The 144179-nt window shown below is 35.5% G+C and overlaps 1 pseudogene; it reads right to left on the minus strand.

The window, feature by feature from the left end:
* Window positions 1-113886: 113886 nt before the first annotated feature.
* LOC109678759 (uncharacterized) lies at window positions 113887-115112 on the minus strand (annotated as a pseudogene).
* Between the last annotated feature and the right edge of the window lie 29067 nt (window positions 115113-144179).

Raw genomic sequence — 144179 nt, forward strand, 5'->3', positions numbered from 1 at the left:
TTTGGAGCCTAAAGTCTGACAGGAGTTCAAAGAATTAAAGGATAATATGTTGAGGTAATTTAACAAAAAATAGTCTTAATAAGGGAAAAGACTAAATTGTCAGTAGAGAAATTGATTCAGGAAAAGGAAGAGGGGAAGATGGGGAGGTAAAGGAAGGGATGAGGAGGGAGTGTCAGAACAAAACAAATAAAAGAGTTTATGGCACTGATGAAATACTTGAGAAGTTTGCTTCTACTCCAAACTACTAGAAAAGTGCAAACTACATGAGACAAATGCTCTACGACATGGACTCATATCAGTCAAGAAGGAAAGCTAGAGAGGTCATATCTTTGATCACCATGAACTTCTGTTTGGACTAGTTTCTTGGCTATCTTTCAGAGATGGTGGTTCCAAAGAGAGGTAATGAACTCTCCTTTTCCTGGTTGAAGAATCAGTGGTTACAGTTCAGGGAGTGACTGTAGCTGAAAGCAGCTGTAGACATCTGGATACCCCTGATGTTGTTTGCGTGAAAGGTGAGTCATGCACGTGTAATGTGAAAATCAATAACATGGGTGAATAATAACCAGATTGCTATACCGAACAACATCCAAGGAGCATGACTGACTGGGTAGCCTGGTTGTCCCAACCAGCTAAAGTGGATAGCTTTTCATGGTTGATAGTCTGGCTCTTTTCATAGTTCTGGATTAACAAGCAGTGTCAACCTTGTCATGGGTAATAAATAATTAACACTTGGAACTCATAAACCCAAGATCCCATTATCCCCAGAGAACTCACAGGACCTACTTTGATAGAAACATTTCTCTTTGCCATTTGTCATATACAGATAATAGTCACTGCCTCAGGAGTCTTCAAGTTTACTTTGCTTCTTTCAAAGACAGTATTCCTCTCAGCTTTCATCTGGTTGGTCCTGAAGTACATACATGTGGGTTGTGGGTGAGTAAGTCTTAAAAGATGAAGCTACTCTGGAACTGAGGTCTTCAAAGCTTTTGTATACCTTCCTCTAGCATATCCATCCTGGATTAAACTTAATTTATTGTGGACCATTTTAAGTTCACTAAACAGACTATGCAACATAGCCACTGTCTAACCTGTTAGTCAAGGCAGTGGATCCAGAATTCCTGCTCAGAAAGCTTGATTCTCAATAATCATTTCCTGATTAAACATTATATTCATGTAACTCTGATCCTATATTTTGCATCCACATTTACAAATGCTCCCTATATTTTTTATTAACAAAATGGATACCTACTTCCTTTAATGTTACTTTTTAGAGGCTACACACTAGACTATTTCCCTGAATCCAATTATAGGCCTGTAATCAGTGAGAGGTTCTGTGGATGATCAGGTTTTCCTTGAAATGAAGTGATGATTTGGGAGTAATGGCAATTTCTTCCAGCAAGAGGTGATAACCATGAAAAACTTAGGGTTCTTCTGGTGAAGGTGATAAGGGAAGCTTGATAGCATTTATGGCTTCAAGTCTCTCAACGTCAAGAACACCCTCCTGCCCCCCTCTATTAAGGGGCCCCTCTGCTTCTCATTCAATATTCTAACTGTAATTTAGAAGACCCTGTGAGGTTGTGGAATATACCTGTTTTCAATTTAGACACCTATAAGATTGGACTGTACAATTATTTTTCTCCATTCTGAAATATGTGGCCGGACAAGGTAGGTTTTCTCTTAGTGAGAGTGTGTACTTCCTCATTCTTTTTCTGATGGATGATGTGAAACTCTGAAATAATTATTTTTTATCCTCTTCTTCTGTATACAGAGAAGCAACTAGTAAACCACATTCTGTTATACTTATTAAAGTGTTCTGTGATGGTGGCTGCTTTTTCACCCAGAGCATTTTCCTCTTATTTATTGGATTACTTGTATTTATAGGAGCTAAATTTAAGTAGCGCTTTTCTACTATCTGATGTCACTTAGCATACTCTTTCTCAATAAAAATAGGTTTTTAAAATACCTTCAATCTAATTGCATCAGTCAACAAATTCCAACCTAGGAATGCATTCATATATCTGTTTCTAAAGTTTCCTTCCTAAGAGAATTCCTAGTACCTCTTGGTTGATCATAGAGGAGAAATTGCTTCAAAGACAAAAAAAAAATAGGAGTTTGCTCAAGCCATTCAATTCTAGGATTCCAGAGAGCTCTTTTTGTTAAGAATTAAACTTTTTCTGGACCTTTCTGCTTGTATAGCTGAGCTCTAACCTAATCATCAACTTTTACTGCTCCTCAGCTTGGAGGGGTTGCTGGACTTGTCATACCATGACAGGTGGACCATGGCCTTTGAATTTAGTCCGCATGAATACTTGAGACAAAGCTTTTCCCCCACTTATGGGTTCACCCAGCAGGTGTAACGCCTGTACCCCTGAAATGCCTGAGACGTGGCACGGACACAGAAGGCCTTGGGAAAGGTGACTCTCCCAGGTTAAAGCATTTGCCATAGAGGAACTCAGCTTGAGACCTGCCAGCTGCTTGCACTTTTAGCACTTCAAATGAGTCCTTTAAGGTCTGACCTGGGCAGAAGACCAGTGCATTTCAGAAAATGAGCAAAAAGGAATGCTTCATAACTTGTCTTTGGAAGCCAGAAAATGTATTCTAAGAAATTAAGTTACAGATCTTTGCCTGTGGTGAGAAATCCTTAAAAAGTATTATCAAATCAAATGCAACAATCCATGAGAACCGTAGACACCATAGTGGAGGGTGGAGTGGGAGTTGATTGGGAATGCAAGTTTGTTTTCATATCCAGAAATTAGACTATCACCACTTGACAGGGTAAAGGAACTAACCCAGATGCTTTTTCAACAGATTTAACCAATAGTTTTTGTCAAAATTCAATACTGATTCATGAGTGAAAACTCACAGAAACCTTGGAATAGGAGGGTACTTCCTTTCAATAAGAGCTTCTAATTATTTCTCTAAGATCAGAAACAAATAAGGATGTTCAACCTCACTACTTCTTTTCAATGCTGGACTCTTGGTACAAGACAGCACAAGGTAAGAAAGATGTAAATAGACTTGACATTGGAAAAGAATAAATATAACTATCAAATAACAAATGTACTATAGGTTTACACAAAACATAATTCTACTGCATTTAGGAAAAACATTTCAGGGGCTGGTGGAGTGGCTTAAGTGGTAGAGTGACTGCCTAGAAAGCATGAGGCCCTGAGTTCAAACCCCAGTGCTACCAGAAAAAAAGAAATCAATTCAGTCTAATTAAATATTTTATCAAGGTAACAGAATATAAAGCAGTACATATAAATAAATCCCATTTATATGTACAATCTATTAGAAATTATAAATGAAGTTAAAATAATCATAACTTAAAATAGTATAAAAATGATAAACTACTTAGGAATTTATTAAAATATATTTAATAATTAAATATTGAGAAAAAAATTGGTGATTCAATGCAGACATAAGTTACAACTTATGATAATGTTTTAATGAGTTATAACAAATAAGTTAAGATTGATATTTTCCTTGGCTTGAACATTATATAAAATTTTCACAGAATACAATGAATTTTAAATTTCTTTTTATGCTTCCTGCTCTCTTTTCTTTCTTCTACTCTTTAATTCCTCATCTTCTACTATTTCATGGCATAATTAATTCTAATATATATTTAAGTTTCTTCATAATATTTACTTTAGCCCACTAAGTTAATATCCACAAAGGAAACCTATCATCTGAAATCTTACACCAAACTTGTAAACTCAGAAATGAAAAGATTTATGAATATGATGCAGATGGCAAGTTGGAATGCAGCAAGGTGCAAATGTAAACCCATTTCTCTTACTTAAAAGACAAGATTAATCTTTACACAATTTTACATCTACCTGTGACATACACCCAGAATATTTATACAAATAATTAAATCAAAAGAAATAAGCAAGAAACATCTCAAATTTATTAGAGTCATAATTGGAAACATTCATAGACATAAGTTTTATTTTTCCTCCCTTGCTAGCAACAGGCCATAGCTATGTGACATTTTTGTTTCTTTTCACTATTATTGTGCTGAGGATACATTGTAGCAGTTACAACAGCTCTTACAATATATCAAATATATCATACTTGAGTTCACCTCCTCCATTATTCTCCTTTATTATCACCTTCCCCCGTTCCTGGAATAGTTTCAACAGGTCTCATTTTTCCATTTACATACAGGTGTGCACACTATTTTTACCATACTCACCCTCCTACACCATTTCCCCACATTCTTCCCTGCTCCTGCTGGTACCAACACCCAAGACATATTAAAATATAGTTTTGATGTGAGATTTATTTTAATGTTTTAATGATAATATCAGATCTCCAGTTTTTGCTCAGGCCAGCCTGGACCATGATCTACACATTTCATGCTTCCCACCATCATTGGGATGACAGGCCGGCACCACCATGCCCAGCTTTTTTCTCTGGACATAGGGTCTCCCAAACTTCTTTTCATGGGCTGGCCTGGATCCACAATATTTCATATCTCAGCTTCTCAAGAGGCTTGGCATTTATTGATAGATTTGTAGTACACATTTATTGTCTATGAAGTGTAATTTTTTCCTTTCACTTTAAAGTAGTGACTGTAATATTTCTTTAAAAGTTTATTTCCAAAATAGTATATCATTTTAGATTTAAAACTAATCTCAGAGGGCTGAGGGTAGTAGAGTGCCCTGTAGCAGTGTGAGGAGGTCCTGGGTTCCATTAAATACTTAAAGATACAAAGAAAATTCTAACTATGGTATACTTTAAAATAAAAGTTACAATATGAAGATATCAGTAATTGAATCCAATATTTGTGCTATCTTAAGTACTGGCTGTTTTGAATATAGGCTCATTTATCATAAACAGCCTTAGAATCCCATTTCTCTTTTTATTATGGATACTGAAATCCATGTTTTAATATTCACCAAGAAAATTTCGGTAAAAACTGAGGGAATATTTTCTTAAATAGGACCAGTCAGAACTTCTAATTCAATTAGAATTCACATTGGATGAAAATACCTTGACTAGAATTTGCAATACTAGTCAATATTAACAGAATATGATAATTTCTCATGCAAACATTACCATGAATAATCTGTTACTTTATTTTAAAATACTTGTGTGCACAATTTATATTAAATTTAACTAAGTTAAGAGAAAGTTCTATATACTGACATTATATCTTAGCTGTTTTCTTGTTTTATTAATTCATAGTATATGAGTATTTTTTCAATCTTTACAGCCCTGAGGGAAATTATTACTGCTTTTCTCATGTGTCTGATAAGTATGGATTTATTTTATTTATTTATTTATTTATTTATTTAGTAAAATGGAAGCTTAATAAGTAATGAAAAACAAAGTAATCTGTTGGTTAAGCAAGCTACTCCTTCTTTTTGTTTGTGTGTATTAGGCACTACAGGGAACTAATTAAATTTTTTACATCCTAACTGAGAAGACTGTTTACGCTGGATCCACATGGGGCTACTGACCATATAAAGTAGGAAGAACTCAGTGGTGAGAGCAAGTAATAAACACGGTTTCAACAGCTTGCACAGGGAGCCCTTTCCTCTTCACAGATTTTAAAAACCATGAGACCTCCATGGCAGGTCAGCTTGGAACAGTATTCAGAGAAGCATGACTACCCTGAAAAGTGCTGGTTTGAGAGCAGAAGAAAATAGTGGGACAGAAAAGTTGACTTCTCTGAAAAAAAGAAAAAAAATATAACCACAATTATGGAGAAATTCATGAAGGAATTTCTTTCATAAAATTAGAAAACGATACCTTTATTTTGGCTAATAAGGCTAAAATTAAAAAATCCTGAATTTAATAAATAATGATAGGAGATGAAAATGAAATCCAGCAGTAGAATAAACATCGTCATTGGGAATAACGAATGCGAAAAACACCTATCATTACACTTTATTTTCTTGATAGGAACAGGCGAACCCACCAATGCAGATGATAGAGAACTTATCACCTACATTGGAAAACTCTATGGTGGTACTTCCAAAAATTTCAAGTACAATTTCACATTTGATCTAAAATTCCAATACAGGCTATATATCCAAAGGCAATGAAGTCAGTATGTCAAAAAGACATCTGCACTCCCATGTTTACTGCATCCCTATTTACAATAGCCAAGAAATAGAATCAACTTATATGACCCACAACTGGTAATTGGTTAAAGAAAATGTGTAGACAGACCCAATGGAATGCAATTCAGCCACAAAAAGAGAATAAAATTATATCATTTGTGACAACACGGTTTGAGCTGGAAGTTATTATGTTAAACTAGATGTGCTGGGAGTGATCTGGAGGAGTGACTCAAGTGGTAGAGCATCTGCTTGCAAGTGTGAAGCCCTGAGTTCAAACCCCAGTCCCTATAAATTGTTAAATGTATAGAAGAAAGACGGACAAATACCACATGATATTACCCATGTATGGAATATTTTTAAAAGTTGGGTTCATAAAAATGGAGAAATGAAGAGTAGAATAGTGAATACCAGAGCCTGTCGATACTTAGGAAAAAAAGGGATGAGAAAGGTTGATCAATTAGTTGTCTAATTATAGTTAGAAGGAGCAAGAATTTTGGCTGTGCTATTAAAGAGTAGAATGACTACTGAGAATGACAACATAGTGTATACTGCAAAAAGGTAGAAGAAAGCATTTTAAATGTTTCAACATAAGAAAAGTGACAAATATTTGAAAAAATAAATAAAAATAAGAGTGCAATAAATTCTTCTACAACTTCAGGTAAAACAAAATAACCAAAAAGTCTATAGGATTCAGGGACATGAAAAAAAGAAGTGGCTTAAACCACATTTTTCGTAGGATTAAAAGGGACAGTCAACAGCAAAAGTGAGAGGATGTTAGCAGCCAGAGGTCCTGTATGCCCTTGGCTGGCCAGAAAGAGCGGAAGAAGGTGGGAGAAGATGCGTTGAATCAAATGTAATAGTGGTCACTACAGTAAAATAAATTTTGTTTGAACTAGGATAGAAGCCAACTTATAGTTGGAGAACCGAAGGTTAAACAAAATGCAGAAATGATGACATAGATAGCTGTATAAGGCAAAGGGAGAATTCTATCTGCTGAAAAACGTAAAATGAAGGAAATATGAAAATGAAAACCTCAAATACTTGTTCTAAAAGCACCAATAGAAATGGAAACTTGAAATCCCAGAGATGTTAGGTAAAAATAGCATCAAAAATTAGTCAAAGGATCAGAAAGTTTGGATCTTTAGTTAAGAAACTGCTCACAGAAGAGAAAGCATAGGTACAACATAATGCCCAGGTGGAAGATTAAGTCATTTATTTAGGGAAGTAAGCTGGGAGTAGGGACAAGGAGACTCACGAGAAACTCTTAAGGAGAAATGACAATGTACAGTAACTTTTTAAATTATTATTCATTTATTCACATGTGTGCACATTGTTTGGGTCACTTCTCCCTCCTGCCCCCCGTCCCTACCCTCTTCCCACCGACCCCCCTCACTTCCAGGCAGGTCCTGTTCTGCCCTTCTCACTAATTTTGTTGAAGAAATGACATAAGCGTAATAAGAAAGACAAAGTGTTTTTGCTAGCTGAGATAATGATAGCTATACAGAGGGATTCCTAGCATTGCTTCCATGTACAAGTGTATTACAGCCCAAGTTGATTCATCCCTGACTGATCTTTACACTGGTTCCTGATCCCCTTCTCATGTTAACCTCTGTTGCTTTAAGGTTTCTGTATTAGTTTCTCTGGAGTGGGGAAATCAAATGCTTTCATGTGTTTGGTTTTCTACCTATTCCTATATCTCCCATATGTGCTCTCCCCTTGTCATGTGATCCCACCTCACCCCTGTTAGAATAGCCATCATCAAAAACACCACAAACAACATGTGTTGACGAGGATGTGTGGAAAAATGAACCCTCGTACACTGCTGGTGGGAATGCAAGCTGGTGCAACCACTCTGGAAAAAAATTTGGAGGCTTATTAAAAATCTAAACATAGATCTGCCATATGATCCAGCAATCCCACTCCTGGGGATACACCCAAAGGAATGTGACACAGGTTACTCCAGAGGCACCTGCACACCCATGTTTATTGCAGCACTATTCACAATAGCCAAGTTATGGAAACAGCCAAGATGCCCCACTACTGATGAATGGATTAAGAAAATGTGGTATTTATACACAATGGAATTTTATGCAGCCATGAAGAAAAATGAAATCTTATCATTTGCAAGTAAATGGATGAATGGAGAACATCATCCTGAGCGAGGTTAGGCCGGCTCAGAAGACCAAAATTCATATGTTCTCCTTCATATGAGGACTTTAGATCTAGAGTAAATACAGTAATGTGGTTGGACTTGGATTGCAGTAACTCTTGACGTGTGTGCATGCATGTGTGCACATGTGTGCTGAGTGTATTTGTGTGTGTTTGGGAATGTACAATCAGCTATCCTGTCACACTGTTGCTTGTGTGAAAGTCCAACTGTCCTAGTCCTGGTGACTTTAATGGGCCAGAGTTGATGTTATTCTTGAATACTGCACAAAATGCACTGCAGTTAACACAAACTTGTGCCATAAATCCCTACAGGAAGAATGACATGTATTGCTTGCCTTGTTCTCAACCAGGTCCGTGTCTAATTACTGTTTCCTTTTCAAGCTGTATGAAAGATGGCATTAATCATATACTTCCATTGCTGTGGATAGTGCCTTTTAATTTAACTGCTCTGCTGATGTTATTTATTTAAATCAAAAAGTTTATGTAAAAAACAAAAAAAAAGGAGTGCTAGTTGGGTCAGTAGGAAGAAATTATCCTGCAGTGTTTGCAAGGTCAGAAGCCAGACGGCAGCTACTTCCCAAGGAAGTACCTCGCTTTATGCAGTCCTGCAATGAGAGGGCGTGCTACTATGAAATCTTCACCAACCCTGCTCTCCATTTGGTTTGGGTTTATTTTTATAATACTAAAGTGTCTATGAAGAGACGCAATAAATAAGTAAGCTGCCTTTGGAAGCAAAATCTAACTGTTGCATAATGATAGGAATCTATTAGGAGACATGTCTTAAAGTAAACAATGGTATTTATCATATCTAATATATAGAGGAATGCAGATATATTTAATTGCCTATGATTGCTACACATTCCAACTGTAGTGTCAGGGACATGTAAAACTCAAAGGCCATTGAGCCACTTGTCTCACCATGGTGAGGGTGATGAAGTGTGTGTGTGTGTTTGAAAATTTTTAACCTTTCTGACCTTATTTCACCTATATGCAGAGACATAAGCCTACAAATCTGGTCCCCTTACGTGACACTTTAAGACATTAGTTCCGGTGTCACAAATTATTTCAATTAATGTATTAATAAATAAGAACACTTAATTCATTTGTGTGTATGTGCATATTAAGTTCTAAAGAAAGTGAGGACCTCTTCAGAAGCCTGTAGTCAGTCACGTAAATACTAGTGCAGAAAAATTAGGGTTTAGCACAGATGTGTGATAGTAAAATACTATGACAAAGCCTTTGCTGAATAATTCTGTTCTGTATATAAGTAAAAAGCAATCTTGTTAAGATGGTATAAAATATCAAGCAGTTAAATTATTTTAATTGGGCCATCCTTGCACTGAGCTAGTATCTATCATAGAATTTCATGTTTTAGAGGGTGTACACTTCTGGTACAATTTTTAAAGACTAAAAAAAGCCTATTATTTTCAAAAACTTTGCCTTTTACCTCAGAATTTTCCAATTTTAAATTGAATAGCATTAGTCTTTATGTAGGTGTTGGTAGTGAGGTCACAAAATGTTTAGATTTTTGCATTTTTTTTGCATTACCATGATTTTTAATTTGAAATTCATTTGAATGATTGTACACTTATATCCAGGTATAAGGAAGAATATATAGAGATCCCAATGTGTCTTTTGCCCCTCTTTTCCCAAAGTCACAACCAAGAGAGTACATCATTTCATTCCACCTGGGCTTATGTATTTTGTGAACACTCGTTGTAGTTTATGTGCGTGTTTAATTGAAAGCATGTTTCCACTATTTTCAACATTAAAATGTCCATTTGAGTGGCTTTTAGCACACTCAGAATGCTGTAATCTCCAAGATCCAATGCAGGTTCTATTAGTTTAGCACCTGTGAATTTTCCTGTACGCACTGCTGCAGACCATCTGTTACCAGCTCTAGCCCTGGCTACCCATGATCAAGCACAGGTGTTTCATTTGTGTACTTATTTGTGTGTTCTTAAGATGGGCAATCTGACTGACTTAGAAAGGCACTTCAGTGCTCTCTCTGTAGCTCTTAGTCCTTCACCTCTCTGAGCAAACTAAGCAGTAACTCTGGGAAGGCACTTAAATTGGAGCATTTATTTTTCATATCTAGCTATTCAGACCTCTCTACTTTAATTCTTTAACACATGAAATTGCAAATCACTCTTCAGTGCTGCAGTGATCAAGGGTGAGTGTTGACAAGACTGCTGCCAGGAGCACACCAGTGAGGACAGAGACTCCCTGGTTAGGCATCGGCCTCTGGACTGTGCCCAGCACTGGTGAGCCATGGTCCTTGGATTAACTTTTAAAATAGATGAGCGTGTTTAGAGTAGCTTTAGATTCACAGCCACAGTGAGCAGAAATACAGTGGGTTTCTGCATTCCACCCTGTCTACATGCTCAGCCTCTCCCACCATGAGCATCTCACAGGTTCACTTGCTGTAATCTCACTCCACATTGGTGCAGCACCACCAGAAGTCCATCATTTACAGAAGGGTTTGCCTTGGCCTTATATTTCATGTGTTTTAACAAAATCAGAATTTCATTCATCCACAATTTTAGTATGAGGAGAGTTTCACCGTCCTAAAAACGTTTTTTGCTCTGCCTATCCATCCTTCCCTTACCTCAACTCCTGAGAACCACTGATGTTTTTGCTATTTTCGTGATTCTTCTTTTTCCAAAATAGCAATATATTGGTATAAAATCGTATGTAGCTTTTAAGACTAGTTCCTTTAAGACAGCAATGTATTTTAAGTTTCATGACTTGATAGAGCAACTTTTTTTGAGTACTGAATATTGTTCCATTTTCTAAATGTACAACTGCTGATTTGTCCTGGTTGAGTAAAAGTTTTGGAAATTATAAATAAGACTGAAATAAACATTTATATGCAAACTTTTGTGTGGACATGAGTTTTCAACTCACTTGGTAAATATCAGGACACTGGATGCCTGGCTTCTATTTAACTAGATTTTTCTGTCACTCAGTGTAGAATAACTCATTAACTTTTGATTTTGACTCATTTTCACTTCAGAGGCCAGTAAAAATGACATAAGTGGTTTGGGATAATTATTCTCTCTTCTGTGCAGTTAATTGAATAACTAAAAGTAAATTAAAAGTCATGACAGTCTAGGAAGAAGTCCTGCCATATATTAGATGTTTTCTTTATGTAGATTTTGATGGTGTTATTTCAAAAGGGTTCAAGTTCTCATATTTACAGGGATTTCTATTTCATGAAGTATGTGAGTTCAACCCCTAATTTTGTCTTCTTAGTACTTTACATCTTCTGATATTTTGTAGATAAATATTTTTCCATGTCAAAAAATTGAAAATTATGAAAAACAATTATTCCTATGTATCCTATTTGTTTGCAATTGTATAATACATATGTAAACCATGACATTTTACACTATATGTGAAAATTCACTGCCCTTATACATCTGTTTGTTTCTTCTGTGCTTACAGCACATATTCAAGTAAGTGCTATATTTGCGTCAGAGAATCTGCATTTCATCCATTCACAAATCAAAGATTTTTCTACTTAATTACTAAAGATATAGCAGATCAAAACAAAGTCTAGGGACAGGCAAACACCAGAAGAGAACATTCAGATGTTCTAATAGGAAAAGCTCAGCATTAACATGAAGCTTCTACAGCACAGACAATGTCTTCATCCATTTACGGATTTCTAATTCCTAAAGTGACTTCAAACGCAAGTGACTTTCTTTGGGAAAAATTATGTGCATATCCCAAAGCCCAGAAATTGTGTGGCTGAGCATGGTGGGGAATCTCTATAATCCTAGCCCTGGGGAGGCTGAAGCAGGGGGATCAGGAGCACCAGGCCAGTTTATGCTACATAGAAGATTGTGGGTAGCCTAGGATACCAGAGAGAACCTGTCTCAGAAACCAAACAAAACAAAGAAATACAACCAAACAATGTTGAAACTCATTAATTTCAAGGCTTATTTCAGCTGTCATAGAGCTGATATTGAAGTCTAAGATATTAACTATGTGGTCCTTTACAGACAAAAAATTTCCCACTCCTGACTTGGAGGAGTTCAAACAGGCACAGGACAGAACTATACAGGGATGCTGATCCCAACTCTATATTTAATACAGTGACAAATTTACACATTGTAAAGAAACTAGCAAAAAACATGTAACATTTCCTTCTCTAGAATTAACAAACAACACTTTAAAAGGAATATGCTAAATTTCATATACCAAGTATGAGTGAAAATAACAAAATACAGGTTTTATGAAAAGAAAAAGTGCAGAAAACTCTGTTTACTTTCATTCATATGAAAATCTAAAATCCTTAGATTGTTTTATGATATATTCTCAAATTATAAATAATTATAAATGCGTGGATTGTGATAATGAACATGAAATTTAGGGTATCTTTTGGTCCTAGTGAGTTTGATAATGAAGATATATCCTAAAATTGTCCAAAAAGGGTTGTAATTTTATCTCTGTTTTTTTGTGTGTTTGTTTTTGTGGTACTGAGATTTAAATTCCGGGCCTTGGGCTATCTGGGCAGGCTCTCTACCCCTTCAGTGGCACTTCAGGCCTTTTCACCTTAGGCTGTTTATCTGACAGAGCTTTGTACATTTTCCCTCCTGTACAGGCCTCACACCATGAACTTCCTACTCACACCTCCCCTGTCATTGGATTACAGGTATGTCTCACAATGCCCAACTTTTATGTGAGATAGGGCTCCCCTTGGGCTTGACTCCTCCCATCTCTGCCTCCTGAGTAGCAGGGGCTACAGGTGTGCACACTGATCTGATTACCTAATGTTTTCTTTCATTATTGACTTCTAGATCTTGGTATTTCCAACCACCATTTTAAATAATGAGTAGTTTATAGAAAATCATATGCCTGTAGTATTCCCTAAAATTTTGCATAGGAAATCTGCTTAACAATTAAAGGTCAATTTGGATGTGTTTTGAAATTTTGGGCCATGTCAATGAACCTGGCACTGACATTTTGGGTAGGTAAGTTTGAGGTCATTTTCACTTTAACCCAATGCGTAAGTTGTACATACACCTCTGCTCACATGAGCCATTTAGAGTATTGAGCTTTTTCAGTTCTACAAGAATATCTTAAAGTACCAATTTGTATAGCCAGATTTAACCTAAAAGAGCATTAAGAAGCCACTTGACATCCTTTAAAACTCTGCAGTGTTCTTGTATCTGATTAACATTGCAAATGAATTGTATTTTGCTTTATTTAGATTCTTCACCTCACCGTAAGGTAAGTCATACATTTACTGCATTTCATCTTTTATTTCTACAACCCAAGAGAACCTTTAAAATAGTAGATGCACAATAAATACCTTTTTTAATGTACTGGACAGCGTCATTGCTCTCCAACAGAGTCAAAACTTATCTCACTTATACTCAAAGTCCTCATGGTGGAGGGCATTCATCCTCACAGTGACAGCTCTCAGTACAAAGAGAATATTTACCATCCCACCTAAAGGCTGTGAGGATTCTAAGAAGTAGTTGATATGAAGACATCAGGAGAATGTGCACAGAATGCTTCAATAATTCTTTAAGACATACTTTTCCCAATCAATTTTGTGAAAACTAAAATAAGAAGATAAATGCTTGTTTACATTGTTAGCAAGATAGTGCTAATGTGACCATGTCACTACAATAGGAAACAACAAAAGTCGGAAAATCCATTCAGAGTATTGGTGAATGCCCATTTAAGATCTATAGCAGTTGTAGGCAAGGAGAACACAAAAAGAACAAGCAGTAATGTAAAAATATCATGAGGGAGTTACACTAATATTTCAGTTCATATGTAGACTATTCAGAGATGACTTCCCAAGGATTCTACTTAAAATGGCACTTATTAGCCAGGTGTGATGTGCAGGCCTATAATCCCAGCATGTGGGAGGCAGAAGCAGGAGACTCTGCGGTTGGAAGCTAGGCAGGGCTCCATAGGGAGAGACTGTCTCCAAACACCAAGGGCTGTGGATGTAGCTCAGAGGTACATCTGAGTGGTTACCCTGCACAAGGCACTGGCTCTCTTCTGAGCTCTGCACATTGTAGCTCAATGTGCATTTTTAATCAATGTCTCTCCAACCCACCAGCAATGGAAGTTTCAGTGAAGTAGGTGCTTTTCATGCTTTTGTTCCTAGAGCCCTTTGCTGCATTTCAAACTTAATAGTTGTTCAATAGACAGTTTGGGATTAAAGTGAATAAATGCAATAAAGAATGAGATAAAATCATATTACTGTACTACTTGGGAAAAACAAATTTCTTGACAAATAAAAACATGCAAAGGTTAACAAATGGTGAATTGGGCTAGCTAAAATTTTGTGATGATTAACATGATCACAACTTAAGTATGTTTATAAATCAAACTCATTAACTTTCTAAAGGTTATTTAAGAGTTTTAGAATTATTTTTATGACCATGGCAATTGGGTTTAAAAAAGACAGAGGCTACTAATTTAAGAATACTTAGATATTCTTAATTTAGATATTTATATGCTAACATAAATACTTACATTTCCATATAAGGATTCTTATTAAAGCCATTAAATTGAGAGGTCTGCCATTCTACATCATAATCAATAAGAAAAAGTTAACTAACTTACTCAGCTGTGAATAGGCCAAAAATTGTTAAAGCTGTCAAACTGCATCATGTATCAAAAGAAATTCCCCTGACAAATTTAAGTTAACACACTTTATTTGAGCAAATATGGCTTCATGATCAGGCAGCACCCAAGGTGACACAGAGAATTACACTCCAGCAGCTTGCAGAATTGGCATTTAACTACTGAACAGGAAGTAAAGACAGTGCCTGATTGGCCACAGCAAGGCATGTGCCATATTTGGGCAAGGTGTGGTGAGGTATTTACCTTATTTGGGTATGGTGTGAGGAAAGGGCCCACATGGGAATAGTAATGAAATGTTTGGCTCTCTGTGATTGGTTGAGGTGTTTTGTTTTTTTCTTTGTCAATTATAAAAAAAGTTTGTCAAGGTCCAGTTTGCTTAAATAAGAGTCCTGGGTACAGAAAAAGAAACCAAACTAATGATCTGCTTCTTTTTCTATAAGACATGTGTTTTATTAAGCACATGAGCATTTTTAAACTACATGGGCCTAAACATCTGTGCATCCTAATGTAGGAAAAGTAAATAATCCACATACACAGTAGAATATGTTAACAAGTCAGAGATTTAACTGGACGTGTAAATTATTCTAGTATGGGTCAGGATTCCAGGAGATGTTCTACTTGATGTTTGAAGTCAGCAATACCTATGGAAAGCTTGCATTGTTATTACACAAATACTCTAAATAAATAAATTTAAATCTGCTATGTTGTATTTTTATATACTTTATAAGCTATACTACTATTGCTATTTACCCAAGTTCTGAAAAAGAAAATGCATGTGTTTGTACATTTTTTAGCATAGATTATTTATGCAGGGGGAGGGTCATTGTGACATTTACATATGTGCTTACAATGTATCTTAATTAAATTTACCCCTGCATCATTCTTCCTCATTCCTCCCTCTCACCCTTCTTAGAACAATTTCAACAGGTGTCAATGTTCTATTTCATACATGCATACAAAGTATACTTTTAACAATAAGTTTGGCATAGCTTGGTGAGACTTCTGGTTTCCTGAAAGGAGCACTTTCACAGTTTTTTCTTTTTTAATAGGGCTGCCTTCTTTGAAGCCAACTGTTACTCTCCAATGGCTACTTTCCATATATGCAAACCAGCCTCTGTGCACTTGTCTGGTATGACCTCTGAGAAGAATATGTCCTGCACTTAGCTTCAGCTCTTTGCACTGCTACCTGGACAGATGTGACCTGAAGACTATACCCCAGGGAGTCCTACAAGGACTTGCACAAATAGATGTCCATAACACTCAGGAGACCTCTAGCCTGCAATGTCAAATGAGAGAAAACAAATTTTCACACCATTAAAGAAATATTCTCTTTGGTTTCTGGTTCAGTAGCCAAATGGTTATAATGCCTAAAAATTAGAGACATACCTGGCAAGATTTTACTACTGATAATCTTATTTAGCCTTTGAAACTTGTGTGGAAAGTCATGTTGACTTTTTCCATAAGACTTAAAAAAGGACTGAAATTATGAGTGTACTCTGCAAGGCATTCCAGCACTTACCTTAGTTAAATAATTTATCACAGGCAATAAATGCAGTACATTATTTCTCATTCAGCCATCATCTGTGAAAATGCCATTTTGTGCATATTGCATGTAGGTGTGTTCTTATAATCCCAAGTTAACCTGCTTCAGAAAAGACACTAATGTACTATTTTAAAGTTTCCCGCTTAAGCTCATGGGGATGTTGACTTGCTTTCATGTTAGATTTAGTTGGATATCCACTTAATTAAACATTTGCTAAACAAGTAACTTTTTTGAGTATTGTCATTATTTTTTCACTTTTAAGTTGTGTACTTTCCATTTTCAAAAAATGCTTCATTAATTCCAATTACATTAAGGGGAGTGTTCCAAGATACTGTTTTATAATCCTTGACATCTCAGCAACTTTTTCTTTCTCAGCTCCCATTGTCTTACGTCAATTTAACAAAATTAATATTTAATTCACAATACCCAAGTATTGAATTTACTTTTATTTATATGCATATGTATTTGTGCTTCTTGTAGAGCAATTGTAATGAAAGAAATATTTTAAAAGGATTAGGGCCATAGCTTTTTTTTTTTTTATTGTTTGGGGATAGGTAGGAAAATTTTTTTTCCATTTGATAACTACAATTTTAAAACTTTTAAATTCACTAGCTTCAATTTATTTTATAATCCTAAATAAAATCCTTTAAATTATGCAAATAAAACATTGAAAAATGATTGAAACTCATTAAGGTACAATAGAGACACCTTAATATTATACAGATAAGTATCACATATCCCTTAATCAAATAAAGTTAGAAATGAAAAATCTTCCTAATACCAGCTTTTTGAGACAGGGTGGAAGTGAAATTGGAGTGGAGACATAAGGACTTGGCCTATAGTTCTCTAGTGGAGGAGCATTAAAAGTTTCCAGTATTAACTCAAAATGGATCAAGGACCTTAATATCATACCCCAAACTTTAAAATTGGCACAGGAAAGAGTGGGAAACACTTTGGAAGTAATAGGTATAGGCAAGGATTTCCTCACTAGAACCCCAGCAGCTCAGCAATTAAGAGATAGCATAGATAAATGGGACTTCATAAAATTAAAAAGCTTCTGCTCAACAAAAAAAATGGTCTCTAAACTGAAGAGGCCACCCACAGAGTGGGAGAAAATATTTGCCAACTATACATCAGACAAAGGACTGAAAACCAGAATATATACGGAACTCAAAAAACTAAATTCTCCCAAAACTAATGAACAAATAAAGAAATGGGCAAGTGAACTAAACAGAACTGTCTCAGAAGAAGAAATTCAAATGGCCAAAAAACACATGAAAAAATGCTCACCATCTCTAGCCATAAAGGAAATGCAAATTAAAACCACACTAAGATTCCACCTCACCCCTGTTAGAATAGCCATCATTAGCAACACCACAAACAACAGGTGTTGGCGAGGATGCAGGGGAAAAAGGAACCCTCTTACACTGTTGGTGGGAATGTAAACTAGTGCAACCACTCTGGAAAAAAATTTGGAGACTTCTTAAAAATCTAAACATAGATCTACCATATGATCCAGCAATACCACTCTTGGGGATATACCCAAAAGACTGTGACACAGGTTACTCCAGAGGCACCTGCACACCCATGTTTATTGCAGCACTATTCACAGTAGCCAAGTTATGGAAACAGCCAAGATGCCCCACTACTGACGAATGGATCAAGAAAATGTGGTATCTATACACAATGGAATTTTATGCAGCCATAAAGAAGAATGAAATCTTATCATTTGCAAGTAGATGGATGGAACTGGAGAACATCATTCTGAGTGAGGTTAGCCTGGCCCAGAAGACCAAAACTCATATATTCTCCCTCATATGAGGACTTTAGATCAAGGACAAACACAACAAGGAGATTGGACTTTGATCACATGATGAGATGAGAGCACACTAAGGAGGTACGAGGACAGGTAAGACACCCAAAAAAACAAGATAGCATTTGATGTCTTCAGTGCAAAGGAACTAATGCAGAAACTTTAAAGCAACAGAGGCCAATAGGAGAAGGGGACCAGGAACAAGAGAAAAGATTAATTCGAGGAGAATTAGTTTCAAATGTCACATATATGTACAGGAAAGCAATGCGAGTAAACTCCTTATACAGCTATCCTTATCTCAACTAGCAAAAACCCTTGTTCTTTCCTATTATTGCTTATACTCTCTCTTCAACAAAATTAGAGATAAGGGCAAAATAGTTTCTGCCTGGCAGCAAGGGGGTATGGGAGGAGAGGGAGGAGGTGGAGGGAAGAGAGGGGACATGGGAAGGGGGGAGAAATGACCCAAACATTGTATGCACATATGAATAAAAGATTTTAAAAGTTTGGGAATCTCATTTATATTAACTTTAAAATATAAAGACATTACTGCATCTGTCTGAAAGACCATTTCATACTGCCTGTGTCCAGGTCACAAAGAACCCCTGTATCCTTCTGCTCATTCTTTTTGGTATTGCATAGATGAAGATGTCACTTAAATAAATGGAAGTACTATCTTTCTTCTCCTGACGATCACACTTGTCAGTAAGACAGAGCCTGTGGCCAGCCTCTTCAGTGTCTGCAGAGTCTGCTGCTACTGTAGCTATGGTTCAGTGACATCCACTTCTCCTTGATGTCAGTGCCCCCCTGACCTGGAAACAAAACCAGGCATTCTTTGCTGACATTAGTGCTTTTCTCTTTCTTATTTTTAGGTATATTATTTTTACTTTGACATTTAAATTGATAAACATTGCAAAATTAGTTTGGGATTTTGTATTATGCTTCCAAACACTTCTTGTGTGATAGTATAAACATACACTTGTGTACATGTCTTTGGGTGTTTTGTGTATTTAGAGATCTTAAAAGTTAATATTTAAATATTGCTTCTACCAAATTTTAAATATTTCCTTGAGCAACAATCTACTTTCATGTTTAACTTTCTCTGTAATTTGGCAAATTTGCAATTTAATATACTTTAGGGAAAAATGAAATGTCAGACAAGGCACATGTAAAGATAGTCTGTTTGATGTACCTCCCTTTATTAACTCATATTAACTTATGAATTCTTTTAACTGAAGGATTTACCAGAGGCATTTATTGGATTGTGCTGTACTTATGTTCATCATAAAATATTTCACCTACTGTTTTATAGAGTCTCTTATTATTAGTTTGAGGTTTCTCCTAGATTTTCAAAAGTTTCTGTTTTAATCTACGTTTATGATACTTTTCTCTAAATGTATCTTAAAAGATAATTATTTTCTACCTAACTGAGATTGATGTGTGTAACAAATTATTGTTCACTTTGTTTTATAATTTAGTGACTATTCATTGAGAAATCACTACATCCAAGTCTATGAAGTTGAGAAATTCCTGGGGACCAATGCAGAGAATTCCTGGGTACCTTAGAGGTCAGGTGGAAAGGAAGAAAAAGAAAATGGAAAGAAGTAGGGAGGCACAGCTGTCAGTAAAACTTGCATCTTCACATGGTCCTTTGGAAGGCAGTCAACTGCTTAGCCCTGAAGAGTAGCTACAAGAAAACAATTCTACACCTTCTTATGCCTGATGAAATAAGAAACTGCCTCAAGATCAACTTTGGAGTCATCTCCTGGTACCCTTCAGTCACAGGAATGGACAGACTGCTGTCTGTGATGCTGAGATATCTCCATTCATGACTCTGGGGAGTTCATTGGCAGTTTTCTGCCATTGCTGCTCTTTATGCCTCATTAGTTTAATCAAATACACGCAGCAATCATGCACTTAATATCAAGCATCATATCACATCTCTTTAAAACATTTCCTGTATCCACAGAGATTATTACTTAACTATGTGAAAGGTCTTATTTGAATATGTCATATTGAATAATTAAAGTGGGCTGGTAATTTTATATTTTGGTTCCAACCACTTGCCATTGATCTTCATCCTGGGGTCAATGAATTAGGAAAACACAGCGTTCCCATTACCTTTTCACTCTCCTGCTGAACATATCTACTTGGAAGAGTGCCATTTCCATCCTGATTTAAATTCTGCATATTACTTAGCGATTGACAGATCAGTGTTCTTTCCCAGGCGATTTACTAAGACTGCACAAAATACACATATGCACTGCATCCTATAGCTCTTCATTTTGCTATTGCAATTTGTATGGGTTTTTATAGTGATAGAACATTGTTTTAAAATGTACTTGAGTAATTTCCAGAAGCAGTTTATTTCATAAATGTCAGTGTGTGAAAGTAGGAAATAGCTGCAACCTGAAAGCTCTCCAGTATCTGAGAAAATTGTGCCAATCTGATGCTAAACACATTGCCCATGAGACATTCAGTGACTCTCACCTGAAACTTTTCTCATCCATACTGGTGCCTGATCTTCTTTTGTTTCTTCACCACCACACAAAGATGAGTGTGTGTTCATTTAAGTTCTCTTCACTCTAGTAAGACCCTCCTTGTCCATGTATGATGTTATCATTTTAAACATTACCGCCTGACACTTAGTCCCAGACTGTTAAAATTCCCAAAGAACAAGCAGTCCAGTGAGACATTTGTATAGGACGGTATCCATATACTTTGTCAGTTTCAAACTGTCCTTGCACACTGTCTCCAAAATACCTACAGTTTGAATGGATAGGTGATGTATGATGTACCTGATCATGTGTTCGATGAAATCAACTCATGAACCACAAGAACTCAGTCAATTTTATATTGCCATTTTTTTAGTTCGAAAACCAATAGTGTTTCAACACTGGCAAAAATGCTTCTAAGTATGTTCTCTTTGTTATATGAAAGCAGACTGTCTAACAGCAATTAATAAGAAAAATCCAAATTTCCTACCTCTTCTGCTTACCTTTGCTTTTATGTGAGACAGAGTTGGTGCACATCAAACAGAGGATACAGCAAAATTATAAAATTTCAATTTTAAAACAAATGTATGCAAAATAACCAAACATCCCTGGGACACAGTTAACTTAAAAGCAACAACAACAAAAAAACCCAACAAATCTTTTGTGATGTTATTATTTTTAGCCAGAAGAACTTCATGCAGGCACCAACCAGGAACAATGTTATCATGAGAATCCTCTTTGAGTTTGGACAGAATTAAAATCTATGCCTAATGTTTCAGAGTAGGTAAGAATTGGTGCATAATAGTCACTGGTGCTAACAAGAGCCCATTCACCAGAATAGTGGTGGAGAACCACACAGAAATTGAGGGAATTTACCCAGCGTGTGTATTCAACTTCATATTGGTATATTGCTTTATGAACACATGCATGTGGTAAAGAAAGTCATACCACCAAATGAACATGTAAGCTTAGGGTTAGTTCATAAAATGGATATTTAAAACTCTTGCTAGAATTCTAGTGGAGAATTGAATGTTGAATATATGACAGAGAACATGTCCTGGGAAAGCATAAGGAGTGGGGATGACTGAATTTGCCTTGTCCTGATGAGAAGAAATGCACTAGCTAGAAAAAATATTCTATAATTGTGGTGCTCTACTTAGTTAGATGAAACTAACTAACTAGATAATATGCTTGTCTATCACAAACAATAATTGTATTTGGTTTTGCCTGAAGCCATGTCATGGAGCTGAGTTTGCCAACAGGTTTTCTGGGGAGAACAAGATGAAGTTCTAAGAGAAGGGCAATGAGAGAAGTAGCAATCTAGCAGTGCAGTATTGGATTGAAGGGCTATTTTCATAGTTTCCAAATGTAGTCTCCCTCAGTTTCAATTTGGATTGGTTTTAGGACCCATCAAATTTTGGTGAATACAAAATTCTTCAGGTGCTCAAATACTTAATATAAAGTTGGATAACCTACACAAATTCTCCTATGTACTTTAAATCACTTCTACATTACTTATAAGTCCAAATGCTAAGAAATTAGTTGTTTTAGTATAGTAATCTCCATAGATTAATTAGAGAATGATGGCAAGAAAATGGTCTACATGAGTCTAGTACAGATGTGATTTTTAAATGGATTTTATTATTAACAAACATTAATAACACAAGAGAATTTCATTGTGACAATTCCATAGGTGTGTGCAGTACATTTTGAATAAATTCACCCCCTCTATTATATTTCCATGACCTCACATGATCCTCTTTTATTTTTTTTATTCATATATGCATACAAAGTTTGGGTCATTTCTCCCCCCTTCCCCCCACACCCTCCCTTACCTACCCTGCCCCCTCCCTCTCTCCCCCTACCCCCTCGCTACCAGGCAGAAACTATTCTGTACTTATCTCTAATTTTGTTGAAGAGAGAGTATAAGCAATAATAAGAAGGACCAAGGTTTTTTGCTAGTTAAGATAAGGATAACTATACAGGGAGTTGACTCACATTAATTTCCTGTGCATGTGTGTTACCTTCTAAATTAATTCTTCTTGAGCTAACCTTTTCTCTAGTTCCTGGTCCCCTTCTATTGGCCTTTGTCATTTTAAAGTATCTGCATTAGTTTCTCTGCATTGAGGGCAACAAATGCTATCTAGTTTTTTGGGTGTCTTATCTATCCTCATATCTTCCTGTGTGCTCTCGCTTTATCATGTGATCAAAGTCCAATGCCTTTGTTGTGTTTGCCCTTGATCTAATGTCCGCATATGAGGGAGAACATAGGATTTTTGGTCTTTTGGACCAGGCTAACCTCACTCAGAATGATGTTCTCCAATTCCATCCATTTACCAGTGAATGATAACATTTCATTCTTCTTCATGGCTGCATAAAATTCCATTGTGTATAAATACCACATTTTCTTGATCCATTCGTCAGTAGTGGGACATCTTGGTTGTTTCCATAACTTGGCTATTGTGAATAGGGCAGCAATAAATATGGGTGTGCAGGTGCCTCTGGAGTAACCTGTGTCACATTCTTTTGGATATATCCCCAGGAGTGGTATTGCTGGATCATATGGTAGATCAATGTTTAGATTTTTAAGTAGGCACCACATTCCAGAGTAGTTGTACTAGTTTGCATTCCCACCAGCAGTGTAAGAGGGTTCCTTTTTCCCAACATCCTCGCCAACACCTGTTGTTGGTGGTGTTGCTAATGATGGCTATTCTAACAGGGGTGAGGTGGAATCTCAGTGTGGTTTTAATTTGCATTTCCTTTATGTCATAACCCTCTTTTAAAACAATATTTTGTGCATTACATTAAACTATCATATACAGATGTAGATGTATAAATATATACATTCATGTGATAGATGGAACTGGTGCTTTTTAAAAAATATGTTTCTCATCCAAGGTTGGTTGAAAAAGCAGATATGAAGCTTTGAATATGAGAAACTCACCTTATTTGGTAGTTTGACTTCTGGAATTGCTGGTAAACATGTTGATTTTTTTCCTCTGTACATTTTTTATGAGTTTATTTGCATATTTGACCATTACAGGATGTGGGGAGTCAAAGTGTTGAAGGATTTTTTTAATCAATCTTTTACTCTAATAGACTTGCAAAACTTTTTGAGAGAGACATGAAACAAAAATAAGTAAATCACAATGAGAGAATTTATGGCAAATGTGAAATTGTAGGAAAAGCTAGATACCTTAGAAACATAGTAAAATGAATCATCTACATGAAGTTTACAGAGAACAGAACTAGAATTAAATAGAGCATCCAGGAAGCTTGAAACTACTTTAAGTGACCTAATATGCCTGCAGATGGAGTTCCCATAAGGTTCTCAGAAATGCATTTGAAGATTAGCAGTCAACATTTTTTCCAAATGTAATATAATTATAGACCAATAATTTCAATAAAATCAAAGAATCCATGCCTAGGAAACATGAAGAAAAATACAGTAAGTCGCAGCATAAACACATTTCTCAGAAACTGTGTTAAGATATATTTAAAACAGCCAAAATATGGTAGGATACATGAACAGTGACAAAGTAAGACAGCATATTGTAAAAAAAATAAGGACGTGAGCAAGGTGACATTAAAACAACATCTTTAAAACATGTCAGCATAGAATTCTATGTCCATAAATAGTATCTGTCAGAAATGAAGATGAAATGGAGACTTTTCAGAAATACGAGACTGACAGAGTTCAGAGCAGCAGACATGCACTGTGAAAACTGTCCAAGGAATTTCTTTGGGTAGAAGTACAGTGACACCAGATGGAAATATGAAGGCCCAATGGAAAGAAGAACACCAAAAGTGCCAACTGCATGACAAATAAATTGATACCTTAAAATCACTGTACTATCGTTAAAGGATAACTGAAGGTTAAAACAAAAATCGGGACAATGGACTATTAGCTTGACACCATTCACCAAGCAAAATTAAATTGAAAGTAAAATGATGGAAAAATCTAACATGTGCAGGCAAAAAAAAGAATGATTTGTTCCTGTTTACAATGTTGTTTTTCATGAGAATATGAGTTAATTACCTCTCCTAAAAATTCTACTTATAAATTTATTTATTTCTAATTGACAAGTAACAGTTCTGTATATTTGAGGTACCCTGCAATGTTTTGATCTATGTATATGTTGTAAAATGATTCAATCAGGATAATTAACACATATATCACCTCTCCAACTTATCATATTTTTGTGTGAATAATATTAAAAAATACATTCAGTGATTTTAAAATATACAATACAGATCAATTTCAAAATTACCTTACATATTTTCTATCAACCATTCATACCAATTTAAGGAGCCTGGTTTCCATATGTTGTAGAAGGAAGTTAAAGACCAGAAACAGGGGTAGAAGAGGCTAAAATGAGCCTCACTTTATATAGCTGTAAGTGAATATGGAGAACAATTATTATAACCATGGGAGTTTAAGAATTGCTAGCATGAATCAACTGGGTGAATTGTTTATAGATACTTAGGGAATTTTCTTCATAAACAATCTTTAAACAAAAAATTATCTCAAAATAAATTTTATTTAAAAAGAATGCTATGTTGATGTTTTATCAATTATATTTCAGAATAACAAATACCAACAGATATAAATAAGACCATTCATAAGAATGCATGAGCTCTTGGTCATTCATTTTGATTACTTAATTATCCTGATCATTTGAACACTTAACATAAAATATAGCTTAATAACACATGAAGTAAAAATGACCAGAACTCTAAGGAGAAATGAACAAGCAATTATTTCCTGTCAGAGACTGCAATAATCCTATTTCCATGTGGATAGAACTTAGAAATAATGCATGGAAAATCACTAAGGATATGGAAAATTTGGACACCACAATCAACTTGACCTTACTAAACGTAGCATGACTTATCCAGAAACAGCAAAAATACATTTGTTTAAGTGTACATGGGATATTTATGAAGATAGATCACACTCAAGACGTTAAGACTAAATTTGGCAGGATCAGATTACACCACGTCTATTTTCTAATTGCAGTGGATCTGTATTAAAGGTCAATAAGAGAAATACAATATGGAAATTTATAAATATTAAGAAGCTTTAGATTTATATATAGCTCAACATAAGAAACACAAAGGTCAAATAAAATATTAAATGGCAAATAATAATTTTAACGAAATAAAAATAAAGAGAGATGATGAAATTTAAAACAATAAAGGGATTCATAACAAATGCCTGAAAATATGTCTTAACTATTTGAACTTTCACTTAAGGAATCTATAAAATTCAGGGTAAATTAAGAGAATAAATAATAAGTGTTAAGAAGTTTTTTTGTCATTGTTTATGGCTTTTTTACAGTACTGGGGCTTGAACTCAGGACTTTCAACTTGAGCCACTGCACCAGCCCTATTTTTGTGAAGGGTTTTTCAAGATAAGGTTTTGTGAACTATTTTCCCAGACTGGTTTTGAACCACTAACCTCCTGATCGTTGCCTCCTGAGTAGCTAGGATTACAGGCGTGAGCCACCAGCACTCGGCTAAGAGTGAAAGTTTTTGAAATACAATGCAGAAAAATTTTTTAAATATTGTACAAAATCAAATTATTTGAGAACATCAATATTGTTGATAAATCTCTCAAAAGATAGATATGGAGAAGAAAATAAAACAATAAAAATGAGAGAATACCAGTACACATTCTACATATTAAAAAGATAAAAACATATTATGAAAAATTTAAGGAGATTAACCCAACATCTTAAATACAATGCACACATTCCTTGAATGAAAATGGACAAAAACTTAGTAAAGAACAAAATGAAAAATTGAATAATCTTTGGTTGCATACATTTATCCAAATAACACTTTAGGTCTGCATGGATTTACTGGATAATTTTAACAAGTGTTTAATATTTGCAGTGCTTGCTAATTAATGTTAATATATAACAAGTACTCAAGACACACATTCTACACACACACACCCTAGAGGAAGTGGATATTTACCAAATTAATTAATGGATCTGGCATTAGTCTAATTAAAATACACATAAAGACATTACAAGAATAAAAATGACAATACCAAGTGACAAGTTATATGTAGCTTCTATGTGTCAATGCAAGAATTCTAAATGCAGTTTTTAAAAATTTAATCCAGCAGTATATACAAAGATTGTTGCGACCAGCTTATGAATCATTCAATATAATTTATCACAAAGGAAAGATAAAATTATATAATCATCTTACTAATACATAAAAAGCATTGGAGAAAATTTGCCATCCTTTTCTAGCTTAAAACACTTAGTAAGCAAATAATTGAAGGGAATTTCTAATCTGATAAAGGGCATCTAAAAAGAAATCCCTAAAATAATATCAGACTTAATGGTTTAATATGTAAGAAGGCAGGTGAGGTTCTGTAGTGTTTGTATGCCTCAATTTTCATCAGAATTACAGAAAATTCAAAGTATGTTTAGGAGCTGTGAGCATAGTATAACCAGGCTACATATAAATAACATGTAACAATATACAATGAAAAGAAATGTCCACATTTCATTAAGTAGGATGGAGAAAAGAAAGGTGAATTACAATAAAAATGAATTTCATATAAAATCAGGACTACACACTCTCAAATGTTTTTATGATGGGGCTGTATTTCATACATATCTTAAAAAGTTTGTTAATGCATATTTTTGGACATGGAATTAATCAAATATTAATAAATTTATTATTGTGACTTGTTTTATGTATGTCTTTAGGGATGACTATCAGTAATGTTAGCAATATTAATTTTATATTAGCTGATAAAATACTATCCATAAGTAATTTAAAAATAGTGAATGGCAAAATATTAATAGGATTATTTTCTAGCCAGTGAGAGTAGGGTAAATAAGAGTTTTGCTTTTATTTGTAGATTTTCTGCAATTAGCATTTATAAAATTATGTCCATTTGATATAGATTTACCAAGGATACTTACATATACACACATGCATACAACATAAATTAGTATATAAGAAACAGATATAAAAACATTAGGATTAATCTTTTGCTTAGATAGTAATTTTTAGCAGAGTTTAGGAAACAAGAGCTTCTAACTTATTATTAAATTTAAAGATAAAAACTCACTCTTAGGGTTCAAATGACCCCCAGGAAAAGTGGTCCATTTCATAGGAAAAGATTTGCAAAGGCTCTATGGAGTTGATAGTATTTGATTAGAATCTTGAAGATCATAAAATTTTAGTGTACAAAATGAGATAAGGGGCATTCCAAGAAGTTGAAAAATCATATAGAAAAGCACGACTGAGTGAGACATGACCCACATGAAAGGAAAAGTCAGTAGCTAAGTAATGTTCCTGCAGAGAAATAGCTGTCATGACACATTATACCAAAAATTGGTGGCCATTTTGCAGATGACCTTAACTGCCAGAAAAAGCAAATTGCACTTTCTTGGGTAGGCAATGGGGAGAGTTTAAATGCTGTAGAACAAGCAAAAAGGAATCTGTCATTTGTGTACTATTATGAGTCAGTGTGTTCCTTTGAGTTCTCCCATAGAGAAGCCTGGATGAGGGCTTGTGTGCAGATAAGAGGAGATCCCAGAAGGGAGGAGGGGGCAAGAAGGAGGCAGAAAAGCCACCATGATGATGCATTCCTGAGTTTGCTGTAGACACAGGTGCACTTGATTGTATGCAGAGTCTGCCTCAAAGGAGGGGCTTTCTCTGAAACAAAAGACTGAGTCAAACTTTTAATTGGAATAACATGTTTTCTTCTTGCCTCTGAAAACCCAAGGAATCAGCCACCATAGCTGTTGTGAAAACAGAACTGGACAGGGGTTTTAGATAGCTTGTCTCATTTGACCCTTAAAAGAGTTTGTGAAGTATATATTGTCTCATATTTTCTCAATTTAGGTCATATCTTTTTAGATTGAAAGAAAAATATAATATCATGAAGTTCCAAAGAAGTGAATTGCTGAACTCTTGCTAGCTCTAAAGGTTGGGAATTCAACACCTAAACTTTGAAGCACCACAACTCAACTCATATCAATCATGTTCTTGGAAAATAAGAGAGAAGTACATTAGCAATTCCAGTGTGTGGATAAGTGCCAGGATGCTCAGGTGGAAGGTGTCCGTGTACTTTCTCTGTGCATCAATACTTTTGTACAGGTACTTCTGTCTCAGTGATTACTGTTAGGTTAGCTTCTGTTCATTTGTTTAGCTTTGTTAGTGGTAATTGGAGATTTACATTACATATTGCCAGCTCCTCGTAGAGAGCTGTGAAGTATTTTGATGTCCATTACTAACAGCTAGAAGAGTAAATACAATGAGCCGAAGTTTTCTGAACAAAGTAATAGATAAATGTTCTATCATAAAAATCTCCTTCTGACTGTGTATTTCTCACTGCAAATATTCCGAATTCTCAATGGTACCTGAAAATGCTACTTTATTGCATGTCCTTGCACATAAAATGCTCCTCACTTAAAATATCCTCCTGTATTTCTGAGGATGGCGCAATCATTTTTAAAAATGTAGATATTTCGATATGACTTGCATTTTTCACAGTTACAATTATGCAACAAGCATATGCATTCAGTAGAAACTACTCTTCAAATGTTGACTTCTGATCTTTTGCAGTGATAGTGATCTACGTTATTCTCTTTTGAAGCTGAGAATAGGAGTGAACCATAGCTCCTAGCCCACCACCTAGCCCACCACAGGAAGGCAATGAAGCACACTGTGGTGCTCAGCCATGATGTTTTGCTAGGTTAGTGTTTCAAATGCATTTTCAACTTAAATATGTTTACATTATGATTGGTTTGTTGGGACATAGCTCTCTTGTAAGTCTTGAAAATTTGTACCGCAATATTTATTACAATGTCTTCTTTATATTAAATGCTTAATATCTCTTGAATAGCCACTACTTCTACTAGAGTGGAGCTTGTCAAATTCACAAGTCCTTAGCAAGAAAAAAAGCAATTATAAATTCAATCTTAGGCTATATTTTTGTTTGGTAGTGTCTATCCATAGATTTTTTTAAATAATAAATGCAATACCCTTTGGCCAATTGACACTTAGACTAACCACAACTAAGTGTTAAGGATTGAACTAGCTCTTCCTAAATTGGTCTTCGTCTAATTAGTATTTATTTCACCCTGTTTGTAGAAGAATACTATGTTCTATAAATGTGCATTTACATCCTTGTTCTTTCTCAGTACTTACTTAATTCTCAGTGTCCTTTTTAGTTTTTGTGTATTTATGGCATTGAAATATTTTATTCACTTCCTACAAATGTCTGTATAAAAGGGTAGAAAGTTAAATACCAATAGCAGAGTATAGAAAAGCATATTCTCACTCCTGATTTTTCTATATTGTGTATCTTGTATGTGACTCTCAGAGGTTTATGTTTGTATAGGTTTGTCCCCGTGTACATTTTTGTTAATGGCTTAAGTCATTTCCAATGACAACTTTCTGGTGAGTATTTACCGCCAGTGAAATGCTACTTCTAATAAAACATGTTTACTGTGAAGACTAGAGGAAGAAATCAATATGAAGCAAAATCAGTAAAGTTAATGTTGCATCTTGCTAGGAAGTTATTAGCCATTCTCAATTTTGGTTTACAGTTGCGATTACAGTAGTCATAATCCTTCATATACTTACCATATCAGAGCTGTGGAATAATTCATATGCTTAATAGGATAATTAATCTCTCATCACAAATAAAATTTCCTAGGATAGTGTTTATTATAAAATTATATTTGATGCTATCAGAAGCATATCTTATCTATTAGACCCATAATTGTGAATTTTACTGCCATTATCTCTGCACATGTTGGTTCTATAACAAAACCATAACACAAAGCACAGCAATGTTGAGTAGCATCTGTTGTTAGGAAGAAAATCTCCTCCAGATTATCAAGAAATAAATTGACTTTTTACACCTTAAAATGCTGAAAACAAAAAATCAGAACCATAAAAGTGCATGATTGTGTCTCTAATCTATCCATTCAAGGGAGACATTAGAACTGGTGTAACCTGTACAGTATTAATGACACTTTTGTAAATAACAAGTCCCTATTTCACCTCAAATTTTATGAAGCATTTAAAGAATGCATCCTGAATTTATCCAGACAAAACATCTTTTCCACATATATCCAGACTTCACTTCTGTTTCAATACCACTTTCCAACACCACATTATAGTTTACACAGACTACTTTGGTGTCTCTCTTTTGGGGTAGTAATTCCACTCCAGTTCAATTCACCCTGCATGGCACTGTCAAGATTACAATTTTAAAACATAAAATCAGTTTGCTATTTCTTCTTTAAACAGGCAAATAGAATTTCATTATCTAGGGATGTGAGTATAAGCATATCTGAGATCCTTTATGATATGGTTCCAAAGGACTGTTCCAAAAACATAAAGGAGCAACCTGGATGCTTAAGGGAGACTCCTTAAAATGGAATCCCAATTCTCTCAAGAGACTGGAAAGCTATTTAAACTCATTCTGACCCAATTTTCTCATCTGCATGGTGAGGAAAACATAACCCTACTTGCTTTATAGGAATGCTATGAAGAATAAATGAAAAATTGTCTCATGCTTATAATGATAAGGTTTTCAGAATCCCCAAGACTCTCTGACATATTAAAAATAAAATGGACTGCTTAGGCTTCTCATAAATTGTAAACCTATTCCTATCTGTACCTGTTGCATGCTCTTCCATGTGTCTTAAGAATCCTCTCAAATTATCAAGTGTTGCTGTTTCAACCCTAACAATTCTCTTTATGGCCAATTTTCAAAACAAACTTTTCACAAAGTCTTTCTTCATCTAATTTGTGGGAAGAAAGTCTTATCACAGTAAGCCCATGTTATTTTGTGGAATTATTACATGTGGCGTTGGCTAAGCAAAGTAACAAAATAACACATTTTAAAATTCAAACAAAAAATAAAAATTTAGATTTTTATTTTTAAAATTTTTATTAATGTTATTTTATCATTTTTACATTTACTTACACATGTATACATTATTTAGACAATCTTCCTTCTCCCCACCCACATTTCTAGGCAGAATCTGTCCTACCCTCTTGTTCTCTGATTTTTTTGAAGAGAAAACATAAGAGATAATAAAAAAAATAGCTTTTTTGTTAGTTTAAGATAAAGATAACAATGCAGAGAGATTCCTAGTGTTGTTCCATGCATATGTGTATTACAACCCACGTTGGTTTGTCTCTACCAGACCTCTTCACTACTTCCTGGTTTCCTTCCCGGTTACCTTCCTGTAGTGGCTTCTGCTAGTTTAAGATATTATTCTTTCTACAGTGAACACATCAACCACATTCAAGTTTTAGGTTTCCTTCCCTTCCCCTATTCCTCTTATACACATTCACCCCTATTGTGTTACACATGCCCAATAATATTATTGCATTTTTTTAGATCTATAATCTGCATATGAGGGAGAACATGGGATTTTTGACTTTCTGAGCCTGGCCAACATCACTTAAGATGATGTTCTCCAGTTCCATCCATTTACTTGCAGACAAAATTTCATCCTTCTTTGTGACTGAATAAAATTCCATTGTGTATAAATACCACATTTTCTTAATCCAGTCATCAGTAGTGGGGAATCTTGGCAGTTTCCATAGCTTAGGTATTGTGAATAGTGCTGCAGTAAGCATGGGTGTGCAGGTCCCTTTGGAATAACCTGAGTCGCATTCCTTTGGGTATATCCCTAGGAGTGGGATTGCCGGATCATATGGCAGATCTATGTTTAGTTTTTTAAGAAGCCTGAATATTATTTTCCATAGTGGTTGTACTAGTTTACATTCCCATCAGCAGTGTAAGAGGGTTCCTTTTTCCCACATCCTTGCCAACACTTGTTGGTGGTGGTGTTGATGGTAGCAGTTCTAACAGGTGTGAGGTGGAATCTTAGTGTGGTTTTGATTTGTATTTCCTTCACGGCCAGGAATGGTGAGCATTTTTTCATGTGTTTTTCGACCATTTGAATTTCTTCCTTTGAAAAAGTTCTGTTTAGTTCAGTTGTCCAGTCTTATTTTGGTTCATTGATTTTCAGGGAGTTTAGTTTTTTGAGTTCCCTGTATATTCTGGTGATCAGACCCTTGTCTGATGTATAGCTAGCAAAGATTTTCTTACACTCTGTGCAGAAGCTTTTTAATTTCATGTAGTCCCATTGTTCATCCTTTCTTTAAGTTGCTGGACCACTTAAGTTCTACTGAGGAAGTCCTTGCCTATACCTATTGCTTCCAGAGTATTCCCTGCTCTTTCCTGTACTATCTTCAGAGTTTCAGGCTGATATTAATGTCCTTAATCCATTTTGAGTTGATAATAGTCCTTGCTGATACAGTTTTTTGCAGACTGATAACCACTTTTCCCAGCAACATTTCTTGAAGAGGCTGTCTTTTCTCCATCTTATGTTTTTGGCAACTTTGTCAAAAAAAGGTGGGCATAGCTGCATGGATTCTTACCCAGGTGCTCTATTCTATTCCACTGGTCTTCATATCTGTGTTTGTGCTGGTACCTTGCTGTTTTTATTGCAATGGCTCTGTAGTATTTTGTGAAGTTAGGTATTATGATACCTCCAGCATTGCTCTTTTTGCTGAGTATTGCCTTGCCTATTGGTGGTCTCTTGTGTTTTCAAATGAACTTTAGGGTAGATTTTTCAATCTCTGTGATGAATGTCATTACAATTTTGATGGGAATTGAGTTGAACATGTAGATTGCTTTTGGTAGGATATGTAAGTTTACTGTGTTGAATCTGCCAAAAGAAAAGCGTGGGAGCTCTTTCCACCTTCTGTAATCTTTTTTGATCTCTTTCTTCATTGGTTATAGTTTTCCTTGTAGAGGTCATTTACAACTTTGCTAAATTTATTCCTAGGTATTTGATTTTTTTGAGGCTATTATACATGGAATTGTTTTCATATATTCTTCCTCAATTTGTTTATTGTTGTTTAGAAAGGTTACTGATTTTCAAAAGATGATTTTGAAAATCAACTTTTTTGCTACATTGCTGACGTGGTTTATGGTTTCTTGGGTGAAGTTTTTTGGATCTTTCAGGTATAAGATCATGTTGTCTGCAAACAGGGATATTTTGATTATTTCTTTACCTACTTGTATTATCTTCTTCTTGCCTTATTGCTCTGGCTAAGAATTCCAGTACTATGTTGAGTAGGAGTAGGAGGGCACCCTTGTCTTGTTCCTGACTTTAGGGGGTATGGTTTCAGTTTTTCCCCATTAAGTATGGTGTAGGTTATAGATTTGTCATATTTAGCCTTTATAATGTTGAGGTACATTCCTTCTTTTCATAGTTTTCCTACAGCTTTTACCATGAAATGGTGTTGAATCATATCAAAGGCTATTTCCTTATCTATTGAGACAATCAAGTGGTTTTTGTCTTTGCATTTATTAATGTGCTGTATTACATTTATTGATTTGCCTACTTTGAACCATCCCTGCATCCCTGGGATGAAGCCAGCTTCATACTGGGGAATGATCTTTGTGATATTTTGTTGGATTTGGTTTGTCATTATTTTTTGAGGATTTTTGTGTCAATATCATTAAGGAGACTGGTCTGTAATTTGCCCTTTTTGATTTGTCCTTATCCGATGGTGGGATGAGTATAATACTGGCTGCATAGAATGAGCTAGGAAGTGTTCCTTCCCTTTCTATTTCATGGAAAAATTTAAGGATTATTTGTATTAGTTCTTTAAAGGTCTAGTGGAATTCAGCAGAGAATCTGTAAGGTTCTGGACTTTTCTTTTTTGGGAGACTCTATTGCTGCTTCAATTTCATTATGTGTTATAGATCTGTTTAGGTGGTTAATATCCTCTTGGTTCAGTTTTGGATGGTCATAAGTATTTAGAAGTTTGTCCATTTCTTCAAGATTTTCCATTTATTAAAACATAGGCTCTCAAATTGTCTCTGATGATTCCCTGAATTTCCTTGGTTGTTTGTTTCTATCTCCCCTTTTTGATTTCTGATTTTACTGATTTGGGTCTTTTCCCTCCAAATTTTAATCAGATTTGCCAGGAGCTTGTTAATCTTGCTTATATTTTCAAAGAACCAGCTTTTTGTTTCACTGATTCTTTGTATGTTTTTTTTTGTCTCCATTTCATTAATTTTGGCCCTTCTTTTTATTATTTCTCTCCTTCTGCTTATTGTGGGAGACCAGTAACTAAATAGACTGAGAAAGAATTTTGTCATATGCTAGGCCATGTCAAAGACCTTTGTGCTGAGAGGACAAGGCCCCAGCACAGAGGAGATGAACAAGCTTCAGCAAAGCTGCCTTGCAAGTAGGGAGACTGAGTCAGTGGAGATAGATCTTGTCATGAACACGGCTTATGGCTGATAGGCACGGACCCAGCCAAGGGGAGGCAAGTTTCATCAAGGCTATCTTTCAGGGAAAACAGGACATGCTGACACAGTCAGGATAGTCTGCAGTAAATAACAACATACCACAGCTGCACTGTTCCTACTGCCTGCATGACTGGATCCATGAGTACTTGACCTGCACTTCAGCCCACTTTCCCATGCTTGCAGTATAAATAAATGCACTTGGAAGTAGAGGGGGTCTCCTGCATCTCTCATCAGGAATGCTGGACCCACCCAAACGCAGCTTTCTCTATGTCTGCCTTTGTGTCTTTGTTCTCAATCTCCAGTTGCTCCCAGTCAGGTCAAGGGAATTGCTCATGCTTGCCATGAGACTTGTTTTGAGTTTTGCTTGTTCATCTTTTTCTAGGAGTTTGAGATGTAGCATCAGTTCATTTATTTGAGATCTTTCTGTCCTTTTAATGTATGTGCTCATGGTTATAAACTTTCCCCTTAACACTGCCTTTGCTATGTCCCATTGTTTCTGGTAGGTGGTGTTTTTATTTTCATTAACTTTCAGGATCTTTTTGATTTCCTCTCTTATTTCTTCTATGACCCACTGATTGTTGAACAATGTTATTCAGCCTCCAATTATTTCATACTTTCTGCCATTGTTCCTGTTGTTGAGTTCTAGTTTTATTACACTGTGGTCAGAGAGAAGGCAGGGATAATTTCTATTTTCTTATATTGCTGAGGCTTGCTTTGTGCCCTAAGATATGATCTGTTTTGGAGAAAGTTCCATTGGCTGCTGAGAAGAATGTATACTGTGCTGTTCTTGAATGAAATATTCTGGAGACTTCAGTTAGGTCCATTTGATCTATGGTGTCATTGAGTTCTAGGATTTCTTCATTGATTTTTTTGTTTGGATGACCTATCTTTTGGTGATGGAGTGGTATTAAAGTCTCCCACTACCACTGTATTGAAGTCTATATGTGCTTTTTAAGTCCATTAATGTGTGTTTGATGAAGTTGGGTGCGTATCAGATGATAATTGTTATTTCCTTTTGATGCATTACTCCTTTTATTAGTATGTTGTGTCCTTCTTTGTCTCATTTGACCAATGTAAGTTTGAAGTCTACTTTGTCTGATATAAGTATTGCTACTTCTGTCTAAGAAGCCATTGTCTTCATAAATCTTCCAGCCTTTCACCCTGAGCCAGAGTTTATTTTGGTCCATAGATGGGTCTCTTGTACACAACAGATTGTTAGATCTTCCTTTTTCATCCAGTTTGCCAAACAGTATCTTTTGGTGGGGTAGTTGATTCTGTTGACATTCAGTGTTAGTATTGATAGGTATGTGATGAGTCCTGCCATTTCTTTGTTTTTGTTGGTTAAAGATTTGAGTGTGTGCAGCCAAATCAATGCTACCTTCTGATTACTTGTTGTTTTCTTCTCCTGTGGTCTAATACTTCCCATCTTCTTATAGTTTTGTTTGCTCTCATCTTCTATGTGCAGAATTCCATGTAGAATCTTCTGCAGTGGTGGCTTGGTTGTCATATACTGTTTTAGCTTTTGTTTATCATGGAAGATTTTTGTTGTTCCATCAATTTTGAATGATAGTTTTACTGGGTAGCGTCTCCTAAGGCTGAAATTATTTTCATTCAGTGCCTGAAATAACTTGCTCTATTGCTTCTTGCTTTTAAGCTTTCTGTTGAGAAATCTGCAGCTATTTTGATGGATTTACCTTTACACTTTTTTTCTCTCTTACAGCCTTCAATATTCCTTCTCTGTTCTCTGTGCTTGTTGTTTTAATGATAATACACCATGGAGAGGTTCTATTTTGGTCAAGTCTGTTTCATGTTGTGGAGGCTTCCTATACCTGAATGGACAAAAGTTTCTCAAGATTTGGGAAATTTTCTGTTATAATTTTATTGAATATACTATATATCTCTTTGGCTTGTTCCTCTCTTTTTTCAATGTCCATGATTGTCAGGTTTGGTCTTTTGATGGAGTCTCTGAGTTCTTGCATATTCTTTTCACAGCTCTTGAGTTGTTTGACTAAGATTTCTTCTGTTTTTTCTTTAATTTCAACTTTATCTTCGAGCTTTGAGATTCTGTCTTCCACTTGTTCTAGTCTAGTGGAGTGGCCTTCCACTGTGTTTTTTATTTGACTAATGGGACTTTTTATTTCCAGGATTTCTGTTTGGTTGTTTTTTCTGAGGTTTGCATCTTGTTTTGTTTTCTTTAATTCATATATCTCTTTTTTATAGTGTCCTTTGTTTCACTTTGGTGTTTGTTGAAGTCCTCTCTGAGTTCATTTACTTGTTTTTGTGTTATCTCATGTTCTTTATTTTTGTTGTCTTGAAATATCTTGAGTGCATTTTGTGTACATTCTGGTTAACCATGTGTACTTTCTTCTCCATGAGTTTCTCTGTGATTTCTTCCAAGATTTCTTCTTTGAGGGATTTTTTTTTGTAGGTATCACTTGGCTCCTTAGTTACACTCATCATTGTTTTGTTGTGGTCAGGAACTGGGTATCCATTTTCTTCATTTCCCACTGAATCCTCTACTGTATTATTCTTTTGAGGAGTGTAGTTTCCAACCCTTCTTCTTCCCATCACTCCACTTCATACTGTGCAATTGTGTTCTTGATAGACTAGATGATTTTAATTGCCTGTTTTCTTTCCCTTGATTTAATGTTTGCGCTGTGACTGACTTGGTTGTTATCTAGGTTGTGGTACTCTTTCTGTCCCTGGCCTATGGTGTAGTTTAGCAATAACAAATTCACAGGCTCAATAACAGACTGGTTGTTTACATATTGTATAGAAAACTCCTTGGTGATAATATATATAAACAGTGGGGGTTAGGAGGGTAATGGCTATTGGGCTAGATATACTAACTTAGGTAATCAGTAAAGGTGACACTAAAACAAGGGTAGAAAAGTGGGGGGTGGGGAGGAAAGAGGTAAGGGGCTGCTGGGTTTTTGGTCTTTGTGTGTGTTCAGGTATACTTCTGTTGTTGCAGTGGAGGGTGCTTGTGTCAGGGTATGCATGAGGCTGGGGCTGTGTACAGTTCATAAGGTATGATAGTCAGTGGGTGGTAAGTGTGTAGGAGGAAGGGGTAGTTTGGTGACAGTTTGGAAAAGATAGGAAGAGGAGGTGAAGACAAGAGGAGAGAGTGGATGTGAAGGGGCAGAAAGAGCGGTTGGGAGGGAGAATAATGGATTGTAGTACAGGAAATGGAGGGTAAAGTGAAAGGAGTAAGAAGAGGGATAAGAAAATAGTGATGGTAACGAAAAAAAATCACCAAGTATGGCAACAAGTAAAACTCAGTCTATTTTGTAAAAGTTCTGGAGTTATTCCTTTGACATCTATTCCTGATATTGGAGTATATGCAGGAGCTCTGATGTGGTCTCACCTTGTGTCTGGCTTGTGAGTATTATTTTGTTCCTTCTGTCCACAAGGCATATTGCAATTGGGAACTGAGGTAATTATGTAAGTTCCCACAGGTTGGTCAGAGCTGTTGTTGTTATCACCAAGTGGCAGAAGCCTTGCCCTCCAGGTACAATTCTGTTTGGTTGGCTCCTCCCCCAGTTAGGTGGGGCAATTCAGTTTTGAGTACTGCCCTCTGTCCCAGGAGAGCAGCTCCAGGATCCAACACCTGGCCTGCTCTGGAGGTCGGCTTGTCACCCCACACCCACTCTCATCCTTTCTTGCTTTTCCCATATTTGTTCCCTGAGAGTTTGGCACTGAGAGTTTGGTTCCTTGCCCCACCTCTGTTCTCAGGTTCAGTGTTCCAACCCGACATCTGCTTTTCTGTTTTTTAGTTCTGTTGGGGGTGGGGGATCCAGTCTGCCCAGGGCTGCACTGGATTATGTTCCTGGGAGATGGGTAGGGGAGTCACACATGGTGCGTGATGCTCACCTGTTGATTCTGCAGATTCACACAAGCAGCTTTGGATCCAGCCTGTGAGGAGAAATGGTGTACCACTTCTCCATGGCATGACATAGAGAGGCGTTCCATGGGTTAGGGGTCCAGGATGTTGCAGAGTTCAATTCTAATTGACACTCTATCTTTTCCTTGTTGGAAGAAAAAAAAAAAAAGAAAAGAAATGGCCAAGGGTCTTTTTTCCCAGGCGGGGACACACCTTGCTACCTGTGCCATGTGGGATTTTCCAAGCTGTTAGTTACAATTAAAAGCTGTTTTAAGGGTTAGTCCTTGAATTTTCAATGCACCTAATGTGTTGGAATGTTATCATTTTGTCTAGAAACAATCAGAATTACTCTGTTTCTGGAGTAACAGAGCTTAAGATTTCTGATTCCCTACCCTAAGCACCGTCTTAGATTTCTTCCACCCACAGAATTTCAAAAGCAAAAACAAAAGCCCTAAATTCCTGCACACCCATTACATAGCTCACTTGCTGTGGATAAGCTTTCAGTCAATCTCACCTTACCATCAGGTCTCTCTAAATAATTATGTGATCAGCTGAATGTTCCCTGTTCTTAATTTTGTGAAAATACATTATGTCTCCCCAAAAGCAAATGGCACCCAAAAAGTAAAGCAATCTGGAGGTATCATAATACCTGACTTGAAACTCTATTACAAAGCAATAGCAATAAAAACAGCATGGCATCAGCACAAAAACAGACATGAAGACTAGTGGAACAGAATAGAGGAACCAAATATGAATCCACACAACAATACCCACCTCATTTTGGACAAAGGTGCCAAAAATACACAATGGAGAAAAGCCAGCCTCTTCAACAAATGTTGCTGGGAAAAGTAGTTATCCATCTGCAAGAAACTGAAACTAGATAGATCCATGTCTATCACCCTGTACTAGTATCACTCAAAATGAATCAAGGACCTTAATATCAGACCTGAAACTCTGAAGTTAGTACAGGAAGGAGCAGGAAACACTCTAGAGCTAAGGTATAGGCAAGGACTTCCTAAATAGAATCCCAGAAGCTCAGCAACTAAGAGAAAGGATGGACAAATGAGACTTCATAAAATTAAAAAGCTTCTGCACAACAAAGGAAATTGTCTCTAAACTGAAGAGACCACCCACAGAGTAGGAGAAGATATTTGCCAGCTATACATCAGACAAAGGACTGACAACCAGAAACTACAGGGAACTTAAGAAACTAAACTCTCTTAAAATCAATGAACCAATTAAGAAATGGGCAACTGAACTAAACAAAACTTTCTCAAAAGAAGAAATTCAAACGGCCAAAAACACATGAAAAATTCTCACCGTCTCTAGCCATTAAAGAAATTCAAATCAAAACCACACTAAGATTCCACCTCACCCCTGTTAGAACAGCCATCATCAAAAACACCACAAACAACATGTGTTGGTGAGGATGTGGGAAAAAAGGAACCCTCATATGCTGCTGGTGGGATGCAAGCTGGCACAACCACTCTGGAAAAAAATTTGGAGGTTTCTTAAAAATCTAAACACAGACCTGACATATGATCCAGCAATCCCACTCCTGGGGATATACCCAAAGGAATGCAACACAGGTTACTCCAGAGGTACCTGCACATCCATGTTTATTGCAGCACTATTCACAATAGCCAAGTTATGGAAACAACCAAGATGTCCCACTACTGAAGAATGCATCAAGAAAATATGGTATTTATACACAATGAAAATTTACTCAGCCATGAAGAAGAATGAAATCTTATCATTTGCAGGTAAATGGACGGAACTAGAAAGCATCATTCTGAGTGACGTTAGCCATGTTCATATACAGACTTTAGATCTAGGCAAATGCAGCAATGTGGTTGGACTTGGATCGCATGACAAGGGGAGAGCACATATGGGAGATATGGAAATAAGTAGAAAACCCAAAACATGAAAGCATTTGATGGCCCCACTCCAGAAGAACTAATAGAGAAACCTTAAAGTGACAGAGGTTAACATGAGAAGGGGATTGGGAACCAGTGTAAAGATCAGTTAGAGATGAATCAACTTGGGTTGTAACACATTTGTATATGAAAGCAGTGTTAGGAGTATTTCTGTATAGCTATTCTTAACTTAACTAGCAAAAACCCTTTGTCTTCCTTATTATGCTTATGTCTTCTCTTCAACAAAATTAGAGATAAGGGCAGAACAGGTTCTGCCTGGAAGTGAGGGAGTATGGGGGGAAAGGGAAGGAGTTGAAGGGCATGGAGGAGAAAGGGCCCAAACAATATATGCACATGTGAATAAATGAATAATAATAAAAAATGAATGAACAGCTTAATTTAAGTAATAAAGTGAACATTTTAGATTTTTTGAGAGGTGGCATGTCTTTAGTAGAAGTTGGGTGACCCTATGGAAAAAATGAATCAAGCACCATCAGTAAAGTACTGAATTCTATGCACCCTGAGCATTTATTACTTTTCCTAAAAAGCAGTCTCCTTCGAAACATAGACCAGTGGATATGAAGGTTCTGTTGGGTTCCCAACCCACTAACATTACCAGTACTTCCTATTATGACACTTCTCATGTTCTTCATTTTGTTGCAATTATTTGAATTTATTTTATGTTTCTACCAGCATGAAAAGTTCTTAAAGCCTGAGATGGCATTTTGTTTAGATGTGCATTCCCTCAAACATCTATTCCAGTACATGAAACCTATGTGATACTGTTTGCAAATATTTTATTGCTTATTATAATAATATTTATTATTATTAATTATTATTATTGTGCTGGGGATATATTGTGACATTTACAAAAGTTCTTACAGTATATCATAGTTGATTTCATCCCCTCCATCATTCTCTTTTATCCTCCCTTCTTCCATTCCTGGAATAGTTTCAACAAGTCTCATTTTTCCATTTACATACATGTGTACACAATATGTGCACCATATTCAACCTTCTACACCTTCTTCCCACATCCTACCCTCTCCCACTGGTACCAACCACCAGACAAGACCTCTTATGCCCTCCTTTTCTCTTTTCTTTTTTTTATAAAAAACAATGACATTTTGAGGTTTGAGGAAAACATAATATGCAATGCAATCATTCCCAATCTTTTAACGCAAGTACTTACAAAAGAAGCAATTCCTTTTAGTTATTATTTATTTAGCCTTTATCTTAAAAATAATTTGTCATTACAATTTTCAGTTACCAGATATGTTATTTTCCCAGAAACTTTGTAACCAAAAAAAAATGTAAGGGTAATTTAAAAAGTTGGAATTCTTTTTTTGTGGTTGAAGTGATCATTACCATATTTTTATGATGAACTCATAATGACATATTATTTTAAGAGAATTTTCTAGGATCAGTGTATACATGAGGCAACATAAAACATGGTTTTCATAAATTGGGAAGAGTATTTTAGTTTAACATCAAATGAATTCAGTGTCTATATTCTAAGTAAACACAGGCATCAATCTTGCAACAAGGATAAGAGTTGATGATAACACAGCCTCTTGTCTGTTCATACTGCATAAAAGACACACTCAATTATAAGCAAAACTCAGAATATATGTTTTGGAGAGGTGAAGGATTTTTCTGATGTTAGCATATCCATGACATACTGCATTGTCATTGTGTTTCTCAAAAGAATGTTCTTGAAATCTTCCTATTAAATAAAAAAAAAGTAGAGTGTTTCTGTCTATACTAAAGGTGTATGACCTCATATTCCTGGTAGTAGGTGCTATGCTTTATAATTCGTTATAGACCCAGATAGTTGAAGGAAAAATACATAATACACTGTGGCGCAGTACATAGGTCTTCCTAATTGTTATTCTTTGAAAAATTTATAGGATTTGGATGCTTTTATCCAATTATATCTAATGATACAGATGTCTCCAATGAATTATACAAATTAGAAATGTAATAATGATAGCAATTTCTCTCTGGTTTTTTATCCTTTCAGAAATTTTGTAAGTATTTATTATCTAGCATCTTAATAAATCAAGCACTGTGTTAGGTTCCTTGGGATAAATATTTGAAAAAAAATGTGTTATATGTGTATGTATATATGAAATTATTCTTATTTGTCTTAGGGTCAGAAAACAACCAAAAAATAGAAAACAAATTGCATATTATATTGAACATAATGTTTTTAAATACTTTTCCAGTGAAATATATAGTTTCTATGACCTTGTCTTCTCTTTATCATTGAATATCCCATATAAAAATAAAATATTACGGTAAAAGATAATGAGCAAGGATGGCAAGAATCTGGAATATAAATATATATCAAACCATTTTTCTTTCTTGCTCTGAGAATTATATAATTTTCCTTATAAAAATATAAGTATTTGCTACTTTCTCTCCAGAAAAGATATCCTTCAGACTTTACATAGAATAACAAATAAAAATGGCTTAACTCAGAGGAAACTCTACACTGTAATAAACACATCTCAGCATAAGGTTTTCACTATCACAAGGAGAGCTGAAGTAGGCAAGAAAGATATCCCTTGTGGGTTGGCTTCAGGATATTCTCCACCAGAACATTAATTATTTTATAAGCTGAGAAAATACATTGAAAACAAACTCTTCCAAGAATGGTGTATAAGTCTAAAGGAAGTAATTTTTTCTATATAAAAGAGTGTAAGTAATTTCACATCACAAATCCCAATTCTGAACATGGACATGATATTATTTGTTAGAGTACAAAAAACAATTCATACACTTGTTCTGTAAAACGTAGAGAGAACAGAATTGCGCCTTCAAGAATTCTACTGTTTGTGTTTATATTAGAAACCAAATAGCTGAATATTTACTTGAAAATTATTTAATCTCTCAGAGAGGGTTAACAACTTTTGGTAACACAGGAAATGTCTTAATTTCCTGTGGCTGATGTATTTGTTTCTGAGGGCTGCCATACAAATTGTAGTAGATTTGGTGGCTTGAAACAATGGGAGCTTGTTTTGTTATAATTCTGGGAGTGAGAAATCTGAAGTTAGGATGCCAACAGGGTCATATGCCCTATTGGAGTTCTAGGGGAGAATTTGTTCCTTGAGTCCTATAGTTTCTGGTGGTTTATGACCACTGGATGAAATCTGTTCCTAGTCTCTGATCTTGAATATATTTACAAATACTTTTAAGTTTTGCTTTCTATTTTAAGGATTTTAACTCACTGGGAATTTATGACAATTTACAATGAGGAATGAGGTGGAAATCTCATAGATTGAAAGTTGTGATGCTGTAGCAACATTAGTCACAAAATGGTTCAATCTTCTCTTTACGTTGCTAAGTGCAAGGCCATCTTTCAACTCTATTTCGTCCTTTGCTGACAGGTGGACCCATGGCACCTTCCTTTGTCAATCTAGCTTTATAAATCTTGATGTTTTTATAGTTTTATAAGCCTCAATTGCTAATTTGGTTGGGTCAATTTTTTATCACCTCTTGGTGATGAACTTTTTCTCTTTTTGACTGTTCTTTGCCATTTATGTTCCCAGAACAATTTTAGGTAAATTTTTCAAGATCTATGGAAAATCTATGAGGCTGTGACTGAAATAACATTGATTAGCACATCAGTTTGAAAAGGATGTCCTACATAGTCAGTCTTTCTGTCCATTCCATTGCACTAATTTGTGGCCTTCTATAAAATTTCATCAAGTTATATTTTTATGTTTTGTAAGTCACGCATGTTTTATTAAATTTTATGTACCTTCAGCTTTTCTATTAAAATTTTATTTTGATTTCATCACAAAATGCCTTCTGTGAATGTGTATATTTCATGCAGGTAATTGTTAAATTTATTAATAGTGTTGAGTTTGTTGACAAAAGAACACTGAGAGGAAAAGATCAATAAAACTGAAAAACTAAAACATTAAATGCTGTGTAGAAAGTAATGAAAGAGAATATAGGCAAGATTTTAAACAAAAATTTATTATTGCTAAAAAATGAGTTACAGGCAACAAGTCACAAAGGCATATACTTATTTAGAGTCTCACACAAAAATTCACAAAATAGAAAGGAGTGAGGAGACAAAGTACCAAGGTGAAAAACAAAAAAAGTAGACATTCACAATGATCCTTTAGAATTAAAATGACTATAAGGAAAATAATGTACAATTTCATGTCAAAATATAACACAGCCTAGACAATACAGGAAAGAAATAAGAAAACTGCTTCAAGAAAAAAGTGAAAATCTGAACAAAAATTTAATGTGTAATTAAACTGACTTAAAGGAAAAACGTGATATATAGGACTTCCTTGAAATTATTTTATACTTTCTTAAAAATCTACTGTAGGGATGTTATAACATTTGTCCACAGAAATATTTTGATACAAAGATCCATAGCAGCTTGATCTGAAACATTCAAAAAGTAGAAGCATCAAGGATTCAGTCTATAAGTGAATGCATAAAGAAATTATGGTATATAAATGTACTGGTATTTTATTTAGCTTAAGATGGAAACTAACTATTGATATGTTATATGAATGAAACTCAAATCATTATGCTAAGTAACAGGTGATCAAAACAAGAGACTATGTATATTATATGGCTCCATTTAAATGGAATTTCCAGAAAAGGTAAGTTTTTACATACCGAATGTAGGTCAGCAGCTGCCTAGTATTGGATGTAGGAGCAGCAATTATTGTTAACCTGGAATGGATGTTTTAAGGTGATGGAAATGCTTCAAAATCAAATTGTGATTGTTGCGTAACTCCATATGCTTTCTAAAAATCATTAAACTTTATTCCTACCACGGATGAATATTATTACATGTTAAATGTAACTGTAAATCTGGTTTGAAAAATAACAAAGCCAGTCCTACTCTATTTTGTTCCATCAGACAATCCGTACCAATCCATTACCCACAACTACGTTAAGTCTTATGCATAAAGCAGAAAATGTTTGAGTTATTCATAGGAATGACAAAATTTTTTCAGTTTTTGGCAAATATAATTACATTTTCCGAGTAGAAATAATCAGAAATACAGACATAAGATTTTGTTTGGCTTAATGTAGTAACTTTTTCACTGAAAAGTGTGTCATTTCATTTGTGCTTTTTCTATTCAGATGACTTCTCTTACCAATTGCATGTATTTTAATTTTGTTGTTGGTAAACTTTGGCTCTGGGATGGGCCCAAAGGGTCCATTTGTTAAAGGCTTGATTGCCAATGTATGGTGCTATTGGGAGGTGGTGGATCCTTAAAGACGTGGGGCTTAGTGGAAGGAAGTTAGGTCACTGGGAGTGTGTCCATGAAGGGGTATTTGGACATTGGCCCTTTCCTCTCTACCTTTGTCTTTGCTCCCTGGCTCCAATGAGATGAATAGACCTACTCCATTAGGTGAAGAACTGTGCTGCCACAAGCCCAAAGCAACTGACAAAGCTACTGTGGGTGGAAATCTCTGATACCATGAGCCAAAATACACCTTTCCTCGTTTTTAGTTAATTCTCTCAGACTTTTTGTTACATGGTAGAAAGCTGAGCAACAGTTGCTAGTCCAAAGTGTCATAAATACAACGACATTCTTCAGCAGATATCATATGCTATTTTAGGAAATGTCAAAATTGAAAGTTTTAGGAACATTTTAATTTATTTTGGTTAATTTCCTGATGTTTCCTTTTGTGTTTAGTAAGCAAATGAGATGATTTCATTTTTATATTAATCTTAATTTATAATATGGCTTATAGTGGAAACATATTTTTCTTATCCTACAAAAAATTATATTGTTAAACAGTACACTAAATTTATGTAATACTACCTTATACTATTGAAGATTGATAGAAAAATTAATAAAATTGTGCCTTTTGAAAAGTTTTTTGAAAAACTTTTTTCTACATGCATCCTGAATCATATATTTTTTCAAAGTAGTAATTGTGATAGGTACAAATATTTCTTCCTAGATGAGTCCCTTAATAAAATCCATTTGATATACTTAGTATGCAAATAACTGAGAGTTATTCAGAGACACAAGCAGAATTAAATATAAAGTTGTTGGAAATGACCAAGTAGTGTTATCAGGTAAAATACTTCTTTTTTCCAATTTTTAAAAAAACATTATTTTGGAATTGATTTTAGTATTTATATGTTTATATTTATATATTTGCATTGCAATTGAAAGTATGTTAAAATGTGTTTGTTAAATTCATTTGTTAAAGTGATTTGTGTGAACAAGTTTGCCTTAAAGTTAGTGTCACAGAGAAAAATAAACACAGCATTGGACATTTTGGTAGATTTTTTAATCAGGAGAAATTTAAAACACTGATTTTTTTTCCTGTAGTGTCTTCTGATTTGAAACACTGATTATCTTTCCTTTAGTGTCTTCTGATTTGAGGTAAATTATCCAAATAACTCAATTTGTTTGATTTGTCACAAGATTGATGGTATTTGTCAATTAAGTGGTAGAAATTCAAGGAGATCATATATGTAATTTTGTTTTATTTTCTTCAAAGTCTTATTTCAAATGACTACCATTTTCTTATTTAGTTTACAAACTCTAACCAACTAGCTTGAACTATCTGAATTTTTATGGTATATTCAATTATTTTGCTTACTAATCAATATGATTTCAAAATTATCAATAGCATGTCTGACAAGTGAGGAAATAAACATGAAAAACTTTGGCTCCAGGTGGTATACCTCCTCATTCTAGAAAAGAGACACTTTGAAAGTGACAAATGGTGCTTGAATCCAGAAAGGCAGAATGAACAGCTATGTACCTCATAGCTACATGTTCTCAGTGAGAGTCCTTCACCTCAATTTCCTCAGGATAACTGCAGAGTATGGACAAAGTGACCCCTAAAACTGGCAAACAACAGGTTTATCTTGTCATCTTAATATCATCCTCAAGCCATTCACACCCTTCTTGGCAGACCAACGATCTCTCTGCAGTGTAAATATGCATTTGACAAGACATTTTAAATTTCCTTTATTTCCCTAGAGGTAAGTTAGCAAAGTGGCACTTCCAGATAAGTCCAAAGAATACTACAGTCTGGAAATGTTTTCCTTTTTTATTACAAAGTGCATGATATTCAAGATAATTTATATAAAATACTGATTTTGGTTTTGGCTGAGGAGAAAAATAAGGAAATAAAGGAAACAGCAGACTTTCCAGAGAACCTTAAACTCAAATTGCAAGAGAATCCTCATATTTATTTCAGTGTGAGAATTGGCAGTCTACTGCTGTTGCTTGGTTTCAAAGGAATACTTAGCAAAGAGACCTAGATTTGTATTTCTTCCTTCTCATGACTAAACTTTTTTCTTATTCCACACTTTAAAATGTCCCCTTTGTGGTGAATCCCTTTTAATCTCATGACTGTTGGCTGTAGGAAGTAGTGAAGATTTTCAAGTTTAATTGTTTAACTGTTTCACTGATAGCTTCTCCAACAGTGCCACAGCTTCTGTTTGTCCAAGGTCAGACTCCAGCTCTATTCACTCTAGTTTCCTTCTGGCAGTTTCCACTTTTACAGTCCTCTTTGGGGCACTGATTCAGAAGAGTAGTCAAGGAGGACATATCACAATAAAATTTAACCAGGTGTTGGCCTTGAGTTTTCAGGTGAATCAATTATTCATCACTTTTTGGATGACCTGCTTCTTAGATGGCTCTCATGGCTAGTGTTCTGTCTTCCTCAAAAGAGCATTTCATAAGAAGACTAGCAAAGTGGTCATGAGGTTTCAAAATTTGCCAATTGCAGTATAAGAGGAAAATCTGTGCTTTTAAAATTAATATCCATTGAGTCTTGTCTGCAATGTTTGATATTATTAATGCTGCATTTAATTTTAAATAGTTGTTACTTCTTATCATGAGGCATCTGATGCCTGAAGATTTTAAGTTATAATGAATTATGTCCTGTTTTTAAATATAGGATTTAACTTTCCTGACACTTCAGGTTTGATGCTTAAATTATCAGATGATTGCAAATCTAGATTTGTATTAATTATCACTCTGGATCTGTATTAAAAGGATTAGGTAGCTTAATTTCCTTATACTTCATGGTTTATGCCACATAAAACTTCTTCCATTTTTTTCCTTTCCATTTTAATTTATAAGGTAAGGAGAACCAAGATGGTGACTAGGGTATGGAAGCAGAAAGCCTAAGCTCTGTGACTCCAAAAATAATCCTGAGTTGTTGGAGCCACACTTGGGTAATTCTTACTGCTTCTAACCAAAATAATAACTGCCATTACATTAGTTGCAGAAAAAAATTCAAAGACTGACCCTCAAATCAGCCTTTAATTGCACCTAAAGGTTGTGACCACTGCACAGCCAGCAAGGTGTGTCCATCCCTGGGGATACCTCCTCCCCCATGGTATTTTTTTTCTTTCCTTCTCTTCTCCTTCCTCCATCAAGTGGAAATAAAGCATCAACCAGGAGCAAACTTTTGACATCCTGAACACTTACCCTATGGAAAGCCTCCCCACACAACACTGCACTAAGAAAATTTGGTGTGATTTCTCACCACTACCATCACTGCCACCACTGCCAGATCCAAACCTGCCTACATATCAATTGACAGAACAAACAGGTGAGCACCACACACCACATGGGAATCCCCTAACCACCCCCGAGAACATAAACGGGCACAGCCCCTGGGCAGAATGAACTCCCCTACCCCTAAAACAAAACTGGAAAACAAACAGTGAACTGTAATCAAACACAGACAGCAGAGGGGGCATGTGGTATGCTGAATCTGCCCCAGAGAAAGGGGGTGGGGCAAAGAGCTAAACTCAGTGCCAAACCCTCCATAAACAAACACAGGAAAGGCAGGGAAGGCTGAGAGCAGGCCAGTGATAAGCCACTCCACAAAGCAGGGCAGGGAGTGGATTACAGAGCTGATCTCCTGAGCCAGAGAGCAGCATCAAAAACCAAACTTCCCTACAAAACTGAAAAACAGTGAACTGTAAACTAGCAAGGACAGCAGAGGAGGTGGGTGGCACGCTGAACCAGTCCCAGAGAAAGGGAACAGAGCAAAGAATTAAACTCTCAGTGCTGATCTGCCCCACCTCGCTGAGGGAGGAGCTGACCAAACAATTGCAGCTGAAGGATAACACAATTATCAGCTGGGGAAAACAATAGCTCTGACCACCCTGCATGATCTGGCAACCTCATCTCACAATTTCAATTAAACTGGTGGACAGAAGAACAAAACACTACTCACAAGCCAATCACCTGGTCAGACGTCAGAGCTTCTGCTTATGTGCCAACACCAGGACTGGATGCCAGAGGAGTAACTCCAGAACTTAAACTAAGACTGAAATTCTATTGTTCCTGAACCTGGTATTTTTTAAAATTGTTTTTGTTTGTTTGTTATATTATTTTGTTTTATTTTAATTTTATCTTCTTTTTTTTCTGTACTATCAACTTTACCATCACTATCTTCTCATCCCTACTATCATCCCCTTCACTCTACCTCTTTCTCCTGTGCTAAAATCCATTGCTGTCCTTCCCAACTACTCTTTTTGACCCCTTTCATTGACTTTCTCCCCCTGCCCTCACTTTTCCCTCCCATTTGCCCCCAACCTGTAACCAGACTACCCCTCCCTCCTAGACATTCACACCTGCTGACCAACCTACTATACCAACTTTACACAACCCCAACTCTATGTACTCCCTGACACAAGCACCCTATACTATAACAGAAATACACCCAAACACACACAAAACCCAGCAGTCCCCACACCACCTCCCCACTCACCTACTCCACTTCCCATCTCCCCTTTTAGTGCCAACCTAACCAATTCCCCAAGTTTCTTTAGCTAGCCTAACAAACGTTAATCCCCCAACTCCCACTTTTTATAGATATCACCACCAAGGGGTCTTCTATGTAATATATAAACAACTGCTTGGGTATTGAACATGTGAAGTAGATATTGCTAAATTATACCTCCAGACCAGGGACAGAAATAGCACGCCAACCTAGCTAAAAACCAAGACAGCCACAAAACAAAAATTAAATCAAGAGAAAAAAACAGGCAACTAAAACCACTAAGCCTATAAAGGACATAGTTACATGGTACCAAGTGGAGTAATAGGAAGAAAAAGAGGTATGGAAACAATTCACCTTAAAAAAACAAATTAATACAGGATTCAGAGGGAAATGAAGAAAATGGATATCCAGTTCTTAACCCAACAAAATAATGATAAACACTAAGGAACCCAGCAATGTCCATAAAAACACCCTCAAAGAAGAAATCTTGAAAAAAATCACTCAGAATTTCATGAAGAAGATATTAGATATGGTTAACCAAAATGCACAAGATGCACTCAAGATTTTCAAGACACCAAAAATAGAGAACATGAGAAGACACAAAAACAAATAAATGAACTTGAAGGCACCCAAAATAAACAACAAAGTGAAAAAGAGAACACTATAAATAGAGATTCATAAATTAAAGATAAAAATAAAAAATATTAAAAAGCAAGTGATCTAAGATAGGGAAAACCTCAGAAAATTCAAACAGAAACACAAAACACAGTGGAAGTTCACTCCAGCAGACTCAAATAAGTGAAAGACAGAATCTCAGAACTTGAAGACAAAATTGAAATTAAAGGAAAAACTGAAGAAATGTTAGTCAAACAACTCAAGAGTTGTGAAAGGAATATGCAAGAACTCACCAAATCCATCAAAAGACCAAACCTGAGGATCGTGGGTATTGAAGAAGAGGTAAAAGCCAAAGGGATTTGTAATATATTCAATTAAATAATAACAGAAAATTTCCCAAATTTCAAGAAAGTTTTGCCCCTTCAGGTACAGGAAGATTCCAGGACACCAATCAGACTTGACCAAAATAGAACCTCCCCATGGCATATTATCATTAAAATAATAAGTACAGAGAATACAGAAAGAATACTGACATCTGTAAGAGAGAAAAAAATAACATATAAAGGTAAACCCATCAAAATCACAGCAGATTTCTCAGCAGAAACCTTAAAAGCAAGAAGGTCATGGAGTGAGATACTTTGGGCACTGAATGAAAAAATAACTTTAACTCTAGGATACTGTACCCAGTAAAGCTATCATTCAAAATAGATGGTGCAATAAAAATCTTCCACAATAAGCAGAAACTAAAACAATATATGACCACCAAGCCACCACTACAAAAGATTCTACAAGGAATTCTATGCACAGATGATGAAAGCAAACAAAGCAATGAGAGATCAGTTTCATACTACAGGAGAAGAAAAGAAAAGGAATCAGAGAGTAACATTGATTCAACTGCACAGAATCAACCACTTAAATAACAAAAACAAATAAATGGCAGAAATCACCACATACCCATCAATATTAACAGTGAATATTGATGGTCTCGACATCTCCATCAAAAGATACCATTTGGTAAACTGGATTAAAAAGGAAGAACCAACAATCTGTTGTTTACAAGAGACCCATCTCATTGACAGAAACAAACATTGGCTAACTGTGAAAGGCTGGAAGAAGATTTACCAAACAAATGGCCCCTAAAACAGGAAGGAATAGCAATACTCATCTCAGACAAAGTAGACTTCAAACTTACACTGATCAAATGAGATAAAGAGGAACACATCATACTAATAAAAGGGGAAATACATCAAAATGAAATAACAATTATCAACCTATATGCACCCAATGTCAGTGGACCCAATTTCATCAAACATACTCTGAAGGACCTAAAAGCATATATAGATTACAATACAGTGGTAGTGGGAAACTTTAATAGCCCTCTATCACCAATAGATAGGTCATCCAAACAAAAATCAATGAAGAAATTCTAGAACTAAATCATACTGTAGATCAAATGGACATAGCTGATGTCTACAGAACAGTTCATCCAACTTCTGCACAATATACATTCTTCTCAGCAGCCCATGGAACTTTCTCCAAAATTGATCATATTTTATAGCAGAAAAAGCCTCAGCAAGTATAAGAAAATAGAACCATGAATTCTATCTGATCACAATGCATTAAAACTAGAACTTAACAACAAAAACAGTAAAAAACATGCAAACAATTGGAAGCTGAACAACACATTCAATGATCAATGGGTCATTGATGACATAAAAGAGGAAATTTAAAGATTCCTGAAAGTTAATGGAAATGAAAACACGACCTACCAGAACCTATGGGACACAGAAAGGCAGTCCTGAGAGGAAAGTTTGTAGCCATAAGTGCATATATTAAAAGTACAGAAAGTTCTCAAATAAATGACCTAATGCTACATATCTAACTCCTAGAAAAATAAGTAAAAGCAAAACACAAATCAAGCAGAAGGAGATAAATAATAAAACTAAGTGCCTAAATTAATGAAATAGAGACCAGAAATCTATACAAAGAATCAAATAAACAAAAAGATGGTCTTTGAAAAAATAAACAAGATTGACAAACCCCTGGCAAATCTGACTACCATGGGGAGGGAAAAGACCCAAATCAGTAAAATCAGAAATGCAAAAGGGGAGATAACAATAAACATCACAGAAATCCAAGGAATCATCAGAGAACCTATATTCTAATAAATTTGAAAATCTTGAAGAAATGGACAAATTTCTACATACTTATGACCATCCAAAACTGAACCAAGGGGATATTAATCACCTAAATGGATTTATAACATGAAATGAAATTGAAGCAGCAACAAAGAGTCTCCCAAAAAAGGAAAGTCCAGAACCTCATGGATTCTCTGCTGAATTCTATCAGACATTTAAAGAAGAACTAATACCAACTCTCCTTAAACTGTTCCATGAAATAGAAAGGGAAGGAAAACTGCCAAACACATTTTATGAAGCCAGTATTACACTTATCACAAAACCAGGCAAAGACACCTCCAAAAAGGAGAACTACAGGCCAATCTCCTTAATGATCACCAATGCTAAAATCCTCAATAAAATAGTGGCATACTGAATCCAACAAAATACCAGAAAGATCATTCACCATGACTAAGTTGGCTTCATCACCAGGATGCTCCCTGGGATGTAGGAGTGGTGCAACATATACAAATCAATAAATGTAATAAAGCACATTAACAGAAGCAAAGACAAAAACCACTTGATCATCTCAGTAGATGCAGAAAAAGCCTTTGAAATGATTCAACACCACTTCATGATAAAAGTTTTGAGAAAACTATGAATAAAAGAAATGTATCTCAACATTATGAAGGCTATAAATCACAAACCTAGAAACAACATCATACTTAATGGAGAAAACTGAAACCATTTCCCTGAAAATCAAGAATGAGACAAGAGTGCTTATTTTCCCCACTCCTATTCAACATAGTCCTGGAATTCCTAGCCAGAACAATAAGGCAAGAAGTAGTAATAAAGGGAATACAAATAAGTAAAGAAACTGTCAAAGTATCCCTATTTGAAGATGACATGATCCTATACCTCCTCTTTGCCAAAACTCCTAGACACCATAAACAGCTTTAGCAATGTAGCAGGATAAAAAAATCAACTTACAAAATCAGTAGTATTTCTATACTCCAACAATGAACAAATTGAGAAAGAATATATTAAAACAATTCCATTTACAACAGCCTCAAAAAGAAATCAAATACCTAGGAGTAAACTTAACAAAGGATGTGAACGACCTCTATAAGAAGAACTATAAACCTCTGAAGAAAGAGATTGAGTAAGACTACAGAAGGTGGAGAGATCTTCCGTGCTCGTGGAGCAGTACAATCAACAAAGTAAGAATGGTTATACTACCAAAAGCAATCTACATGTTCAATGCAATTCCCATCGAAATCCCAATAACATACACCACAGAGATGAAAAAATCTGCCCTCAAGTTCATTTGCAAACACAAGAAACCACAAATAGTCAAGGCAATTGACTATTGCTGTAGGTATCACAATACCCAACTTCAAACTATATTACAAAGCAATAACAATAAAAACAGCATGGTACTGCCCCAAAAATAGATATGAAGACCAGTGCAACAGAACAGAGGACCTGGATCTGAATCCACACTGCTGTGCCCACCTTATTTTTGACAAATGTGCCAAAAACATATGATGGTGAATAGATAGCCTCTTCAACAAATGTTGCTGAGAAAAGTGGTTATCTGCCTGCAGAAAACTGAAACTAGACCCATGTCTATCACCCACTACTAATATCAACTCAAAGTAGATTAAGGACCTTAATATCAGACCCAAAACTCTGAAGTTAATACAGGAAAGAGCAGGGAATACTGTGGAAGCAATAAGTATAGGCAAGGACTTCCTCAGGAGAACTTAAGTGGTCTAGCAACTTAAAGAAAGGATGAACAAATGGGGCTACATGAAATTAAAAACTTCTGCACAGAGTGGAAAAAAATCTTTGCTAGCTATACATCAGACTAGGTATTGATAACCAGAATATATAGGGAGCTCAAAACACTAAACTTGCCCCAAATCAATAAAACAATAAAGAAGTGGGCAACTGAGCTACACAGAACTTTTTCAAAGAAAGAAGTCAAAATGGACAGACAACACATGAAAAAATGCTCAACATCTCTGGCCATAAAGGAAATGCAAATCAAAACCACACTAAGATTCTACCTCACTCCTGCTAGAATGGCTAGCATCAAGAACACAAACAACAAACAATAAATGCTGGTGAGGACGAGGGGAAAAAGGAACCCTCAAACACTACTGGTGGGAATGTAAGCTAGTACAACCAGTTCGGAAAACAATATGGAGACTCCTTAAAAAACTAAACATAGGTCTGCCATATGATCCAGCAATACCACCCCTAGGGATATACCTGAAGGAATGTGACACAGGTTATTACAAAGTACCTGCTCATCCATGTTTACTGTAGCACTATTTACAGCAGCCAAGTTATGGAAATAGTCAAGATGACCCAAAACTGACCAATAGAGTAAGAAAACATGATATTTATAAACAATGGAATTTCACTCAGCCAAAAGAATGAAATTTTGTCATTCACAAGTAAATGGATGGAACTGGAGAACATCATCTTAAGCAAAGTTAGCAGGCTCAGAAGGCCAAAAATCATATGTTCTCTTTGATGTGTGGATTATAGGCCTAAAACAATTGCTGTAATTTTATTGGACATGGGTTACACACTAAGGGGAGAATGCATACAGGAGGAATAGGGAAAGGGAAGGAAACCTAAAACTTGAAAATAGTTGATGTGCCCACTCCAGAGGAGTGAATAAAGCAATCTTAAACTGGCAGTGGACATTATGGGAAGGTGACTAGGAAGTAGTGAAGAGGTCTGGTAGAGATGAACCAATGTGGGTTGTAATACACATATGCATGGAAACAGTGCTAGGAATCTCTCTGTATAGCTATCTTTATGTCAAAGTAGCAAAAATGTTATGTCTTTCTTATAATCTCTTATGCTTTCTCTTCAACAAAATTGGAGAAGAAGAGGGCAGAATTGGTTCTGACTGGAAGAGAAGGGAGTAAGGAGAAGGGGAGGGAGAAGAGATGGCCAAACCATGTATACACATATGAATAAATGAATAAATAATAAAAAAATTAAAAAATAATTTACAAGGCAATTGTCTTTAGTAATCACTGGAGCACAAAGCTTTCATGTGAGGACCCTGAATCTCATTTTGACATTGAACCAGTATTTTACCTTGTGTAAATAGGTCAACTTTTATGCCTGCAATCCTCCTGTGTGAAAACAGTAAAGATGATATAATGGCACCGAGGTTGCAGTTCAATGCACCATGTAAGAAGACATTTGGATGAAGTTCATGAATAAGCAGGCCGGTCAGCTTAGAGAGGTGCCCATAAGGCCTGGGGGTTCAGTTGACTTTTCCAAATCCTTTCCTGTTCCATGGGGGATTTACTGCATCTTGGTGGCTGCATGTTCACCTCCATCCTTGGGAAGGAATCTGGTTACATGGACTACTTAGAAATTCAAAACACTCCAGTTCCTATCCAATACAGGGTCAACTCAAGGTTTCACCCACACACTCCTCTTACAAGATAATAATGTTTGCCTTTCACTTTTGATACATAACAAAGAGAACAGAATGTTCTGAGGTTGGTCTGGTACAGATCTGCACATAGAAGAGACTTGGCAGGATATTCTCCTTTGCTGTTTCATAGTGTTTACTGTGTGTGCATGAAGGAATTGTAAATCGAGACATATTGCAAACACCACATAAAGATTGCTTATTATTAGTAGCAGCATGGTTATCCCATACTTTTCATGCTTTTTTGGTCAGTATTCACTGGCTAGGACAAACCAAAATAAGTTAATGCTCTTTTGAGCTCAATGACACTAATAATTTCCATAATTTTATATAATTACAAAACTACCCATTTTATTCCTTTAAGGGTAGATCCTGAGGATCAATGCCTTTGCTCTTTGTTTAACTCCCTAGTGTCATTGTGCAGAGTGTGTCATTGTGCAGAGTGTGTCAAACCGTTCATGTGCAGAAATGTTTAATATATAAATTAAACGTATTTGTTTTTAATCATGTAGGAAATGTTGGTATAAAATGCTACAATAAAAAATACATAAAATGTGTCAAATAAAATTTACAAACTGAGAAAGATGTAAATTTGGAAAATTTATGCATCTAGATGGAGAGAAAGGAATGAGATGGCAAGGTGGCAGTGAAATAATTAAAAGATACCTCACACATGTAAAGTTGGAAGCTTCGGGTTTACCTACTGTAGTTCAGGAAGGTGATTTCATACTTTGTTCCTCTTTCTCATAGGTCCAGGCTCTCTCAGACCAGTTCCAAGTCATCAATGATAACAGTGGAAACAGCTACAATGGTCACTAGAAGTAAAAGAATCTCCAGATTTATTCTTCTGTATAGAATATTTTAAAAACTCTATTATGTGTTTCTTTAATAAAATCTCATTTTATTTCTCAGTGCTTAAGTACAAGAAGCATTTTTAAAACATTGACCACAATGACCTTGAAGATGCTTTTGCTAAGAAGACCTGATTAAACAAACTACTAGTAGGTTTGTGGTAATTAAGATCTGTGACCCCTTCCTTTTCAATATCTTGCTTTCTTCTCTTGTGAGTTATCATCATGATAGAAAATGATACCATTTTGTCCTATGTTTGATCACTTGGTTAAAAGCACACAGATTTAGAGAAAGAACTAATCTAGTAACTGATATAATCTTCATTCAGATATAGTTTCTTCAGAAACTGTCTACTCCCTTAGTAAGATCATCACCAAATGATAGTGGAAACAGACTTATAAATCATAGCTTGGAGAATAATATTTTGTCCCCAAACACAATAATAAAAGTTACTCTGGCAATCCCTCCCACTGAACAAAAGATCCTTTTGCTAAATGAATATCAATTTGCAAAACTTCACATACTTTGAGATATGTCACTAATAGGAAGCTGGCCATTTAGTGAGATGGAGTGACTGGCACCAGTGGGCTGACAGGAATCACAGCCAGTGCAATCCATAGGCACTTGTTCTCATCTATACAAGTTTTGACAAAATTTTTCTATAGCGCTAGTCTGAATGAAGTCTAAAGAAACTTTGGTTCTCATTTGTTTTCTGCTAAAATACAGAATAAAAACATGTGTTCTATAATTTCCTTTGCCAACTGAGGGAAAATAGAGTATCTATCATCAGAAAAAAATATGCAAGCAAGTACCTACTTCTAAACAACCACAAAACATCCCAGCATTCCCAACATTATGAAAAACTTTGACATTGGATTCTGAGAAAATGCCAGACTAGGAAATGCTGGGAATTCGTCTCTCCATCTAGACAACTCCAGGGGCAATATCTTCTCATGAAACTCTTTTGGAATTTTGGAGCATATTGAAGGACTGCTGCTTTCATGGAAGGCTTGGACTATAAATTTAGGTAAATTATGGTCAATATCAGCTCCAGAGGACTATCACCTACTCATCCAAAATGACTCAGCCCCATGACAGATAGCTGGGCATGTGTTCCTGGAGCAGCTGGAGCACAGATGGCAGAGCCAAGAGAGGCAATACAAACCCATCCATATGTGTATTAGGGGTACATGTTCTGGTTGCTGCTTTTGATCATGGGGGTGCACACAATGAGGCTGCCAGTGAATGTTGCTCCTTCTGCCACTACAGCAAGGCCCACCCCTCCTGCTGAACTGACCTCTGTGGGATTCAAAGGACCAGTGCCCCTCCCCTTTATCTGTCTTTGTTTGTCCATTTGGGAGTCAAACAATATTAAAGATTGACACATGCATACAAGAATAAAATCAAAAAGTATATTCTAGAGAAAGTCATGGGCTCAGAAGATATCCGAAAAGATTTTCAGTTAATATGTTAAGATGACCATCAACATAGAGACAGATTGATTCTGCAAAGGAAACAGCCTTGATTCTCCCAAGGGAGAAAAAATTTTTTCCTCATATAATCTTGGATTTACACCCAGATAAAATATTACATTTTTATTTATTTTTGTAAAAGGGGGGGACTCTAGAGCGGTCTAAGAATCCAAATGAAATACAAGACATTTATTCATTACACATTGATAGTGTTCCTTATGACTAATCTCAGAGAAAATGATAAGGAATATTCATGAGCACCTGTAAGAAAATGCAGAATTCCATAATTGTGCTAAAAGTTATGAATACTCAATATATAAAAACTGTCACATTTTGAAATTGTATGAAATATGCTGAAATTTATGTAAATGTGATTGGGTCGAAAACCGTCTCACTCTTTTGCTTAGTGTAACATGAATATCTTCTAAGGAACATTATCCAGAATATAAAAGACATGCATTTCCATTTTCTTGAGAATACAGTGAGTTTTTCAGGAGTATATTGCTTATGTATGACAAGTATGAGTGAGCTTCCTATTACTGTAACAAAATGCCCAAGATAATTAAGTTATAAGGTGGAAAGTTTTATTTTGACTCAGTCTTGTAGGTTTCAGTTCATGATATAATAACCCCTTTACTTTTGTGTTTGTGGCAAAGCAGCATATCATGGCAGGATGTACTTGGTGGAGCAAAACTGCTCACCTCATAGTAGCTGGAAAAAGAACAAGGAACAGTTCAGGTCTCACAATCCTCTTCTGGGATGTATCCCTCAACACGGAAATACTCCTACTTCTATGTATTGCCTCTTAAAGGCTCTGCAGCCTCCCAGTAGGGCCACTCTCAGGACTGAGAGTCACAAACACCAGCACTACCACAGTTTAATTAAATGCCACTTAAACCAACAACTAACAAAGTTCATATGTCTAGTCATAACTTTATTGTTTGATTTAGCTCATGAACTGTAATAGAGGGAATACTTTCACAAAAGATTGCATAATTTTGCTCAGCCTTTCTTTGCAGGAAAATTACTCCAGGAGTAGTTTTCCTCCTGAGTGCTAAGAGAATAACAATCCTCAAATTCATTCCTCTAACTCTAACTTTGCTATATTCTAGGAAGTACTTGAGTTGAGGGTGGGCATGACACAATATCTGATCACATCTTGAAAATTCTGTGTATATTTAAATTAATTGCAATGCTTTCTAGTAATTGTTGAAGTCATTAACCATAATGACTTTCTAATTACTTTTTATGTGGTCTTGTCTTTTTATTCCTTTCTCTTTTTGGCAAAATTCTAAAAACAATGACAACTTGTCTCTGAAATGACATTTCTATTATTTATATCCTATACATAGCATAGAATGATGGATTGAATAGATAAAAAAAGACAAGCAAATTACTTACTGAAAACTATTGGGAAGTTAATTTATTTTACATCTACAATGAAGAAATGTAGTAAGATAAAGGTAACGTGTTAGTCATGTCTACAGTTGTTCGAAATTCTTTTTTTTTGCTATTTGGAAATTTTATTTATTTATTTATTTTAAAGGGAACCTTTAATTTCATTTTATTTTATTTTTTTTCCCTTTTCTATTATTATTCATATTTGCATACAAGGCTTGGTTCATTTCTCCCCCCTGCCTCCAACCCCCCCTTACCACCCACTCTGCCCCCTCCCTCTCCCCCCCCCAATATCCAGCAGAAACTATTTTGCCCTTATTTCGAAATTCAAATTAGCACAACCATTATGGAAAACACTATGGAAGTTCCCGAAAAATATAAAACAGGTCTGCCATATGATCCAGAAATCCCACCTCTCAGTAAATATTCAAAGGAAATGAAATCGGTATCACAAAGAAATACCTGGCTATCCTTGTTTAATGAAGCATTATCCACAATCATAAAGATTCAGAATCAACATGAGTGTTTGTCAATGGATGAATTGATAAAAAGTTGTGATGCATAATGGAACACCGCTTAGCCATACAAAACAATGGATTTTTAAATAAACACTTATTTAAAAATAATTGACAATGATATATAAAACAAAGCAAGTGTGGCTATTAGGTGAATATGCTAGCTACATTATAAAAACTAACAATTTAAATCGTGATGATCGGGGAAATTTTACTGAGATATTTATCATTTCTCCTTTCATTTAATTTTCTGTCTTATGCAGAAAAAGACTTTGATAAGATCCAACACCATTTCATGATAAAAGCTCTAAGAAAACTAGGAATAGAAGGAAAGTACCTCAACATTATAAAAGCTATATATGACAAACCTACAGCCAGCATTATACTTAATGGAGAAAAACTGAAACCACTCCATCTAAAATCAGGAACGAGACAAGGATGCCCACTACCTCCACTCCTATTCAACATAGTACTGGAATTCCTAGCCAGAGCAATTAGACAAGAAGAAGAAATAAAAGGAATACAAATAGGTAAAGAAACTGTAAAAATATCCCTATTTGCAGACGATATGATCCTATACATTAAAGACCGAAAAAACTCTACTCAGAAGCTTCTAGACATCATCAATAGCTATAGCAAGGTAGATGGATATAAAGTCAACATAGAAAAATCATTAGCATTTCTATACACTAATAATGAACAAACTGAAAAAGAATATATGAAAACAATTCCATTTACAATAGCCTCAAAAAAAATCAAATACCTAGGTGTAAACCTAACAAAGGATGTGAAAGACCTCTACAAGGAAAACTATACACTTCTGAAGAAAGAGATTGAGGAAGACTATAGAAAGTGGAGAGATCTCCCATGCTCATGGATTGGTAGAATCAACATAGTAAAAATGTCTATACTCCCAAAAGCAATCTACATGTTTAATGCAATTTCCGTCAAAATTCCAATGACATTCATTAAAGAGATTGAAAAACCTACCACTAAATTTATGTGGAAACACAAGAAGCCATGAATAGCCAAGGCAATACTCAGTCAAAAGAACAATGCAGGAGGTATCACAATACCTGACTTCAAACTATATTACAAAGCAATAACGATAAAAACAGTATGGTACTGGCATAAAAACAGACATGAAGACCAGTGGAACAGACTAGAGGACCCAGATATGAAGCCACACAACTATAACCAACTTGTCTTTGACAAAGGAGCTAAAAATATACGATGGAGAAATAGCAGCCTCTTCAACAAAAACTGCTGGGAAAACTGATTAGCAGTCTGCAAAAAACTGAACCTAGATTCATGTATATCACCCTATACCAATATTAACTCAAAATGGATCAAGGACCTTAATATCAGACCCCAAGCTCTAAAGTTGATACAGGAAAGAGTAGGAAATACTCTGGAGTTAGTAGGTATAGGTAAGAACTTCCTCAACGAAACCCCAGCAGCACAGCAACTAAGAGATAGCATAGATAAATGGGACCTTATAAAACTAAAAAGCTTCTGTTCATCAAAAGAAATGGTCTCTAAACTGAAGAGACCATCCACAGAGTGGGAGAAAATATTTGCCAGCTACACATCAGACAAGGGACTGATAAGCAGAATATATAGGGAACTTAAAAAACCATTATATAGGGAACTTAAAAAATCCATTCCACAGGCGAATGTATTAAAAAAATGAGGTATTTACACAGTTGAATTTTATGCAGCCATGAAGAAGAACGAAATGTTATCATTCGCTGGTAAATGGGTGGAATTGGAGAACATCATTCTGAGTGAGGTTAGCCTGGCCCAAAAGACCTAAAATCATGTTCTCCCTCATATGTGGACATTAGATCAAGGGCAAACACAACAAGGGGATTGGACTTTGAGCACATGATAAAAGCGAGAGCACACAAGGGAGGGGTGAGGATAGGTAAGACACCTAAAAAATTAGCTAGCATTTGTTGCCCTCAACGCAGAGAAACTAAAGCAGTTACCTTAAAAGCAACTGACACCAATAGGAGAAGGGGACCAGGAACTAGAGAAAAGGTTAGATCAAAAAGAATTAACCTAGAAGGTAACACACATGCACAGGAAATTAATGTGAGTCAACTCCCTGTATAGCTGTCCTTACCTCACCTAGTAAAAACCCTTGGTCCTTCCTATTATTGCTTATACTTGCTCTTCAACAAAAGTAGAGTTAAGGGCAAAATAGTTTCTGCCCGGTAGCAAGGGGTAAGGGTGGGTAAGGGAGGCGGTATAAAGGAGGGTGTGGGGGGAAGGGGGAGAAATGACTCAAACATTGTATGCACATATGAAAAAAATAAAAATTTTTTTAAAACTAATAATTTTCTATCTTAAAGGATTTTGATAAAATGTGATATACCTTGAAAGACATCTAATAATGAATTTAAGTTTGGTTTAACAAAATAAGTAAGAGTTTGTTTTCCTTATGATATTGCTATGTAAGGGAAATGGTGCAGATATCTCAACAACTTGTATTGCAAAGATGTTAACTGATCTCTGAGGAATACTGGCTGCTTGTTCTTATTCTTCTGTGGTGTGGTGGAAGATAGTATTTGGAAAAAAAGAAACACAAATTCAAATATTAAAGCCGAGGGATACACTAATTTTTACCATGTATGGACATGCATTTTTAATTTAATACTTTTCAATCTTTCTGCCTACTCAATTGACATGACACAAATATGCTTTTTCTCACTAAATATTGTACCCTGTGAGCAAGATGATGCATTAATATGTAAATTGAGTTTTTAATATCCATCAAATGTCAGTTTAAGCTTTTAAAAGGATTAGCATAAGAAAATTCATAAGCTATCATTACTTCCATTCAAATGGCAAATTAAAAGAAAGTAAGTGAGTAAGAGATAAAGCTTCATGTCTTTATTCTTATTAAAATATTTGTGTAGAGATTTACACATATTTACATTTACTGAAGACCATACTTTGATCAGAAAATATTAATTTTCATATTCTTGTACACTTTTGGGCTATTTCTCAAGTATTTCTCAATGAAGTTTATTTACATGACACCAAAAAAGAATTAATCAGGATATTTTAAAAATTCTGATCACATTTTTCACTTAAATTTGAGTAAGAATAATGTAATTTCATAAAATTGTGCACAGCATTTTCTCCTGCCAGGTTGTGTGTATCAAGACAGTGCCTAGAAAGCTGGTTGTCACATAGGAATCAACTCATAAATATGGGCTCATTCCTGTTCTTTTATTTCCCCATAAGGCACACACTGAAGATATCTTTCCTGTTGTGGCATAATTGCTATAGAGTTTTGTAAATTTTGCCTACCTGAAGACAATGAATGTAACTAGTGTTGAGATTCATATTTTCTAACAGAATGGCAGTTGACAGGAAAATAACTATCATTACATCGAAAAATATACAATCTGAAATAGCATGTGAAACTATCATGATGCTTTGCTTCACCCCAAAATGTAACTCTATCTAACTATATTCTAATGCAGATTTTCAAAAATAAAGTATAATGAGAAATATATACAGAGAGAGAGAGAGAGAATGAACTGCAAGCTTTGCCAGGAGGCTTCCTTAGGCTATTTTAAATTGCATAACACCTCACCATCAACAAGCTAAGTCCCAGACAGAAGGCAGACACAGGGCACATTCCTGAAGCTATAATAAATAACAGGTTCAAAATGCTGTTATCAAAATTGTGTCATGCTTAAAAACAGCAAGGAATAGAAATGTAGCACACAAAACTACCCCTCCCTTTTTATTTCAGAAGGTTAGAAATTGGATTTGCCTTGTAGTCTTTCAAAAATCACATTTTGTGCAAATGAAATATATTCTAATTTTCCATTTAGGATTGCAGTTAGCTGTGACATTAAAAGGCAGAATTTGTTCTCTTCTTAACAATGTTGGCTTTCCATAGAACACTGTAATCAAATATAAAGCTTCTTACATGACATATGGGGGACTGGGCTTGTCACTAATTTTATAATCAATTCATGCTTGTTTGGTGAGATACCTTTTATTTTATTATCTTGACATTATTTGTGTTGAAAATAACTTGGAAATAAATTCCTGAGATCTGTAGGTGCAATGACACCACTACAGCACAGGAAAGTGCTTGGGTTCTTTGACCACTAGGACATGAAAATCCCCTTGATAGTTCACATCTTACTTTTCAACACAGGCTAACATTCACTCTAGGATGTATATTGACACTGTGTAAGCACTTTCCACTTTTGCACTTGCAAAGGAATTCTGCTCAGTCCACTAATCTCCAATTTTTAGGGAAATGTCAGGGAATATGGAAATTACCCAAGTTATCATTGGGCTTTATAAGCTGTGTAACTTAAATGGGGTTTCTGCACCTGGACATACTTATCTGTGAAATCCTGGATTGTGAAGGTACCATAGAGCTATGCAATGACTGTGTCAGACCCAGAAGGTTCTAAACATAATTTGTCATAGACTGTGCTATTTATTCAAGAGCACATTAAGGAAAGGTACTAGGAAGAGTCATTCTGCCTGGTTTCTCAGGTCTTTAATATTCAGAGGCAGAAGAGATTTTCACTTTCTGGGCAATCATTAATCATCTAATGCAGTACATCAGAGCACAGAGTTCAAACTCACCTCCAAGCAGCACAGCATCCGGCTTGTGTGTGTGTGTGTCACTTCCCACTGTCAGAACTCTGGTGACAATGGGCCAAATCCAGCCCTTTGTTATCTAAGCCGCAGGAGTTAGATCAGGCATCTCTTGCTTTTCCCCTTTCACAGGGCAGAAAGTGAAGACAGTTAATTGAGGTGAATGACATCCAGTCATTTGAGTTTCACAAATGTGGCATCATGTATTGTATAGAACAGAGTAGAAACCAAGCTAAAACAGAAGACTATACCCAAACAACAAGGAAGCAAGTAAATTAAAGAGGAGCAGAAAATAAGATATAAATACAGCCAAAGGAAGTACCATAGTCACAATCTAGAGCCAAAATTCATCCAGTAAGAATTAATGGAACAATTTTAAAACAGAGAATTAAAGTATGAACCAAAAATACACTTTCAAGAGAAATTGCTATGATTAAGATGTGCAAAGAAAAGAGGAGAAAGCTAAATGTAGGCATTCCTTTATACTTTTCTTCTTTAAAATATATTTTTAAACTCATGAATATATGCTTTCCATTATCTCATGACATTTCATAAAGTAGGCTAAGTTGTAATACAAATTCAAGCACTTTAAAAGTTTACAATTGACTTTTAGTCATGTTTTTTCATACCTATTTTAAATTTCAGTATTCTTAATATCATATAACAAAACCTGGCAGATAGCACAGTACAGTGAAAACCAGAAAGGTGCGTGCACTAGGAGTCAGCAGCCACTATGTCTTATCATGTCCACTTATAAATGCTCCAACAAAATAGCATTTATAATTTATGTACTCTCCATTTTACTCTCTTCTTGGCCTTTCAAGATTCCAGGGTGAACACAATTCACCAAGGACTCTATCAACTGATTTGCTGGGACTTTGGAGACTTTGGCTACAGATGTAATTGTCTCAGGGGTCCAGGAAGGAATTTCTTAGGGAAACAAGCATGTCCCAAACCCTCCTGAAATTAGTGAGTCAAAGTCAAAGAGAACACTTTGATTTTGATCACAATAGAATGAAAGTACAGCCTTAGTGTTCAGCTCTCTCCAAAGTATTTCTACAAGGGAATTTGTCAAAGCTCTGACAAGAGAAAATGGCAAAAACATCAAACTGTTCCAATTTTTGCAAGGCATTAGAGCACAAAAGAATACTAAATTGTTGCCTATGACCCCTAATGTATAGCAGGCGGAGGTGAAAAATCATTATGTCCACTTGAGGATTCTTTCCAAATGTGTTGGAAGGTAAAATAAGCAGGCAAGACATAGTGCATTCAGTTGATCATCATGCAAGAAGGAGCTAAAGCCACTTGGACTCTGGCAAGTAGCCAATGTACCTAAATACAAAGCAGGAAAATCTATGTAAAACAAAGAGTAGAATCAGAATTGCACACTGAGGCTAAAATGAGAGACGGAGAGAGAGAGAGAGAAACAGACTACACAGGGAGCAAAAATTATTCTTTCCACATATACATATTTGGAGAGAGCTGTAAAGGTGGAATTCTTCTGCAATATGTAGGCAATTACAAACTGGATTTATTGAATCTATTTATTAGGAAAGTATTTTAGCAAAAAGAAGGGACCTGGTGAGAATTTCCAAGAAGGACAATAATAAGTAATCTGGCTGTTCCTTTGGTTGTGAAATTATCTTAACTCTTTCTTGGTGTGTACTTTGAGAACATAAATTATTTCCAAACCAATGTGGCTCCCAGAAGGCTGGTTTACTTAAATAGCATTAAATCTTGCAGACTTTTTGACCCCTGTTACGAAATTACCAAAATAGGAACTCAGGGGATGAATGCAAAGTTGTCAGACATATAGTACACAGAGTCAATTTCTAAACTGAATGGAAGGGGGGGTCATTATATTGGGAGGAAAGCTAGTGTGTTTAAATCAGAACTGAAACACAGAGTTCCCACCACATAAGCCAACAGGAAATACTTTGCTTAGCATTGACATTTGGTCCAGAGCTTTTTGAATCTCTTCTGGTTTTCACCAGGAACAGTGTTCACATGTTATATGAGGCTGAAGCTTCAAAGTGGTGTTCATCCTAAGAGAATTACTACTAACTATGAAGTTCTAAGGAGCAGGTGGCCTATGTAGAGGATAGAACATGTGGAAGATATCTTAGTTAGCATTTTTGGATAGTAATGAAATCATAATTTATGAAATATAAATGACAGACTATTAAATAAATTTTACCCTTGGGCAATGTGATACTTTACTTCTTTGTTTTCTCTATTTAATTTTGGCAAACTTTCATCATCTACTTACTGTGAATATACAGAGAATATACACAGAGAATAAAAGTCATGTGTGGTGTGGTATGACTGTGGTGTGGTGTGGCTTGTGATTGTGCTGTGTGGTGTGGTGTGTGGTATGGTGTGCTAAGGAATATAACATTCCTTTTTAAAGTACATGAGTACATGTGTTCAAGGCAAGTCAGGTCCAGAAAAAGAAAATCAGCCAAATTGCCTCTTCCTTCCTGCAGCATGTCACTTAGTTAAGAACCATTCTAACTTCTCTCACTATAGATTGGTTTTACCTTTTCTGAAATTTATACTGATGAATAGACATAGTGCATATCCTCTTGTGTCTGGCTTCTTTCCTTCAAAATTTAGCTACTAGGATACGTCCATATTTTTTAATATACCAAAATACATCCATGTTGAAAACACAAGGGGTCTCCATATTTAATGGTTTAAATCAATAATAATTATTGCTGTTTCTTTTTAAATGATTTCATTAGTGCATATTAATACTACAAAATAATAGCTCTACAATGACATTTTTATACAGGTATGTAATGTATTTTGATCATTTTCACCTTCCATTAGCCTCTCCTGCCCTTCCTCCACCCTCACTTGGTCACCTTCCTCTTCCTGAATAGGCTCCATTCTACTTTCACTTTCATTTTGATTTCACATATGAGAGAAAGCATGTACTATTTGCCTTTCTGAATCTAGCTTTTTTTAGTAAATATGTTGACCTCTGGTTGTATCCATTTACTATCAAATGATGTGATTTTGTTCTCCAGGAGGAAATGTTCAAGATATTTAGCCACCAGGTAACTGTAAATAAGTGCGATTCCACACACCCTACTCAGAACGGCAATCATCAAGACAGCAAGCAGCAACAAACACAGGGGGGGATTGTGAGTGGTGACAGAGAAAATTAACCTTATGCCCTGTTGAGGGTAATGTATATTATTGAAGCCACAGTAGAAATCAGTGTGAAGTGTTCTCAGGAAACCTTGAAATAGAACCACCTTCTGATCCTGCTGTACCACTCTTGGGCATGCCCTATGAGGAATCACAACTAGCACACAATAGAGACACTGACACACCTGTGATTATTGTCATGCTGTCCTCAGCATCCAAGTGAGGAGGTCATTCTAGGTGTCCACTAATGGGTGATTGATAAGAAACTGTGGTGTGTAGAATACTGTCTGTTTCTGTATAGTGAATCAGTACACAGTCTTCTCTGTTCTATTCAACATCAGTCAGTTTGGATAGAAGAGTGAGAACTGGGATCATCTGGAAACAAAAATAACTTAAAATGGATTGCATCCTCAAATGCGAAACTTAAAACCATGAAGCTATATTAAAAAAGAAGAAGAAAAAGAAATTCTTTCATTCTAGGGGACAAAAAGAAATAATTAGACCTGGCATCAAAAGCATGGCCCACAAAGAAAAAATAGATAACTTGGACCTCACGAAATTCAAACAACATTGTCCTGTTGAAAAGACAAACTGCACATGCACATGAAACAACACAGGAATCTCCCCATATAGCTATCTTACCTCAAACTAGCAAAAACACCATGCTTTTCTTATTACTTCTTATGTTTTTTTTCAACAAAATCAGAGAACAAGAGGGCAGAACGGGTTCTGCCTGGAGGCGGTGGGTGGAGGGTTGGGAGGTGACCCAAATAATGTACACAAGTGTAAAAAAATGTAAAAATGATAAAGTAAATTTAAAAAGTTAAAAAAAAGGAAAATGCTAAGCTCAGGTTAGGATAAAATAATTATAATGCATATGTTAGAAAAAGCTGCATTATCTATCTATCTATCTATCTATATCTCAAGGCAAAAAGACAAAACATAATTAGAAAATGAGTGAAAGACACAAAGATACTTCACTCAATATCCTAACAACAAATCCATACTTGAGTATATGTTCAACATTGTTAGTCCTTAGAAAAATGAAAAATAAATGTGCGAAGAGATATCACACTCTTGGAACAGCTGAAATTTGAGAAAGTAACACAAGAGTGTCAATATAAAATGCTGGGGACGTAAAGGAACTTACATCCTGATGTTGGGCTGGTGAAAGGTCACAGTCAATGGACAAATTTTTGGAATTTCCTTATTAAATTATGCATTCACATAATGTATGATTGAGCAATTTTACTTGTACACATATATCCCAGAGAAATGACCTAGTTCATGGAATGACCAATACCTAACTTACTGTATTAGCTTTATGTGTTCTGATCAATACTCAGTTGTCCTTCAGGTGCTTCACAAACTGTGCAATACTAGAATGTACAAAAAAAACAAAGTTCTGATGGACACAGGACTTCCTGGATCTCAAAAGTGCTATACTAAGTAAAAAAAGAAGTCAACCTCAAAAGATTTTGTCCTATAAAATTCCACTATTAAATTATCTTGAAATGACATAGTGGTGGTTGCCAGTGAAAAGGAGGGAGATGTCTGTGAGGATGAAATGAGAGAGCCCGTGTGAAGTTCTTGAAATACTGACCAACTACATCAGTGCCACTTCTGTAGAGGTGTTCTTTTGAAAGATAGTTTACTGGGAAACCTCAGGCAGATGATGTAGTGAACCTCCGTGTAGTACTTCTTGCAGCTACAATTATCCCCAAAGAAGTATTTCTTAAAAACACAAAATTAAATAGGCTACATCAAGTCAAAGAAACTGAGTGTGAAATGAGCATATCACTATCGGAGCAGTCAGTGGGATAGCAAGTTCCTAAGGAGACTGTGTGGGCAGTTCTGATAGAATTTAAAATTCATTCTAGGTTAAGGATTTGAAGAAAAATTTGAAGAAAAAATATCTTTGAATTCAGGAAAATTTACACATGACTTTAGTTATGTATTTGTACATGTATTTTTCCTCCGAGAATATCTAATTTTCCTTGACATACATATAAATACATTTCCCTAAATTATGGAAAACAATTGAAAAATATGGAAACATTTAATTTGTTGGAACAGGGAATATTAAAAATTATCAACCATCTCATTTATACACTTTTTGATTTTGTTCACTGTGTTTTTAATGTTTTCTTAGTTGAGAAAAGCATTTGTCCACCATAGTTAAGGACAAAATTTTGTTTCATGAGAACTGAAAATCATAGACAGCATTTATCAGTATTTCAATAATTACTCTTAATAGTGATTCCTAGGTTGTAATTTAAAATTCTGTGAATGCTGTTTGTATTTTCACAGATATGCAAGTGAAAATTTGTGTTGATCTTTTTGTTTTAACAAGTGTGTTAAAATTACCCTTTATATAACTTAAAATCTGCTAAGCTGGCATATTTGAACATCCAGTTAGACAATAGGGTTAACTGAAGCCATCCATATCATTTCTGTTTGTGTTTTCAAAATATGTGATCTTTCTTACTGTCTCCCACATCCCTGCCCCACTGCCAGCACCCACATGGCATCTGACTGAATGCTCTATTCTTATATATATTTGTGTCTGTTCTAGCAACTACAGTGCAATTCATCCCATTTCCAATAGAAACTTCATCCTATATATAGTCTCAATAATGCTACACTATTCATCAAAAATGCTATTTGGTGTCCTTCACACTGTCATTTTAATAAATCAGTTAAGAAAATAATGTTGGCATTATGAAACCATTGGAAGTGTTCAGAATCTGACTGATAAATAGAATATCGTTGTTCATTGAAAAATCAGTTGCTTATATGAATGCAGCAAACTGATAACATTGGTTCATAGTTTATAAAAACTACCAGAACCTGCATCTCCCACTTGGTTCTCACCATTTACTGACACGTGATTAGTGAGTATGTTCAATGTCACATGAGGCACAAACCTGACAAAACCCAGGAAGCTTATAATGGCAATAAGTGAATCTACAATGAAATGATAAAATTGACAATTATGGCACCAACTATAGACATCCTCTACTGTGAATGTGTTCTTTGAACCATTTTTATAATTCTTCACAAATTAGAAGTACACACTATAAATTTGTAATAATACATGTACAATAAAATAATTGGATTCTCATGTTATTAGTGATACTCAGTATCTTACACTGAAGTTAATATACTTTCTTCCTCACAGCAAAAAAGTGCACTTTTTTTCTTTTTAAAGAAAACTTTCATGTCCATTTGCAGCCATGTTTTCAGCTCATTTTTGAATCCATATTTATATGACAATAACAATTCTCATAGCAAGGTATGGTCAAAAATAACATTATAAGGGCTACAAGTATGCAGTTTTCTACGATGTAATTGCTAAAATGCAATAGTTATCACACTATAATTTGTAATTAACACTCCCCGATCCTTCACCCATTCTGAAATAAATCCTAAACTTATTCAGAGGAAGATTTTCCAGGGAAGAATGAATATGACAGTTACATGTTCAAATCAAGTCTCCTTGCATTTACTAGGAAACAGAGACTATTTAGTAAAAAAGGGAAATAAACACTCAAAGGTCTAGAAAATCAAAATATTTAACCCATCACAGCATCTTCTTCATAATATTGCAAAAAATAAGTTCATCTTATTCTATCAGAAATGATTCTTTTTGGAAAAATGTGAACATACTTCACTAATTTAAGTGAAATTGAGAGTGTAATCACATAAGTTAGGGTATGCTATGCCAAAGGCAGTCTAGTTATGACTTCAAGGTTTGGTTAACGAGATTTCTTAGGCCAATCATGCCTCAGGTGACATGGTATATTATACTCACTGGACACGTCAGAAAGTTATGACAAGAGCAAAGGGAGGTTGCAGGTGGCCAGCTCTGCAAGGAATCACAGCTGGCTTTGGCTATTGTGGAAAACCCTAGATGACAAAAACTATTATTTATTCAGCCACAGGACTTCTGACAACATAACCAGGTTTTCCTACCTGCTGAGTATTTTAGGAAAAAGAGATTTGTTACACTCTGCCTTTAGGGAACAAAATCTGCAATTCTGCAATAATCCCCAAAGGACTAATTTTACTGTCTCAAATATGCCACTTAAAGTGCCATATGAGAAGCTTCCAAAGTAGGAGGCAAATATTTTAAACTATGTCAGACATTGTCAATGAAGATGATGGGAGAAAAACCATAAGTAAACTTAACTGGATTGAGAGCAACATAAGCTTCAATCTTACCATCAATCTTAACAATCCAAAAGTGATGCATTCGAATGAACTTCAATGATATCTTTATTTATTAGGATTTATAGCATTTCTATTATGGAACGTTTTCCCTTCAAATTTCTCAAATGGAAGTCTGAATGAAAAGACAGAGGTATGTAATATCATGGAAGTTCCACTCTGAAGGGCAGAAAGGTAACAAATAATAATGACAATAAATATGTACTTAGAAGAAATGTTTTAGGACTCTAAAAAGAAAAGTCATGGAGGGAAAACTGTAAATAGTGTAAACATCTAAGGTCTTACCAAAGAAGTGATATATAAGTAAACACCTGAACAAGGCCATGGAAGCATGGTAACAGATAACACAAGCTGAAAGTTCCCAAGATGTACCAGCTCTGCCTAGGAAACCTGAGAAGCATGCAGCTGAACACAAGGGGTCAGAGGCACAGTAAAAGAGAAAAAGGCAATGGAAGAAGTACATAGTATAGGGACACTTGAGGTGTTGTAGTTCTTGATTTTTACTATGAGGTGAAACACCACTAGACATGCTTTAAGCAGAGGGACTTGATGGTCTGTCTTACTCTTCCATATGACAACTCTGACGCCTGAACTGAGGCAAAGGTCAGAAGTAGAGTGACAAGATATGATGTGTCATGAATTTTCCTGGCAGGCAATTAATAGTGATTTGTCTATAGTGGCAACAATGAATGCGTAAAAGAGGCAATAGAATCAGATTCTGAGTTAGAGTTGGCAAAATCTATTGAGGTAAGATGAGAGGTAGAAGAAAAAGAAGAACCCAAGGCTATTCTGAGATAGCACGGGCATGTGTGATTGTTCAGGAAGTTGTAAAATTAAGGCTGGCACTTCCTGAAATGAGAAATTATTTAATGTCCATGTTTAGAAGTGACTGGGGAAGGCACCCAGACCACAGTACTGGACACATTCCATATGAGAGATGTTCATGACACATGCAACAAGAGAGATGAATGAGGCAGCGAGATATTTGAGTCTGCAGTGCCGGAATGGCTCTAGATGTAAGGCATATGTGCACATTTAAAGTCAGGGACCCACTGAGAGCAATCCATGACATGAACATAAATAGAAAAAGAGTCCTTAACGATCACTACATGAACCCATCTCACACTAGACATAACCGCTTATCAAAAGCTGAGGCTTATTGACATGTTCAGTGCGTTAGAGGCATTGCTGCTCTAAAGGAAACCAGTGTATCAAAAGAAGAACAAGGTGAAAGTTTCCTATAAAGTCCTGACATCTTCCTTGTCTTTGTCATTGTCACCATGACTGCAGAGCCAGTCAGGTCAACTTCAAGTCTACTGCCCCTGTATTAACAGAACCTTGTTATTTTTCACCTGTGTTTACCCAATCTATCCTCTATGTGGTAGCTTATGAAATTATATCTTATAAGAGATATAATTATTTGTATAATTTATGTGTTTTAGTCAAAAGAATGCATTTAATTTTAAAATATAAAAGAATAAGAGATACGAGTGGCATAGGAAGAAGCCATGGATCTGTTTGAATAAATGTTTATTTAACAATTAACAAGTTAAAATAAGAAGGTATTTTACTCATGAAATTCTTAAATATATGAAATAACTTCTGAGATCATTTTGACATAGTTTTATCAAAATACTAGTCACTGATTTGGGATTGTTGATTTTTAAAAAGTTACATTGTTAATTAGTTTATTTCTCTCTTATTTTTGGGCTCAAAAACTCAAAATTATCAAATATTATCTTCACAATAAAAATACCATATACTTTTTAAAAGATGGTCTTTAAATATATATTCAGCAATGATACATTGAGCATATCTTTTTCTAGACATTTTATTCATAATTGAAGATGGAACTAATGAGGTATATTTTCTGTGATGTAGTCTTCCATCCTAGTCAATGAAAGTGATAAAAGACAACAATATTTGAGGGGAGAACTGTGTGGATGCCAAGAGAAGGGAAGGGCCACTGAATCTCATTGTGCAACTCTCTTCCTACACCGGTGCTCAGGCCACTCTGACCTTCTCTAACTTCCTCAAACAGGAGAAGTCCTCTATCTCAGGCTTTCCTTGTCCTCTTTCATTCTCAAGTGCTCTTTTCCTGCTACTTCTTTATTCTGCTATTTTCATCCTCAGATCTCAGCCCAGAGTAAACACTGCTGTAGTGTGTCAATGAAACTTAATTAAATATCACTGTACTCCCCTAGAGACATTCCTGTTCATACTACACTTTCATTAAAAAACACGTTTGTAAGGTATAAATTTAATATGAAAGTTAAGAAGTATTTTTAAATTTTGGAAAAATATCAGTGAGCTAATAGAGACATTTTTCTATTTTTAAGCTGATCGCATTTAATCACAAATGGACTGTTCTATTTTGCCTGCTCAAAAGTGAAAGAATAACATGTTTCAAGCATACCAATATTGTAACAAGAAAGTCTGTTAAGTGAAGAGGCACTAGTCTATTAAAAATAGCTCAAAGTAAATTATTTGAAAGTTTGATGTCACGCCTTTAATTTGGAAGCCCTCTGAAGTAATTTCTCCAGATTTCTTGTTAAATATTCTCAACAGAAGTGAATTTAAAGACATGAAATAAAGTTTTGCTTTACCTAGTTTTGTTCTTTCAAATAACAGAAAAAGGTAGAATAGAATTCACTCAATCCCCAGCAACTGGCCAGTCATATACTAGGGGTGTGTAATACAAAACAATATTTAAAACAGGATTGGAATCCCTTCACTGTGTTCTCTTAGTTGTAAACATCAGGTATAACTTCTAACCTCTTAAACCCGAAGTGTACAGCTCAGAGCCTTCCTCGAGTTTTCTTTCTCTCTCTCTCTCTGTCTTTATATTCTTTTGTTTCTACTATCTGGTTTTCTTTCCTCTTTTGCTTTCTATGTGTATATAAGCAAATTGCTCATTCCATCACCATCAGTTTTCTTCTCTATCTTAATTATCAACCAGTCTCCCTCCCTTATTATATCCAATAGTTTTCTACCACACAACTTGTTTTCAATGAAATCCCCACAAACAAAGTCAGATTCCAGAGCAGTTCCCAACACATGTTGATTCTGGATTGGCTTTGGGTGACCAAAAAATAAGTTGTGGCTGGTGTTATGCAATGTGATTTACAAGGCCAGGTGATAAAGGATCTTTAGAGGTTCCATCCTGACTCCTTGGGACTGGGACACTAGGTCTAGAAGAAGCCAACCACCACAATAAAAGACTGACTACTTGGACACCATGCTGTGAAAGAACACCCAGTGCCAAATGATACCTGGATTTCCTCCGCTCCCAGCTAACATAGCACCAACATGAGCAAATGATTTCCTTGGAAGCCAAGAACACAAGATCCTGTGTAGGATCCCAGTCTTAGTAGACATTTGATGCCAATTCTTTGGAAGACCTCCAACCAAGCCTGTGAAAATCCACTGAGTGAGAAAGATTGCTCATTGCATAGACAACTGAGTTTTAGGGTGATTTGTTACACATAAAGGAATAATTGAAAGAATTATCAATTTCAATCACAGTATAGGAGTTGTTCACTTCCTTAAAATAATTTTCTAGTCTATTTCTCCTGCATCATATATAACTCAGACCTGTTTAATTGCCAATGTTTAATGAGCTCCCCCCTGCTTTAACTGTATAGGCAATTCTTATCAGTTCTGTGTTCTGGGTTATGGCTTACTCTTCCCTACGGTCCTGGGATCTCTGCCATCCTCTAACTAGAATTCTGGTCAGCCAACTCCTTCTCAGCACAGATGTAGAGCCCCTCAGAACTCACAGAGCATCTGATGTACACAATTTGCATTTGTAATATTGTATCAAACTGATGCTTTTGTATATCTACAAGGATCATATACATATTTGTATATTATATTTTGGATACATTCATAAATGCCATACCATTTAACATAAAACTGCATCTCAATTAAAAAAAATCAATTTCAAGTTAATATTAACTTAATTTCAATATCTATAAAGTTTACTCCAATATATACCTTGGCTCCCCTCATTAGAAATGCTGTACAAATTATAGCTCTGTATGGATAAAGACTCCTATGAATGTATCTCTGAATAAACAGAAAACAGAACAAAAATTACAAAGAGACTTTTTTTTACCGTGTCTTTCCTAATCCTTGTGTAGCAACCTTTATGAGTGCTCTTTCTTCTTCACGTGGACTTAGTTTCCCTCTGCTGTTTTCTCATTTCAGGTTGACAGGCTCCCTAAGTATTTATTCTGGGGTAGATTGTCGTATCACTTAAAGGAAATTGCTAAGATGTGCATAGTGTCATTTCTCTCTGCTTGAGAGTGATCTCTGTCTGATTTATGTATATTTTCGTTGCTGAAATTCTTTCTTGAGAATAAAGAAGATCATGTACACTTTGGGTTTGACATACAGAATGAAAGCCTACCCCTACTTGTCCTTCTTCCAATAATTAAGTACTAACCTCAGAATGAATCATTGAGGACTGTACTTTAGTTCTTATTCTTAAAGAAAATTATTTAGTGATGTGCTTGTTCACCCAGGTTGTAACTCAACTGTCAGCCCATTCAGCTATTCACTGAGTATGGTTGTGATCTTTCCCTTAAAACACTTCTTGATGCATAGCTGATACCATAGAAACTATAAAAGCTAAAGACAGAGGTTCTGTAGCTAAAAGCACAAGAAGTGAGATGAAAATTTCATCATAGTGGATCAATAAATAGTGAAAGATTAGCAGTGAAATTGAAATTATTTCAATAAAAATTGTCTAGAAAGTAACAGATACAGAGAAAAAAGAGCAAATTACAAAATACTGAAATAAGATACAACACAAGAAGATACTTTCCTCATTATCTTAGGAAATACTTACTGTTTTATCTTTCACAGTTAGATTTATGCTCACCCAGAAGGAGCTTGTAAGGTTTGAGGTGGAGTCCAGATTTATCAATTTATACAAATGCATATGCAGTTTAACTGGAACAATTTCTTTTTTTGCCTGTTTTGGGTGATTTTTACTTTTCACTGAAACCTTCACCAGGGAATTTTTTAAGTCCACACAAGTGAAGAGAATGTACAATGAACCTCACATAGGCGATCTCAACTTCAATAACTATCAATTTACAATCTAATTTTAAACACAGATTCATGGACATTTTCACCCTCCTCACCATTGTTTTAAAGTAATTCCTGGATACGCTGTTTGAGAGTTTGATGTTTACTTAGCTTCCTTCTCTATGATATTTTGGTAAGAAATTTTAACCTAAGATATATCCTTGATTAATTCAGTGTACAATGGAAGATCCTGATGTAAAGTTTCAATGTTGGAAAGCAGATTTATAAAAAAAAAAAAAAAAGATGTTTATCCACTGATGAACTCATCCCAGTCCCTGACATCCACCATTTATAAGGAATTCAAAATTGCTGCTTTGTGGATGAAAATGGAGATTATTAAGCTAAGAGGTCCTTGTCAGGATGAAATTCATTAAATTCAAAGCTAATTAGAGGTGTTGACATTTGAACTCAGGGTTTCACAGTTTTAAGGCAAACACTACCACTAGAACCATGTCTTCAGCCCTTTTAGCTATGGTTATTTTGGAAATGGGATCTCACTTTTTTCCCAGGCTGGCCTGGAACTGCAATCTTCTCTATCTCAGCCTCCTAAGCAGCTAGTATTATAGGGTGAGCGATCTTGCCTAGCTGCAAAATAAATAAATAAATAAATAATAAGCACTACTAACATTACCATTACTAGACTAATAAATTTTATTTGCAAAATTGAAAGAATTTTTCATTTTATAGTGTGGATAGAATTTCACAAACATAGATTTATTGTTTCAAAAAACATATGGTCATGCCTGAAACCAGAGAAATGTAGTAGAATGAATGAGTTCATAGTTATATTAATAATCTCTGAGTAAACTCACAGAGAAATATCTTTATTTCTGAGTTTGTTTCCTCATCTGTGTAAAAAGTATTTAAGTTTGAGAGCTGTGTCCTAGATAGAGTTCAATGTAACTTTTTGTTTTGTTTTAGAGCTATGACTTGTCATCATCCAATGAACTAGAAATATTGAAAGAAGAAAAAAAGATTTAGAAGTGTTCCAGGACCACAATGAATGAATATAGTCTGTATTCTGTATTCTAGATCCAGTGTAGGTGTAAACACAACTTGGCCCAAGTTTAACTCTTATTCTAACTTTCTAGGATTTACTGAGGTCAATTTGGGGTGAAATTTCATTTTCAAAAGGATTAGCTACTTGTGTTAAATTTCAGGACTTAGTGTGCTGTGATCTGGTTGGCTTATTACTGAGGTGTTACCCTGTGTCTTGAAGAAGAAATTGGGGCCTTCTATAAATTTGAATTATTCCCTATTTGGATTGTCTAATCAGAGTTCTGTTGCAGCTGCTGTTCTTATCTGTTGTTGTACACAGCAGTTAATTATAAATGATGTTAAAACATTCAGACACTCAGATTGCTAATTTGGCTAAATATTACCTGTCTTATAAATCTAAGTAATAGGTGTTGTGTGGACACAAATGGGTTTTACAACAGATGGTTACACTAAAATTCACATCCATGAGCTACAGGGAGTGTAGGAGAGAAAATGAACACTGCACTAAAATGCTTACCTTTCTCATTAACAATGGCAAGAGAATTTAGACCTTTCTTAGATTTGGTATTAAACTAGTTCATCCATGACATATATGTAAATTGATCATCAATCACTTCTTGTAGCATCTGCACAAATTATCATTATAAACATTCTACACAGGGAGACAATAATTAAAATGTAAAAATTGACATATGATTAGAATATAATATCATTAGCCAATTATACTGTAGTGAAATTTAGAATAATTTTGGTGAGATGTTTAAATGAGATAAATCTCTCTCCAGATCTTGAACATCGTGGTGTGCACACCACTTCAGCCTACTTGTCTCACTGGCTGTCTGGGTGGCTGAAAGCCATAGAAGAACTCATGTATTTCTCAATCTTTTCTCCCAGGAGGTCATGAATGATGGTCTTTGGGTCCCAATTCTGACCAGAAAGACGAATGTATATCTGAAAGGTGAGATTTGGAATTTTTTTATTGTTGCTGTTGTGATTTTGGTTTTTCCTAAATCAGCATAAGATACTTTCATTTTTTCCCCTAACACCCTCATCATAGAGGCATCTGTCTGCTAAATTTCCTGTGGAATTTAAATTTAGAAAGTAATAGCCAGAAGCACAAAGGCATCTTGGGTATGCCTGAGAACATGGCTGTACCCCATGCAAGGCAGACATAAGAGAAGGGCGAAGGAATAACGAAGTAGAAAGAGCACCCCATGAAGTAAGACTCTCAGAATCCTATTTCCCTCTGGACGTCTTTTCATGTAACATAAAGATTGTCCTTATGCATCATTCCAGTTTCAAAATGACTTTCTGTAGTTCAAAGTTGATAGTCTTTAAATAAGAGAATTTGTTTATGTTTGTCACCAAGAAACATTGCATTCCTTCTGTGTGCCATTGCTTTTATGAGTAAACACAATAAAATATTATTTTATCCTTTCTTTTCAAATAGCAAAGTTTAGCAAAATATTTCTTACCACAAAAATCTGTTTTTGAGGTGACAGATATAGTCATTGGATTGATTTAATCACTTCCTTTGTTTACCCTTATCACAGCATCATAATTTACCTTGTAAACTAATACAATTCTAATTTATCAATTCAAAATAAAACACAATTTTAAGGAATCTTTTTTAAGGGGTCTCACTATGAATTCCAAGCCAATCTAGAACTCTTTGTCTTCCTGCTTCAGCTCCTAAGTGCTGAGATTACAGGTGCATGTCACCAAGCCCAATTAAAATATTCTTGATTTGTCTTACAGATATTCTGTCTCTCTGTCAGACTAACTACAATTAATTGAAAAAAATGTATTTGTTGTCAAAACTACTTGAAAATCTCTGCCCAGTGGCAAAGCATTTCAAAATGTTTTCTTTTGTTGTTGTTGTCATTTCTTTTTAATATGGCCACTGAAGCACAATCAAAAGAATTTTTTGATTTTATCTCCTTCCTTCGAACAGTGTTTTGGTGCTAAGGGTCATTTGCTGGTCAAAGGAAAAGTTTCTTTAGTTACAGACTTTAGATGAGTGGACTATTATTGAAAGCTTTTCTAGTAGAGTGAAAATGGCCTCAGAGCCTGCAATTTACTAGTGATTCCACTGTACAAAAGAGAAGAAGGTACACCAAGTGCTATGTGCGCTGAAATATATTTGGTGGGAAATATTTCAGACATTAAACTACTTTTATTCTTCTTGTTACATAGATTCTCATGTTTTTAAAGCAATAAGGTCTCTCAACATTTTAAACAAATTTTGCATTTCCTTTGTTCATAAAGCTACTCATCCTTCTGCAAAAACATTGTAATAATCATCAAAGAATTCAGTGTTTTTGTGTCTTTTTAAATAAAATGAAAAGTTAGTAAAGTAGTAATGTAAAGCCCAGTGAAGAAAACTAGTCTTGCACAATAACCATTTTTATTGTGGAATGAGCTGATATAGAATATGATATGTCAGGGGTGCAAAAAACAATTGCAAATTCCATTAATTTGACATCTTTTAAAAAACTAATCATGTCAGCAAATATATGTCTTGTTCGGGTCAACTATGCTCAGATACTTTATTTTACCTTAATTATTCTTAAGGAATTCCTTCTTCTCTGCTATTATTAAAGAGCTAAAATGTGCTAATATGTTTAGATTCTTCAATAAATATGTGACGTTGGAGCGAAAACCTCATGAATGTGAAGTAGTTCTATGAACATTTGGAAAAATAACAGTAAAATAATTAAGAGCATTCTAGGGACTGGACAGTGGTGGATCAGGACTGTATTTCCAGCAACTCAGGAGACAGATAAGAGGATTGTGTCTGAAGCCGAAAGTAGGAGACCTTATCTGAAAAATGAAGCCAAAAGGGCTGGTATGTGGCTCAAGTGGTAGGTCACCAGCCTAGGAAGCTTAGAGTCCTGAATTCAAATCCCAATACCACCAAAAAATAAATCAACAGTCCAAACATTCTACACGACACCTTATACACAATTCTGCTGCATGAGCTGGCCTGAAGGGTCCAGGGAGCTGGAACCAGAAGGGGCAGTGTTACTGGAGTAAAGAAACAGGAAGGAGAGGAAGGAACGCTCTTCTTTTCACAGCTAGGATTTGGATATGCTTCCTTATAATTTCATACATCTAAAAAAGAAATCAAAATCTGCACATATAATTTAGTAAATATTCCAAGATTTCCTCCTAATGGAATTATATTATACTGCTCAGTATTGCAAGTAAACTCCTGCTTATTCCAGCAATTACTAACATGACATGGTCAAAATTCTGGATAGTTTTTATATGGTAGTTTTTTTCACTCAACTATTTCTTACTATAAATGAGTTTGTTTTTTTTTTAATGTATTTCATTAAGATTTGTGGGGATTTAGCCATGTGTCAATGATATGTAATCCTAGCTATTTGGGAGTCTGAGGTTGGGAGGACTGCCGTTTTAGGTCAATCTGGGCAAAAGGTTCATAAGACCCATCTCATCAGGCTGGCCAGGCAAAAAGTAAGTCTCTGTATTAAAAATAACCAGAGATAAAAAGGCTGTGGTGTGGCTCATGCCATGGAATGCATGGTCAACAAGTGGTGAAGCCCTGAATTAAAACCACAATACCACAAACAGACAATGACAACAACAACAAAAAATCATGGGATTGCTTTATGATTGTAAAAATTTCCCAATCATTTCTTGTGTCTTTTTGTATGTTTTCATCTTAAGAAGTGTAATTTAATATTAATAATAAATTCTTCCCAGTTTTTATTACTGTTTTGTCTATTTTTATTGTCTTTATGTGCTAGAAATATTTTTTCTTAGTTCTAATAAACAAAATAGCAACAGTTCAGTACTTTGTAACAGAGAAATTTTCAAATATCAAAAAGAAAGACCTCTACCATATTTTCTTCCGTCTGGTTTTCTCCAGTGGTTCATTTGTAAAAAGTCCTTCTAGAACAGTGGGAGGTATGGAGCCGTGCTGGTTATCCCACCACCATCTGTGAAAGCGCTCTCTGCTGCACATGAGGTAGCATCTTCTCTTACACTCACATTGACTCAAAGGCTTGCTTTCTTGACGGACTTCACTCTGTGCCATGTGGCTGTTATTCTCTTGAAGCTAGTCTTTATTATTGGACTTTTGTAATATCTAATGAAATAGCTACTACTCTAGGCTTTTCCAGACTCTCATTTTAAATGAGGGGTCTAAATTTATTTTCTAAGCAGCTGAAAATTATTCTCAGATGTATTTTAAACCCCAGGGCATCTTCACTACCCATATTAGACTTCCACCATTTTTACCAACCACAGATTCCTACCATGTGTCTTCATCACTTGGCTGAGTTTGTCATGGGCAAAAATCGAGGTTGTTCTCAATTCATTCACAGCCATTAGCACTGTCTGTTGTTTCTGCCTTCATCTCATCTTGGATGGTTTACCTTAGATGTTTTCTATAACATTTTCTTTCCTATTACTTCTCAGTATATAGCTCATATTTCTTCACATTTGCAGGGTATTCTTTACTTGTATCTTAAATAGTTATACTTTCTTCTACTCTTACAATTTTTCATTCAACAATCAACATATTCTTTCTGCCAAACGTCATTCTAATTCATGTCATGTGTCATTTAAATATATAGCTTCCAAACCACCATTGCATCATTGAAATACCTCTGCACCCACGTTCTTATGAGCTACTGTATTGCTGGTTGACTGTCAGATATCTCTACTTATATGTTAGTCTGGAAACTTGAGTTTGAAGACATTAAAAGTAAATCTCTTATATATTATTCAGATAAAAACTTCTGCACTTTGACTTTTCATGATAAACAGTTGATAGTCCATTTATCTTAGTTAGAAAATACTTAGACATTGTTGGACCAATGCATTTATTATAATCAATCTTTTCCATTGTTTCAGAAAAGCCATTTGCTTCTACTTTTTACCAAGGGTTGAGAGAGATCTGATAATGGCTGTCTCTAAACTTACTCTCATATACAATATGGGCAGTGTTTATTGAACTTAATTACTTCTACAATATGAAAAACTAAACTATTGACAAGTACTTACAAGGGAAAACCACTGTCTAATGCTTCTGCCTTCACCTGTGTATGTACTTGTGTCAACACAAATCAATGTTTTCTGCTGTTTTCATGCTACAGCACTCTTATTCCCTCCTTATATACATTTTCATGTCCCAATAGTTTCATGTTCTTGATTCCTAGGAGTCTGTATTAAAGACACTCAAAGCAAAGTTAAACATATGATATCATTAAACTATGTATACACGAATATTTTCCTTTATAGAATGTCTATAACATATGATGAATTCAGGTTTTATAGACTCCCATCAAAGGCATTATTCCTCTTCTCGTCTTCTGTAATGTGACTTTCCACTTTTAATTACTCTACCTGCTGATTTTAGAAGTTTGTTTTCATTATTTTATATTTGTCATCTGTTTTTATTGTCTGATTATTAGGCATAGTTTCAGTTCCTGCTTATATTTTTAAAATGTATCAATCAGATTATGAGATCTGATCTTTGGAACTTTGTTTACTTATGCCAGCTATAATTCAGTGTCTCAGCTATGAAACATATTAAAAGTATTTATCATAATTTAATGAGATGAATTTTAAATTGTAGTTCTAGTATTATTAAGAAATTGTTCTTTTAGAAAACAACAAAATATTTATGGGGATGATATAAAGACCACGTCAAAGAGTTTTTTCTTATTTTCCTCTTTGTGCTCTTTTAGAAAGAAAAATTGGTGATTACTGGACTAGATAACAAAGAATCTTAATATACCGAAGGTAAGAGAGAGAGAGAGAGAGGGAGAGAGAGAGAGACAGAGATTAGCCAAAATTAACTTAGCAAGATTTACCTAGATTGCTTATTATAAATAAAGCTAGAATTTATAAATTGATGAGTCACACGTAACAGGAAAATGGAAATTAGTTATTTTTTTCTTACATTTCCTGTCAGATTGGAGTATAAAAACTATGGCTCAAACACACATGACATTCTGTAAGCTGACATATAGTGCAGATACGTTTAATGTTCATCTGGTACTAAAAACCTAAATGTACTCCATTACAGAGGGGTTGTGATTCCGGGAGAACATTAGGAAACTCAGTCTGATGACATGGCATTCCTCTGGAGAAGTGTGATGTGTCTGTGTTGGTTTCTGATTTACCTTTGCTTAAACCTGTAGCAAATCTAGGTGCTGGGTAAATTGGTGATTCATGTGGATTTGCTCTGACAAGTCGACCCTTTTGTGAGAATGCCCCCCTTGACCCCTTATAAAACGGAAAGGCAGCAAGTATCATACAGCTCTTTTGTCAAAATATATTTGTGGCATTTGTCTTTTCAATAAGCTACCCAGAAGCCATCATAGAATCTCAGAGGAGCAGGTCTGTAACTTAGGGGTAAGAGGGTCTTTAGCTTGCATGAGACTGTAGGTTCAATGCCAGCACTGTGAAAAATATTATTGAACTTTATATGCTCCTGTATTATAACTAATATTATAAGTTAAATACAAATTGATTAGTATTTTCAAAATGATGTGTTATATTTCATCCATCTTTAAGGTTATAATATCTGATGAATTAATTTATACTATATAAAGATTAATATGTGTACCATTAATTAATACATCAAAATTTATCCTTAATTTTAATAATTTAAAATGTGAAAGCTTTATCTATCAGATCACTAAGTCATTTAAATTATAATTTGATTTAAATTTTATGGGAAATTATCACCCAATCCTTAAAGGGCACCAACCAGGTAGGATTATACCTTCTATAAAGTAAATTAGAATTTGCTCAAATTTGTCCAGAAAAGCTTCTATCTAATAGAAGTTGCTGATTTTGTGACTCAATCTTTCTCTCAAGTTATTCCAAAATAATTTACTTAAGCCACATGGTTTAGATGACTTTGTCAAACTTAACCTACTTTAGCTTCTCACGTGACCTTTTGAGGCTAATCACATACATAGTAGTAAAATAGCTAATCTCTGAAGAATTTCTAGGATATGCATATATTTTTAACAATGACAGTGTTTATAGTTCTTGATGAAATATATGTAACTTAATATACATTATGTATTATGTACATATTCATATTAAATGGTTTGGTTCACAGTTTCATGATAAAACAATTCAAAATGAACTCTTAAATATTTATTTCAAGCTCTGTCAAGCTTGTTTAATATGAATCTATGCATTTTCTCTAGCAATTTGATGATGTGCATCTTAATTTATCTTTTAGTCAAAGTTATAACTTGGTCCTTTCTTTTTAGTCTTTTTTAATCATTGGCAATTCTCTCTTCCTTTCAAGGATTTATTCTCAGACCACCACAGTGGTCCTTATGTTTCATAATCTGGTATTGGAAGCAATTGCTTTTACATTCCTAAACCCCACATCATGACTGATAAATTCTGCTTAAATTATGAAGCAGTGTTAAGTCTCTAAAATTTAGACTTTACATTATCAAAACCTTGCACATACTTCAGGAAGTAGCCTTGCCTTTTAGTTGTCTCGTCCTGGCTTTAGGATTTCCTCTTTTCATAGCTGGCAACTTTAGCCGAGAAGTTTTTTTTTATGTTCTTTACATATCTATGTCAAAGCAAGTGACAAAATGCAGGAGTATTGTGCTTCTGAGATTATTTATGTTGTCTTCAAACCAGTATTAGGACATGGATAAGGAGCAATATGGTGCTTTAAACACAATTCCAGCCTCAAGTCCCAACTTCAGTTCTCTAGTATTATGACCTAGAATGAGATGTCTCCCTGAGAACCTAGTTTTCCCACTGGCAAATCATCAAATATCACGGGACAATGTGCTATAGATTAAATGTGAGGAAAAGTAAAAACTGCATACTATCAAGTCTCAGATGAAACCCAGATGATGTCTTCTACCACTGCAGAGAACTAATCTATTGATGTTTAACAGATATTTTGGAATTCTTCACCTTGAATATAGAAGGCTGGAGGACACATTCTTTCAACCTTAATTACAAAGACTGATAAACCATAAAATAGTTTCTTTGAACCATTAGAGTAGTGACATTGCAATGTAAGTATTTGGTTTGAAATCTAAGGAAAGATAAACCTACTCTAAGGCAACATGGAGTCTGAACACTGGGTCATTCGTGGCAGAGAAGGGAAGAAACAATGCCAGATAAAGGGGTAAAAAAAATTCAGCTAGAGATTTAAATGAATTTCTAAATGCTTATTTTGGGTAAACATGACAGTATTGAATCCTGGAGGCTTTGTAAAAGGAAAGTTTACATTTACTTTTAAACTTCTCCAATGATCTTCATTGGGTGTTGATGAGAAAAATGAGGGACAATCACTTCCTTAGGTGGAGCTAGCAAGGATAAAGAGCATGGCAAAACAATGAGCAAATACCAAACAAAAATACCCAATTTAATTTTCTACAGAAGAAATGTCTTAAGCAACTGGAAAAGGGGTGGTATTCCTGTTTTCCCGTGACACAGGTGAAGATTGACTATGATTGGAGAAAAGAAAAAGGAAGTTACTATTTACCATGGAAGAAGTAGCAAATATAACTGACCTACATGCTAAATAGTGTGGATTGTACACTGATAGCAATACTGGGGTCCCACCTCTAGAAAGATGGCATTCCCAATACCTACCACATATGCAAGACACAGATAAACTTTTGGGATCATTAAGAAAAGCTGTAACACTAGTAACTAGGTGCATGAGCCTGTGTAGAGTTCACATTAAGCTAAACACACTTCTCACCACTTTTGTAAACACTGAGTAGCAAGTAATTGAGGAAGAGAAAAGAGGGAAAGCCTGACAGGTGAGCAAAGATGAATGGAAATATCAAGAAAAGTTAAATTCTTATGCCACGTAACTATAGCAACAAACCAAACCCAGCCGAAGTACTTTCTAGATTGTTGCCAACTCCCACACCACCAAGCAAACAGAAGAAAAGGCATGTCCAGTCTCACTATTCACCTTAACTATATATGTTCTCTTCACAAAGCCCAGCATTCAATCAAAAATCATCAGTCACTGAAAAAGCTATCAAGGTACAAGGTAACCACTTTTACTACACTATTCTGGCACTGTACAACAAACTGATACAGACCTTATGGATTCAAATGACAGACAGCATCCAGAGATTAGAATTTTCAAAAAAGAGAGTGTAAAACCAGGTGTGATGGTGCATGCTTGTAATCCAGCTACTGAGGAGATAGAGGTAGGAGAATCATAGTCTGAGACTAGCCCAGGCAAAGTTAGTGCTCAGCTCTATCTCAAAAACAAAGTAAAAAGAAGTGGAAGAATAGAAGGTGCTGTCCCAAGAGTTAGAACACTTGCCAACAAACTCAGGCGCTGGGTTTAACACCCAGTACAACCAAAAAAAAAAAAAATAGAGAAAATAAAATATGATGATAAGGGCAAGTATGTGTAAAGGGGTAAGAAATTCCAATAGGTAGATATGAACTGAGAAGTGAGTCAAATGCAAATTATAGACTAAAAAACTAAGAGGAAAAACCCTTTGGGCAGGCAGGTCAGCAGCTCACAGCATGAAGAAGACCTAGTGGGTAATAATTAACAATATAAAGGAAGAAAAAGAATGGAAAAAAAGTCAGAATAAGCATCCATTAAATCTGAGACAATAAGAAATGGTTTGCATAACTGGACCAAAAAAAAAAAAAAAGAGAGAGAGAGTACAGGGAAAATACAGGAACATAAAGCAATTTCCAGGAATTATGAATGATATCAGATTATAGATTGGAGAAATTCAGGGACAAGAATGTAACTCAGTGATAAATTTCCTGTCTAGATGTGTGAGGCTCTGGGATAGATCTCTAGCACTGAAAACAAAAATAAGAAAAGTTAATAAGAAAGCAAAAAACACACAAATATCTGAAAGAAAAATAAATAATATTTTTTTAAAAAACTCACAAGGTCTGGCATGGTGGTTCACACCTGGAATCCCAAATATTTGGAAAGTAATGATCAGGGATCATGGTTCAAGGTAAGTGTGTGCAAATAGGTAGGGAGACCCCATTTCAAACAATAAGTTGTGCATGTTGGAGCATGCCTATGACCCCAACTATGAAGCAGGCATAGATAAGAGGAGTGCAACCTTAGACAGCTCTTTGGCTGATGTGTGAGACTCTATCCAAAAAATAACTAAAGGAAAAACTGGCTTGGGGCATGGAGCAAGCCATAGTGCAACTGCCTAACAAGTGTGAGGCCCTGCATGCAAACCCTTCCAGTACAGCAATAAATAAATAAATGTCACTGCACACACAAAACTAAACTGGCTGGCAACCAAAGAAAAAAAGAAAATTTATAGGCAGGGAGAATTGACATAGTATTGAAAAAAATTCTCTCGAGTACATGCAAGCCAGAAAACAACAGTGTGATGTGTTTAAAATGCTGAGGATGAGGTGAGCAATCAGAATTTTATACCCAATGAGAAGTGTTTCAAGAATGGAGATGAAAGCTTTACTCTTTGAAACAAAACATTGCCTTCACTACTAGACCCTCCACTACAACAATAGAGATACACCCAAACACACACAAGGGCCACAACACCCAGCATCCCTCATCTTGCCCCCCTTTTAGTACCACTTTACCACTTACCCAAGTTTCTATCTTTAGCCAAACAACCACAGTTGTTTATAGAAACCCCAACTCCCACAGTTTATAGAAATTATTACAAAGGGTTTTATATATAATAGGTGAACAACTGTTCTGGCATTGAACCTGTGAATTTGATATTGCTAATTTATACTTCCAGGGCAGGGACAAAAGTAGGACATCAACCTAGCTGACAACTAAGTCAGTCACAATACAAAAATTAAATTACAGGAAAGAAAACAGGCAATTAAAACCACCAATTAGCCAATCAAGAACATAGTTGCACAAAACCAATTGGAGTGGTGGAGAGAAGGGAGGAAACCACACTCCTCAAAAAAAACAATTCAGAAGCATATTTAGTGGAAAATGAAAAAATGGATACCAGTTCCTGAACCCAACAAAACAATGACAAATGTCCCTAATGAGCCCAGTGACATCCACAAAAAAATCCCTCAAAGGGGAAATCACGGAGGAGGTCACTGAGAAACTCATGGAGAAGATACTAGACATAGTTAACCAGAAAGAACAAGATGCACTCCAGAAATTTCAAGACAGAACAAATAAAGAACTTGAGAAGACACAGAAATGACTAAATGAACTCACAACAAACACCAAAGTGAAACAAAGGTCAGTATAAAAACAGAGATATATGAAATAAAGAAGACAACACAAAATGTAAAAGAGGAGTTGATCAATGATATGGAAAACCTCAGAAAAAAGATTCAAACAGAAATCCTGCCAATAAAAAGTTCCTTTAGTCAAACCAAAAACACAGTGGAAGGTCACTCCAGCAAATAGAACAAGTGGAAGACAAAAATCTCAGAGATTGAAGATAAAATAGAAATTATAGAAAAAACAGAAGAACTCTTGGTCAAAGAACTCAAGAGCTGTGAAAAGAATATGCAAGACCTCAGCAACTCCATCAAAAGACAAAACATGAGAATCCTGGGTGTTGAAGAAGGAGAAGCAGTGTAAGCCAAAGGGATACACAATATATTAAATAAAATAATAACAGAAAATTCCCCAAACCTTGAGAAACATTTGCCCATTCAAGTATAGGAAGCCTCCAGAACACCATACAGACTTGACCAAAATACAACCTCCACGTGGCATACTATCATTAAACCAACTAGCACAGAGAATAAAGAAAGGATATTGAAGGCTGTAAAAAGAGAAAAAACAAATAATCTTTAAAAGTAAACCCATCAAAATAACAGCAGATTTCTCAATAGAAGCCTTAAAAGCAAGAAGGGCATGAAGTGAGGTATTCTGGGCACTGAATGAGATTAATTTCAGCACTAGGACATTCTACTCAGCAAAACTATCATTCAAAATTGATGGAGGAACAAAAGTCTTCCACAATAAACAGAAACTAAAACAATATATTATCACCAAGCTACCAATACAGAAGATTCTACAGGGAATTCTGCAGAAGATGAAAAGAAACAAAACCATGAGAGGACACAAAGCATCAAACCACAGAAGAAGAAAAGACAAGTAATCAGAGAGTAGCATTGATTCTGCTGCACAGAATCACATCCTTAAACAACAAAAACAAGAAAATGGCAGAAATCACCACATACCTATCAATATTAACACTGAATGTCAATGGACTCAACTATCCCATCAAAAGACACTGTTTGGCAAACTGGATTAAAAAGGAAGATCTGACAATCTGTTGCTTAGGGTGAAAGGCTGGAGGTAGATTTACCAAGCTAAAGGCACCTGAAAATAGGCAGGAGTAGCAAAACTTATGTTAGACAAAGTAGACTTCAAACTTACATTGGTCAAATGAGACAAAGAAGGACACTTCATACTAATAAAAGGGGCAATACATCAAAAAGAAATAACAATTATCAACCTATATGCACCCAGTCAGTACACAAGTTCATCAAACATACTCTAAAGGACTTAAAAGCACATATAGACTCCAACGCTGGTAGTGGGGGAATTTAGTACCCCCCATTACCAATAGATAGGTAGGTCATCCAGACAAAAAATCAACAAAGAAATCTTTGACCTAAATGACACCATACATCAAATGGACCTAACTGAAGTCTCCAGAATATTTCATCCAGCAACAGCACAATATACATTCTCAGCAGTCCATGGAACTTTCTCCAAAACAGATCATACGTTAGGGCACAAAGCAAGGCTCAGCAAGCATAAGAAAATATAAATAATCCCATGCATTCTATCTGATCACAATGCAATGAAACTAGAACTCAGCAGCAGAAAATATGCAAATAATTGGAGGCTGAATAACACATGGCACAATGATCAGTGGGTCATAGAAGAAATAAGAGAGAAAATCAAAAGCTTCCTAGAAGTTAATGAAAATGAAAACACAACCTACAAGAATATTTGGTACACAGCAAAGGCAGTCCTAAGAGGAAAGTTTATAGCTGTGAGTGCATATTAAAAGGACAGAAAGATCTTAAATAAAGAACCTAATACTACGTCTCAAACTCCCAGAAAAAGAAGAACAAGCAAAACCCAAAACAAGGATAAGGAGCGAAATAAAAAAATAAGTTCCAAAACTAATGAAATGGAGACCAAAAAAAACATACAAAGAATTAATGAAACAAAAAGCTGGTTTTTTGAAAACATGAGCAAGATTGACAAGACCCTGGCAAATCTGAATAAAATATAGAGGGAGAAGACCCAAATTAATAAAATCAGAAATGAAAAAGGGGAGGTAATGATAAACACCAAGGAAATCTTAGGAATCATCAGGGACTATTTTGAGAAACTATATCCTAATAAATTGGAAAATCTTGAAGAAATGCATAAATTTCTAGATACTAATGACCAACCAAAACTGAACCCAGAGGATATCAGCCACCTAAACAGATCTATAACACATAATAAAATTGAAGCTGCAATAAAGAGTCCCCCAAAAGCGACATGTCCAGGACCTGACAGATTCTCCACTGAATTCTACCAGACCTTTAAAGAAGAACCAATACCAAAGCTCCTTGAACTTTGCCATGAAATAGAAAGGGAGCAACACTGCTTAACTCATTTTATGAAGATAATATTTACACAGACCAAAACCATACAGGGACACATCCTAAAAGGAGACATAGGCCAACATCCTTAATGAACATTGACAAAAAAAATCCTCAATAAAATAATGGCAAACTGAATTCGTATCAGAAAGATCATTCACCATGACCAAGTCGGCTTCATCCCAGGGATTCAGAGTTAGTTCAACATACATAAATCATTAAATGTAATACAGCACATTCACAGAAACAAAGACAAAAACCTCTTGATCACCTCAATAGACACAGAAAAAGGAATGTGATTGCAGATACTACAAAGACATCCACACACCCATGTTTATTGCAACATTATTCACAATAACTAAGGTATGGATGCCCCACTAACAATGAATACATTTAAAAATGTACTATACGATGGAATTTTATTCAGCCACAAAGAAGAATGAAATATTATCATTCACTGGTTAATGAATGGAAAAGTAGAATATAATCTTAAGCAAAGTGTCAGGCTCAGAAAGCCAAAAATTGCATGTTCTCCCTCATCTGCAGATTACAGACTTAAAATAAATGCAGTAATATATTGGACATGGGTCACACACTAAGGGGAGACTGCATGGGAGGAATAAGGAAATGGAAGAAAACCTAAAACTTGGATGTGGTTAATGTGTTCACTGTAGAGGAACAAATATAATCTTAAACCGGCAGAGGCCACTATGGGATGGGAACTAGGAAGTAATGAAGAAGACTGGTAGAGATGAAATAATGTGGGTTGTAATACACATATGCATGGAAACAATACAAGGAATCTCCCTGTATAGTTATCTTTACCTGAAACTAGTAAAAAATGCCATGTTTTTCTTTTTATCTTTTATGTTTTTTTCTGCAACAAAATCAGATAACAAGAGGGCAGAACAGGATCTGCTAGGAGGTGGGGAGGAGAGAGGTGGCACAAATAATGTATACACATGTAAGTAAATGTAAAAAGAATAAGATTAAATTTAAAAAAGAGAAAATTTAAAGGAAGTCTCCACCAGAAGAATACGAAACAAATAGAAATTCAAATCCACATAAGTAAATAGAAGGATTGAGAACTGATTGAAATGAAAGTAACTTTTAAGAAGAGCTTTTTTATTCCTTTTTATTCTCCAAAAGTTAGTTGATTATGTCTACAGTAGTGACAAGGTAAGGAGTCTCCATAGCATATATAAAAGTAGAATAAGGAAAAAGGATAAAATTATTTGAAGCATGACTCAATAAGATTTGGGCTAAATGTACATCCTTGAGTGCTGACTGACATAAAAATGAACTCTATAAGACTTAAGAAACTTCTAGCTTTTAAAATACATAACAAGTAAATAAAATAGGAAAGAAGGCATACAAATAAACACAATTTTCCCAAATCATAGCTGGAAAGGAAGAGAAGTAGACCAAGAATCAACCAGAATTACATTAGAAGCAACTAGAAATAAGCAAAATTACTTTAAAATGGTTAACACATTCTTTTAAGATAAAGATATCTGGACTGAAGGAAAAAAAACAAGACTCAATTTTACAGTAAAACTTTGCTAGGACATATATACACTAATAATACCACAGAATAAAAGATATATCATAAAACACTAATGTAAAGAAAATACACTGTCTGTATTAATATCAGACAAGTCAGATTTCAGAACAATTTATATTACCAGGGAAATTGACAGGTACTTCACATATAGAGGTAGAATTACTAGAGAGATAAAAGAACCCTTAGTTTATATGTGACAAATCAAGGACTTTTAATGTATTTTAAACAAATTATACACAAGAGTAAGGAGAAGTAATTGGGGACTTCATAATTGTAAGTGGTAGCTTCAGCCTTTCACCTTCAGTAAGTGATAGATCAAACACACAGAAAAATCATTTCACACCACCAACCAAGCTATCTGTGAGCATTTCAGAATCACGGAGAAAGAAACAGAACTGCTGTTTCTCTCACAATCTTCCCAGTTTATCTGATACATGGTTCTTCATTTTCTTAATCAGACTGCACAATCCTGAGAAGTAAGAATTTATCATAATTTACACATGCACCTTATAAACAATCAGTGAGCCCTGTCTGCCTTGCCTGCTTTTAAGGTGCATCTCAAATCTGGCAACATCCCAATCTTCTACTGCCACTCACCTAGTCTCTCTTACACAAATCAAGGCAACACCCCTCCTCACCCCAACAGCTGGCACCCTCGCCCTTCCTACAGGTGACTCACATGCTGTCGTTCAAAGTGCTCCTCACAGTGTACACATTAGACTTTCACATTCTCACCTAAAAATCTCCAAATGCTTGAGGTCTGCATGACCTGGACTCTGGTTACTTCTAAATCTCCATATCCTACAACCAACACTCCCTTCTCTGTCCAAGCTACCCACACCTGCTGTTTTCTTAAACATGCACATTATTTTTCCATTGGACATTCACATCTACTAATACTTTGATTTGAATACTAACTCAACCTATTTCACAAATCTCTTGCCCCCTCCCTATTCAAACATGCTGCATCATGTATCTTTACATTTTTTTCTCCATGATACTTTTTTAAACATCTATAATTGTACTGTTCTCTATTTCCTTGTGTTGATTTTCAGCTTCCTCATTGTAATGGAAGGTAATTTAGACATAACGCTACCCAGCAAAATTGTGGATTTCTTCAGCAATATCCCCCTACCTACAGTGACACATAGAAAGAACCCCACAACTGTTATTGAAATGATTGAAAATATATGAATGTGAGTATTTTGCTATTTTTCACCTTTCATTGTTAAACTATAAGAAATACACAGAGATATAACTAATAGATATACTAAACCATTTTACTTTTGAAAGCATTTGATCTAATTTCATTCTGTGTGAGTTTCTCACCTGGTAAAAGAAATAATCCTTTTATTTAAAGTTAGACTTTTAAGATTCATTATTATTTTATTACTTTGACTATCATGAAGTTCAAGTGGCATATTTTCATTTGCAGTAATTATCTTTAGCCTGGATTTTAAAAACCATTGTAGAGTTCTTATCTCATCTCAGTGTTTTAATAACTCCATGGAATTTGTATTTTAATTTTAAAAAGGCTCTGGTAGGAAGGGATGCACCTAACAATATTTCTGTTATATATACTACATTACATCTGTATTATTATAGGCTTTAAATCTAATAGATCACAAGATGTAAGTGTTGGCTTAAGAAGGGTTTCCAAGGACAGGTTCTGAGAAGCCTAAGGATCACACAATGGCTGAACATGTATTGCAATGCTACAATTTTTTCTGTGTGTGCCTGTCAATACTGCAGCAGCATTTCTGTCATTGATGTTTTTCATGATCATTGTATTAAAAGTGGATTAAGCACAAAAATTTTCTCTATTCTCCAAACTCCAGGGTTTAACTTATTTATCATTGCCTGAAGCAGAGAGCAATTTAAGTGTCTAAAATTACAGTGTGGTTATTTGAAAGTTTCAGTCACATTTTATTTTTATTCTTGCAAAAGAAATAACAAGTACATTATTTTTGACAAAAGAACAACTTACACATTCTTTGCCCTGATCTGATCCCAAGAACCATACATATAATCAAAGTGGAATACAAACTATTTCAAATACATAGTTGCTATGAATTTGTACAAATGCTTCTAGCTATACTATGATCTAATTTTTAATCTGGCAGGGAAGAGAAAATGTTATTTCTTCTCCTTGTATTGTTTCTGAAGTGATTCTATGAAGGGCATGACATATCTGACCAATAATTTTGCAATGAAGACATTTTATTCTTATTATCTCTTTTATAATATTTTAGATAATTTTCCCTTTAAGATAGATTTTGATATTTGTATAATACTTCTGTATGGCTGTAAAACAACTCACTATGAATTTAGTTGTTTGAAACACCACACATCTATTATTCCAGAGGTTCTGTAGGTTAGAGGTTTGAATCAACTTAATTAGGTCCTGGACTCAAGGTCTCACAAGGCTGGCAGCAAGCTTTTGACCAGTCTGAAGTCTTCTACAGCTGGAGATTCTTCCAATATGCCAGAGTTGGGGAAGAACTCAGATTCTTCTGTTATAGAACTGAGCTTCTCTTCTTTTTGCCAGCCATCAGCTAGAATACTTTTTATAGCTCTCAACAACCTCACTCCCCCATCACACTCAGTTCCTAGTCATGTGGTGCTCTCACATCTCATGTGTGATAATCATGGTGGTACCCTACCATTACATTTGTCTCATAGTGTGATATAATCTAGTAAGTGATAGCCCACAACCTTTGTGATGAATGTGCATGTAACCAAGAAAGTACACATCTCACCATCTTTATTGCTGAAATAAAACATAGTAACATGTTGGAGGCCACCGTAGCATGTGGGAATTTCATAAAATTGTATGATATTTGGGAAATACTACTAGTGTTAGGTAATTAACTGACAAAAATGCCAGTTCCTCCCCATCTAGCAATACATGTGCCATGCCTCACATTTCACTTAATCTACCTGCAGACATTTAGCTTGATTGAAGACATGTCACTAATTACATGTGCTTATAATCTAGTTCCATTTTATGCCTAAGCACAACTGTTTCACAGCAGACAGTATGGAGGATCCAAGATGGCGGCTAGAGTGAGCTGCAGACAATGTGAACTCCATAAATCAAAAATGCTGCTGAGATGATGGAGCCACACTTGGCAGAAATAAAGCACCAAGAAGAATCAAAACTTCATCACCCTGAACTCTTAGCCCATACAAAGCTTCTCTACACCATGTTACATTGAGAAAACAGGAGGTTTCCCACACCACCAGATGCCAGCTCCAAACCTGTTTGGAAGACATTCGGCAGACCTGCAGCAGGATGGCTGGTGAGCTAAGGAGCTGATCTCCAGAACCTGAGGACAAGTCACACCTCACTGAAGGAGGAGCTGACTAAACAGCTGCTGCTGAAAGACAAGAAAAACTGGTGAGACTCCACAACCACCTGGCAAGACTAAGACAGAGCTTCTGATTAAATACAAACACTAGGATTGGATGATGAAGGAGTAAGACAAGAACTATTAAGACTGAAATTCTATTGTTCCTTAACCTGGAGTTTTTTTGTGTGTTTGTTTGTTTCTTGTTTGTTTGCTTGTGTTTGTTCACCTCTCCATGTTGATTTCATTGTTTTTTTGTTTTGCTTTGTTTTGTTAGTTTTACTATTGTGAGTTAGTTAATACTAGTTAAATTGCACCCAGAACAGAGAGAGAAATACCATACACACACTAAGCTAAAAATCCAATACACCCACAAAACAATATTTAACCAAAGGAAAGAAAACAGGTGATTGAAACCACTGATAGCCTATAAAGAACATAGTTGCACAGTACCCAGTGGGGCAATGGGAAGATGAAAAAGAGATAGCAACCATTCTCCCCCAAAATAATTTAATGCAGGATTCAGAGGGAAATGAAGAAAATGGACACGCAGTTCCAGACTCCAACAAAACAAAGATAAATGACTCCAAGGAAGCAAATGATGCCCACAAGAACATCCTCAACGAAGAAATCCTGCATAAAATATATTCTTCTCAGCAGCACATAGAACCTTCTCCAAAAGTGATTATATCTTAGGGCACAAAGCAAGCCTCACCAAATATAAGAAAATAGAAAAAAATCCCATGAATTCTATCTGATCACAATGCATTAAAATTAGAACTCAACAACAAAAACAATAGTAGAAAACATGTAAACAGTTGGAAGCTGAACAACACATTGCTCAATGATCAATGGGTCATAGATGAAATAAAAGAAGGGGGGAAAAAAGGTTCCTGGGAGTTAATAAAAATGAAAACACGACCTATCAGAACATATAGGGCGCAGCAAAGTCAATCCTAAGAGGAAAGTTTATAACCATGAGTGCATATATTAAAAGGTCAGAAAGATCTCAAATCAATGACATAATTCTACATCTCAAACTCCTAGAAAAACAGGAACAAGCAAATCCCAAAACAAGAGAGAAATAATAAAAATAAGTGCCTAAATTAATGAAATAGAAACAACAACAAAAAAAATCCACAAAGAATCAAGAAAACAAAAAGATGGTCTTTGAAAAAACAAACAAGATTGACAAACCCCTGGCAAATCTGACTACCATGGGGAGGGAAAAGACCCAAATCAGTAAAATCAGAAATGCAAAAGGGGAGATAACAACAAACATCTTGGAAATCCAAGGAATCATCAGAGAACCTACATGCTAATAAATTTGAAAAACTTGAAGAAATGGACAAATTTTAGATACTAATGAACATCCCAAATTGAACCAAGAAGATATTGATCACCTGAATAGATCTATAACACTAAATGAAATTGGAACACAATAGAGTTTTCCAAAAAAAGAAAAGTCCAGGACATGATGGATTCTCTGCTGAATTCTATTAGACCTTTACATAAGAAATATTACCAACTCTCCTTAAACTTTTCCACAAAATAGAAAGGGAAGGAGCACTGCCTAACTCATTTTATGAAGCCATTATTACACTCAGACCCAAACCACACAATGACACCTCCAAAAAGGAGAACTATAGGCCAATCTACTTAATGAAAATCAATGGAAAAATCTTCAGTAAAATAATGGCAAACCGAATCCAACAACATTTCAGGAAGATCATTCACCACGATCAATTTGGCTTTATTCCAGTGATGAAGGGGTAGTTCAACATACGCAAATATATAAATGCAATACAGAACATTAATAGAACCAAAGACAAAAACCACAATCATCTCAAAAGATGCAGAAAAAGCCTTCGATAAGATCCAACACAACATCATGACAAAAGCTCTAAGAAAAGGCGGAATAGAAGGAATGTACTTCAACATAGTGAAGGCTATATATGACAAACCTATAACCAACATCATACTTAATGGAGAAAAACTGAAACCATTTCTCCTAAAATCATTAATAAGACAAGGATGCCCACTATCTCCACTCCTATTCAACATAATACTGGAATTTCTAGCCAGAGCAATTAGGCAAGAAGAAGAAATAAAGGAATACAGAGAGGTAAAGAAACTATCAAAATATCCCTATTTGTAGATGACATGATCCTATACCTTAAGGATCCAAAAACTCTTCCTAAAAACTCCTAGACACCATAAACAGCTTCAGCAAGGTGGCAGGATACAAAATCAACTTACAAAAATCATTAGCTTTTCGTATACACCAATAACAAACAAATTAAGAAAGAATATGGAAACAATTCAATTTACGATAGCCTCAAAAAAATTAAATGCGCATGAGTAAACTTAACAAAAGATGTGAATGACCTCTACAGGGAGAACTAACAACCCCTGAAGAAGGGATCAAAGAAGACTACAGAAGGTGGAGAGATTTTCTGTGCTCAGGGGTAGGTAGAATCAACATAGTAAAAATGGCTAGACTACCAACAGCAGTCTTCATGTTTAATGCAATTCCCATCAACATCCCAATGATATTCACCACAGATATCAAAAAATCTACCCTAAAGTTCATTTGGAAACACAAGAGACCAGGAATAGCCAAGGCAAAAAGAGCAATGCTGGAGGTATCACAATACCCATCTTCAAACTATATTAGAAAGGAATAGCAATAAAAACAGCACAGTACTGGCACAAAAGCAGACATGAAGACCAGTGGAACAGAACAGAGGACCTGAATATGAACCCACACAGCTATGCCCACCTTATTTTTAACAAAGTTGCCAAAAACATATGATGGAGAAAAGACAGTCTCTTCAACAAACTTTGCTGAGAAAAGTGGTTATCTGCCTGCAAAAAATGGAAACTAGATCCATGTTTATCACCCTGTACTAGTTCAACTCAAAATGAATAAAAGACCTTAATATCAGACCTGAAACTCTGAAGTTACTATAGGAAGGAGCAGGAAGCACTCTGAAAGTAATAGCTATAGGCAAGGACTTCCTCAATAGAACCCTAGCAGCTCAGCAACTGAGAGAAAGGATGGACAAATGGAACTACATAAAATTAAAAAGCTTCTGCACAACAAAAGAAATGATCTTTAAACTGAAGAACCCACCCACAGAATGGGAGAAAATTTTTGCCAGCTATACATCAGGCAAGGGACTAATAACCAGAATATACAGGGAACTCAAAAACTAAACTCTCCCCAAATCAATGAACCATAAAGAAATGGGCTATTGAACTAAACAGAGCTTTCTCAAAAGAAGAAATTCAAATGGCCAAAAAAACACATGAAGAAATGCTCACTATCTCTGGCCATAAAGGAAATGCAAATCAAAAGCACACTGAGATTCCACCTCATCCCTGTTAGAATAGCCATCATCAAAAACACCACAAACAACATGTGTTGGTGAGGATGTGGGGGAAAAGGAACCCTTATACACTGCTGGTGGGAATGCAAGCTGGTGCAACCACTCTGGAAAAAAATATGGAGATTTCTTAAAAATCTAAACATAGACCTGCCATGTGATCTAGCAATACCACTCCTGGATATATACCCAAAGGAATGAGACACAGGTTACTCCAGAGTCACCTGCATACCTATGTTTATTAGGTAGTGGGGCGGGGGGCAGGGGGAGAAATGGCCCAAACAATGTATGCACATAGGAATAGAATGTTTCACAGATGCTTTATACAAGGAGCTTTTCAGAAATTCCATGAGCCTGAAACTGAAGTAAAATATAGACAAACCTGTTGTTTCACCTGTGGATGCCCGCACAACTCCATAGCTACAGAGAAATTTCCATTGACACTATTTTACAAAATAAAAACATGAAATCTAGTCGTTATTGGAGAACTTCCTTGACTTCTGGTATGAGGCATACATTGGTAAAAATGCAGAATAGACTTTTCCACTAAAAGTTCTTTTTGTAGACAGAATCAACGTACTTTTAAAAGCACAAGGCTGCACCTGGCTCCCTGGCAGGCAAGCAGAACAGAACATTTCCTCCTGCTGTTGGCTCTAAGATTTTGAATGAAAATTTAAATTATCCATTTATTATTATATCGACAAACAGCTCAATAGTTATGTTATTTGATTTATCTCCCAGAACACTTTAATCTGCCACTAATAGAAGTGATTTGGACCAATGTCCCTTATATAACTTGATTCAATAAAATTATTTTATACAAGTTCCTATTTATTGGGTAAGAGGATTATCAGAATTATTATATACTGAGTATGATGTCATAGACAGAATGATTCATTCTAATAACATTTCTGACCTTGAAAAATTAATGCAAATCAACTTTAAAATATGTGAAAGTGTACATTTTAGACATGGAATTGAGCTCAATATTTTTACATGAGATTTTCCTAAGAACTTGTTATTGTAGACTTCTGTAATATTTAAGTTTTAAGCTTACAGGAATGCTGTCTTTAGTCAAGGGATGACTAGAAACAAAACAAGAACAGCACTGTTTATAAACAGGGTGGAGACAGTGGTAAATATCTAGCAGTATATACCTAGGTTGCTGACACCTTCATTATAGTCTCCTGGTACCTAAAGTATGCAATGCTTCCTATTAGTGTAAAAACATATTCCAGATCAGAGAAAGTGTAAACTGGTCTTTGTGGGAACAGTTTCTAGAGCTTACTTCAAAAACCAACTGAAAGATAAAGAACAAAGAAGAAATGGTGTAAGCTAACAAAATAGTGAATGAAAGGGGAAGCCCAGAGGAATTGTTGGAAGATAAATGTGAAAATTTACATGCAAAGAAGCAGAGAGAAATTAATATGAAATATATTAGATCCAGGGCTTAAGTAAAGCTAAAAGATGTTTTGCAAAATCTCACATTACTTAAATGTATAAGTTTTTAAAATCCTATGATTGTGTTTACTGTGAGAAAAGAAAAAATGTAAAAAGAAAATGTTAGACTATTTAGGATGGCCCTGCACTATCCAGATATTAATGCTGAAACAACAAGCAAATTTTATATTAACACAAAAAGGAATTGAAGAGGCAATCCAGACTAATATTGGACTACCGGTATCTTCCTCTGTTGAGTGGATTAAATTGTGAATTTTCATTTGTACATATTGCACAATCTTACGTAGAGTTACAATAGGCTTAAGGAGCTGTGTGAGGAGCCATGTGTGTATGATTGAGTACCTGTGTTTGACTGTGAATCTTGTCCTTCTTTTTTTTGGGGGCGGGTAGTGGGGTTTGAACTAAGAGCCTTGAACTTGCTAAGCAAATGCTTTATCACTTGAGCCACACTACCAGCCTGACTGTGAGTTTTTTGAGTGTTTGCATGAGTGTATGTGTGTGTGAGTGTTTTTGTGTTTCAAACATACCACATATCCATATATAAACCACCACTGAGAAATATTTTGAGTCTGATAGTTTCCTGGAAGAGACAGATTCTGCAAATGTGAAGAAAGAAACTAAAATAGCACGGAAAATTGAAAAGAAGAAAAAAATATGAAGCTTATGACAGGAGGAATGCAGAAAGGGAAAGGCAAAGGAAGAAATGAGAGGAAGGAAAGAGGAAGTATAATAAGGAGAAGAAGGGGAAAATCATGGGTAGGAGGCAGTAGGCCAAAGATACAATCTAGGGACAAGAGAGGAGAAAACAGGTTGTGTGATAGAAAAGTGCCTATGTCTGTGGATTTCCACCTGGAGGAGGCGGAAAGTAAAAAGTTGGAATGATTTTCTTGTTGTGGCATGAAGGGTACCTGCCACATCAGCACCAGCCTCCCTATTACTGTTAAAAGGCTCCCGGTAATGGCAAAGACACACTGTCATACTGATTGACAGAGCCACACTAAAGCAATGAGCTGGTAGTGACAATGAAGTATTGCTTCTGTGTGAGTCTATTTTGCTACTGAAGGGTGATTGAAGAACTGACCAATAGCATGGAGATCACAGAGAAGTATGTTTTAAAAGTGTGCAAGTTCATGTCCCCTCTAGACCCAGCGAATCAGCATTTGCATTTTAACAAGATCTCCAGTTGATTTGTGTGTGCACTGAAGCTTGGGGAATATTGCACGTACCCTGTGGATCCCAGGGGCAACATTCACACTGCTTTACAGTCAAATAATGAAGAACCAGGCACTGGAGAGCTGTAAAAGTACCTGATATCTAAGTCAAGTGACATTCTGGAGCAGCTGGTACTTCTTGAGAATTCCTGAGAAATGAGGGGCTTATTTTTCTGAACACACTCATGGGGTTACATTACTTGAGAAAATGAATGCTTGTTTTTAGGAGTTAGTAAAGTGAGTTTGCATCAACAGTCCTGATTGACATTTTTTTCTTATACATACAGTAACCATAATATTGGTAGTATTAACGAGTTCTGTTTTCAATAGGATTACCTTTACTTGTCAAGAGAACATGGTAAGAAGAACTTAAAGGAGTTAGAACCTATGACTGAGGATAAAAGTATAGTCCAGTAGGCATTGTTTTAGGAATGTATGGCTTCTTATTATTGTGATCAGAGTTACACACTCAGGAGGTGAGACCCATCATCAAATCACTCAAAGGTAATTTCATATTTATATTACTAAATAAAATAAAATAAAATCCAGCTGACATCTCTCTTAGTGATTTATGTAAAATAGTAAATATATAGTTCTGGAGCTCAGGGTAGTTATGTATTTAGAAATTAAAATAGCACAATTATTCTCAATATGAGCACTCATTTTAATTCTATTTAATGCCAGTTTCTAATCCATTTGTGCTTTTTTTTTTAGTTAGACAGCTAGGTGAGTTAGTTGTATATGAAGTACCATAAAGACCATATTTCTGCTCTTTAAAAATAAACCTCACAATAATTAATACTAAATTTGAGCATAATTTTTGAAAGGCTTCACATCTCCAGGACCTGACAATAAAAAGTAATGAAGGTCATAGTTTTAGGCAATCATCTGAACTGAAAGCACTAATTATCACTTAGGAATAAGGGAAGTGAGAATTGTTATGCTGCTGAGAATCGGGAATTTTATGCTCAAAGAACAATTCTCACCTGCTTACTGCAGACTGAACATTTCTGTCATGTGCTATAAAGTGAAACTAGACATGTCAGGTTATCAGCTGACAGAGAATTTTGCACTATTGCTAATTAGTTTTCCTAATTCATTTAACTTATTTTGTGGTTTATAGTATAGGATCCTTTAATAAACATGATTTTACAAATAGTCTGCCTTATGCTATATCTAATTGCTATCTAAAGCCAATTAATCTCTTTGTCAATGACCATTCATTCATTCTTAGATGTTACTACACCTTCACATATTTTTGTCATTGTTTATCAAAGATAAGAATCAAATAATAAAAATTTTTCCCAAGATATAAAATTGTCTCAAAGTTGTGTGTGTTTTGGTAAAGATATTTTTAACCACTAATATAAAATCACCAACATAGTTGTTAATTTTAACATTTAGAAAGCACAAGTAGGAGTTAAGCAACATTACTGGAAAAAAATAGACATGAGGACCAATGAAACTACTGTAGGAAAACATGGGAAAAACCCTGGAAAATATATTCTTGGGCAATGCATTTCAAAATAGGATGGCAATTACCCAGGAAACAAGAGTACAAATTGACAAATGGGATTGCAACAAATTAAAAAGTTTCTGCATGCAAAGGAAACAATACCAGAATGGATAGACGGTCTTTGCCAGCTATGGAACAGATAAAGAATTAATATCCAAAATATACAAAGAGCTCAAAACTTAAACACCAAAGGAAGAAATAAACCAATTAAGAAATGAGCAAATTAATTGAACAGACTTTTCAAAAGAAATAAAAATGGCTAATAAATACATGAAGAAACATTCAACATCCGTAGCCATAAAGGAGATGCAAATCAAAATATTATTAAGATTCCACCTCACCAGAGTGGGAGTGACAAGCATCAAGAAAATAAACACCAACAAATGCTAATGAGGAGGTGGGAAAAACAAGTCCTCATACACTGTTCATGGGAATGTAATCACTCTGGAGGCTCATACAAAAGAACAAATTAGAACTAAATTATGACTGACCCTGCTATACTACTGCATTTTGACATATATATGTAGGAGTTTAAATCAATATATAAGAAAGATAGGTGCACATCCATGTTTATTCACAGTAGCCAAACTATGGAATTAGTCTAGGGTCCAACAATGAAGGAATGATTAAAAATGATCTTTATGTAAAATGAATGCTTTCAGGCCATGAAGAATATTGGAATTACACTGCTTGCAGAAAAATGAATGGAACCTGAGATCATCATGTGAAGTGAAATAAGCCAAGCTCAAAAAGGAAAACATTGCATATTTCATTCATATGTGGAATCTAGACCTAAAATTCTGCTGACAATTACAGGACCTGAGTATAAAGGGAGATTGGGAAGGGTATCAGCAGAAGGGGTAAGGGGGGAAAGGAAAGGGTAATAATTGAAGATTATTGGAGTAAGATATATATAAATACATACATATGTATTTTTTACTTAGATAAATACATGCATATTTATATACACATATATGCATGTATAAATATATAGATGAAGAAAGCATAATGAAATAAAATCCACCAAATACTGCTTGAAAAGAAGTAGAGAAGGAAGGAGTGTTAAGGAATATAATATAGGTTAACTTTTTTAAAGTACATGGTACACATCTATGTAATTATCAAGTACTTCTATGACAATAAAATATTTTTTAAAATGCAATTAAGATCATATATATGAACATATGCACAAGAATGTGAATAAGATATATTTAGGAGGCCTGAGAATAAATGTTCCATATTATGTTATTTGTATAAAATATGTATATATACTCTTTGCTGTAAAAGAAAGAATCCTCAGGATTGGTTGTCTAAGAGTTGTATTTGATTGAAATTTTTGTTTAATCTGGTCGTATTACTTATTTAGACTTTAGTCACTAAAATCATGTTTCAACAATTTATTCAGAAAAAATGATCAGTTGATCAAACTTACCACAAATAACACTGGATAGCCAAGAATGACAGGTTGTGCATTTGAGTTGCTTGTCACACTCACAATTTCACGTCACTTGGCTTCTGAGTCAAATCTCAGATCCTGTGTTTGCACATTATGCTTTTGACTGGACAATGCTTCTTACCTTGAATTTCCTCTATTGATTACCTTGTAGTGCTACAGCCATGCCTTGTTTGAAAAGTAACTAAAAAATTAATGCTGGACTTAGTTCATAGCAAATCTTTTCCCACTTCTCCTAGCTTCAGTGACATGGTGAACTTGATCTTGATTTGCTATCATTGAAATAAAATCTTTTAAAATATATTTTGCATTTGTATATTCTTCATTTAAATTAATTACATAATTTTAGAAATACACAGATGTTATAAATAAATTTTCACAATATAAAAAGCAAAATGCAATAGTTCTTTATCTTTTAATATATAACATGGGATATTTTCTCTTGAGAAGATGGGCACACTGAATGAGAACAACAGCTGCTCATTACTTATTATAACTGTCCTCCCTGGCATTTGTCACAGACTTAAAGGCAAGGGGAGTTATTGGAAATGTTCACAATGACTGTTGTGCTTTGAATTCGAAGTGTATCCCAAAGGCTCATGTGTTAAAGGATTGGTCCCCAGTGCTGCAGTGGAAGGTGATTGGATTCTGAGAACTCTGACCTAAAATGGATTAATCCATTGGTGCATTCATAATCTGATATAGTGTTTGGAGGTAGTAGAGATTTTAGAAAGTAGGGGGTATATGGAGGAGGTACGTCACTGGTTGTGTGCCATGAGGTAATACATTTTGTCCCTGGCTCCTTCTTCTCTTGATGTGCCTGCTTCTTACCCACAGAGAAGTGAGCAACTTTCCTCAACCCTGCCCTTCTGTAATATTATTTCCGCTTCTCCACAGGCCTCAAAGCAATGGAGACAGCCGATGGTGGACTAAATACTCTGAAAAGTGTGAGCCAAAATAGATCTTTCTTCCTTTAAGGTGTTTCGCTCAGGTATTTTTTTTATAGGGACAGAAAACTGACTAACAGTGACAAAGTGAGAAAATGAGGTATGATCTGATTAGAGGCCATTGCCATGAGAAGGAGGGGCTTTTTCTGCATGATTTGTTTGCAAAATATCATCGACTTCCTGGATTGGAATTTGGAAGTGATAGCCACTGTGGAAGTCCTCACAGTCCCAGACAAACTGCTGCACAGACAGGGGGTCAGGGTCTTATTGTCAGTTACCATTTATATTTTGCCTGTCAATCTTCTCATTTGCAGAAGATTCACTGATTCAGGGAATGTTAAAGATCCAGGCTTCCATCTCAGGAATGTTTAGTTGTTGCCATGGTTACTTGTAGCATGAGCTCTTACTGACCTTTTCAGTGTCAAGCCACCATGTGACAAATGATGAGAAACTGGTGACATGGAAGCATTTAAGAATCTGCACTAGAAATAGTGGTCCTGTATCAAGACTACTATGATAAAAACAAGAATCATTTATGATGCAAAGCAATATCCATCAGAACTATGAACCTCAGTTTTTCAGCTCAGGCCAAGAGAAGAATTCCCAAAACCATAAGGATTGACCTTAGAGAGCCAAGTAGCTTTTTCCTTCAATGTATAGCTGAATCTGTCCAAGTATAGCAAGAAATATAAGCGATGTCACAGATGTCAAAGAGAATAGCCAGAACAATGTGGGAAGCATTGCTCCTCATGTGCTGAAACAGATATGTGCCCCATTCAAGGAAACAAGAATCATTAATAATATATCACTATCTGTACGGTCCTTCCTGCTGGCCAAATTCCTTCATTAGCAGTGTTCCCTCAGTAGTTCATCCAAGGAGTGTCTGAGTAATCAAGGTGAGACCTCATTTTGCAGCGCATTTCTTTGTCAGAATTTCTAGCCTTGGAGTTTACTGTATTATGGGCTAAGTGTACAGACACATTTCACAACCCTATTCGCAAAACAAACACTATGTTACTCTTCTGCAACACATGAAAGGCAGAATGAGGCCTTAATTACATAGTAGCATTTTTTATGTGACAAGAGATTGATTTTCCATCAGTGTTTTACATGTGGCAAGGGATTGATCCATTATCCTCAAATGGATGTTGAATTCATATTTAGAACTACACAGTGTATGGTCACTAGATTGTAATCACTATTTTTCTGGGAGTAAGGAGCAGTAGAAAGTTACAAGTTCAATTGTTAAAGGCCATTTGTCCATGTAGATGCAAGAGGAAATGTCATTGACTACAAAATTCCCATATTTCATTTGATGAGAATGATGGCTTTTTATTGGAATCTAGTGATGAAGTAAGATTTAGGCAGAGATACTGTTCAGTATCAAAATGCTATTAACTAGTACTATTCTGACCTAACAATTATAATAATAAAAAGAGATAAAGAGTCATTGCAAATGAACAACAGCCAGTGATCTATTTGAGAATTTTGTTGCTAAAAAGGATGTGATAAATAGGGTATTGGCCCAAAGTCTTGGGAATCTTCTGCTTGATATGAAGTTTGAGGGTCAGCTTCTAAAGATCACCTGGTTTTAGAGGAATATTCAAAGCCACTGTTTGAAGCCTCCAACTGGAGTTGCTTTCCAATTGTGTAGAATTCTATACATCTTCTTTAGTTGTGCAGCAAGAACCCAGGATTTTTTTTCTCAGACATGCCTTGTTATACTTGTTCTTTTTATTTTATCATATTATTGCTATACTGGGGGTACATTGTGACATTTACAAAATTTCTCATAATATGTCATAGTTGAATTCACCCCCTCATCATTCTCCTTCATCCTCCTAACCCCCATTCCTGGAATAGTTTCAACAAGTCTCATTTTTTCATTTACATACATGTTTGCACAGTATTTCTACCATATTTTCCCTCCTATACCCTTTCCTTATATCCTCCCCCCCCCCCCACTGGTACTAACAACCCAGACAGGACCTGCTTTTTACTATCCTGTTCTCTGTTTTTGAAAAAAGACATTTTTGTTTATTTAAAATAGCTCTGTAGGGAATTTCCTTGTGACATTTCCATGTATATATGTATTATAAACTGAATTAACTCATCCCAACTATTTTTCTCCTTAGTCCCCTTCTTATGGTGGTTTCAACAGGTTTAAAAATTCCATATTCTTTCTTGCATAAAGATTAAATCAACTATATTCACCTTCTTAACTTCCTTCTTTTAGCCTTCCTCTCCTATTAGTGACCTCCCCTTAGGTCACCTGTTTATACCTGTTATTAATAGTCCCTGATAAGGTTTATACATACAATGTTAATGTGAAGTTTTCTGCTGATGTATATTTCAATAGACAAAAAGTTCTGTTTAAAAGTCAAGAAAAATGATTAGATTTAGAAAAATGGTATGAAAAGCCTCCTTAACCCATTGCTTGTAACACTCCTGAAGTCTAAACCCAAGCAAAAAGAATCATGTTTAGAAGTTTATGTTTTTTAAATAAATCAGGAGCTCATCAAAATAATGTATCATAATTGAAAGCAAAGGAAAACGTAGACATGTTAAGCCTTGATTAGGAGTTAAGGAATATGAGGAATTTGGGGAATCCCAGGCTATTGGATCCAGAGTTACATTGAAAAATTAGAGTAAAGAGCCACTACCGTGAAGCCAGTGGTTTTCTATTAGAGTTGCTAACAAGGTTTTATTGAAGTCAGGTACTATGGAAGCCAGAAATAACAATTTTGGGGTGGCATTGAGGTCTTTAAAAAACATTTTCTCATCCACTTGGTTTCCTTAATGGCATAGTTTGAAAGAACTTTGGATTTGAGTTCCTCAATAATAGGTCTGAATTCTTTTTTTATTTTTGATCTCAAGAAGTATTTGATAACTTTGGATTATAGTTTGGTAGAATCTGTCTCAGTAGATCTACTTCAATCTTGTTTCTTTTTTCTATATAGGGGCAGATTTAGTGTAGAGTGTCAAGTTCTTTGTCGGGGATGTGCCTCAAATCTAATAGAGAAGCCAAAAGTAGGTCCAAAGCCAGCACCATCTGACTATGAACAGAATGACCACCTAGAATCTCAAGACATAATGTCTTCAGGCTAATCTCATATCCCAATTTCACTTTCAGATCTTTTGACATAATTGTGGGAAATAAATTCTAATAGATCATTACTATATAATACATGGCTGAAACATGTTAAGCATGTCTATATGCCGAGAATGGTCAAGTTTCACCTTTGGAAGCATAGCTATTTTTAGCCCTCACTGCAACATGGGGCTCACCAGAGAAATGCAAACATTCTCCCTACCCAACTGCATGTTATTCCTTGTTTCTGGTTATTCTGCATTCAACTTCCCCATGCCAACACCCTCTGATTACAGCTTGTCTGAAAACTGACTTTACCATTCGCCTTTGTGTTGAATACTGACCTTAACATTGGATTAATATTCTTCACAGGATAGTAAGAATGCAATGTGATTTACTAATCTATGGGGTATGGGTGTTGCTTTTCTCAACATAAACCTACAAATATTTTGCTCCACTCCAATGGTTATTAGTAAAGACTCTGTAGTGAAGAAAAAATACTGCAAGTGGGTCTCATATGTCCTTAGTTGGTGGTGCACAGTTGGGTTGTAATAACTGGTGCAGTCATAAATGGGTAAAAATTAAGGAAATGTCAGTCATCTATCAAATCCTGATTTTCTGGACTGATTCCTGAGGTTATCAGATATCCATTATCACAAATGATATGAGTCTTTCCACTTACATACATGATTTCTAATTTGTATGTGTTTGTATACAAACTGACAACCAACTTTAACAAAACACAGAAAACTGCATATGCCCTTACATAAACATGCTCCCCAAATATGATAAGACTTTATAATGTCCTGTTTCTATAGGCTATCTCCATACAATCTTCACAAGGCTCTTTGGGGTGGGTATACATAATGCATGCAATCAATTTCCAACTTGGACTTTCTCAGACTTCTTAATATGTAAATGAGTTTGCCCACATATGCTTTACTAAGCTACATATTCAATTATTATCTATCTTCTCATACTTTCCTAACACTGGACATTACCATTTAAAGGAAATATGTCTTTAAAATTTTATCATCAGTCTTTTCAAAATTCCCAAATGCTAACCACCCATGACCACATTTCAAGACTGTGAAAGGCTCCTTTGATTACATATCCATTTCAGAATAATTGATTAAAATATAAGAAAATTCTTTTGAAACAAAACCAGTTTGGCCCAATTTTTTACATCCTTAAAATATTCATTATTAGCGCTAAAGAATGTGTCTATAAAAAATAGTAAGAAGCAGATTTTCAAAAATTCACATTGTAAGTCACTAATAGTTTATTTGGGGAGAATCAAATTTACAAAAATGTCTTGATGAAATATTTTCCATGGGACAATATTGGCAGCAATGTCCATCTGAAATGCACTTCTCCTCTGTGCCCCCATTTTCTGCTGTGTAGCCCTCTCATCAGTAATGTTAGGTGATCATTGACTGTTTATCACCTTCACTGGACAATGTAGGGACCTGAGCATCTTCACATGATCAGCTGCTTGGCCAGATTAGCCATAGGTAGTGATCAACAGATGTTTACTGTGTGACTGAACAGACATATAACTGAAAAGGCAGAACATTATTTTCCTCAGGGACCCTGAATTTACTTTTTTACTTTCAACGCATTCTCACAAACAAATGACAAATCTTTTTTTATATATAGTGCTCTTCTAGTTAAAACCTCTTAGTCATTGATCCTTTCCAGCAATGAAATCAATTCCTTGAATTTGATCTTTTAAACATGTCTGCTTTTCTCCCAGACAGACAATAACCAAAATGAGGAAGAAAAGAATTAAGGAAGGAAAAGGACAAGCAGGCATGGAAGTGTCAGTAACTGAATCATAAATTTTGTTTACAAGGAATAGATTATATACTTCCAAAAATGTCATGAAGATTTATTAATTCTTTCACCTTCCTCAAAACACTTTAAAATTGTGAACTGAATTGTAGTTCATATTTTTTTGTGCCTGTGGATTTACGATGAAGCCCTGAGACAAAGATGGCAAAATGTTTCCCTTTCCAAAATTTTTAATACCTTTGCATCAACATGAAAGCATTCTCCCTTGAAAGTTTCTGAACTTTCTGAAGCAGTCATTCTTAAGTAAGAAAAGGATAATCAGGAAAGGTGAAAGCATAGCAACTCTCTCTTCACATCACCTCACCCTAGCTGTGTTCCTCTCCTTGGCAGACAGGAAATAGTAAGTTTTCCCTGGTTCCTCATGGGTCACCCTTACTAGCTATCTTTTATCAAGTAGCCCTTGAATGTAACTTGACAAAAGACTGCTAGGAATATAACAGTTAATGACAGTTCAGTAGTGTGCTATCAACATTGAGAAAAAACCTTGAACGTGTATGTCTATTACAAAACACATTAAAGGTACAAATACACCTGTCTTTGATTCAAATCAATAAGAACAAATACATTTGTTTCATTTTTCATGTTTTGGTTTCTTCTCTTTTTGAAAAACCATATAAAATGTGAATTACAGCTTCAATAAACTAGACACTTGCAATTTAAATAGTTAATTGATAAATTATGTAGATAATTATAAGAAGTAATTCTTTTCATAATTCAAGGAGCTCTCATGACATCACCCTCTGTCTATCAATCTATATACCTGTTTACATATCTAATCCCTGAAAAAGAACAGTTTCATATTGGTTTTACAGGAAACAGCAGAGTTCTGTTTAATGTTCCAGTAAGAGGAATCACTATCTAAATTACACACCATTTAAAAACATCTAGTTTTTATGGTAACTTTCACATGTGTCTTTAAGAATTTGACTAATCTTTCATTACTAAAATATCATTAATCAAGAGCTCTCATGGAACAGGCTTCTATGACAATATTTCATACTGGTTTTTGTTCAGCTTTTTGTTCAATCTTTCCAGTGGAGTACATGGTGTGTGTGTGTGTGTGTGTGTGTGTGTGTGTAATGGGATGGAACCCAAGGCCTTTCACAGTACCATGTTCTGTCTCTGAGCTGCATCACCTGCATCCCAGGCAAGGTCTATTTTTTGCTTTTTTTTTGTACCCATGGTAGAGACTGTTTACTGGCCTCTAAGGACAACACAAAATACAAAAGCTAGCTACACTTCTGTGGTAAACTCCAGAGAACCACAAATATTGGAGACCAGCTTTTCAGTTGGTTGCTGGAGGGGGCAGAATGTTTCCAGGGCTTTCAGAGGGGCAGTGGTATCTTAGCATGGGAAAATGGGAGTTGGGGGCATACCCCAGGATTTGAGGGATAAACTCCAGGAAGCTGAGGATGCATCCCTAGAGCAGATGGATGGACTCCAGAGGCTGGGACACTTGCCTGCTCCATGCTGGTGGATTTCAGTGGCTAGTGGATGGATCCCATGAGCCTGGGAGGTGACCTGCAGGAGAAGGTGGGTATACCACAGGGGCTTGGGGATGAACCTCAGCCCATGAGAGATAGTGGACTCCTAGAGCAGAGAGTAGACTCCTGGTGCTGGTGGGTGGACCCCTGGGACAGGCCTGTAGACGCCTGTTGCAGGGGGTTGAACCCCAGATGTGGAGGGGGTTTACCAGTGGAGTTTGGGTGTGAACTCACAGCCTGGAGGGTAGACCTCTCCAGCCATCTGGTAGACCCTAGATGTTGGTAGGATGGACCAGTGGGACAGGGAGAGTGGAACCCTGGAGCTGGCAGGGGCAGCTGAGGAGGTCCATGTGGCCCTGAGGGTGCAGGCCCTGTGGGGGGCATGGGAGGTAGGGTCAGGCCTCCTGGTGAGGGTGGAGGCAAACTCTAGTGGTAAGTGAAGGCCAGAAGGCAAACCATTCATCATTGCTTCATTCCTGGGGTGTCCAGCTGGGAGGCTGAGTGTCACTGGAGGCTTCTCTATCTTGAAGTGGAACTGGAAGAAAAACTGCTTAGTTTTCTTGGTTCAGTGGGTCCAGAACTTCCCTTCAGCCTTATTGATCTCATTGCTGAGCACCTTGAAGGTGATGGTCTCACAGGGTTCAGCAGCCATCAGCAGGGAATGCCTGCACTCGTCCAGGGACTCAATCCTCTGTTGGTAGGCAGACATGAAGTGGTGGGGAGGATGATGTCCTTAGTGACCTTAGGAAAATTGATGTGGAACAGGTGGCTCAGCTGACCTATCTATGTGTCTCTCTGCTTGGTCACTTTGTCGCCTTCACAAATTTCTTCACCTCCATCGTGGTATTCACTGGTGCTAGCTGGGCAGGAGCCTCCTTGCCCTTTTTGGCCTTCTTGGCAAACTTGGCTGCTTGCCTGGTAGAATTGGTCTGATGCTTCTTCCACTGAGTGTGTGCAAGGAAGCTCCCCTCATGTTTGTGAACTTCAGGCAGGGCTTGCATTAGTAGGATCCCAGATGGTTTTTCCAAAACACGGGTCATTGCTGGAGGAGGCCACAACTTTACTGTACACCTTGCTACCAGAGTGGCACTGCAAGTCCATGGTGAAGGACATGAGGTTTTAGTGGACAGGGGAGAAAGCCGTACTACACCCAGGCCTTCTCAGCAACTGCCAGGACTTCGCCCTTGTTTGTTCAATTGTTTTAAATCTCAAACTCTGAGGAATGAAAAGACCATGGTAAATGGGTGGGTGTGGTTTTAGTCATTCTGACACAACTGGCATTTAAGAATATAAGATGGCAGGTGAAAATTGCATAATACATTACCACTATTTCCACTTCACTAATGATAGCGTTTCTAGTTTCTGACAGGCTAACTTGTAATGACAAGGATGGATTTTGAAATGAGTTAGTGTTTGTTGCAAAATCATTCGACCAAATGACTAAGGACCTGAGTGGACACAGGCTAGACCTCAATGCTATTTCACAGCACGTAGCTGCAGCTACAGTGACACAATCAATGCATATAGGTTTGTTAGACAATGCTAAAGCTCACTGACAAGTCAAAAATTGGGAGCCATCCCCAAACCAATTCAATCAGAAAAACAAGGCGCAGGCCAAAGCTTAACGGGGGACTCAAGTCAGAAAGTTTGTGTGAATCAGTAGGCACTTTTCCTCAATGCCTCTTAGTGCCTCTTAGAGGATGCCTTGTTTCCCAGTGCACTCAGGGCAGACGGAGTAAGAGTTTATGAGACAGGAAAGCTGCCTCCATATAAATAATACACTAAAACTTTTATGATCCATTTTCTGCCACAACTTAAATATTCACTAAAAGAAAGCAATGCTTCATCTTGATGGCAGGATAGTTTGACTTTTTATTTATCTTTTTATTGATTTCCTTCTACAAAATCCAAAAAGAATGAGGCTGAGATGCTTGTATGCATTTGATAACAAAACTATTCTTGCCTTTGTAGATTCAGAGAAATACAGATAGTGAAAATGTGCCTTTAAACTAGAAATTCATTTTAAAAAGTTATTTCAAATCCTTAGCATCTCCAAGTTACTCCAACTTATTACAATAAATAGTCAATTTCCAAACCAAGAAGATTATAGTTAATATGGAAAGAAACATGAAAGCAAAACAAAATATGATCCACTTTTTAAAATGACTTTGGTAGCATGCAGTATTGTTCTCTATCAGTACCTGTCGTTCAGTTTTTCCAAAATCCCAGTTGGCATCATTAATTATGACCTGATATCTTACATATGGAAATCATAGGCAGTAAAGCCCCACTCTCTGATATTCACCATCACCTTGGTGCGAGTCCTGCCTCATCTTCACTGTGACCACAGGCTTTCTCTGATTCTCTAGTCAAACTAAGTAGCACCAACCTTATTTTTATTTATAATTTTGTCTTATTGTTTACACCTGTTTATATTTTATTATACTTTTTATGAAATTTTTTTTCTTCTTTTTTAGTATCATATTATTGTACTGGGAGTTCATCGTGAGATTTACAAAAGTGCTTACAATATATCTTAGCTAAGTTCATCCCTCCATCACTCTCCATTATCTCCTTTCTGTACATTCTTAGAACCATTTCAACAGGTTTTATTTTTATTTATATACTCTTACATGAGCATACAATATTTCCACTTTATTTACCCTCCTACACCCTTTTCTTATATCCTCTCCCTCTCACTGGTACCAAACCTCAAACAGGATCTGTTTTACCTTCCTCTTCTCTGTTTTTGAAAAAAGATATTTTTGTTGTTTAAGATAGCTATACAGGGAGTTTCTTGACATTTCCATATATATATGTACTATAAACCAAATTGTTTCAATCTCTCCATTTGTCTCCTTTCTCCCTTAGTCCCCTTCTTATAGTGATTTCAACAAGCTTAAACATTCTATATTCATTCTTGTATGGAAAATGCATCAACCATATTCACCTTCTACTTCTTTCTTTTATTTTCCCTCACTTTAACATGACTAGTTTTCATTCTTGTCTTTTTTGTTGTTTGGGTGTTCGTTTGTTATTCAGCAGGATTTTTTTTACAGTTTTGCAGTGAACTTCAGGAAGCAGCACCAAAGTTGAGAAAATTCTTAAAATGTGATGACTATATCAGTTTTCTAGAGATGACATGTTGGTTTCTTTGTGGCTTGCTAATTACACTATGTGAAGACCATTCTTATGTGTAACCTCTAGGACGTCCCCTACCTGGTACATCACTGAATCTTAGGACATAAGTCCTGAAAATTTTTCCTATGAAGTCCTGAGAATTTATCTTAAAACTAAGGCTCAAGAAGCATGTGTCAAAAGAACCAACATGAACAACAAGGGCCCATTCATGGTTTGTGGGCAAAGGAAATAAAAACATTCTGAAAAATGAAACACTAAAAATATGTACTTACATACTCAAAATTTTGACCTTATTTGCAGTGACTATCTTGTGACATGTGATTTACAAAGGCTGAATAACTTCAATCATTTTATATCTTAACATATTAGCACTTGTTTGAAATCTTCTATGAAGATATTTATGCAGTTTAAAGTTTTTCTTGCCAGAATAGTTAAAATATTTGGCTGTGTTCAAAATTTGAAAGCAAATATACTGGTGAAACTTTGAACAATTTTTATTTCCTACCTGAAGACATTACTAGTCAGATTCTGTCTGAAAATAAAAGGACTGTATATATAAGTGACATGCACGGATTTGAAAAATTATAGTGTCCTGTCTTAATACTGGAATTAAATAATAGCTATATTCAAGAAAACAGAAAGGTTTGCATGCTGATTTAAACAATGAAAACAGAAAGGTATGTGCACTGATTTAAACAATGAAAACAGATCTGCAAGGTAAATTTTACTTTTTTTCAAAATGCAGAGAGCTTGAGGAACAGGGACACCTAGGCTTGTAAGCCAACGTATTTCTGTGTCACATATATAACTTAAGACTTGGAAGGAACTTCCCTGTGAGGTAGTGTTGTGAATATAAGAGACCTTCAAAAGAATGGTAAACACACAGCTGGGTGCCCACACTGAAGAACAAATACTGACAAAATCGTTCTATACACACTTCCTATTGGACAATTCTTATATTATCACTCATAATGTCCCCAAGTACAAAGATAAATGTTATTAGTGGGTATATATTTGGCCAGTTTTTAAACCTGTTAGAACTCTGGGGACATTTATTGTAGATGATATATTATAGTCATGAATTAATTAGTGTTCTTAACACCAAGGGAAAAAAATCCAGACGTTGTTACCAAAGGCAATGTATAAAATGGTAACTATATGATAAATGGGTCATTCAGTGTTTTTTATTAAATATGTCCATGACAAAAGCCAACACTGCAATATTGACTGAATAATTTCATCTTGTCACCTTATGGAGTAGGTTTCAAATAATAAATTGTTCAAGCTGAGTAAGTTATTGAATACTTTTAGACTCAGGAGAGTTGTGGGCTTAAAACAGACTCCTGCTCCCTCATTCTTCACAGGTGATGTTAGAGCATTCATAATAAACTTGCCATTAGACGGAACTGGAGAACATCATTCTGAGCAAGCTCAGCCAGTCTCAGAAGACCAAAAATCATATGTTCTCCCTCATATGTGGACTTTAGATCTAGGGCAAATGCAGCAATGTGGTTGGACTTGGATCACATGACAAGGGGAGAGCATATACGGGAGATATAGGAATAGGTAGAAAACTCAAAACATAAAAGTGTTTTATGTCCCTACTCCAGAGGAATTCATACAGGAACCTTAAAATTAAAGGCTGTCATGAGCAGGGGATCAGGAACCAATGTAAAGATCACTTAGAGGTGAATCAACATGGGTTGTAACACATGGGTACACAAAAGCAATAGTAGGAATCTCTCTATATAGCTATCCTTAACTCAACTAGCAAAAACACTTTGTCTTCCTTATTATGCTTGTGTCTTTTCTTCAACAATATCAGTCACAAGGGTAGAACAGGATCTGCCTGAAACTGAGAAGGGGGAGGGGGGATAGGGTGGGGGAGCGGGCAGGGTGGAGAAATGACCCAAACAATGTATGCACATGTGAATAAATGAACAACAACAAAAAAAAAAAAACCTGCCATTAAGTGCACTCAACTTTCCTTTTTTTATTTCCCTGACAGAAAAAGTATCCATTTTGGACTGAAATATTATCTTTTAAGAAGCCTAATTCATGAGGACCAAAATAACTCATCCCAAAAGTTATATTTATTTAAAAATAATATAACTTTCATGGCATTTTAAAAATCCTGCTAACTAACATAATTATGATGAGTAAATGATAACTCAGAGAAGATTATGACAAGGATGCAAAAAGTGAGCACAGTTAAATGAGTATAAAAACAGATGAATGCTTTGAAATATTTTTAGCTCAACGTGTGAGCTAAAAAATCATCTATTTGCAGGCTTATAAGGGAACTCTGGCCTTCTTATTTCTTCAAGTAAAAAAACACAATTTTAATTCATTTGGAGCTAAAATGGAAATAAAATATCAATTGTAGGTAGAAAAAGAGACAAACATAAATGTGCACCATTTCTAATATTAACAGACTCTTGAATGCCCCTCATCCTCACTATCATGTAAAAGCCAGGATGAAAACAAGTGGACAAAGGTTTGAAAGGGCAAAATGTTGTATCTCCTAGCAAGTCCTTCAGGAGAAATGTTGTCTTCCTTCATAGTTAAATAAGAGCAGAAAAAAATAAACTGATAAAGGGACCATCTATTGAGATATTCTTTACAGAATCAGAAAATGACGACTAGATATGTGCTCAAGTTTACTTGGAGGACAATTCTTCAGAGTCCATTACTTGCAATCCAAGATGCTAACAAAAAAGCAAAACAAGATGATGAGGGCAAACTGAAAAGCTTGAAGAAACACTTCCTTCCCTCCTTCCTCCATTTCTTCCTTCATCTATATTGTTTGCCCAAATATTTGCACAATGTTTACCATATGCTACATATTTTTTTGGGTCTTTATGATGATTTGTTTATAAGGCTCCTGGACTTAGGTGATAAACATTCAAATAAAGGCAGAAATGATAACAATGAATAAATGATCAACAAAGAAGCACTTACTTTGCAATAATTTCAGTGAATATACAAATAGGATCAAGTAAAAGAAAAAAATTTAAAAGTAGGGAAGATGAATGTCTTTGAAATGGCGTGCCAGAAAGCAATTATTTGTGCAGAGTAGGGAGAAAGCATTCCAGGTAAAGCAAGATGCAAATGCAAGAGCAGGCAAGTGATCCGTGTTCATTACTGTCCATCATAAGATGGATAGTGATCAGGACAGATAAGGGACAACTGTTCAGTATCGCAGAAAGTGAAAGGTGAGGTTTTAAGGGCAGGATTTGTTGGGATCACAAGAGATGCTATTGTGGAGACCAAGAGCACATTTTGGAAGCTCAAATGACAAGCTAAGAGAGTCAAGATTTAGAGATATGCTGGACTTTTTAAGTACAGGAGTAGCTGTTTCTGTTACTTTTAGTAACTCTGGAAAGAAGAGGTGACTTTATTGTAGCAATCCAAGCAGGACAAGGCAGGAGCCTGATTCATAGTATTAGCAGAGCCAGAAAGCTGCAATGACAGGGACTTCAGACATTTTCTTAGAAGATGGTTAAAGAAGAGGAAGAAGATAATGTTGAATGGATAGAGTAGAGGTGGTTGAACAATAATAGCTGAGAGTAAGAATGTGTTTTAGAGAGAAGCCAAGTGTGCTTTTGGAGAAACAGCGCTTATAGTGTGCTTATGAGACATCTAGGGTGAAATGCAGACATTCAGACCTTAGGATATTAAGGGTGTGAAAACTGTGTACTATGGAAGCCAAGGAAGTCTAAAACAAAAGCTTAATGGACAGTGCTGAAATACCCACCAGATCACACATAAGAGGGAATGTGGCACAATTCCATAGTCCGGTTAAGCAAGTGATGGGAACTCAATCACTGACTGACAAAAGACAGTTACAAACTAAAATAATTAAATAACCGCATGTATTTGGAAATATTCACTGCCTAATCAATTTGGAAACAAATCAGCTAATCAAGCTCCAACTAATATGCCTGTGGCATTGATTTTAAAATCCAAAAGATAATTTGCCTTCAGACTTGAAAGTAGCATTTTTAACTTTTTCCCTATTACTGAAGAAAGAAATTCAATTTGAGGGAGGCTTTACTTTCTGACACAGAATTTACATGTGTGTGTGTATATATATGTGTGTGTATATATACATAGAGAGAGAGTGAGTGATAAAGAGAGAAAGTGCTTCGATTTTCATAAAGAATTCTTTAATATAAAATCATCACACTGAGTTTCAAAACATTTAGAATTTAAGTGCTTTATGATGCTTGATTTTTTAATAATTTCTGTACAATAAGACTCACCCAATATTATTGAGTTTTTGGGTTCTCACCAAAGCACAGAACCAGGAATCCCCCACTACAGCACCACATGAGCAGTTAGCTATCCTGATATGTCCTTAGCAGTCATCTCCTCTCTTTATTCCAATGGCTGGTACTACTGATCTGTTTTACTTCTCTCTAATTTTGCCTTTCCTAGAAGGCTATAAAAATTGAGTGCACAGTATGTCACAATTGGGTCTGGCTGCCATCACTTAATCACATGTAATACTCTTGCATATCGTGTGAATTGATAAGTCACATTTTCATTACTGAGCAGAATTTCCATTATATGAATGCATCACCATTTATGCACTCATCTGAACGACTTCTGGGTTATGTCCAGTTTTTAGCAATTATAGAGTTCTAATAAATGTTTTATTCCTTTTATTCACAAATACCTTTTAAACACATATTTGAAAAGACATTTTGACAAAATAAAACATAAATTACTTTTATGATAAGGCCCAAACTGACTCACAAAATGATATCGCTTTTAGTGATAATAAAATAACAGCTATCAATTACTTTCTTTTGTCATTTAAAAGATGTCTCATGGTTCAAGGCACTCATTTTTGGCTTTTGAAAGGTATGTTCTGTTCTAGCTTAGCTAATATGTTCTGTCTTAGGCTAACATAATTGATACCATAGATTGAGTGGCTCATACAAGAGATATTCATTTATAAAGTCTGGGAACCTGGAAAGTCCAAGATCAAGGTGCAACATCTTCTGTTTTTAGTTAAGACCCTCTTTCTGGCTAGCAGATAGGCTCCTTATCACTGTGTGCTTATACGGTTGTCCCCTTATCTGTAGAGGAAATATTCCATGACCACCAATTAATACCTGAAACCATGGATAGTAACAAACAGTAGATAGGTAGGTATATAGAGATATACATAGACGTATACGTATATACATAAATATCTATGTGTATGTAGAAGTATAAATATATGTAAAGATATAAACTATGCATGCATATACAGCATATGTGCATACATATTTATGATAAAAGATAAAGCTTAATTTATAAGTTAGGTACAATAAGTTATTAACTACAACTAATAGCAAGATAGACCATGTATGCAGTCTCTCTCTCTTTCACTCTCTCAACATATTGTACTGCTCTCATCTTTCTTCTTGTGGTGATGAGATGACCAGATGCCTCTGTGTTTAGACGGGATGAGGTAAATGATACGGCATTGTAACGTGGTGTTAAGTTACGACATAAACTTGGATCCAACCACTGATAACTGAGAATGTGGCTAGGAATCTAATGAGCAAACACTCCACATACCACACACCCTGGAAAAAGGGATGATTCACATTCCAGGCTAGAAGATAGCAAGAGAGCATGAGTACTCACTGGGTTTCTCAGAATGGTGCACTGTTTATAACTTATGATCTATTTCTGAAACGTTCCATTTACTATTTCCCAAACACAGTTGACTATTGATAACTAAAACCATGCAAGGAAAAACTTCTAAGAAGGGGATATTTTGATCTTGCTTCTTTGTTTCTGGCAAAGAGAAATAGCTCTGGTTTCTTCTTATAAGCATGCTAAAATCACCATGGGAGTTCCATCATCATGATCTCTTCTAAACTGAATTACTTCCAAAAGTCCCCACCTTCAAATATCATCACATGGAAAAGTGGAGCTTTAGCACATGAATTTTGGAAGGAGACATACATTCAGTTCAAAGCAGATGTAGTCCTGTACTTGTCTGTACATATTTAAGCTGAATATCTAGAGGACCCAGTGCACTGCTAGGCTGAATGAGTAAATCAAGTGTTGTATGTAGCCTCAGGACACCAGTAGTGCAAACTCCTCAAGGGAATCCAATACTAAAATACATAACCAACCACTAACACTTTATCTGTGAATTATTTGTATTTAACAATGAACGCATATAAATTTCTATCTTTAAATCTTGTTACAAATAGGGCTTTACACCAATGATTTTATTAATGGCATAATAAATGTTCTAAATACATTCGGTTCTAAAATTCTCTCTGTTTTACCTTCAACAGTTCAGAGGCCCATTTACCTTAAGTTGATGATCTTCTTAGGCACTGTGATTGGGAGGTAATTCAATTTTAGTTAATTTTCATCTTTTCAATATCAGCTAATAGAATTATTTAATTTGGTTAAAAAGTTGTTATTAAACAGAAAAAGGTTCATCTGTGTGTATTCATTAAATCAACAAACCAAATTACATGGAAATTAGCTGCACAGTAACCAAAATATGTGTTCAGTTATTAAGTGTGTGTAAGTGCACAGAATCTCAACTTGATGCCATACACTTTTTATCAAATTATTTTCCAGTGAGGCATAACAAGGTTGATTTTTGCACATGCATTGAGAAAAACTTCCACTGCATTAAAAAAGTTACTGCTCTTTGATTTGGACATATACATGAATTATTTGTATATATACAAATAATCATATCTATTTAAAGTGCTAATTTTTTATCTGATATTAATGAAGGCATACACAGGGAGAAACACAAATTTTAATGAATTTCATAAGTTGCATACTTTTCTGCCGTTAGCATTCACATAAGTACACAGAGAATGACCAGGATCATGAAGGTCTTTTTCCATTCACGGTCCTTCACAAATAAACCCTATTTAATGTCTAAAACCAAATATCAATTGTGCTAAGTTTTCAATTTATTTCAAAGGAATTCCATACTACACTCTGTATTGTTTGAATAATACTATAAGTTCCAAAATATTCTAAACTGAAGCTTTATTATATTAGAATAAAATCTTTTACTCACTTCTTAAAAGTTATATAAAATGATCAAAACAAGAAACATAATTTCAAAGTTTTCCCTGAAGAATGATACATATGTGTTCATGTGTTTGTGTATGTATGTGTGTGTGTGCACCCTAAATCACCATCAAATAAAATTTGGCTATTTGCTTTTTGCTGTTGACTTGGTTGAGTTCTTTGCACAATCTGAATAATAATCTCCTGATAGATACAGATTTTGAAGATATTGCCTTCCATTCTGTATAGGTTGTGTCAGCTTTATTGATTGTATATCTCAAAATATTTAAATGATAGTATCTTGAATACACTCCTTTTAGAAAAGTGATAACATTTACAAAATGCATAGCTTACATTTTGTTGCTAATCATTCTATAAATGAATTCAAACACTACCTCATGAATATGTGCAAATATCATGTCAATCAAAAAATAAAATTGATTAACAAAACTGGTAAATAACGGTAACATTTTCATTCAAAGAAATGTGGTACAACAATACTGTCATGCATATCAGTAACAATGAATCACACAAACAAAACTTTGAGTGAAAGATGACAGACTCCAAAATACAGATATGGTATGACTCCATATAGGTATAGTTCAAAAGTAGTTAAAATTAATCTTCATTGATAAAAATCAGGTGATGGTTATTAACCCCACTAGGACACATCTCGATGTCTTTGGGCTCTAATTCTTCATTTACCTGGCTTTGTGCTTGTTGTTTTGTTTTTATTTTTTTAGTTCACTGTGCTTATTTGCCTGGTGCTTAATTGAAAACACACTGAGGTGTGTATTTAGAATTTATGCAACTTTATGCTTCTGTGTTAGATTTCAATAAAAATAACTTGCTATAGAAAAGCCTGACATAAGAGCAAAATTCAAAGACATCAGGAATAAAGGACTGGCAGAGTGGCTTAAGTGGTATAGGCACTTCCCATGCAAGCATGAGGCCCCTAGTAAAGCCAAAAAAAATAAAAAAGACATCAGGGATAGAAATAATTATTTAAAAATCAGTTAAGTAAAAAGAAAATGAAAGCATGTTTAATGCAATACTAGGAGCTTTCATATGACTAAAGTAAAGATCCACATATAAAAACTAAGTTTTAAGTCCAGAAATAAAATAAGATCTATTTGAGCCATGTCATATTTCACAAAATCGAGCACAGAAGGATTCACGTTGACTTAGACTGTAGTTCAGTTTCTAAATATTAAATATAAAGAAGAAAGGAAATTCAGCAATAAACACAACCTGCAGGTTTTGTGTGAGTAGGACTATATTTTGTCCTTGCCTATGTTAGTACCATCCCGTTGTACGGGTGTGATTATTCAAGTACTAAGTACTTGAATTCTTAGGGGTGTCCCAATTTGTGTGATATATAGTTACACAGGTGAAGTGTCAGAATTAAATCACTTTCTGATATTTGCAACATGACTCTTGCTTCTATTGGAGCTAAGGATGCACAGACAAAGGTGCTCTGTTTCCAAGCACTTTCGGAAGAAAATAACATACTGCATGCATGATCTTACATATATGAATGACAGTTCAGTTTCAGCTAAGTCAAGCTTGGACTTGTTTTCACTCTTCCATGTGGCTACTCCCCTGAGCAGGCACACAGAATAACCTCATTAGTTCAGTGTTCCTGGGTGTGTCTGCTGCTGTATAGCCCTCGCCAGTCAGGGTTGTCTCCTACAAAACTCCTGACCACTAGTGGACAGAGCCAAGTTGAGAAGTCCAATGATTGATGCTGCTACCTTCTCTTTCTTCTCGGTATCTAAGTTTTGTATCCCTTACAACAGAGATTGGAATTATGGATAAGAAGAAATAACATTTCAGGTCCTCACTTTCCAGTCCTGTTTGGAGGTCACATCCTTTTTAATTGGAAGTGATGCTCTTGATGAATAGAGATGAGCAAAGGGAAGGAAGGTCCTGATATCAAGACAGAAGAATGTTCTCAGTGGCAAGAGGAAATAATAAATAATATACTTCAGGGATCAAAAGCAAAGCCTTAGCATTAACTCCTCAGGCACAATCTTGATAGTGGTTAATGAAGTACTCAACTCTTTATAACAGGCTGCATGGCTTCTATGTCTAGCTGTACCATTTATGAACACTGTGGAATTGGGAAAATAGCAGATGATTTATTTCTTTCATAATTTTTTAATTTATGAAATGGAAATGGAAGATTCAACCTCAGGATACCTGTGTGTTAATATATTTACAGTAGCCCACTGTACATACTAAATAAACACAATCCTGAGGCCATGTCCGTGATTGACTCCAGAAAATAAAAGTACATGTCGCTAAATTTGAACTACTTAATTAAATTGCTAAGCTTTCTTCAAGGAAAAAAAAAAAACATGGTCTTTAAGTTCACATCAAAAGTTATGTAGCTACCAATGTGAATCGGTTTTTTCTTTTCAGTTTTGAAGATATATCTGATGGCTTTCCAGTTGTTTGGCAAGCTCTCTACCACTTGAGTCATGTTTTCAGATAGGGTCTCATGCTTTTGCCCAGACAGTCCTTGAATTACGATCGTCCTAACTCCTACCACTGAGTAGTTAGAATTACAGATATGTCTCACCATGCTCATCCCTGAGATCCTATGTTTTTGAGATAATTCAAGCCGTTACTCTACTGTAGACCATTTTGTTTCTGCATGTAATCACTGAACCAGTGACAAATAAATGAAAGTTTGAGCAAATGGGCATGCAATACCATGTTGACTGTTGAAGTTGGTATAGGAAATTGCAACATCTATGTGTGGACAAACAGCTTTCTAATATTAAAATATTGAAACAGGCGTACAATCCATGCCAACACCAGTAGCAATCGGCAGGAACATTGTTGCTAAACTTAGTCCAAGGTCAGGACGTTCAAAAGTGCATGGTAACAGAAATTCTGTTCCTAAAAACCTGAAAGAGAAACTTCAAGCAATATATCCTCTTGGGTGCACAATTTCCCCAGCAGAAGAAAACACTGTGCTTCCCACAGGAAGAGTAAATGTTGTTGAATGAGGTATGAGGAGAGTGGACAGGGAGGGTCAATACCAAGAAATTAAGGGGAAGTTAAGTGCTACCTGGAATCTTGCCACAAGGAATTAAACACCAAGTGACAATATTTCAGTGTAGGATTATTACTCAGCCTTTAAAAATAAGGAAATCCTGCCTTTGCAACAACAGAATGATCCTAGAGGACATGCTAAGTGACATGAACCGCGTAGAGGAAGACAAAAACTTTATTACCTGGCTAATAGGTAGAATCTGAATTCCAATTCCTGAGAGTTGAATGGTTGCCAGAGGTTTGGGGTGGGAGAATGGAGTGATATTGGTCAAAGGGTACAAAGTTTTAGATACACAAGATGAATAATTCTGGGTGTCTAATTATAGCATTGTGACTATAGTTAACAGTACTAAATCGTATACTTGGCATTTGTGAAGAGAGTGAATCTTCAATGTTCATACACACACACACACACACACACACACACACACAAAGAAAACGGCAACTACGTGAGGTGATGGATATATTCCTCACTTGTGGAGTGAGGAACTTAAACTGCACACTTCAAATACATATAATTTTGTCAACTATGTCTTCATAAATCTGTTAAAAAGAAACCATGAGATTGAGAAATGCATTAGCCTTATCCAATGATGAAATCTTTCGTTTAAATTGCAGGCTTAGAATCTAAGTGGTTATGTCACTCTTTTTTCTTTAGGACTTGCCGGGGAGTAAAGTCCTCTTCACTTACGAAACATTTTATCTTCTTCTATGCTAAAAAATGCAGTATGTTTCACAATGGCTTGAGCATTTATTGAAATGTGTTTTATGTGTCACACACACACACACACACATATATATATATATATACAAGGAATAAAAAATAGCTTCATGAATAAATAGTTTCATGTCTGCAAAGACAGACCTTCTCAAGTAGCTCCTGTTCACAGGCAATTTCTTGACTTTCATCATGATCTCCTATCATCTCTGACTTTCTACTACTTCTAAGTTTTTGTCAATCATGATTATGAAAATGCTATCATTTTACCCTACATTCGACATGGCATCAATTCCAACAAATGGCTGTCTTTGCTGAATTATCTCTATTTTTTATTGTTTATTTTAGTCCTATTTCCACTTGCTTGATTTACACTCCTGGCACAGTACCATCATACAGTCTTCCAAGACAATCTACACATACTTATTACATCACTTAACACCAAGGAAGCTGGTGGAGAACAAAAGTGTAGATGATGATATCCTGTTAAAATTCAGATGTACAATGAGGCACCAACCCACATCAGGAGAAGAGAGAACAACCCATTCAGTGTAAAAATGTTACGGAATTCTTTATATGAGGCACGCAGTCTAGTGATGAAACAATAGCAAAGAATAGCTTTTGCTCCTAAAAGATTGCTTAGACTTCTCAACAACTTTGAGACTAATTTATTTGCCAACTTAAGTCAGCTTGTAGGCTTTGACTAACTATATCAATTAATTATACATTTCTTTTTTCTCTATCTATGCTTCTTTTTGTAAATTTTCATTAGCATAGTTTGTTTGTACAAGGGGTTTCATTGTGACATTTATATATGTGCTTACAATCTATCATAATTAAATTAACCCCTTATCATTCTTCCTTACAACCCCTTTCTTAGAACAATTTCAACAGGTTTCATTGTTTAATTTTTATGCAACTATGTAAAGCACATTTCCTTACACTAAAGGAACTATGCCCATTTGATGAGTGTTTTGAATTAAGAAGGTATTTGTACCAACACTATCAACAAATGCATACCATAGCCCAGAATGTGCATTTTTTCTGATTGGCATAATCATAGCTTAAATCAAATCAGGTATTAATAAAACTCCTTTCAGTTGCTCTGAATGACCAAATTTGTGTTCTACCCAGGAAGAAAGCTCTGAACCATTATTTTATTATTAGACAGATTTGCAACTTTAATTCAGGAGATAGTTCTAACATGCAACCTGGTATTAGAGAGATGCCAAACTTAAATAAGCACAAAAGTAGTAAAAATACTTAAGGGAAAGGGTGAAACTATAGAAATGTTTTCTGAATGTGGAATAAAATTGTATGAATTGAGAGGACTGTATGGAGTAATGTCACCAGGAATAACAAAACATGAACCAAAGGAAGCTATGATCACAATGGACTGCGTATGGGAATAGTCTGCTCTTTGTGAACACGACAAATGATCTAGCTTGCAGATTTTAACTTCTTTTCACACATGGGAGCACACATAATTGACAATGGAAGGGTGTTATAATAGCTCAACACTTAACAGACATCTAAGGTGAAACGCAGACAGACATACCTTAGGATATCAAGAGATATTGAATGCCAAATGTGTTATCCAAATTATTAGCTTTCAGGTGTATTTCTCAAATGTTAAAATTTCTTGCATTTCTATAAAGTTATAAAATTTGACAATACCAACCAAAACTCATTAAGACAGACACACCATGCTAACTAATTATGATCCAGAAATGATTCTTGTGGCTCAGTGACCCCAAAACACAGTGGGTCAAACAAAACAAAGTTCTACCCTGTACAGTCTGTGGGATGCTCCTTAGTACATTTGGCTTCACCAAGAGGGTGGGAACTCTGATATACACAGGACTCCCATATTTGGATCAAGGTTTCTCTTCCAGATGAATGCATTCATTCCACAACCAAAAGGGAGTAAAAAAGTTAAGTACAGGGCAATATTTCAGCTTATATCACAATGGAAAAATTGGTATGTATCCGGATTTAACTTCACAGTAAGTTGATATTGTGGTTCCTACATGGGCAGCAAGGTGCACCCACCAAATCTGGATAGAATCTAGGGAAAACTACACGCTGGGAACAAACTATCAGTTAGCACCACAATTTCCAGCAGTGTGACAGCATGTTGTACTTAAGTGTCATCACTGCAGAAATTGGGCCAATTAAAATGTCAACTTCATATCATTGCTGTGAATGTTAAACACGAATGAATATATTTAAAGCTGAGGAGAGTGGAATATTTTGATTCAGGTATATTTACAACCATTTTACTGTATTACTAGTCTTATTGGTGAAATAAAGTAGCTAATACAAAAATTCAAAGCATTATTAATGCAATGTTAATAATTGCGCCATTATATTTATTAATAAATATCTATTAGCTCTTTCATTTGAGAAATAATTTTACTCATTACTGCTTTGATGGTAATCATCTTAATAAATACATCCTGGTTATTAACTCTAATAGCACAGTACTTTGTTGATAGCACAACTGTGATTTTTTAAGTGCCTTATTTTCAGCACTCTGAATTCACTACCACAAGACGATGATGGGGTCACGACATTTCCTCATTCTTGCTGTCTGAAGCGGGGCCTCCAGCCCACCCCACACACCCAGGTGCTACTGATATGTTCAGCTCAGGCTGATTGTTGGCTGCTTCTCAATATTTCAACGGATCCCAGAAGTCTTAGAAGTGTGTTTTTAAATCTGGTTCTGAATCTTCATTTCCCTTCATTTCCTTGACAAATATAGAAAATGCACTTTAAGTAAATGTGTTTATAAGTGATTTTCCACATTTTATTTTTGTGGAAAAATACAGTTTTCTAGCTCATAGGTACTGAATATAAAGGTCAAACATCTATGAAGTACTGATAGTCTCTAAGATTAGAAAATATTGTTAAACTGTTCAGTATAAAACAAGTGAGAGGAGGTTCCATGATACTACTGAAATAACTGATTGGGAAGCCATCGCTTCCACTGGTAGTACCAGTGGGAGAATCTGTGTGCACAAACCAAAGCTCAATAGTATAAAGGGTCAAATAAAACTTAAGCTTTACTAACAAGAAACTAACAACTAGCTGTAACAAGGCTATCCCTCTGTAATAAGAAGAAACCCTTCATTTGATTGCTGGGTTAGGAGGAAAAAAGACAAAGACAGGGAGCTCTATTCGCTCACCGAGGTTAATTAACACTTCCAATGTGTAAAGGAATATAATCAAAAAGTTACATGAATTGCTCCTCTCAGAAATAATTTAGAAATGAATGAGTAGCATTACTAAAGCTAGGAATATGGCGAGTTATTAGTGATGTGAGAACTCAGCCTCACTTGAGTCTGCGATATGAGTCTAGATGGATTTTAATGTAGCTTAGTCAGGCTCCGAAAAACTCAGTACTACTTCATGTGGAATAAACAGACATTTTATGACCACACAGGAGTGTCAAAGTGAGACAGGTGAGTCAGCTTATTCTGATACTTATTCTTATACTGTCAGGCTAGTCAGCTTATTCTTTGGGAATTGGTAATATTTTGGATATAGACCATATATTTTGGATACAGGTTAATAGATGCTTACAAAACATTTAAGGTTTTCAGAAATAGGGTTTTCACAGACAGAATGATAAGCCAAAATCACCCTTCACATTATCTTTCCTGGTCTAGAAACTTGGCTCAAGTGATAAAGTTCCTGCCTAACAAATGACAAACTATGAATTCAAACCTTAGTACTACCAATGCCCCCTGCAGAAAAAAACCCCAAAAGGACCCAGAATGTCATTCTTTTCAAATACAAAGTTACTAAAATGAAAAGTATATGCAGTCAAGTAGAATGTATAAGCAGACTCATGATCCTGGGTTAGAATTTGACAAATCTTATTTCTTGGTTGCTAAAATAATCCCTGGAGTTAAATCATTAGATTAACAAGCAATAGCAAAAATAAAGTGGGACTATCCCTAGGAGTGGGATTGCTGGATCATATGGCAGGTCTATGTTTAGATTTTTAAGAAGTCTCCAAATTTTTTTCCAGAGTGGTCCACCAGCAGTGGATTACGGTTCCTTTTTCCCAGAGGCATCTGCACACCCATGTTTATTGCAGTGCTATTCACAATAGTCAAGTTATGGAAACAATCAAGATGCCCCATTACTGATGAATGGCTAGAGAAAATGTGGTACTTGTACACAATGGAATTTTACTCAGCCATGAAGAGCAATGAAATCTTATCATTCGCAAGTAAATGGATGGAACTGGAAAGCATCATTCTGAGCGAGGTCAGCCAGACTCAGAAGACCAAAAATCATATGTTCTCCCTCATATGCGGACTTTAGATCTAGGGCAGCAATGTGGTTGGACTTGGATCACATGACAAGGGGAGAGCATATACGGGAGATATAGGAATAGGTAGAAAACCCAAAACATAAAAGCGTTTGATGTCCCCATTCCAGAGGAACTAATACAGAAACCTTAAAGTGACAGAGGTTATCATGAGAAAAGGATCTGTAACCAGTGTAAAGATCAGTTAGAGATGTAGCAACATGGGTCCTAACACATGGGTACACGAAAGCAATGTTAGGAATCTCTCTGTATAGCTATCCTTAACTAGCAAAAACGCTTTGTCTTCCTTATTATGCTTATGTCTTTTCTTCAACAAAATTAGTGATAAGGACAGAAAAGGACCTGTCTGGAACTGAGGGGTGGAGAGGGGGAGAGGATGGGGGGCAGGGGGGAGAAATGATCCAAACAATGTATGCACACGTGAATAAATGAATTTTAAAAAAGGAAAAAAAAGTGGGAATGTTGGGTAGAAAGAAGAATTATTTTGACTTTTTAATATTTTTATATATGATCTGGTATGTAAGTAGAAATTTGATGTTCAAATAAATGTTTTCAATAAAGATTTCTAAACACTTCTCAGATTAATGTGCAAAATTTAAAATTTCATTTTAATTGTTTCTCATAAATCACATTAGGCTTAGTAAGTCAACTAAGGTTTAGGTTGTGTTGATAATTTTAAAGTTGTAAATGTTAAAATGTGTATAATTCTGGAAAATATAACCAAATCCTGATTGCCTATGTGTAATGTCTCCAGAGGCATGTGCCCCTCCTCATAAATCTGAAGTTACCTAAGCTATCATCTCAATGAAATTTGTGAGAACCTGCTGAATTTATGTAATTTCATGGATACTATGGCTTAATAAGAGAGAAAAATTTGTATGCTATGAGTACGTCCACCTATGCATGCATAGATCTAAGATTCTAAGTATATAGTACTGATCAGTATTGGATGAAAACATGAAAAAGTCATATAAAATTATTCAGATAATTTTTTGTAGTGATCCTGGGGTTTGAACACAGGAATTCCTGCTTGCTAGGCAGGTGCTCAGCCAGTTGAGCCATGCCTCTAGCTCTTTTTGTTCTGGTTATTTTGGAGACAGGGTCATGCTATTTGCCCAGTCTGGCCAGGCTTCCCGTTGTAACTGTGATGACAAACACACACCAACGTGGCAAACTTTTTTTTCCCATTGAGATGGGATCTAGGTAACTTTTTTATTTTTGCCAGACTGATCTAAAATTTCAATCCTTCCAATCTCAGACTTCCAACAAACTAGGATTACAGGTGTGAGCCATCGTATCTGGCTAATTAATTTTTATGGGTATAATTTTGAGGATAACAGTAACTTCAGATCTGGGAGAAAGAAAAAGAGGTATGAACTTGGAGTTGCCAGGTGGGTAGCATGGAAACTAGTGTTAGCAGATTTTCCTCTATTTGTTCCTAAACTTCTCCAAGTCTGGATGGATATACAAGGAACTCAAGTATATGGTCTTTCTTTGTCTGGGGATTTCACTGAGAAAGGTGGAGAGAGGAGGTAACCTTTCTCCTTAAGAGGAGGGTTGCTCACCTCACAGGCTGTGAGACTCCAAGTCACTTCCCAAAATGTATTCCATGGTACAACCTGTTCTCCATCTCAGCACACCTATGCCATGCAGATGGCAGTTGTTGTTCAGGGAACTTAAGTGGCCATCCTATTACCTTTGCTAGGAATAATACAGTTTTTAATCTCTAAACTTAAAATCCTTTGTCTTTTACTAGCATTTGTAGAAAATATTTTAAGGTAATCACTTAGTTTGCTATACGGTAAAATCTTGGACTCATTATAGTTCTGAACATTACTGAGTAAGAAGTAGTTATCTATAAGCATAGTGAATTTTGCAGGAATGATCAGGGAATGTGGAGCCAGAGGGAGAAGTCTGCCAGCATCTACAGTGGAAAGAACTGAGATAGTGAAAATTCTCAGTCAGGGAGTAAGAATGTCTGGGAAGTTAACAATTTTAGAGGTAGAAAAATATTGTCCACAGAAATCACAGACTCGCAAGTAATTTCAATATATTTCTGTAGTAAAGACTCTGTTTTCGTGAGCATAAGTTAGCAGTAAAAGGCACAATGTTGGGTTAAAATAACATCAAATTTTATGATGGGAAGCAGATGATGATAGTCCTCTATGCCATAGTTCATTGACTTGACCTCTCCAATCATAGATTGTGAGGCATTCTGAAAGACAAGAGGAGCTAGTATCTTCTTTATCCTCAGTGACTTGAATAATATTTTCATTGTTTTCCCTGTCTGGTCATAGTGCAGTTTCTCAATATATAAAAGTTAATCATCTACATTAAATTCAATTGGCTTAATTTAGTGGTTACAAATACCCTTTGGTAATTGCTACGTGCTTCACTTCCATTCTGGATTTGAGAGCCCTCCTCCATTTGTTTTCTTGGGTGTAGCAAGAAAGTGGATTGCCAAGTCACACTCACAGTCCCTACGTGGAGAGATTTGGAGGTAGCTTACTTACCTTGCACAGTAGTTAATATTCCCTTGCAGTAAGTTGGAGTCATGATTAAAATCAGCAGGGAATTGATGTTACTAATGACTGTTAATTAGGGACATCAGACAGTCCTTAGAGGAGCAAGTACTACATGTGATTGTTGGGGGACTTGGAAGACAGATTAATGGAATAGGTTGCAGCCTCATATTGAAATTGATCTTGGGTGGTAACTACTACTCATCCTTTTCTTCCTTCAGTATCTATTCTTTATTTCCCCTAACCTCAGTTTTCACCTACTATATATAGGGGTGTTGTGGAAAAGCAGCCGTATTTGTTCTCATCAATAGGATACATAACCCTGACAATAGGTATGTTGATTTTCTCACCATGTAGCTCCTGTAGAGAGGAAGTCAAGGCTTACTGCCAGCAGCTTTAAGTTTAGCTCATTGGGGTCCTTGGCATGCCCTATGACATGAATGCTCCTCCTCTAGGCACAGGAGCTCCAAGCATGCAGAGCCCAGTGACACAGGGACACAAAATACCTCATTGAATTGTTGGGAATCATGGTCAATAGAATACTCAGTGTGGCAACCCCTTTGGTTCCTGTTACTGAACACAAAATAACTACCATATAGAGGTTTTTCATACAATAAATATATGTGTTCTGAAGGAAAACATCATACCTACCAAGAGTGTTACTTTTGAACTGACAATTTATCCCATAAATGTTCATCCCAGCATCAAGGAATGCCAGTTACCTCTGCATAGTACAGTCTTCTATAGTTATTCTCTGGGTTTCTTGTTGTTTTTACAGGGTCCAGAATTGGTGAACTATACATAGATATGATGTATACTATCAACCTAGTACCAGGTAGGTTTTGATAAGGACACTAATCCTTATTCTTCCGCTTCAGATGCAATATGTTATTTTTCATTTACTATTTTGACTGGTGCATTTTTTGATGTTCCTCACACTGAAGGCTGTTATCCATAGTAAAGGAAACTAAACTATTTTAACCTTTACTGTAACTGCTAAATATATCAATCCCAAATATACACCGAATGGCTCCATGGTCACAATGAAACTACTGTGAATTGCATTCTGTTCAGGAATTGTGCTGATTTACGGTGCTCGCCATCCGAAGTGACCATGTTGACACATTGGATTCATGTCAATTTAGACTGATTGTTTAATAGTTTTTACAAAATCGGAATATTTTCCATTCCTAAGTGTATATTCATTGGACTAGTGACCATAATTTACTTATGGATGAATTTATACAGCCATCACAGAATATACACTGCATTGTTGGACAACTCTCAGATGTCCTTGGTCAAGCCAGTTCTTTTCTTTCTTAGAGTTCTTGGGAGGGAGATTCAGCAACTAGAAATAAGAAGGGAAGTCTTGACCAGCCTCTGTTCCTTTGCCTCCGAGAACACTTTAGCCCATACCTCAAGACTCACCTGGATGGAAAATCCAGGGTGGAATCCTTTCTGATATTGCTCACCTTTCTGGTATTTCTGGGATACACGAAGACAAGACTCCAGAAACCCTGGGCAACTTGAATATCAGGGAACAGGTTGACTAAGAATCCTATTCATTGCTTTTTTTCTATGTGCAAGTAAAATCCTACTTAATGAAACATGCTGTGCATGTGCCAGGAAGGAGGATGAGAATGTGGAATATGATAATTATTTGGATTATTTTGCACTGAGGAATATGAATATCCAACTATTTTAGGTGAAAGGTCATTAAACTATGGCTTATAGGCTATATCCAGCTAATTGCTATTTTTGCTTTATTTCATTCATACAGTTTTAATGAACTAAAATAAAATGAAGGAGGAGGAAAAGGTATAGAAGGAGATGGAGGAGAAGCAGGAGCAGGAAAAGGGGGAGAGCAAAAAACAAATATTAATTTCTGTACCTTTAGAGGAAAAGGGTTAATATTAGAAAAGCTGAAGAAAGATCTTATTAATAACCTAAGAGTTATTTCACTTTAAGTCATTGAAAAAGATGAGAAAACAAAACTCCAAAAGCAAGCAGAGGGTAGCAAAAACACAAAGTGAGTGGACATTACTGCAATGCAAAAGAAGAAAAGTAGAAAAGTCGACAAATAAAAGCTAGGATTCTTTGAAACGAAGAAAGTTCCCACAACTTTAGCTAAGATGGTGAAGGAAAAGGAGAGGAAGAATCAAGTCTGAAAACAAGGTATGAAATAAGGAGAAATTATTACAATGATGTTTTAAAAGTCATACTGGAGAGTATAATCCCTATTTGCCAACAAATTAGATAAGTAAAATGAAATACATTTCTAGAAGTACAACCTATTCAAATGGATTCAGAGAAATAGAGAGCTTAAATCACCAGTGTCTGATTCAGTATTGTACACACTTGCCACCAATAAAAGCCCATCCCCCAAATGGCTCTGTCTGTTGAGTCTATCATATATATAAAGAATAATCATCTCTACAAAATATCTTCCAAAACCCAGAAGAAATACTTCCCAGCAAACTAGAAAAATCTCTTCCTGATTTCAAAACCAACTGTAAAGCTACAATGATCACAACATTTTGCTATTGACTTTAGGGTAGACTTCCAACTGAATAGAATAAAGTAGTCCAAAAATAAATAGTCACATTTATGTTTAGACAGTTTCTGTTAAGGATGATTAGAAAATTACATTAAGAAAGAGTAGTCTTTTCCACATTACTTGGATATTGTTCTATATTCAAGTGTCCACTAGACACATGAAAAGACATGCAATGTCACCAACATCATCAAACATGTGTTAAGACATACTGAGGTACCGCTTCACCTTGACAAGAATACCTAAAATGATGAGGATTGGCGAAATGAAGGGAAACTGCACCCCTCATCCATTCCTGATGGGAACAATAAATTGTTGTGACCAATTTGGAAAATACTTTAACCAGTTTTTAAGATTGTGGATGTAGAGTTATCACGTGACTCAGTGACTTTATTCCATTTATATGTACATATAATATATACATATCTCAAATAACATGTATATATTTAATTATGTATATTCACAAACATTTAATCTATATAAGTTAAGGTATGTAACAAAATTGGAAATCCAATTAGATCAAAAGAAACATGCTCCATTTCACAAACTGTCAACTGTTTAATTTCCCTCATTTCAATGAAATTTGAATGTTATCTAATCCCCATTTAGACTTTGGATTTGTTTTTTCACGAAATGATATACTTTAGTACCTTGCCACTACTCATTCTCTTTATTCTTTCTCTCTCTCGCTGTATTTCTCTCATTCTCACACTCTCAATAACAAATAAAATTTTAAATTTAATAAGCATTATACTCTTTAAATGTGCGACATCATGACATTTCTGTAAATTGGAAAGCAAACTGTGTACATACGTACATATATATTTGTATATGTGTATATATATATATATATATATATATAAATGTGCACACATGAATTTTGTATTCATTATCTATTATAATACATGTACAAATAGATTCCTAGGTATGCATATGCCTATATATAAATAAATTTTACAGAAGATATAGATGTTTTATGAGTACATAAATATGTTAATGAGATTGTGGCAGATAATTTTAGTTCAGAAATTATTCATTACTTGCTATTTTAATTGTTAGTTTTGCTAGGTCTCTTCTTTGGAATATTTTACTCATAATTCTAGAGTGCTAAAAGATGTTGAATGCTAAATATGTAACCCGAATTATTAGCTTTGAGGTGTATTTCTAACATGGTAAAATTTCTTGCATTTCTATCAAGAGTTATTAACTCAAATTTGAGGTGCACATGTCAGTTTAGTTCACTGTGGCAAAATGTCAGGTACAATTGTCTCACCATAATAAACCTACCTTTCTATTCTTCTTAGGACCACATTTCTTCATTTCGTCCTCAAGTAAATGAAAGACCTTTAAAATGGTAATATATTTTAAATTATTTATTTATCTCCATATAATTTGTTCCAAGAAGAAATAGTGTGACTTCTTTCATTAAGACTGATTATAATCTGTGTCTGGATCTAGTCAGGCCAACCTTATTTTAAAATTCCTTGACTGTGTTTAGCTGTAGTGAACTTAGATTTGGTCATGCCAGTAGTCATGGCAACGACAGTTCTCAAAGGTTGAGTATGGGGAAAGTCCAGCTGTTAGAACTTCCTGAGCACTCCACCTGCTGAGGTGAGAAAGAAGCTTCAAAGGTGGCCTCCAGTGGGGAGGAGATTGGAGGCACTGGCTGTATTCTTGCAGATAGGAAGACCCAGGTACTTTGTTGTGAGACATAAGCTTACCACTGACTAGATTATTTGTATTTTATGGTATATGGAAAGATTCAACCTCAATTATATAAGAACAGCATAATGGGTAGGAGCAATTTCTAAGAGTTAAAAAGAGAAAGCTAATAAAAATTCTAAACATTTTTCCTAGCTTGAGAAAATGTATTTAGCAATTTTCTGACTGTCTTTAAAAGTATAGGTATACATTTTTTATAAAGAATATTTAAGTCAATTTTAATGAGATTAAATTTAACATACAGCAAAATTCCCTCTTTCTGAATGCATGTTCTGAAGAATTGTGGCAAATATAGAGGACAAACACTGCAAAGAGTAACATTTCAACAACTCCAAATCTCCCCTACTGCAAAATTACTCTCCGCCCATTCTCCAAGGTCCTGGCCACTACTGATCTGATTCTTGCCTTCAGTTTTCCCTTTCTTAAAATGCTTTAAATGACATTGATTTTTATTGACAGGAAATACTTTGAGGTATGTTGTCTCATCTAGCATTCATTCATGTTCTCTCTTGGTACATCTTCCTTTGTATGGCTATGCTCCAGTGTGGTTCTCCCTTCCTGAGTTACTGGGTATCTTGGTTGTCTCCAGTTTAGGTTATTATGAATGAAGCTGTTTGTTATGTACAGATCTTTGTGTGGGTGCATTCCACATTCTCTTAGGTACATATCTGTGTATTCAGTGTGCATCATTGCATTCTCACCAGGACTGTAGGAGTTTCAACTTTTCTGCACACATTTAAATATTTGCTATCATATTTTTGTTGAGCTTAGTTTAATGTTAGCCTTTCTACTAGCTATGTGTTTGTATCTCATGGCAATTTTAATGTGTTTTTTCCTGATAAACACTGATGGAGAGCCTCTTTCCACGTGTTTGTGTGCTCCAATAAATCTCAAGAAGTTTGAAGTTATTTTTTACTTTTATATATTGTGGATACAAATATTTTATTACATATGTGTTTGCAAAGGTTTTCTCCCCGCTGGTGGTTTATCTTCTCATTTATTCTTCTATGTCAGAGGGCAAGGATTTTCATTCTGATGAAGTCCATGATGTATTTTGGAGGCCCAGTTTTTATGCAGTAAATAAAATTTTTTCTTCTCCTGAAATTACAAAAATTTTCTCATAAGTTTTCTTAGGTTATTCTAAAGCACAGAGAATTTATAGAAAAGTTCCTCTTCTTCATTTCTTACCATGTATGAAGTAAATATATGCAATTGTGTATATTATTCTGATGGGCAAATTACAACCTTTTATTCAATGCAAATTTTAAAATTGTGTAACAAAAACAACAACAGATACTTCGAAACATTTGCAGTCATAGTTATCGAATAAATGTCAGGCAAGATTGGGAATGATAATGCCAGAGTAGTAAACCTACTTTGACAATGACCTGTCCACCATGATTTTTTTTTTAGTGATAATAGCAATTGAACTGAGTGACTTGTGCTTTCTAAGTCTGTGTTCTACTACTTGAGCCATGCCCTCATCCCTTTCTAGCTTTAGTTAATTTTCAGACAGGGTCTTCTGTTTCTGGTCTGAGACCAGCATCAGACATAATCCTCCTACTTATGCCTTTCATGTAGCTGGGATTCCAAGTGTGAGACACTGCACCAGACTTCTTTGTTGAAATGGGGGTCTCACTAAATTTTTGCCTAGGCTGACTTTGAACCACCTCCCAACCACCTCCTGAGAAGCTGGAATAATAGACAGGAGCTATCATGCCCAGCTACTTCTCTTCCATTTTTATGAAGTATCTACAGATTTTATGGAAGTGTATTTTTCTATATATTTTGTACATAATTTTCACATATTTAAATGTATACAAATAGTAACACATTTGTTTTTAAGTGTGTTTTTCACACACAAGTACTTTATTTTCATTCTTGATGTTGCTTTTCCTTGTAAATAAGAATTGCATTTATATGAAGGCAATATCTCCTGACAAATAAAAAGTTTTTTTTAAAAAATCAATATATTACTCTCTTCTAAAAGAGAAAAAAATTAAAGCCACCTTCTAGTCCTTACTAGTCTTTAAACACCACTAAATCTTCACTACAGTTTAGTTTACCAGATTTAATTTGTATAAAGTACAATGAAAACAATTTGGAGGACGTCAGGGCCACTTACTTTTATTTTCTAAATTAATTTTCTCCTAACCAGAGCCAAATAAAGAGAAAACTGAAGTGCACAATAAAAATGAATCTGATTTTTAAAAATATCTTCATAAAACCTTAAAGTTGCTCTCTGGAGACCTTTTTAGTATTGCAAAGTGTTGTTTTAAGGCAGGGACTTTCTTTTCATCAAAATTTTAATTTAAAAAGTTCAGGCAACCAACAACAGACAAATAAACAAGTAAGGCCCAAGGGAAGACAGCATAATTACCAGTTCTGGTGTTTGTGTGCTGTCTCTGCACAGTGACACTCAGCCCTGGAGTATTGTTCACACCTGCTTTGCTCGAATAAATGCCCAGTGTGTGTTATTTTCCTTATGCCCTGTTAGCACTAAATCACTACCTTATTTTTACCTAGGAATATCTTCTTTTTTTTTATTATTCATTTATTCACATGTGCTTACATTGTTTGGGTCATTTCTTCCTCTTGCCCCCCTCCCTCACCTTCTTCCCCTCTCCCCCTCTTCCCCACCCTGCTTCCAAGAGTGTTCCTATTAAATGTAACCTTCCATTAGCTCAGGAAATAGTGATTTCAAGATGCTCACTATTTTTACAAATTTTTTTTTCACATGACAAGGGGAGAGCACATACAGAAGATATAGAAATAGGTAGAAAACCCAAAACATGAAAGCATTCGATATGCCCACTCCAGAGGAGCTAATACAGAAACCTTAAAGCAACAGAGGTTATCATGAGAAGGGGATCAGTAACCAGGGTAAAGATCAGTTAGAGATGAATCAACATGGGTCATAACACATGTACATGAAAGCAATGCTAGGAATATTTCTGTATAGCTATCCTCAACTCAACTAGCAAAAACGTTTTGTCTTCCTTAGTCTGCTTGTCTCTTTTCTTCAACAAAACTAGTGATAAAGGCAGAACAGGACCTGCCTGGAACTGAGAGAGAAAGGAGGAAGAGGGTGGGGGACGGGGGCAAGGTGGAGAAATGACCCAAACAGTGTATGCATATGTGAATAAATGAATAAAAAAATTTAAAAATTAGAAAAAAAAGCTCTGCCCGTCATTACCTTTACTCAAACATGATATTTTTTTTTGATCCTAAGAATTAAACCCAAGGCCTTGTGCAAGCAAGAGAGACACTCTACTACTTGAGCCACACCCTCACCCTTTAATTTTATTTTTTATTTTTGAGACATGGTCTTCTTGACTTTGTCTGGGCTGATCTTGAATTTCTGTTCCTCCTGCTTCTGCCTCCTGAGCAGCTGAGATTACAGCTACGTACCACCACATCTGGAAATATGTGATCAATTCTTAAACTCTTCTTGAGCTCTATGCCTTCTTACTGTTTTCTCTTTTCATTTTCCCTCCCATAATTGAAGACCCCACCTCATGTATGTTGCATACAAATATACTGTGAGATTACGGTTATGCAAACTAAGAATCATTAAAACAAAACTATCACTTCTCCAAAAGCTTCCTTCTGAAGAAACATGGCAGCCTCGCAAGCTCAGGTTAAAAGTCACTACACTCCCCACTGTGAACCAATGTATTGGTTCTTTGAATTATTACAGTGGCAGTCATGATATTTAGTCTTAGATTTTAATCACCGTTCTGAGAAATAGATGTTAACTGTTAAAACAGATATTTTCTTTATCTGACTTGTAACTACATGTGAATTTTGTGATGCACAATTACTTCCATGTCTACCTTAGCACCACAATTCAGATGGGCAGAAACAAGGTGTTCCACCATAGGTAACTGACCACAGTAGATCAATTATCATTAGAGTTCACACCAAGGAGGAAGAGACAAAAGGATGCTCAATTATACATTTCAAATTCTCTTGAATACATAAAATTAGCATTATCAAGTCTAATATCAATATGTCAAAAATATTGTCACACACATTAGAAGAAAAGGTGTAGAAGATAAACAGAGTACGTGTATTTGGTTATAAGGTACTAATTGTTTGAAATTAAATATGCTGATTTTTTATTCTGACCCTCAAAGGTATTGACTTAAAAGAATTACAAGGAAAGGTGTTACATGGAATATTGTTCATAAAAATGTTTAGCTTACTCTTTCATATAATAAGGGAGTAGGATGATAGAGAAAGTTCAAGTAATGGGGGGATTCAGCTGATTAAAGCCCATTATACATGTTTGAAATGCCAAGGCAAAACCCCTTTTGATACACACATTTTAAAAGAAAGAGTAAAGGAGGATGGATATGGTGGAAGTATTGTGTGGTCAGATATGAAAAGAGAACAATGAAACCTGTTGAAATTGTTCTAAGCAGGGTGAGGGGGAATGGTGGAGAGCAATGAGGGGTAAATCTAGCTAAGACACATAGTAAGCACACATGTAAATGTCACAACTCATCCTCCTGTACAACTCTTATGTGCTAATAATTTTTAATCTCAGTAATGCTTTGATTTCCATTCCCTTTATGGCTGAAAGATTTTGAACATTTCTTCATGTGTTTCTTAGGTATTTGTACACTTTTTTTCTGATAACTCTTTAATTCATTTACCCATTTGTTTAATCAGATTATTTGTTCTGATGTTTAGGTTTTTGTGCTTTTTTAATATTCTTAATCCTTTATCCAACGTGCAGATCGCCATAGAAAATCTGGAAAAGATTTTCTCCCATTCTACAGGCTGTTTCTTCATTCTGGGAATTGTTTCCTTCTATGTGCAGAATCTTTTCAATTTGATGCGATCCCATTTGTCAATTTTTGCTCTTATCTCCTGGTCTATTGCGGTCATATTCAGAAAAGAATTGTCTATTATAAATATATTATTATAGTATAAAATGAATTTATAGCTTGAGAGTTTTCGCTATGTTTTCC

Source organism: Castor canadensis, chromosome 4 (genome assembly GCF_047511655.1).
Source record: "Castor canadensis chromosome 4, mCasCan1.hap1v2, whole genome shotgun sequence".
Taxonomy (NCBI): Eukaryota; Metazoa; Chordata; class Mammalia; order Rodentia; family Castoridae; genus Castor; species Castor canadensis.